This window comes from Suncus etruscus, chromosome 13 (genome assembly GCF_024139225.1).
Source record: "Suncus etruscus isolate mSunEtr1 chromosome 13, mSunEtr1.pri.cur, whole genome shotgun sequence".
Lineage (NCBI taxonomy): Eukaryota > Metazoa > Chordata > Mammalia > Eulipotyphla > Soricidae > Suncus > Suncus etruscus.
Window position 1 is genome coordinate 95,197,498 of NC_064860.1, and position 130,817 is coordinate 95,328,314.

Here is a 130,817-nt window from a genome sequence, read left to right on the forward strand (position 1 = left end):
AAAGTAAGATCATGGGCTACAGGCTCACAGAGATACAGGAACACACAAACACAGGGATATGGGACATAGACACACAGGGATACATAGACATACAGATGTTCAGCAATACAGACTCACAGGGTTATAGGCACACACAAACATTCACAGAGACACAGACACACAGACCCACAAAGATAGACACATGGACACACAGACACATGAACACATGTATACAGACACACATAGCTTTGCACATCTTCACACAGACACACACGAGGAGACAGGAAAATACATTCCAAAAGAAGCTCATGGAGTCAGTACCACCACTTACCCCAGAAATTAGGGCCTCTGTCCAGGCTCCTTGGGAGCCTACCTGCTCCTCACTGACTCCCCCAAATCCCTCCAGAAGGAATGACACTGCCCCGGGACCTTATGCTTCTCTCTACCCCTTCCTGGGTTCTTGCTTTATTACCAGAGTTTTTCTGTCCTTTCAACTTGGACTTCAGATAAGGTCAAAGCCCCTGAACAAGGTTAGAAGCCAGGCTAGAGGCTCAATCACACCTTCTGTCTACTGGAAGGCTCTGGGGATAGGGATATACCCAGTATCTGGTTCTGGCACATTGGATGGGTTGTGGGCAGTAAGACTCCCTGGGTATGGCAGGGTGGGGAAGGGAGGCAGCGATCTGTCAAATCCTAGACCATGGGAACTGCTGGGGGTAGAGGCTAGGGAAGTGTCCAGAAACATGGGTACCAGACAGGACACATGACACACCATATATGTTCACATGGAGGAAACTGTAGAGAAGACTCTGGATTCTTGTTCAGTGGAAATCTCTGCCTTCAGGTCAAGCTGAAAAATCCATCCACTGAGCTGTGTGTCCCTGGGCCCAGCTTCCTCTATACAAAGGAAGGTTCTAGAAGCAGATGCTGCTCAATGAACTCTGACTGAAAAGCTCCACCCAAAATGACCTACACCCCCAAAGACCTAGAGTTTTCTACTGATTGGATCTTACTGGTCTCTAAAATTTATACACAATGGATACGAATGCTTTGTAGGTTATATCAGTTGCAAATATTTGCTTTCAGTCAAGCCTTTGTCTTTTTAATCTCTTCAGTGATAATGTTTAATAGAAAGTTTTACATTTTAATATTAAAACGTTGTTAACCTTCCTTCTAAGGTTTTAATTTTTTATGTCATTTTAATAAAATGTCATATTTAGAAATCCTTTGCCCCTGAAGGTAAGAATATTTTCCTACAGTATTAAAAAACCTTTGTATTTCTGCATTTTAAATTTTAATACAGCACCATGTGGAATTGATTTTTATGTGTTTGACTATGTAGCAAGTCTGTGTATTTTTCAATACATAAATTTCAAATATTCTAAATCCATCTATTAGTCATTTATTTTCACCCTGATTTTTAGCATCATTTCTAGTGGTATCAGTTATAAAAAAAAATGCTATCTTTTTTATGGACTGCCCTTTATTTCCTGTATAGATTCATCTGATTTTGGGCCAAGTTCACCTTATGATTCTTAATTACTACAACTTTCTAATGAGAGCTAGTTTATAGAATGATCCAAAACATAAATAATATGCTAACACAGCAAAACTATCTTTCTGATTTTATTGACTATACATTTTATTTTTAAACAACCTTTAAAATTAATCATGTTGCAGAGTTAAAAAGTTGCTGATGTTGAGTTTCATCCAGACACTGTTCCAACGTCTACCCCTCAACAGTTCATTTCCCACCACCAATGTTTCCAGTTTCAATTTTAGAGATTTTAGAATCAACTATCCAGTTTTTATAAACCAGTAGGAGATTTTAAGAGAAATGCAATGAAATTCTAAATAATTTTGAAAATGCTAAGAAGCTTACTAATACTTAATTAAATCTATATATTTATCTATTCATTTAAATTTTTATATCTTACAATTGAGTTTAATCATCTAATTATCTTGCTACATCACTCTTAGATTTTTTTTTAGGTACCATATATTTTTTTACTGTAAACATAATTTAAATTTTGAGCTGGAGCAATAATATGGCAGTGTCACTTGCCTTACACATGGACAAGCCAGATTCTATCTTTGACACCCAATATGATTTCCTGAACCCCTCCAGGAGTGATCCCTGAAAATAGAGCCAGGAGTAAACTAAGTGTAATCTTCAAAAACCAAGATTTTTAATATATAGGAATACTATTAAATTTTTATTCCAACACATTTCGGAATTTCTATGAATTAAAATTTATCTAAACATTAATTTTATTTTTCTATATATGAGCATATTTTCTGTAAACAATAAAATATTTCTCTTTTTAATATTTATTACTTTATTTATTTATTTATTTATTGTTTTTGAGCCACACCTGACAACTCTCAGAAATTGCTCCCAATTCTGTGCTTAGAAATCAATCCTTGCTCGGGGGACCATATGGATGCCGGGGATCGAACCTGTGTCCATCCTGGGTCAGCCACGTTCAAGGCAAACTCCCTATTGCTCTGCTACCATTCTGGCCCCAATACTTATCACTTTATTTTTTTTCTCATCTAATTTTTTGGTGAAAATTACATTTAGTGGAAATGGTAATAGTAAGCAGTAGGGATGGCAGAAATAGTAATAAAAGGTACTAGCTATTACGTACATAATTGGCAGTGGATCTGAGAGGCCTTTGTTTGCTTGCTTTTGGGGGACCACACTGAATGATGTCCAGAGCTTATTTCTGTCTCTTCACTCAAGAATCACTCCTGGCAGTGCTTGGCTAACCATATGAAATGCCAGGGATGGAACCCAGGTCAGCCACATGCAAGGCAAGTGCCTTTCCCACTTTACTTTTTTTGGCCCCAAGCTTCTGAGTGTTAGCTGAGCTGCATCTTACACTCAGTAGACTGTGAGCATCACCCTGAAAATGTGCCTTTCTGGAGGACAGGCCAGTCTTGTCCCAGAAGGTAGGGCAGCCCAGTGACCTGGGACCACCACCCAATCTGTTGTTCTCTGCCTCTGAATCCTTTGGTGTCATGAATAGGAATAAGGTGGGCAACTCCACACAGCCCTCCCTCCAATGTAAGTTGGCCAATGGGTGCCTCTATGGAACCCACCTTGGGTCCAGATGTTGTCTTACTGAACATTTATTGATGCCGACTAAGGAGTGTTGCTGACAGCTTAATACTACATTTGTTGTGCTAGGTCCTGCTGACCAAATGTGCATACTTTCTCTCTTTCTTTCACTTCTCTCTTCTCTCTCATGCTTTCTCTTTCTTTCACTTCTCTCTTCTCTCTCTGTCTCTCTCTCCTCTCTACATTGTTCTTCACTCCCTCTCCCTCTACTGGACTGGTACTAGCGTCCTGTGTCCTCCTGTAAGTCTATGTCCAGAACTGAAGATGTGATCATTCCACACAATAAAGCCACTTTCACAATATAGCCTTAGAAAAATTCGACCCACGCTGGAGCGTCTTGTCACCCTCTCATAATTCTGGTCAATATGAGGCAAACTAGTTGAAGACAAAGAATGTGGGTCCTTGGATGTAGCTTGCTGGGATGTTTATAGCATCATTTGTACATGTTTACTTGTAGCATGTTTGCAGGCAATAACTCCTGGGTTTGATTCCCTGTACAACAGGATACAGGGGAGAATCAATAAGAATAAAGGTCTAAAAATTAAAGGATACTGGGGGAAGACTCAGTTCGCCCTCTAACTTTGGGTGAGCTATACACATGGTTGATTTGGTGTCAGGGTGTGTGCTTTTAGTCTGCAATGGGACGGAGCTGGGCTAGTACAGTAAGGCGCTTAGCACCTGAGTATCTGCCTCTGGGTTGTTCCAAGCTGCCCATGGGACAGAGTGATACTTGCATCTCAAACCCCAGAAGTCCCATTCATGTGTACTCTGCTCATTCCAGCTCTCAGGAACTTCATAATAAGGGTTCTAACATCATCCCAGTAGCCTAATTAAATTTACCTGCACTTGGAAGTCCTGAGCTTCTCATGGACTCTATTACCCCCACAGAATTCATCACCCTCATGAACTCCATCATCCTCATGGGCATCATTAACCTCATGGACTCCATCACCCTCATGGACTCCATCACCCTCATGGACTCCATCACCCGCAAGGGCTCTATCTCCCTTGTGGACTCCATCATCCTCAAGAGCTCCACAGTCCTCATGAGCTCAATCACCCTCAAGGGTCCATCATTCTCATGGGCCCATCACCTTCATGGAATCCATTGCCCTGATGGACTTTATCACCCTATGGACTTCATTGCCCTTATGCAATCTTCCATGGACTCCATCATCCTCATGGGCTCCATAGCCCGCACGGAATCCTTCACCCTCATAGGATTCTTCACTCTCATGGAATCCATCACCCTCATGGAATCTATCACCTTTGTGGACCCCATCACCCTCACGGATTACCATTACCTTCATGGAATCCATCATCCTCTTGGCCTACAGCACCCAAAGGAGGCCTAAATGTGCTGCTGAATCCCATCCTATAGAACCTCAGGCAGAGCCTGTATCTTCTCCCAGACAGTGGTGAGTTCTATTGAGTCCTCCTTGGCCGTGCTCATTCAGCCATTCCTGGCTGGCAAAATTTCACAACTACTTCATAAAGTCCCTATTAGAGGGAAATTCTGCCAACGATTTTGGTATGGTTAGTGTCAGGGAACTTGCTAGTGGTGTTTGGAGCAGAAAAAGCTATCCCCCAACAAAGACATCTTCCATTGAACATATGTCTCCCATAAGTCTAGAATTCAATGTATTCTGAAACAAACCAGTATCTTATAATAATATGGCTGGCCTCCACAAAATATTCTAAAAAAATTTAGATGAATGAAAACATTTTACTCCACATAATTAATTTAAAATAAATACTGTAAGTTGGGGCCAGGGGGACAGTGCAGAGATTGGGGGAACAAATCCTGCTTGTACCTCAGTCAGGTTTGATCCCTGGCACCGCATGGCCTCCCACAGTTCCCTGAATGTAGACGAGGCTGTCCCCGGGCAGAGCTGGTTGTAACCCTGGAGACCCTGAGCGCAGTCAAAGTGATGCTGGTTGTCTGGGAGGCGCAAGGCCCTAGAAGCATTACAACCTGGGGCCCTCCCACAGAGCTCCAGTGAGCTGGCAGCATGTTGTTGAAATAGACTCTGTGTCCATTAAACATCTTGGGAGTGTCCCCGAAATGATAAGTTAGAGAGAATCCGATATACATAAATGTCTCTGTAGTAATTTATGTACAGAAATACTCAAGGCTGTAGCTCTAAACCACATGAAGATACTATTGACAAATTCACATTAGCTCTACTGTTTGTGGTCCAGGCTGGTCAGTATTTTGACCATCAGACTAACTCCGAGTGATTTATGCTGTCTGTAGTGGTAGGCATCAGCTATAGAGGGGTTTAGGGGCACAGCCCTGCTAGTTGCGGTAATGTGTATTTTGATTGGTAAGATGTGGAAGCACCCACCCGATTCTGGATTAGGAAATTAAGCGTGTGTGTGTGTGTGTGTGTGTGTGTGTGTGTGTGTGTGTGTCGGCCACCTTATAACTATGTCAGGAATCAAGCAATGTGTGTGTATATGTATGTATGTATGTATGTATGAATCTGAATGCCACCTTACAACGATGTCCCATTCTGCTGACCTAGAGCCTCAATTTGAAACCTATTAAAGGTTAATCAAGAGTTCCCAAGGGACCTGAGAAATAATAGCACAGTGAGTAGGGCATTTTCTTTGGACCCAACCGGCCCAGGTTTCATCCCATATGGTTCCCTGAGCATCACCAGGAGTGATTCCTGAGTATAGTATAGCTAGAAATAACCCCTGAGCACCACCAGACCTTGACCCCCACAATAAAGAATAACAGAAGAGTTCCCAAGAATCTCCAAGTATTAGATTTCTGATTCCAAGCTGCCACATCTCCCTATCTCCCATATAGCAAGATGAAAATGTAAAGCCCAGATTCCCAGGATTTTCACCTCCTACTGAATCTCAGAAGTTTGACATGGAGTGAAGAGAGAGCAAGGAAAGAACCTGGTACATTAAAAAGTTCCCTGACCACATGGCCAAGGTCAATGAGGCCTAAGGGGTCTCCCTAGTCCCCATTTCACACCTCCCTTGCAGCTCCCAAGGCAGCAAGTTTCTGTGGTATCTGGCTGGAAGGAGTGACCCAGCCCCAGAGTCCTCCAGGATCCTCTGGAGTCCTTGAGGCAGGCTCTACAGCACTTCGGGAGAGGGAATCAGAGATGCGATACTCCCCTAGGCTCCTGTTAAGTCACTTTACCAACAACCTCTGTGGGGTGTGTCTGAGCATCCCCAGAGGGAGCACCTTGAAATCTTCAGCAAGAGTGGGGAATCATTCCCCAAGGATCAGCCACTCAAAGCCTCAAGGTCAGTTGGCACAAGAGAGGAAACTTCTCTGGGCAGCAGCAGAAGGCTAATGGGTTGGGGGTGCACCGTCCATGCAGAAGGGGGGCTTTCCAGAAGACAGGAGAATCAAAGGGAGATTAGCACAGACTAGAATGGGACAGCGCTGTGCAGTTCTGTTCCAAGAGGAGCCATGCACTCCTGGTATTGTAAGAGCCGATTAAAGAATTGCTTCTTTGGGAGAAAAAATGATCTTGTTATGATTGTGTTATCCCAAATTAAACACTCCCAGAAGCTCAGGCTTGTGGGAGAATTTGCTAATCCTCTAGAGGGGGAGCAGATGAGATGGGGAGGGGGCACCTAACTGAAAACACGTGTGAATGCTGACTATGGGCATTAGGTCTTGTTTTCATTATCTGCTCAAGATACCATCTCGCAAGAGCTGCCTTGAAAGATGATGGGATCGGTCTGCAGGGAGAGGCCGTGTGGGCGGCTCTTAATCTAAGTGCAAAGGAGTGTGTGGAGTTGTGGAAACTGGATCCCACCCACTTCACAGTTTGACAACTCCTGGAATTGATGCAGAAGAATCTGGTCGTAGAAGGCACAAAAACTGACATGGTCGGGTGGCGGGAAAGTTCTAGACAAATTCAGACCCTGAGAGTTCCGGCTCACTTCCACTGCCGCCTGTCCTGAGTGCTGCATCTTGTGCTACTTGGCTTGACTTACCCAGGGTAGTGACCCTTGGAACACATACAGGAGTCAAGAATAAGAGAAGTGACTGTAGAGCATAGAAATGATCAGTGTCAGGGGCTGGAGAGAGAGTAGAGTGGGTGGCAAGTTTGCTATGCATGGGGCTGGCTGGGTTTGGGTCCTTGATATCTCCTATGGTCTTTGGAACAGTGGCTGCAGTAATTCCTCAGCATAGGGCCAGGAGTTATGGAAGGAAGGAAGGAAGGAAGGAAGGAAGGAAGGAAGGAAGGAAGGAAGGAAGGAAGGAAGGAAGGAAGGAAGGAAGGAAGGAGGGAGGGAGGGAGGGAGGGAGGGAGGGAGGGAGGGAGGGAGGGAGGGAGGGAGGGAGGGAGGGAGGTGGGAAGGAGGGAGGGAGGTGGGAAGGGAAGGAAGGGAGGAAGGAAGGAAGGAGGGAGGGAGGGAAGGAAGGAAGGAGGGAGGGAGGGAAGGAAAACAGAAGAAAGGAAGAAAGGAGGTAGGGAAGGAGGGAGGGAGGTGGGAGAGAGGGAAGGAGGAAGGGAGGTGGGAGGGAGGGAAGGAAGGGGGGAATGAAGAAAGGAAGGGAGGAAGGAAGGAAGGGAGAAAGGAAGGAAGGAAGGGAGGAAGGAAGGAAGGAAGGAAGGAAGGAAGGAAGGAAGGAAGGAAGGAAGGAAGGAAGGAAGGAAGGAAGGAAGGAAGGAAGGAAGGAAGGAAGGAAGGAAGGAAGACACTTTCATCAGATCCTCAGGTATATCTGGACACGTTGCTACATTGGCAGGAGTCACTGCCCTGAGCCTCACAGAGAACCTAGCTGGCATATCCTGGAATACAGAGGCTTCGATAGGCAGCGCAGAGTGGCCACTTGGTTTCCAACAAGCAGGGATGGATGGAGGTGGGGACATATCACAGACTTGACTGATCACTTAAGGTACTGGACAAAGTTCACTTAGGACATAGATACCTGCCCAGGGTTCCCCAGGGAAGACTTTCACACCACAAATGACGGTGCAAATGCAGATACCAGGGTCCATCTTGTTCGCCATGCTAGGCCAAGCTTATTTTATTACATACATTCTGCATCCTAAGTACTAATAACTTCATATTGTAAACATTAAGCATACAGAGTTAAAATTCAAGGCCACATTCTATCACGGATTGTCTCTGTTGTATCTTTGGCTGGCCGAGATCAACTCGTAGTGTATAAATGCATAAGTTATATAATTATTATATAAAAGGGGAGGGAGATCAAAACCACTGACTTGTAGATTTCATTCTGACAAACGCACAGCGTTCGCGACTCAAAAGGAAAACTGGAGCCCCCCCCCCATGCTTGGCCCAGAAGTCAAGGTGACCTTGATGATGATGGTCAATAAGGCCCATTGGAGTGGCCCCGGTGGAGCACACAGTCCCGACTAAAACTGTGAGGTCCTGAAAACATCTTTTTCCTTATCAGACCATTTTCCAGTTACATGATTGCTTTGGAAAAAAAAACAAAAAAACAAAAAAGCCCCCCCAAACACGACAACAATGAAAAATAGAGACTCACGTTTTGGTTTCTGAATGCAATGCCCGCCCCTTCCTCTCTCAAAGACACTGTGTCTATCTCCTTCCAAACACATGGTTTGGTGCCACCCTGATCCCCCAAAATTCACATTGTCCTCCCCACACACCCCTAACTCCTTCTCCACTTCCCCAATACACTTCCATGTCCACACTCAAAGGCTTGAGAAGCCCCTTGTATAGGCTGATCAGCACATCCTCCCACACCTCTTCCTGTCCCACCTCTATTGACCCTCTATCCACAACCACACACCCTCTCTGTTCACATCCCCAGTCCCACTCTTCTACATTCTGGTTCCCGGAATATGACTGTCAAGGAGTTGGAACTCTTGGGTTCATCTTCACAGTTTCACAGAGCTCGCATTTCTCCATCCAACAGAATGAAGCCCAACTCATCCCCCAGTAGGATGTGTTGATGAGCCCCACATCCATGTCCATTGAGAGGGGTGATGGGGAGGCCACACTCTTCTTGTGTGTCTTTGATATGTTTGGATTTTTAAATACAGGTAGTTTTCCTGGCAATGAGATCATCAAAGAGATAATGAGTTGAGACTGCATGGGTCTCTATTGCTTCTGTGGAACCCCAGACTCTTGAGCATATACAGGTCTGAAGATACCTTTCTTTGGCACAATTCTTCTTGGACTTCCAATGTCTTTTCCAAGGTTGGTGCAACGAGAGTTTGTCCTCTATAGACGTTCCCATTTGAACAGCCTCTCGGCGGCTGACATGGTACTTAATAGTCATGGCTCCTGTGAAGTCAGTCTTTGGTTCTTTTTCCCCAGCCCCTGGCCCAGTACGGTCATTCCTGCAGAGGCACTTTGGGCGCGTGTATTCTCTGATGGAGTTGGTGGCAGGCAAGGGTTGATAGGGGAAGGGGGGAGGAGGGAAGGAGGGAATCCCTCTTCGGGTGTTTAGTAGTAAGAGCCCAGATGGGAAGGCATGTGGCTGGCGGGAAGCCTCGTGTTGGGGTAGATCCCTCCAGTGGGTGAATTCCAGTAGGGGTTGGGGGCAGCAAAGAAACTGGACGATGTCACAGGGAGCGCTGGGGGGTGGGGGGCCACAAAGTTCATCTTCTGTGGGTGGGCATGGTATGAGCCCATATAAGGGAGGTCCGAGGGGTACTTGTAGAGGGAGGACTCTGGGGGATGTGGCTGCAGGGCCTGGGCGATACCATGGAAGTCAAACTTGTAGGCATAGCGCTTGCCGTGCACCTTGGTCATGATGTTCTTGTCATAGTAGTAGCGCAGTGCACGGCTGAGTTTGTCGTAGTTCATGTTGGGTTTGCTCTTGCGCTCCCCCCAGCGTCGCGCCACCTCATCTGGATCTGTCATCTTGAACTCGCCATTGGTACCTTCCCAGGTGATGCAGCTGGAGTTGGAGCTGTCAGAAAGGAGCTCTAGCAAGAACTGCCAGAGCTGGATCTGTCCACTCCCTGCAAATGCAGACAAAGTGAGAGGAGACCCATCAACAAGGCTCTTTTTTATGTTATTATTATTATTTATTAGAAGGGGGACACACTTGGAAGTTCTCAGGAATGGCTCCAGGCTCTGTGTTCAAGAATCACTCATGGCAGGAATCAGGGGAATCTTATAAGGCAGATGTGATCCGAACAGGACTTGGCCATATGCAAGGCAAGAGCCTTCACCCCTGGACTATCTTTATAACCCTAGCACAGGTCCTGAAAAGCATCATCAAGGAGACAGAAAGGTGGTCCCCCTTCCTATTCCCCTTTCCAAGAGTTGAGCACCTACCCTCCCAGTCTGCAGTTAACACCAGTCCCAGAGTAGGACTGACCCAAATGCAAAGGAAAACTGGGTCTTCTACTGTTCTGGCCCTAAATCTGGGAGGCTTTAGGGCCAGACCATAGGCTCCCTGAACTCTCCTTAATCCTCCCCTGCCCATCAATGACTCGCTCCTGCGAATATCTTAGGAGGAATCATCTATCTGTATTCATAAGTATTTTTCTCCCATACTCTGTGGTCTTGGAAACTGAGCTGACAGGATTATTCTTGGGGGCTCTCAGAAGCATAGCCCAGCTTTTGATGAGGTTCAGAGGATGCCAATGGCAAAGGGCAAAGGGCAGGTGCTTCCGGCCATTCCTGGCTTCCTACAAACAATAACCAGGTCCCTCCTGAGCCAGGAGGGTGGACCAATTTAGTCTTTTACTTTTTTGGGACAGAGAACGCCACGATGTGGAGATAGCAATAATGACCTCATGTCCTCCAGCACAATCATAAAAGTCATATCAAGGAAATTAACTTCTAAAGGTCGATGCAAAAATAAAAATAATAGTCACTGAGAATGGAAGCAAACACTGTTCATTCTAACATAACATTCCGTTGGCACTCAGAAAGCTCGAGCAAAACTTTTCCTAGAACAGAAGCAACCGTCTCAAAATGAGGAAGTTGAGAACAAGCTTGGCTCCTTTTCAAACCAGATCACCCCCAACTTCCAGTATGTGGGTAACTGCCTTCTTAAGGAAGCCAAGAGCCTCCCCCAGCCCTGGGAAACCAATAGTGTTAGGTTTTCAAGAGAAATATTGCCTCAGTGAATACTGCCTGGGCACCCTTTGTGGGGGCTCTAGGGAGATGCCAACATAGTCAAGAAAAATTTATTTAACTAGGGTTGCACAGTCAAAATATTCCTGACCTATGGAGGCAGATCTTTAATAGTTTCTTAAATTTCCAGAACCAGACATCTGAGCTCACCTGCCAGACAAAACTTAGAACTTAAAGATGCTCTTAGTCCCTTTCAAGAAGAGAAACTTGTCGTATTTCTTTGAAAGTTATCAGCATAAGTGACATGGAAAACCAGAAGAAAGCAAAGACTTGAGAAACTTGAAGAGGCAATGAGAGTGAGCAGACTAGTGTCTACAAATTCCAGTCTCTGTCCTAACTTTGCACTTATCACCACATTGTACTCATCACTGTGCAGCTTATGTCTGATCATCTTATCAGTAAATATTAATTCCTAAGCTAGATTGAAGTCACTTTCGCTGACAACTATCCAGAAAACTGAGGTCATGTAAAAATTCAATAATAAATTAGGGTTTTCTCCAAATCCTTCCCATTATAGAATAACGACTCTGTCATAAATTGTCCAGCTCCATAAATCCTTGTTTTCCACAAGGAGGCTGCTTGCAGAACGAGGAAGTGAGTGAATTCATCCATAAGATTGTCTGATCGTGAGAAAGGTCAGCCTTTCCTGAACGTGCTCTGGAACATTATAGTTTACAGTTCAGCAAAACATTTGAAATGCATTAACAGCTTGTAGTGCATCACCATGGAAGTCATTGCTCTGGCAGAACCATATATCCAAACTGTTCTCAATCATGTTGCACTACCCCCAACATTTCATGAATATGCATTGAAAACAAATATGGAGATTCATATGAGAACACCATATGGAGTTGTGTATACATTTATATAGTAACCAAAGGATTATAATTTGATAACTTGAACAAAATTAATCTCTGACCTGAGAATCAGGGTAAACCTAGCTTTCAGAGAATGACTCAAATAAAGTTTTCATGTAAGTACAGAGAGTTTTGGAAAATAAATATTCCACATGAACTTTCTGACATAAAGAATTCCACTAACTTTCCTACAAATCCAGACTTTCCTCAATGTCTGGGAATAGTGCTTAGTATACAGTCCAATCACAGAATTGTTTCAGAATGAAGAACTAAAAGTCATGGCTGAAAATTCAAAATTCAAAGGATAGAAGAGCAACTTTGCTAGTCTGTAAAGAAGATCTTACTCTTCAGTCTCTAGGATGCTGGACTCAAGTTTGCAAGCATTTATGGAGTCAATGGGACTTAATGATCATAACTCAAATTCAAATAAGGACACCATACCAACTGAGTGGAAACAGTTGCAGAAACCAATCAACACAATCCACCAGCTTTCAAATGTCGCTGCAAAATCAATGTTGAAATCAATATTAAGAAGCAACATCTGGGGCCAGATTGATAGCGCAGTGGGTAGGTTCAATTCTCAGTATGCCAATATGGTCTTCCAAGCACTGCTGGGAATGGCCCCTGGGTGAAGAACCAGTAGTAAACCCTGGCACCGCCAAGTGTGGTCCATAAACCAACAAATAAAAGTCAACAGCCAATCCAGGCTGAGTAATTTCAGCAAGGCTCATACTTTAGGCATCTGCCCTACTGGTCCCATTTACTAAACGGTTAAGCGTATGTCAGAAAACACATGTGGAATTCTTAAATTAAAGAAGTGTAGAGTTAGGAAGACCATGAGCCTGCTGGGTCTTGGGTTGCTCACTGGCCAGCCCAACAAGGAAACAGAAGAGCTCCTCTAGAACTTTTATTTATTTATTTATTTATTTACTATTTATTTATTTATTTATTTATTACACCTAGAACTTTCTGATCTGGAAGCATCCTCCTGCATTATTTCTCCATGGTAAAGCCATGGATTGGGTAAAACTATGGTTTGAGTAACATGCTCTCACTCTTTCCACAACATCCTTGCAATGTCAGTAAGAATGTCTACTTTGGTCCTAGAGGAGGCAGAGCATGGATCTTTCCAACCTCCCAGAGAGATCTGTAGGTGATGGGAGAGGACCCAAAGGCATGAATAAGGAGAGCAATAGTCTACTTCTGGTATGAAAAAAGAAAAGAAGGGGAGACTGAGCATCAAAGGGACTTAAATTGAGCATTACAGCTAAATGGTTCACGAACCACAGAGTGAAGCAGAATAATTTGGCAGTCAGGTCCCAGTGGCACAGGAGTGGGCAACAAAGCCTGATGTGCCTACAAGGGATGCCAGAGACACTGCAAAAATTCACATGCACAGATTCAGGCTTGACCCACCAGGTTTGGTTAAGACAACAGTAAAGAACTTTGCCTGGACTCAGTGTGGCATGGACAGGATTTGTGAAGGGCAAGGTTAACATGGCGGCCAGCCAGGTTCACATCATTAGAGCTGGCACTGCTACTTAGGAACTCCCCAGTTTAGGGACTTTGGCATCCCCATCTAGAAAGTAGGCTTTGGCAACTCTCTTTAAGGATGGCTTGGATTAGGAATGTGCCTGTCAGGATGGCACCAGACCATGAACCACTGCAGAATGGAAGGTATGCCTACCCACAACTCCAGCAACAACCACTGCTCTGCAGCACCTTGTTTCTCTTGCACAAGCCAGGAAGTAGTGCTACCAAGACTGATGGAGTACTGACAGCTTACTGTGTGCTCAGTACTGTTATATTTACTTCAGCCCCCCACTCCAAGAATCGTGAGCTAGTCTTTGTAGAGTCTAGACACCAAGAGGTAGTAGGACTTATTTTGCTCAGGTTACTACTGAGTCCAGGCTTGGATGTTGTGCAAAGCATCACATGCAAATATCTCTGTACACAGAGCTCAGGGTTCTGCACACAGCTCTTAGGTTCTGCACATGACCCCACAATACCCACGTATGGCTCCCAGTGATAAAATGCCACATACTTCTGCCTTCTAAACAGTGGCAAAACACCCCAAAATCTACTCTCAAGTTTTTCAGGAAATGTCAAGCATTTCATCTGGCTCACCACATCATAATAAGCAGGGACTTGAGCTCAAAGGCATACCCATTTGGGCTGATAGGATGGAGGTGCCAGTATATCCATGGCATGGGTCCACCCATTCCGCAGGCTGTCAATGATCAATGTCAATGTCAATGATCAAAAGCATGAATGGGAGAATGAGCATAGGTGGCCATTTTTGTGTCTTTATGGAGAGACACAGCCAGCAGTGCTCAGAGGTGACTCCCAGAACATGGAGCACAAGGTCATGTGGAGAGTGTCAGAGATCTGCACCGTGCCAGGGATCAAACCTGGGAGTCACACACACAAAGTCAGCGTTCAGTCCATTGAATGTTCTCTCTCTCTCTCTCTCTCTCTCTCTCTCTCTCTCTCTCTCTCTCTCTCTCTCTCTCTCTCTCTCTCTCTCTCTCTCTCTCTCTCTCCTTCCCTCCATCCCTCCATCTTTCTCTCCCTCCTATCTGGTCCACAAGGTGGACTTGTTAAATGATGGGAAATTTATTAGTCAGAAAGTGGGAAAACGGGCCAGAGAGATAGCACAGTGGGTAGGGCATTTTCCTTGCATGCAGCTGACCCAGGTTATATCCCTGGCATCCGATATAGTCCCCCAAGCCTGCATGCAGAGCCAGGACTAACTTCTGAGTACCAACAAGTGTCGCCCAAAAAGCAACAAAAAGTGGAACATTTCATTCAGGACAAGAATAGGACACTGAAAGGAGGTAAAGTGACATGCATGATATCCCTTAGGTAACAGTATTGCAAACCACAGGGAGATAAAGGAAGAGAGAGAGAAGAAGAAAAATGCCTACCAAAAAGGCAGGTGAGGGGACAGGAGGAAAAACTGGGGACACTGGCAGTGGGAAATGTGCCCTGGTGAAGAGCATTAGACAATGTATGACTAAAATTCAACCATCAACAACTCTATAGCTGTATATTTCACAGTGACTCAAAACTTTTAAAGTAAATTAAAAAAATGGGAAAACAGAATCAAACAGGAAAAAAACAATCTCATTACAGGAAAGAGAAAACACTTTCTGGTTTTGGGGAGGAGGCCTCAGAAGCTCAACCCAGTCCCCACTGCAGGACTAAGGAAAAGGAAAAGTCTAATCCAGACCAAGTAGTTGCATTCTTCCTCTAACTAAAGAAGAGGCTGTGAAGAGAGTCACTGAGGCTTGTCCCAGGCCCTGTGGAATCATCCCAGCCACAGCTCTCAGCTGTGCCACATGCTCCTGGACACAGATTCGCAGACTGATAATCTCCTACAAAGAAAGGGCTTTTTGGTGCGATGGGAAAGCTCCTCCATTCACCAATGACCACAGCTCCATCTCGGATGCACATGGGGAAGGATATCATTCCTGTGGTCTGATTCCTCTATGCTGGGACCAAGATAACAGCTGAGAGGCTACAGGTGGAGAGGGACTTGGCTGTGGACTCCCGTGGGATCTGCCTGCCTAGAATTTCACACTATACTGACATTCCCAGAAGGCTTCAGCTCCTGGCCTTTTCCTCCTTCAAATCCACCCCGAGTCCACCTGCCAGATCCCTCCACCTTCCTGAAGCACACCTAAAAGGCACCATTTCTAAACACATCCTAACTCTATTAATGTGGGATTAGAAGCAGAGGCATCTGGCCATGTGGATACCAGCTACAGGCTCCCAGGAAAGTCCAGAGCCTATAACTGGTGCATTGGACAGGTCAGACTCCAGCTGAGTCTACTGGTCCCCCTACGTACGTGATCTCCTGGCTGGCATGGCTGGCCTATCCCGTGTTTACATTCATTCATTCAGCAAGTCATGGAGGAGCATTAGACCTAAGGATCTAGGAGTCATAAACAAAACAGGTACTTCTCTATTTTGGGGGTCACATCAGGCAATTCTCAGGGGTTACTCCTAGCTTTGCATGCAGAAATAAATCCTTATAGGCTCATGGGACTATATGCGATGCCAGGGATCTGACCCAGGTCCACTGCATGAAAGGTAAAATCTCTCCCCAGGTCCCCCCTCTCTCCAGGTCCCCCTAACCAGCCCCTTCTCATAGCTTAGCTGCAGCCAAAAGAATCAGCTAAGTGAGCTTCCACAGACTAAATTTGCAGCTCCAAGACACAGCTGTTCAAGAATGATGATCCTTAAGAGTTCTCAGAGCCTTTTGGGGGGATTTAGATGGTTGGATCTAAGTGGGGGTGTGTGTTTCCATTCCCAATCCTATTCTGGCCTCAGTGTTGAAGAAAAGGACATTCCAGCTTGCCTTTGCACTCTGCCTGAGACAACTTGGCACTGGACGGGTGCTGAGAGAAAAAAAAAAAAAACCAGCAGATGCTAAGAGTTTCTGCAGCTGATGTCAGCACAGCTGGTTCTGGTCTAATAAATGCAAACAAATACCACCCTGTCGTGGGCACTGAGATGTGATGACAGGTGATGGTCCTTGGCAAGGTTGCAGCTTTAAATGGCTAATAAAACATCTGCACTTTTTTCTAGAAACTGGGCCCAGAAACAGACCTTTTGTGGAAAGTGATCCTGCATGTGGAGGGTAAGTGCTAAAAATAAGAGCCTGGTGATTGTGTCACGGGCTGTATTGCATGTATCTCCCCACACAAATACAATGTACCTCCCTCAACTCCAAGCCCCAACCCTCATGATGGAAAGAAAATGCCCACAAAGCATACCAAAGTCAAGTCAAGTGATTTTGTTATGATCCAATTCAATATGACACTGTCATTAAAAACAGAAGATTGGGAAGCAGGACACAGAGGAAAGAGAAGGTTGGAATAGACTTGCCCTCCTGACCCTTAGAAACGATTGATTTAACCTGCCAACACTGAAATCTTGATTTTAGACTTTTGTCCTGGGATCTATCAGACTGTGTCTGTGGTCTGAACACCAGAATGTGGAACTGGGGTGGCGAGTTAAGTGAAGATTGTTATCTTGAAATTCCTGAGAAATGGAAGTGACTTCAGTTAGGTGAAAAAGGCTCTTTGCTCAAGCTAAAATCTTCCTTTATTGTTAGACACGTTCTTTTCCCACATTCTCATCTAAGTATCTAATGAGACCTAACATGAAGATGAAATTGATCCACTGGTGGAACATCTCAACAGCATCATTGTTTCCCTTTTCAAAATCACCATCATCACCTCTCACCTGGCACACATAGAAAAAAAGAAAACCCAGGCATGTCCTCACCTGGATTTGCAAGGCGACTGCTGGTGGGTCCAAGAATCTGGTATGGATCTATAGCAAGAAAACAAGGCAAACACTCAATATCACAGTCATGGAATAGGGGTGGGGCAGGCAGAAGGCATTACCCACTGTGCTTTCAGCTTCCTAGAACTTGCTTCTGTATAGGACAAGATCCATGTGGAAGCTGAGAAGATTCCTACAAAAGACTTTCAAGCTGGTGGACATCTTTGGGTTGGGCCAAACTTCCCAACATTCAGCCTAGTGGTCTTTCCCTCCAGGCCAGAAATAGGGCAAACACCTGGAAAGTCCCAGAACCATGTAGATCCTCTTTCTCAGCACACTGGTACTATTAACCTGGTCCTGCATCTTCACACTGAACTTGCATAGACCCTAAGATTGCTATACATGTACAGTTACATGTGGCACATAGATATAACTGTCATAGACTTTGCATGGGTGTCAGAAATGTTCTAGCCCATCTCCAGTCATCAATTCAGATTAGCAGACCACTCACTAGCATTTGTTCCCACTGTATATAAAGAATAGTCCCAAAGAAGACCAAATAGGGCAAGTTTCCACTTAAAAAGTACCACATTTCAGAAATACGCCAAATGTTTCTCTTCTGTCCAACTCAATGGCCCCTGGAACATACCTAGCTGAGGGCGTTGGTCTTCAGTTTTAGGCACCGTGGAAGGGGATGGTTGAGCAGCTGAAAGTACAAAAAGAAAAGGATGATTAGCTGTAGGTTTTATTTAGTCATGATCATTGGATTCTATTATCTAATAATTTAGTTGTTTCTGCTATGGACATAATAGTCTTACTCTTAGACTAAGACTGTCTCATGGTCAGGAAATGGTCCTTTCCAATGAGATGAGAAGCAAACATTGTAATAACAACAACAAAAGAGGAACTTGCAGTATTTTATAATTTTATTTGTATTTCTGTTTTTAACCAGAAACAACCTCAAACAGAATTTGTGAGGGCTTATCTAAATAATTCACATTAAAAAGTAAAACTGGGGGCTGGAGAAATAGCACAGCAGGAGGCTTTGCCTTGCACATGACAGGCCCAGCTTTGATCCCCCAGCATTCTATCTAGTCCATCCCATATAGTTTTTTTTTTTTTTTTTTTTTTTTTTTTTTTTTTTTTTTGGTTTTTGGGCCACACCCGGCGGTGCTCAGGGGTTACTCCTGGCTAACTGCTCAGAAATAGCTCCTGGCAGGCACGGGGGACCATATGGGACACCGGGATTCGAACCAACCACCTTTGGTCCTGGATCGGCTGCTTGCAAGGCAAACACCGCTGTGCTATCTCTCCGGGCCCCATCCCATATAGTTTTCCAAGTCTGCCACGAGTAATTTCTGAGTGCAGAGCCAGAAGTAACCCCTGAATGCCGCCAGATATGACTCCCAAAATTAAAAAAAAATTAAATAAAGGGAAGATACCAGGAAAAAAATAGGGTCTCGGGAACATTTAAAGATGGCTAAGAGCTAGGACAGGGCACACTTGATTTGCAACTGCCAAGGCCGGGGTTTGTTCTCTAGCATCTCATGCTCCCTCAGCATGAACCACCTTGAACCACTTCGCCTTAAGCCACCTACAAAAATGCACAGGGAGCTACCACAACCATCTCCAACCACCAGAGCACCACAGAGAAGCCCTTCCTTCCCACTCAAAAATTAAAAAAAAAATTAACTTATCTAACATTGGGAATCACCCACTTTACTCTGCACTCACATATTCTGGGGATGTGCTTTCGTCCATTTGAAAGACAGGGTGTTAATTCCTTTTATTCCCCTAAGGATGGTATAACCACCACAGACAAGGAATTCCATCTCGTTCAAGAGCAATGGGTTTGTGGTATAAAAGCACCACCTAGACACAGAAATTAGTATTGACTCCATTAGCAACCACCCATACAGATTTGAGACAGTGGGAACCAATGCTGTACTTTGTTTGGAAGGTTGTAAATTGAATTAATAAATTTAATTGAATCTCCATAAGATACAGTCACAAAGTTGTTCGTAATTGAGTTTCAGCCACCTGCTGTTCCAATACCCGTCCCTTGAGCTGTACCTTTTGACTGGGGGGTGGGGTGGCCATGACCTGTCCAGGCTGATCTCCTGGGTGGTTCATAAGGTAAATCTGTAAAAAACAAATAAATTGGCAAAAAAAAAATATCATGAACATAAATCTTGTAATGGATATCTATATGTGGTCTTTAGGCTTTATTAGAATAAATGTTATGCAAGAAAATTCAGTTATCCAAAAACAAAAGCCAAGTTGAAGGTCATTAGTTTTTAGTATTGTTTATAAATTATTATTTGAAATTTTTTCTTGATATTTCACCCATCAATCTAAAACTAGCATTGAGTGGTTCTTGCTGAGCCTTCTGGCCCCATCTCCTTTGTCCTAGTTCAAGACCATGTTAAAATGCAATATTTTCTGCTCCCAACTAGGTCTATGTAAATCAATTCCTTATGTACTTATGGCCCATCCAAAATAGTCCACAGCTTTGATGAATCAATCAATCTATCACGAATCAGACTTTTATGACTCGCCAGCACAACTTTCTGGCTGGGATTCTGCCACTGACTCCATTCGTGCTTCCCTTCACCTCACCCCTTCTCCTTCACCCCTTCAAACCAGCATTGCCTTCTTATCCCCCCATTTGCCAGCTGCCTCTTTCCATTTCTCACACATTACTAATCAATCCATCTTAATTCTAGTCATTGTCTATGCAAAATCTATGCTTTCACCTTCTTTAAGCAAATGTAGAATAGAATGGCATTTAAATGATGCCATAAACTCATTAACTACAAAAACAGAACAGCACAACACAAACACAACAAGAGGTTGGTCTATGTCTTTAATGACATCCTCACAGCCCCTCTGACCCGATCACATGTTGCAGATGCAAACTGAACAATCATACTCCCATGAAGCTCAGTGTATGTTCTTTTGTTCTATTTATACTCAAGAAGACTCAGCTAAGTCCCCGTAAGTTTCTTTCCAAAATATATTTTAGAAAAATGATGATGAGTGGTCCTACAGATGTGCACATAAACAGCTATTTCTACACGCAACCTTATTACAGTGTCATTTTGAAACTCTGTCTTCTTGGACTGGGGTCTCCATTCAAAGCTATGTGCTTTCCTGGGCCAACTAAATGCCACACACAGCCAGACACTTTAAGAGGTAAAGAGTTGCCAGGCACCTGGAATGTCTATCAAATTGCCCTGGATTATGCGTCTGTCACTTAGCTTTAAGCCTCTCTTTAAATGAATCATTCAACCATGTTCAAAATGAGCAATTTGGTGGGTCAATCTTAAAAAAAACTACTTGAGTAGGCTGCATAAGCTGTATTCCCTCCTATCTATTTTCACATCCCAGGGAGGATGGCAGTGAAGCAAGAGGTGAAATTCAACACAGGGTTGCCTTAATTCATTGGATCTGTTTGGCTCTGAGCACTGTGCCCAATGTGGTCTGTGAAACTCTACTCTCTAGAGCTTTGGGTGGCCTCAAAATCTTTTCACTTTGGAAATGTTGATTGTGCTTGCTCTGCTTCTTGGCTGGCACATGGTAAAACTTTTTCTGGGACCATGGGACTCAGCCAGTGGGACTCTGGGGCTATGAACTGCTCCTACCCAGACCCTCAGGCTCTTGCTTTTATGGTGTTGGGGTTTCATGGGGGATGCCATAGGCCAGAGCTGCCCATTGACTGCAGAATTTCCACCATGAGCAATTTGTACAAGTATCCTCATTGGTTGGTCATTGTCTAGAAAATGTTGAGCCCACATTTCAATTGGAGAATCCTCAAAATGGAAAAAAGACCCAGACTTTAAGGGTAACTAACTGAAGCAACATCTACCTGAAGAACAGACAGGCACTTTTGTTTATTACATTAGAAGAGTTTGGGAATGGAGAGATAGTAAGTACATGAGGGCCTTGCTTAATACCTGCTTCTATTCATTTCCCAACATTACTTAGGCTCCTCTGGCCACCACCAGGAATAATCCCTGAGCACAAGAACCAGGAGGAAACCCTTAGCACAGCTGGACATGTCTCCCAAAATAACCACAATAACAACCAAAGTCAGGAGAGAGCACAATACAATAATTAGGGGACATGCCTGGCAAGGAACAAGTTCAAGTTTGCTCCCTGGTACCACATGACTGTCAAGCACCACCAGGGATAGCCATGCAGATCCTTAGAGCCACTGTGATGGCCAGGAGATCCCTGGAACTATAGGGCCAGAAGGGCCAGAGCAGCACCACACCCTCAGGCATTGAATGATTGGCTCAGCTGATCAAAAATCGTTGGAGGGGCCTTTATAAATGTGACTTTATAAAGTCACATCATATAGAGATAGAGCAATATTACAACAGGGAAGGTATGGCTTTGCAAATGTCTGTCCTGATTTCAATCCCCAGCATCCCAAATGGTCCCCCAAGCATGGCCAAAAGTAATTCCTAAGCACAAAGCCAGGAGTAAGCCCTGAATATTGCAAGGTGTGCCCTCACCACACAAAAAAATAAATAAGCAAAAAGGTAACATCAGACAGATGCCCTGAATTCTTATTTCTCAGAGTGTGGTTCTACGGTCTGTCCTTCAGAACTTTTCTGATTCGAACCCTGACAGTCAAGGAATACTCTGATACAAACTTTGTTTGTTAAGGGAGCCTTTTCAGATAGAACATTCCAAGTCCACTCAACCGCAGTTCCTTATTCCTGGATGGCACCAACTCTGGTTTTATTTTGGTTATTTTATTTTTGGTTTTATTTTTGAGTTAACTCTCTGTGGAAGAACTACTTCACTGGGGGTAAGTGATTGAACTTAGGGGGCCTTGGTTCTTACACTGGCAGCCTATGTGAACTGCAGGTTCTCTTGCAGCTGATATGGGATCAGATTTTCTTCCACCCAGATCCCAGGTGAGCTGAGGGGAGGAGAAAAACGTGTGCTATAGCTCATGAACACAGTTTCTTCTAGGAATCCATGTTCTTCCAGATGGTGAGTTCAGAAGAGCCATCAGAAGGGATCCCGGGCAAATGAGGAGAGTTCTAGATCAAATACTTTCCTCTGGGGTGTGAGAATAACGAGAATAACGCATGAGAATAAACTCATGCGTGCGTGAGCACACACAAACACATTCACATACATCTACTTCAAACATAAAAGCCTTTAGCTCATGAAGTAGGTCTGAAACAAAAAAGAAGCATTCACTGCCCATAAAAATAGTTTTTAAAACTCTTTTTCCATAAAATCCTCCTGAGTGGGTGGAACGGTAGGGCCAACCTTCCCCTCTTAAAAAGAAGTCAGGACCGACACGGCCCCAAATCTGAATTTTAGCCAAGAATTTGAGATGTTTATAGGAGCAAGGACAAACACTTTTATCAACATGTTGCCCTGGAAGATAAGCAAGCTTTTGTTTCCGTCCATGAAATTCTCATCCAAAGCTTCCTTATCAGTCACCAATCATATGGTGTAGGGGCCTCCTACACCCCTCCTGTGTGGTGTGACCCTGGCAAAGGGGGTGGACAGTCAGCTGTGATCTCTTTTTCAGCTGTCTCTATTTTCTACAGAACAATTTAGGATAGTTCTACCACTTTTTGTTTTTTCTTCTTGGCTGAGTGAAATCACTCTATACACAGTGCTCTTTGTGACTTAAGAATCATGGATGACGGATCCTGGAATAAGCTCAGATGGTAGATCCCATGCTTGCTAGTCATACAAGGTGCCCTCCATGCCTTTCTCTACTTGTTCTTCAAGGTAAATAATCTATGGACTGAGTAGAAGTTTCTCTGTTGGGGGTGGGGCATAGGATTTTGGACTTGGATCTGCTAGTTCCCCCCCCCTGTAAAATGTTCACATTTAAACTCTGGACTCTGTAAGAGCCAAATCACAGGCAGTTTAGGGATATCTTGGGAGGTATGTCTTAGCCATGAGCGAAAGCCCCAGCCCTAATACTCTAGTAATGAGCTAGAGTTTACACTTCACTACACTTTCTGAGCCTCTTTGTAGAGACTCAACTGTACAAAGAGTGAGTAGGAATGTGTTTGTAACACCATGCCTGTGCCTTTGTTCATTCCCTGAGATCCGGGATCCTTTTCTGAAGCACAATTAGACTTCTGTCTCCTCCTACCTGATTCCCTAGACATCACTAACTCCAGCCCACTTCCCAGAAGTGATTCCTGTAAGTTCTCACTCACAAGGTTCTATAGTCACTTTCCACCAAGCCCACTAAAGAACAACATCTCTCTGTTTTCCACCCACCCAATCACTCTTTTCCAGGACCAAGCCCTGGTTGGTGAAAGAGCCCTACCTCTCTCTCCGTGGCTCTAATGGGTGTGGAAGGACCAGACTGGACCATTTCTCAAACACTTGGATACCAACAGCAAAGGCATCAAGAGCCCAGAACCACTACAGAAATGCCAGTTTGGTGGAAGGACTTACTAATTAATTAATTAATTCACCCTCCCTACAGAATCCTTAATCCTACACACACGTTGGAGATTGGGGGTACTTTGTGCTCCCTTCTCCCCTAAGTGAGCATGTTTCTGGGTTCACCATTGAGTCTGGGGGAAGCAGAAGATACATTTCTCACTGTCTTCTCTGCAACAGGCGTTCCTCAGAATCTCATAGTGGAGGAGAAATGGCTGCCCCCATTGCTTTAGGATTTATGATATTAAATGACACAAATCTAGAATCACTGAAGATCCAAAAAGTCCCTGGAGGACCCCTGCTGAAAGGCAGACATGAAGCTTATACTTGCGCATTTGACCCTCACCCCATCTCTTTGGAGAGCAAACATCCCAGAGGAGAGCAGGATGCCTGGGTTGCCATGGCAATGGAGGAGGTGGCAGGAATAATCCCCCACCCCCAAGGCTGGCAGAACCTTCAAACCAGAACTAGCACATAGCCTGTTCCTAAGACAGGCTGGCAGGGGGCGCTCACTGGCTTTGCTCAGTGTGCTGGCAATAGGCAATACCACGTCAGAGTTCCCAGGCTCTTGGCATCAAAGGCAAGTGCTTGGGGAAGGAGGAGGGTGCCCATGGGAGAGAGACAGGAAAGGGGGGCTCTGGTGGTAACAGAAAGAGCTTGAACAACTCCTGAAACAACATCAACCAGATGTCAAGAGAATCTAAGCACCCAGCAAGGAGTGAGTGATGAGAGGGAGGAGTGGTGGCTTAGAGGCTCAGCCAACAAAGGGAAGCTGGAGGAGGGAGGACTATGGAGGAAGGGGCTAGGGAAATGGTCGAGCAAGCAGGAGGTGCTCCTGATAAGTGCCCACACAGCCCGTAAGGAAGGGGAGCTCTTGGGACCACTTCAACCTGGAGCTCACCTTTAGTCAAGGTCAAGAACCCTAGTCAAAACTATAAGACCCTTGAGGCTAGATTCTTATCAAAGCATGAAGATTCTGTGCGAAACCCTGCACCTTCTTTCCTGAGTCGAGCTCACTGATCTATAGCTCCTGCGACTATCCCAGGTCCCTTGAGAGAGCAGACGCCCAAACCCAGCTGAGTCTAGTTGGAAACAACCCCGTCGCTACCTGGAAAACTGGTCTTCCTCCAAGGCACAGAAGAGCTAGCGCAATAGCACAGTGAGGAGGACGCTTGCCTTGCACGTGGCAGACCTAGGTTTGATCCCCAGCATCCCATCAGGTCCCCTGAGCCTGCCAGGAGTGATTTCTGAACGCAGAGCTAGGAGTAATGCCTGAGCACAGTTGGGTGTGAGCCCAAAACCAGAAAAGAAAAAAAAAAATCCATCTGACTCCCTTCTTAGCAGGGAGACCCATCATCCTCCTTCTCTGTGACTTCTGCTACTTTAGTGGGGAGCCCTGACAAGCAGACACCCCTCCCACAGTTCCCTTCCCTCACCTGAACAGGAACTCTTTTTGATATTCTTTTTTGGTTTTTGGGCCACACCCAGTGACACTCGGGGATTACTCTTGGCTATGTGCTCAGAAATCGTTCCTGGCTTGGGGGGCCATAAGGGACGCTGGGGATCAAACCACAGTCCGTCCTAAGTCAGCCACATGCAAGGTAAACGCCCTACTGCTGCACCACCGCTCTAGCCCCCTGAACAGGAACTCTGCACACAGGGATCAACTGCTGGTTCCAAGATGCTGGGACAGAAACACCTAAACATTTCCCAGCACCTGAGAGCCTGGAAGCTGTGGTCCTTTTAAGCATGACTGAGCAGTTTCCTGGATACAGGGAACATGAGGACACCCAGGATTCGGGGTCATCTTTAAGTGCCAGGATCTGGTGCCATGTTGATACACACAGATACACACTCAACCTCGCTCTGCGACAAGACCACTGATTCCTTCTTGGCATCTGTTGTCCTGTGTTGCTCAGGAGGTTCTAGTAGGTTCTATATCAGCTCAGAAGTCTGGGCTTGCTCTCTGGCAAGACAAGACTCCTTCCCCCATCTTCCCTCTTCATGCCCGGTGCCATCAGGACCATGCTGAACCTTCTGAGAAACTCCACTACTGGTGCCAGGCATTGGGATGCCCTGTACCAGCTGTTCCTCAAAGCAGTGATTCTGCGAGTCCTGGGTTTTTCTATCTGTGATCAGGGACCTTTGCTACGTGATTTGTGCATGTGCTTTGTCTCCACAACCACAAGATGAGTAAGATCACTTGTGATCTAGGACAAGCTGCTCCCTTTTGTCCCCCATGACTTAAGCCACAGGGTCTCAGCAAGACAATATCCCCCAGCCCCCAAATGCCTGGCAAGGGACAGATTACATAGTGAGGGCGTCATACCTGGCCTAGATGAAATTCTTTGCGTAGCTTCAGGATAGACTGAAGTATTGGGGAAAATGAAAGCTGCGCCCCCTGCAGGCAAAAGAAAAGAAATGGGTGAGAGTCTTTGGGTGGTGGCTGGAGGGCTATCATCTCTGCAGCAGTGCCCAGGGACAGCTGCATGGCCACCACCAGGGGTCTGCCCAGCCAGTCTTCCTAAAGGGAGAGAGAGAGAGACAGACTTTGGGCCGGAGAGAGAGCACAGCGGTAGGGCATTTGCCTTGCACACGGCTGAAACGGGATGGACCTGGGCTTGATTCCCAGCAGCCCATATGGCCCCCAAAGCCTGCCAGGAGCTATTTCTGAGCACAGAGCCAGGAGTAACCCCTGAGCGCCGGTGGGTATGGCCCAAAAACAAAAACAAAAAAAAGACAGACTTTCAGGACTGAAGGTGTGTGTGTGTGTGTGTGTGTGTGTGTGTGTGTGTGTGTGTGTGTGTGTGTGTGTGATTTGAATTTTATAGCTTCTGCCCAATTCCATTGCAGTCATCCATCATCCCTGGCAATCTCATGACTAGCCAAAAAATAAACTTCTATGGTACGTATCAAGTCCAAAGGCATAAGAATCTGTCAAAATACCATCCAGGGCTTCTGAAAGCACCAAAGCATTATGAGTCTTTAACCAAGGAATCATGGAAATCCATTGAGCTAAGTAGAAGTTACTTTGCATCTCAACTCAAATGCACCTTTTCTTTTATCTTTCTTTGTCTCTGTCTGTGTGCTTGTATTCAGCAGAGAGGACTCTTCCAGGCTCTACCCAATCCATTTGGAATTTGCTCTCCTGGGCTCCAACTGTTTGAAGCTTGACAATAATAAATATAACACACACACATACCTCAGAATATTCATGCAAGCACTTGTTCATTCAAGTGACAGTAAAAAAATTTTAAGTGTGTGGCTCAGAGATGCTTTCTAAGAAGAGGGAAATTATTTAACCTGAGCCACTCATTATTGTGGTCCAGAATGTAATGGATAAGAAGGTAGAAAAACTGAAAAAAAAAAAAAAATCTATCGTCCATTCAAAATATCTTCTTTCCTCCACCATTTAAGATGAAAAACACAAATGTTCTGGGTATTGGCGATGAAAATAAACTGGCTCCCACCTGGATGTGTTCCCATTTCTCATTTTTAAATGATCAGGAAAATCCTGGGGAACTTGTGTTTCTACCTGAGTAGTCTGGGTGTGAACTGCTGACTGCTAATGTCTCTGCAACACCCGGTGCTTATCTCCCTAACCTAGGTGTCAGAGTGTCTTTGCAGGCTGGTACATAGAAGTGAGCAGCCCTTGGCCATGCATCTGAGGGTACCCCACATGGGCGATCTTGGGTCACAACTCAGAGCCTATTCACCCACTGAAAGCACAGCCTTGAGCAGGGGGCGGAAAGCCAGCCAAGATCAAGCGTTATGTCAAACTCAGGCACAGGCAACAACCAAAGGCATCAGTTACCAGTTAGAGAGAGAATATTAGGGATGGGGTTAGTGATTCACTTCATAGCTTCCAACAGTTCTACCCTCAGAACCCAAAACTTGGCAAGAAATCACTGAATTCTCCCCTGACTGCCTTTTGCAAAAAAAAAAAAAAAAAGCCACCTTTACAGGAAGGTTGAAGTCTAAACACATCCAGAATTTTACCCGAAAGGAAAAACTAAAAGTCCTGCATGTCCCCTCGTAAACATTCCTTTAAGAAGGAAAAAAAAAAAAGGAGAAACAAAGACAAATGCTAAGGGCTCCTGCAGTCAAACATGCGTTTAGTGACTACAGACAGCAGACAGCTATTTGGGAATTAAGAGCAGCAGGACGGAATCCAGCAACTATTGAGTGTGGCCAGTTGGGGAAATTCTGCCCCTGCTTTGGATTCAGAGGATCCAAAGAATCCAGTGGATTCAAAGGATCCAGAGGATTCAGAGAATCCCTTTGAGGGGCTTAAGGGGACAGGGCAGAAACCCAAGCACACCCCACACTGCTAGGATTGGTACCTTCAAGCACTGAACCTTCTGCCCAGGGAGAAGCCGTCACCCCACCTCTGTGACGAGCCTCCTTGCCGTGCACCCCTGCCCTGCATTGTCGCCCAGACAGAGGACAACAACGGGAGAGACCAACACCTTGACTTGCCCTGTGGGGAAGGGGCAGGGCCAGTATTACCTGTGTTTCTAGCATGCATTAACCGCGGAGAGTTTTGCAATGCTTTATCAACATCATCTGAAGTCAAATGTGGAAGTGGCGCTACAAAACAAAACATAAAGCGACATCAAAATGCAAAAAGAGGAAATGAAGGAGAATCAGAGAGAGAGAGAGAGAGAGAGCGAGAACATTACCTTTCTCAAGTTGGAAGAGCCACGACCACCCCACTCCTGCCCAAATCTTATAGACTACTTGCAAGTTGCTTTTTCCCTGCTGTGTCCCTGGTTAGCATGTTAAAAACCTATGTGGGTGTTGGGGGTTGCATGAACTTCATTCTGGGGGGTCAGTGTATGGGTGGCAGGCAAAGCGTCTACACCCAGAGCTCCCTGAGACTCTGTCTCCCCTCACCATGCTGGATGGTTGGTTGCAAATCAAAGCATGCAGAACACAAATGGGTGGGGGTAGGTCATGCCTCTACTTGCCAAAATGCCATTCCCAAGGCTTGGTTGCAGCCATCTTGCAAGACACTATGTGGAACATCTCATGTCTATTGTTCAGGTTGGACACTCGGGGGATTCGGTTAGCTTTGGGGAAACCCCATATCACACTGCCGCCTCCAAGTTAGCCTCTGCTTCTGCTTGGGGTGCCATGGGATACTGAGACCCAATACCAGAGACAGCTCTATGGCCCTGTGACTTGGGATCTTGGCTGAGACCTGGAAGAAGGAGGTATCTCCTTCTTCCAGAAGTTTCTGGCTTCTGCATAAAGCTCTGACTACCTAGCTACCACTAGTTGATGGTACCTGGATTTCTCAGCCGACAGGTGAGAGCCCCAAGCCCAGCCTCCATGGCGTGAGCCCTGAGAGCCCACAAAACGTGTGTGTCCGTGTGTGCATGTGTGTTGGGAAGATCTCTGTGTGAGTGACACCCCCCCGCCCCCCCGCTTACTCTCTCTGAGGTAGTGGAGATGCGAGAGGAGGATGTCGGCATTGTAGCTCGGGGTGAGCCGCTGGAAGTCCTCCTTGGTCATCTTGCACAGCTCCTTGCCATCGATGTTCTGGAAGAGGAGCAGGTCCACGTCGGACAGGCTGTACTCCTTCACAGCCCACTCCAGCCACTGCCGCACGTGGTCCGTGCTCCAGAGCGTGGGGTCTGTGGGGACACGGACACACTTCATCAGCAAGCCCCTAGGAACCATTTCCAGGGCAGAGGACAGAGACACCCTGATGTTGTACCCAAATCATCTGGCATGGATAAAGAGATGATGAGAGAGCCAGGAGGACCCCAACTGGGTCTACCGGTGTCACCTGCAGAGCTTGTGGTCTTTCAAGGGATTGTTGGGGGGGGGGGTTCTACTTTGAAGAAACCAGTGTTCTTTCATTTCTCTGGGTGAATTTCTTAAGGTAAAATATTTTTCATTTAAAAATATTTTAAAAACTATTGTTCAAGGAGCCACAGTGATAGCACTGTGGAAAGGGATTTTGCTTTGCAAGTGGCTAACCTGGGTTTGATCCCCGGCATCCTACAAGATCCCCCAAGCCTGCCTGGAGTAATCTCTGAGCACTGCTGGATATCCCCCCCCCCCCCCAAGAAAAACTATTGTTCAAAGCTCACCTTTCTGTTTTTCTCCAGGAAACTTTGTTTAGATTTTATTTATTATTTTTATTTTTGTATTTGTTTTTGATGGCACACCTGATAGTGCTCAGGTGTGCACAGTGGATAAGGCTGGTTCAATCTTCAACATCCCATTCAGTCTCCCTAGCCTGTCAAGAATGATTTATGAAGGCAGAGCCAGGAGTAACCCCTGAGTACCATCAGGTATGGTCCCCAAATAAATAAATAAATAAATAAATAAATAAATAAATAAATAAATAAAAATCCAACAGATACGCAGAAACAGATCCTTTGCCTGCAAAACTTTCTTGATATGAGAGTAAGGGTTCAGCACTCAGGTAGATGCTACATACAAACCACACACACCACAAATAACTTGATGTAAAAATGACTAACCACATGATAGAAAATAAAATATAATGGAGTGCTAAGCCCCATTCCCCCTCTGGGCTCACTGGTCGAGAGAGAGTGCTCTGTTAAAGCTATTTCAGCAGAGAACTTGGGGATGCAACTCAGTAGAACCTGTGGGAGTCGGGGCACTTCCCCACAACACAGCTGTAGAGACAAACACCTCACAGGATGCAGGTGGTGCCTTCATGCTCTGCTGTCACCCAAGGGGGCTCTTACACAGGAGCTGGGGAACTCCTTGGGGAGGATGGTAGTAGCCAACGGAAACACCAGCCAGTCCTTTGCATGAAGTCCAAATTCCCTTCCTTCTCTGTCCAACATTCTGTCATCTTCCTTCATTTCTTCCTTCTCCCTTCCAGTCTTCCATCTTTCTTATCATGCTCTCCTTCCTTTTCTTCTTTACCTGTAACCTTTCTCCCTTCCTTCTCTTCTTTCTTCTATGTTTTCTTCTTTATATCTTTTCTATCCTCTCTTCCCTTTCCATTTTTCCATGCTCCCATCCTTTCTTCCATCCATCCATTCATCCATCCATCCATCCATCCATCCATCTAACCATCCATCCATCCATCCATCCATCCATCCATCCATCCATTCATCCATCCATCCATCCATCCATCCATCCATCCATTCATCCATCCATCCATCCATCCATCCATCCATCCATCCATCCATCCATCCATCCATCCATCCATCCAACCAACCAATCATCCATTCAACATATTTTCTTCTATATACTCTTCCATACTTTTCTCTTCCTCTCTGCCCTTCCTTTGTGCCTCATATTTTTTTGATTTTTGTATTAGGGCCACTTCTTCCTGGCTCTTTACTCAGGGATCACTCATGGTGGGTTTTAGGAGATGTGCTAAAGATGGAACTTAGGTTGGCTGTGTGAAGGCCAATATCTTACTCTCTGGCTCCTTCTTCATATCTTTTTTAATAGAAGAAAATTATTTCAAGCCAAATAGACTTTGTCCCCCATCCTATATGTGGCCCCTGCCCTCTCAAAAGTAACAACCATTCTGAAATATGTGTGTATATATACATATATATATATATATCTCAACCCTCTACATATTTGAATACTTTTACTTCTCTCTAGCAGTCATATCACTGCCTTTGTGTTTTGAAGGATAACATAAATGCTAACTGATTTGCTGTGGGCACTTGGCATTTTAAAAATGAATCCAAGTCCATTGATTTCAGCATGATGGGGTAGCCCCGAGTTCACGGAAGAAATATCAGTGTGTATCTTATCTTGTGCACACATGAAAAATCACCTGGGTCTTAGGACATGAAATTCCTTGGGAAGACAGAAATATCCCTTATCTCAACCACATGGATGCTTATTTCGTTCAGCAGATCCTGGCATCCAAACCCAGTGAGATGAAGAAAGGAAAAGAAAGGAAGAAAGAAAAAAAGAAAGAAGAGAAAGAAAAAAGAAAAAGAAGGAAGAGGAGGGAATGAGCACGAAAGAAAGAAAGAAAGAAAGAAAGAAAGAAAGAAAGAAAGAAAGAAAGAAAGAAAGAAAGAAAGAAAGAAAGAAAGAAAGAAAGAAAGAAAGAAAGAAAGAAAGAAAGAAAGAAAGAAAGAAAGGTAAAAAAGAGAAGAAAGGAGGGTGAGAGAGGAAGGAGGAAAAGAAAGAAAAAAGGAAAGGAAAAGGAAAGGAAAAGAAAAAGAGGAAGGGAGAGGAGAGGAGGGGAAAGGAAGGAAAAGAAGAGGATAGGAGGGGGAGAGGAGAAGGGGAGGGGAGGGAAAGGAGGGGAAGGGAGGGTAGAAGAAAGGAGAGGAGTGGAGAGAAGGGGGAGGAAGGCAAGGCAAGAAGGGAAGGGAAGGGAAGGGAAGGGAAGGGAAGGGAAGGGAAGGGAAGGGAAGGGAAGGGAAAGGAGAGAAGGGAAGGAGAAGAAAGGAAAGGAAAGGAGAGAAGAAAGGAGAAGAAAAGAAAGAAAAGCAGACAGGCTATCCTCCTTCCTACCCCCTTTCTTGTGAATGGAATTTGAACTTCCCACAGAGCTCTTGAAAACCCGTATATCAGGGTGGTGCTGGCCAGCTGGAAGAATTCCAAAGTGGCATTGCTGGGACACTGGCCTGACACTGAGACACTGAGACGGACACTGAGAGTGGGGTGGTCTGTCAAGGTCCAGGCTGGGTAGTCACTGGAGCTAAGAATTTAAGCCAGACCCTCCTTTTCTTTGTATATAATTTTTAGCAAATAAATCCTTTGATTGAATCACCATGATGCACAGTTACAAAGATGTTCATGATTGAGTTTCAGTCATACAATGTCCCACACCCTTCACCAGCGCACATTTCCTGCCATCAATGTCCCCAGTTTCCCTCCTGTCCTCTCCTCTGCCTTCCTCTGCCTCATTTTCTTCTCTCCCTCTCTCTCTCTCTGCACCCCCATTTTTTCCTTTTAGACACTGTACTTTGCAGAATTGTTACCGAAGAGGCATCATATAACTTTATCTCCCAACTATCACTGTCACAGTGATTCCTCCTCTGCCTTCACTGCATCCCACAAGACTCCAGGTCCCAATTCCAGGACCGACACAGAATCATTCTTATTTCCCTCTGCCTCTTCCTTAGGCTGGGGGTGGGCACCTCTCTCATGCCAATGGTAGGAACAAGTGTTGCTTGATTATATGGTGATGGCTTTCCACATTCTTAAACGAATACTGTGCATCGTCTCTGAACTAAAAATTCCACTTCTAGAGATTTATCCCAAGGAAATAAAAGAGGATGTGCGTAATGATTTATTTTCAAGGATGTTCTTTGTAGTGTTGTTTATAAAAGCCAAGCATTGGAAACACCCTAAATGTCCAACAGAAAGATGATGAGCCACGGTAGTACATTGAGGAATGTTCCAGAGACATCTGGAAACGAAAGATCACCCTGCTTAGTAGATTTGTTGATATGAAGAAAATATTTAAAGTAAGTCCAATCAACAAGCCTGAAAACATTAGTACAGAATCCTATTTCGAGTCACAAAGAGGAACTGGGCCTCTTGCTGTCTGCCTGTCTGTCTGCCTCAGTTTCATGGGACTCCAGAATCATTGCAAAAAAAAAAAAAAAAAGTCCATGCAGAAGAGGTAGTTTGGAAGGTCACGCACACTTCCGTTTTAGTTTATTTTAAAAGAAATAAATAAAAACATTCCCATAAAAATGCTGATATCTTGACAGTTAATAAGAGCTCATGACACACATCATGAGGTAATGTGAGTGCTAATTTCAGAAAAGGCAATAAAGACCTTTAGGTTTCTTTTTTCAACTGGACTATAACTTAAAATTTTGTGGGGTTTTTTTTTTTTTTTGGTTGGGTTTGGGGGCCACACCCATCTTTGCTCAGGACTTATTCCTGGCTCTGTGCTCACGGATCCACTCCTTACAGGCTTCAAGGGTATGGTGCTAGAAACAGAACCTGGATTATCTGCAGACGAGGCAGAGTATTCATCCCCAGGCACTATATAAGTTATTTTGACAATAAACCCCTAATAATTGAATTAAAAATTATTTTAAAAAAGGTATTCTCTCTTACCTTTCAAAATCAAAATAAGTTCTTATAGAAGAGTCTAAGGAAATTACATATATTCATAAATATTTGTGTATTTATATACCACATTAAAATTCAAAAACTACATAAGATATGTCTGAAAAGTAAATATTTAAGGCATGTTATTTTTAAATATTGTTTGTTTACTTAAAATGTATCAATACAACATATATATTTTTTTCTGTATATTTTGAGCACTTGACTGGGCTCAGGGCCTTTCCCTGGCTCCTCACTCAGGAATGGCACCTGATGGTGTTAAGGCTTTGAGATGTGGTGCTAGGGATAGTGCCGGGTGTGGAACCGGGACAGCCATATGTAAGCTAAGTGCCTTCCTCCTGTCCAATCTCTCTGGTCACTATCTTTTTCATATATCTTTTAAAACTTTTAAAATTCCTTTTAGGGATATAAAATTTTATCTTATTTTTTAATTTTTGAGCCATACCCAGCAATGCTCAGTAATTACTCCTGAGCAGTGTTCATGAGACCGTATGGGATGCAGAGATTAAAGCCAGGTCTGTCTCATGCAAGACAAATGCCCTTCCTACTGTATCACTTTGGCTCCAGGATATAAACTCTTAATTTTATTTTTATTTTACACAGCTGGATAATGAAAATGACTTCTTTAAAACAACTAAAGCTTCAACAGTTCCCTGAATCTTTTGGGGAGTTGATCTCCAACCTTCCACCCTATGAGCTCATCACAAAGGAAATCAAGAACTCAAGAGAATAAGAAATCTGTCCTTCCCAACCTGTGAGATGCACCAGGAACCCCTGCAGCAAAAGGGGAGAGGGGAAAAGGAAACCAAGTTTGCCCATCAGGGTGCATGGCCTGAGCGGAGGTGTGAGAGGCTGCAGGGTCCATCTAGGCAGAGGTATGGCTGAGCCTGGGTTTCCTCTTCTCAAAACAAGGTTCAGAGTGACTGGGTTTGAGCAGACACTTCCCTAGAGAGGAACCCTGCCACGTGAGGGTTCTCTGCTTTGACAATTTCTCCAGGGAAGCCCTGAAAACACAATACACTAAGCAGAAGGAAATCATACTGCTGGAACCACCGGATTTAGGGACAGCCTGAACCAACAAAGGTTGTCATGAGCAGCAAGTGTGAAGGGCAGTTGGACAGGAGAAGGAATAGAAGTGGAGAAGGCCATTAGTGTAGGGAATGGCCTGACCCCAGAGTTACAGGGGCAAGAAAAATGTGATGTGTGGAGAGAAGAAAGGAATTCAATGGAACACCATAGAGAGGTTTGAAGGAACTTGGTACCACATACCAGAGAGATGAAGGTTGGGTCTTTCATCTCCCTGGAAGCAGCAGATCTTGAAATGTTTTTTGTTTGATTTCTGGGCTATACCTTGCAGTGCTTGGGGGTTACTCCTGGCTCTGCACTCAGATATCATTCTTGGCAGGCTTGGAAGACCACATGGGATGCCAGAGATCTAACTAAAGTCAGTTGCATGCAAGGTAAATGCCTTCCCCACTGTGCTATGGCTCTAGCTCCAGCTTGGAATATTTTGTTGGGTGGTTTTTGGTTCTACCCAGAAATGCTCAGGGGTCACTCCTGACTCTGCTCTCAGAAATCAACTCCTGGCAGTGCTCAGGGGACCATATTGGATGTCAGGGATCAAACCTAGGCTAACTGCATGCAAGGCAAGCAACTTTCCTGCATTGCTATCGCTCTGGCCCTTGAGAGCTTGGAATATCTTACAGAATTGGAATTATTCACACTTGGAATTACTTTACAGGTCAAACTTTATGATCTGGGAATGTCAGAGGCCTTAATAATGCCTAAAGAATCCCAGAAATGTCTTCAATGACATCAAAGCCAGCACCCAAAATAAAAGCTTTTTTTTTTTTTTTTAGCGCCTGAATGTTTACTACTGAAATCATTTTTCTAAGATGTAAATGCTAACCTCTCTGGAATGTGTTTACTTTTTCGGTGGGTAATTAAGTGACACATTAGGAGAATGGAGAAGTAAATGAGATAATGTATGGGAAAGCACTTTGTGGACAACAACACAATGCACAAAAGGAGCAGAAGCTTTACACTGGGGTTTGCTTTGCCAACGCTGCTAAAAAGAAACCAACAATCTATTCTCATAGGCAGCTTCTTCCTTCAAACTCCAAAGTCTGATTTATTACTTGATTTTAAGAAGCAGATGGAGCTGCCCCTGTCAGGGGAATCAGAAATTACTGGAGATAAGTTGTTTGCAATCTCCAGTCCAATGGTTGGGAAAGCATTTGTATCATCATTTCATATTTCACAGGCCTCAAAATGGACCAGATGCCCCCAACACACACACACACACACACACACACACACACATACACACACACACCAGTACACAGGGAAAGGAAAAAGAAAGAACTCATCAGGTCTCTGAAAAATCTTACGTATTTCTTTGACTACCTGGTTCATAGTCAAATTTTTTTTATAACATTCCATCAATTTCAATAAACTGGAATTAAAGTGAGTAAAACAAGTAGTCTGGAGTTGCATTATTTAACATAATATATATATATATATATATATATAGAGAGAGAGAGAGAGAGAGAGAGAGAGAGAGAGAGAGAGAGAGTGTTAGGAGGGGTAGATGGTGGCTGGTCAAAAGGGTCAACATTTTTGTTTTTGTTTTTGGCCAAACCCAGTGGCACTTAGCTATTACTCCTAGTTTTTCCCTCAGAAATTACTCCTGGCAGGCTTGGGGGACCCAAAGGGATTCTGGAGATCAAACCCAGGTAGGCCACATGCAAGGCTATCACTCTGTCCCCAGGGTTAACATATTTTTTAATCCCTCCCTAGACCTGAATTCAAACCTACTAGATTTCCACGGGCACTAAGAAAGAATTCAGTATATTTTAAAATCAGAAAAGAAATATTGCATTGTTGAAGACACACATCTTCATGAAACAAAAGACTTCATGCGTGAAAAAAAAGTTTCCTCATACAAAATATCTCAGGTTATATGGTTTCAAAAGTCTCTATAAGGGTGAAGAAAAATAAACAAGGCCACACTCAAGATCACAGAAGCCTCAAATGTCATTTCCCCTGAACAACGTCAGGTACAAGATTAATTTCTAGACATAAAAACCATCTCTGGTTATTTAAGAAGCCTTGACCAACCCCCATCAAGCCTGCCTGCAAGCACCACCATCATCCTAAAAGACTTCATATATCCAGGCCTGAGAGAGCTTTTACACTTGCAGCCCAAGGCCCTTAGAAGTCTGCAAATGTAATATTCAACATTCCACCTCTTCCTGGAGTATGACTTTCCATTTATGAAGCTGGCATGAGAGAGAGCATGTTGAATTTGAATTTTAGTTTCACTTCCTCACAAAACAATGCTAAATTTCAAGCACCGGGTCTTCATTCGACCCTTTCATTTTGAATGAATACATGGGATTTGGGTCTAATCTGTGAAGAACTGATGGCTAATTTTATGGAATCTGGGCACAAACCGAGTTCCTTGTTCAGTGACCAAAATAAAAATTAAGTATTATTTTTTTTTACTAGTTATTGTTTTCTTTTTTTTTCTTTTTATTACCTCTGGCAAATACAGGACCAACTGATGTCATGTCCTGGGTCCTTAGAAGGAATGCACCTTCCCTAATGGTTGGATGTTAATTTATACAAATAACCGTTAAACAAAAAATGGTCAAAAATATGATTATTTTTGTTCTTGAGCTACACCCAGTGATGCTCAGGGGTTATCCTGGCTATACGCTCAGAAATCGCTCCTGGCTTCAGGGACCATATGGGATGCTGGGGACCAAACCAAGGTCTGTCCTGGGTCAGCCATGTGCAAGGCAAATGCCCTACTGCTGTGCCATCGCTCTGGCCGCCCCCCCAATGTGATATTTTTAATTTCACTTGTCTGTTAGATGGCAAGAAAGGAAAATAAAATTCTCAGGGAAGAGATTTATCTATTTCTCCTTATAAGCCATTATTTCAAATCTATGCTATAGGGTGCATTCTTTAAAAAATGTTTTGATTTAAATAAAGAATCTTGATTTAAAAAGTTATTGATAGTGGGTTTTAGGTAGACAATATTTTAATGCAAATCCCACCACCAGTGTCACCCTCCCTCCACTAGTGTTTTAAGCTCCCTCTTCTGTGTGTCCACTCACTGCATACACATGTGTGCACATGCACATACATACATTACTGCCTTGACATGCGCATTTCAAAGTTGACTGTTGTACTTTAGATCTCAAGTTTTCAGTGTTGTTGAGTCTCTGATTTGGATTTATTGCTAGAGACGGGCATTTATTAAATTCTCTGCTAAATCTATTGCCATTAAATCCCTGAAAATGGTACAGAGCATGTAACATTCATTGTGTTCACAACAGAAACTTTTAAAATTTTCTCCATGATCTTCAATGCCTTTTGCTAGCTTGCTTGTTTGCTGGGTTTTGGGTCACACCTGGCTGTGCTCAAAGGTTCCTTCATGATGGTGTTTGGGTGACCATAGGTGGTAGTTGAGATTGAATGGAGATCTGCCATATGCAAGGCACTTGTTTTGCCTGCTGTATTCTCTCTCCTTCTCTAAGTCATCTCTTAATATTTTTTCAGTTTTGTTTCTTCTGTTTTTTTCCCTATCATTATGCCTGCCATTGGCTTCAATTTCTCTATAAGCAATATACAACTAGATCAGGAGTATCTTTCCAATCTAATTCATGAGAACTCAGGAAAACCCTGGACATTGGAAAAGTGTTGAGTTTAATAGGCTACTGCATGGAAAACTCTATTGAACTATGACATAGGTCTGTGGCTAAGAAAGAACAGAGTCTTAGAGTCCAACAAAGGACATTCTGGCCTCCCCTCTGATCTACATCTGGTTAGTCTCTCTCCTACTGTGCCACAAAACCTACTCTTTAATAGCTTCACTATTTTCCAATTGTCCATTTCTGTTCCTTACTTAGCTGGTTGTCTTTGGTGTTCTTCAATCTTTCCCTCTATTATCAATCAGGGGAGATTATTTGCTCTGCTCTGGCCACTCATTGCTTCCTGCCCTTGGAAAGCAAAGGAAAAACATGTTCATCAGTTTCTTGGAGGAAGGAAATCTAATAAATGGCTCTTTAAAGACTTCACCTTTTTCACCCTCTTTATTTTCTCTCATCTTGAACTTTCAGTAGACTCTACATTGGATCTTATCCAGATTCTTTGCAAACTGTTGACTTTTTTTGTCATCTCTTAGTCAAGAGGTTGTCCTCGGAGAAACAAAATCAAGTCTGTTTTTTATATTCTTGTTGAAAACTCAAGTGAACATTTTAATCTTTCTACTGGGCTTTTAAAATATGGTTTTCATCTGAGTATGTGAGATTCCAGACCATCTATGTCTTTCTTCTTCAAAAGTATTTTTGCTTCTCCACAATCTCTTATTTATTTGTTCATATTTGTTTCATATGTGTGCATTTGTTTTAAATCACTTTATAACTCCAAACTCATACTCTAGTACAGCTTCAAGGTACAATCATGTCAACCAAATCTTGTTCTAAAAAATAGTTTCTTCCTGTTTTTGTTGTTTCGTTCATTTTGCTGTTGTCATCAGGGGCTGAAGAGTCTTCTCTGGTGGATGTTTGCCTACAGGAATCCTGAAAAGCTTACATGGAAGAGGTAAAATATATGGCATGAGTTGGTCTCTTTTTGACATAATGACAAGCTGAAGTATTTCTCTGAATGGAGGCATTCCTGACTCTTCTGGTTCACCTAGTTCAGATTTTTAATTATATTTTTCTTCACTAGTCCTTGTCACTCTCCCTACATGATCCCACAACACTAGATGCTCATTGTGTTCTAGAAATGGGATGACAAGCCCCATTAAAAAGCCCTTTATCCTTGCCTGGATTTTCCTTCTTGACCTCCTTTTAAATGTTGGTACCCCTGACCCTCCTCTTAGCTCCCTCATTTAAGTTTCTGTATATTCTATCTCCCAAGTTTCATGCTTGAGGTATCTATCTGCTTTTGTGGAAGTCCAGTATCATAAAGAGAGCAACACAAAGCATCATAAATGCAATGATTCACTGTTCCAGAGGCTGGAATTCTGAAATCAAAAGTTGGCAATGCCAGGCCCCTCGCCTCTGAGGCTCTGGGTACACTCCTTCCTTCCTCTTTTAGTTTCCCATGGAGATCTTATCCCAAGCGCCCCATAGCTCGTAGAGGTTTCACTCTAATCTGTACCTCATCTTCCCATGGCTTCTCCTATCAACTTCTTTCTGTGTATCTGTATCTAATTGTCCCATGTCTGGGGACATGAGCTGTTCTACTAGACCCACCTTCCATGACTTCATCTTGACTTGATTCAATCTGGATACTCTATGACCAAAAAAGGTCACACTTTAGAGAATGTGTGTATGTGATTCATCTGAGAGGCTGTGTGTGAGCATACAGACATGAAGCCTATCCTAAAATTAAGACTCACACCTGCAGAGTTAGTGTCAACTACTCATCTTATAAAACTATTAAGTATTTGTTCCTCCCTCCTCTCTCTTACTCTAGATACAACATTTACATTGTGAAATTACATAGACATACACATGTGAAAGAGGTTTGTTACTTAAAGAATAACATGGACTTGTACTAAGGTTATCAAGAAGACTCTGGAAACTGCAGCTCCGTGGCTCTGTGTTTCCCACCAATTCCACTTTAGTCATCAGTAATTCAATAAATGCAACTTTATTTACCTCTCGCATAGGCCAAGTGCTTACTATATTATCAGGGGGTTGGAAACTGAAAAAGACATGTCAACTCCCTATGCTTCCAATTGGATAGAAGAGACACACTTAGGACTAATTCCAATCAGAGTTAAATAGAGTACCTCAGCCCTTCAGGCCTGGATGGAGCATGTGCTCTTTGATCACCAGTAATGTGTCTCATTTCAAAGCCTAGTTTAGCAATCTTAGGTCTACGTAGGAACTCTGAAAGCTAAGTGGTCTCAGAGAACTCAACATCCTGCCTTTTCGGTAGAGTAGACCATTTTACAATAGAGTAAACCATCCTAGGAGCAGTCTCTGCCCTGATGGAACTGGTTTCTAAGATAATCTTTCAGTTCACAGTCCATGTCCCTAGACTCAGGCTGAAGAAATGGGCTACTCGAATAGGGACTGTTAGGTGGCCACATTTTCTGCCTCAATGGACCTAACCTGGTATCCCAGTTCACCTGCTTCAGGAACTCACTGCCCTCCCTATAAACAACTTTCTTAAAATACAGATTTGTTTTCCCCAAGTGAATCTTCATTTTGGCTTCCAGAAATCTGAACACCATTCTGGTTGCTGAACAGGGAGGAGCATCTCAAGCCAAATCTGTGGTCAAATAGTTGAGTTCTTCCTTCATAAGAGCAGTGTCTTCCAGCATTGTCCACCCCATTGGAACTGATTTCCAAATATCTATTTGATCTAAGGTTGGACTCCATGTTTCTCAGAAGTTTGGTTTACAGATATAGCAACTGCTTCATGGAATTAAAATTTCTCCATGTTTAAGGAAATGAACATATCATAGAATATATAATGTGAAATAGAACCAAGAGTGATATGAGAAGGATTGGTTGGTAAGAGACGATTAAGGAAAGAAGGGAGAGTAATAAATAAAGAAGAAAGAAATGTTAAGAATAGAGCGAAAAGAAAAAGAAAGAATGAGAAAAGAGGAGAAAGAAGGAAGGAAGGACAGAAGGAAGAGAGGAAGAAAGGAAGGAAAAAAGGAAAGTAAGGAAGGAAAAAAAGAAAGGGAAGGAAGGAAGGAAGCACCCAGTACAAGACCAACATGGAAACTCTGAGAGTTCTAATATCTAATATCTGAGAGTATCTAATACGTAATATCTAATATCTAATACAGGTGCTGGTACTCAAGGTAGATTCTGGAAACAGAAACACTGATATTCGGAACCAGAGAGATAGTATAGCAAGTAGGGCACTTGCCTTGCATTCAGCCAACCTGGGTTTAATCCCCAGCATCCCACAGGGTCCCCTGAGTCTGCCAGGAGTGATTCCTAGCACAGAGGCAGGAATAATCCCTGAGTTGTTCCTAGGTGTGACCCCAAAACAAAAACAAACACACACTGACATTTTTGAGAGATGCCACACTTTGGTACCCATTTCAGGGAAGAAAGACAGAAAAAACAGTCTTTCAAAATATTTCACTGCTGAAGTCTGAGAGGCTCTTGCATTTAGGTCAGAATTTTGCAACATGTAAGCAGAATAGATGAAGACTGTGTCTTCCTCTTTGTCTGTTCCCTTGGTTAGTACATCACTCAAACATTTTCCAGCACCCAAAATCACCAGTCCTGCCCAGAGACAGCCCCTGCCTGAGTGGCAGGCAGACCCTGACTACTCAGAGTCTCTGGACTTTGTGAAACTAAAGTTCTTTAGACCTAAGTGATCCAGCTCATCGTGGGAATTCACTATACTGGATCATGGCTCTTTGTATTCGGTGTAATGAGGCAGGATTGGAAACATCTGGAAGTCAGGTTTTCACACTGTATTTTGCACCTGTAATGGTTGGGATTTTTCTTTGAATATTTGTCATGTGGTCTTTATATACTTCACTGTACCAATCAGTGACAGATTCTCAACATACAACTTAATGTTCCTTCCCAATGATAAGGTGATAGATACATCACTATAATGCATTTGAGTAGCAGTGTAATACTATTGGCTATTTCTAGCCTTCCTGATTTTGCTCACTCACCCACTCTAAAAGCAATATACCACATGTTTCTTAAAAACAAGTGAAATTCATTTGGTGTTTTTTATCTAGCTAGGTAGATAAAAATCTATCTATCTAAAGTCTCTTCAAGTTCTAATTTTGCATGGTGCTAATGTGGTTTAGTGCCACTTCAACCACAGAAAATTTATAAATGTGCAATTTTCAGTCATGGCTTTGCCAGATGAGCCTCCTGCCTCATTCAGGGCTTTGAGAGTCTTTGATATACATTATTCAGACAGCCTCAAAACTAAGCTGAGAGATATTTAACTATGTGGCACTTCCTGTCGCCCTTTTATTGAGACTGATTTCACTGAATGACACTTTGACCAGTTACAGTGTGAGAAATCACCCACATATTGTAGATGTAGACATGGGCATATAGATATGCACATTGAAAGGGTATAGAGAGATGAAAGATAGGGATATATGGATAGAGAGAGTTGCATTTATGAAGATGGGCTTACAGTTTGGTGGATGAATAAACCAAGTTGTATTGTCAGATGAACAGAGAGCTGAATTAATGATAAATATGTGCATGGATGAAAGGATAGGGAGATAAACAAAAATAGACAGATAGATGGATATATAGAAGATAGATGGATAGATACAGATTAGCAGAGATCGGGATTAATGATAGATAATATATGAATGAAAGGATAGATAGATAGATGAATGAGCAAAGCTATATGGATGAAGATAGATAGATAGATAGATAGATATAAAAATAGATACAGATTATCAGATTTCTGGATTGATGATAGATATATACATGAATAAATAGATGAAGAGAGTTGTGTAGATGGATTGATAGATAACAAGAGTTGAATTAATAATAAATAACATATATGCAGATACAGGGATGGATGGATGGATGGATGGATGGATAGACAGATGGACAAATAGATATATAGAGTTTGGGTGATGGATAATCAAAGCTGGATTGATGACTTCTATCCATTCCAGTGAATAAAGGCAGGAAAAACATTCTTTCGAAATATTTCACAGATGGATGGAGGGATGGCAGATGGATGGATAAAAAGTACAAGTGTAACATAGGAGCAATCACCATCTTGGCAGAACGAAAGAGCTACCCAGTTGTGCTGTGATCCAACAGTTGAGTGTTTTTCTCTTTTTTCTCCTCTTTTCCCCCTCCCATCCTTCTAAAGACAAACCAATGAACACATTCGTATATAAACTCACAATCACAGCAGGGCCATCTTTTCCTTATTGGTTTTCATTCATCCTTGGATGTTAAATCATAGAATCAAGACATGCCCCATCACCATCTTTGCACGGTCTGCTAACAACCTTGGAACCAAGTAATAACAATTTTTTTATGCAGGATTTCTAGATTTGTCGTTTTTAAAGTATGTGTGTGAGTGTGTGTGCATGTGAACGTGTGTATGTGGACTTCGCTCCTGCTTTCACAAACTCTGATAGTTTATACTCCAATTCATAGTCCAATACACATAGGTTCAAACCTAATTATATTGAGTTTATCTTACTCTTTATATATAGTTGCAAGCTTTACAAATCCATTCTAAAATATAGAGGCAGTGCAAATAAGTGATATCTAATGCATTGGAGACCACTGTTAAATTTCTTGATTGCTTAAGTTAGAGAGGGACTTGGAGACATTTGGACACACTTCACAACTGAAATGGTACAGAGCTAGGAGTCAGCCCTGAGCACCCCAGTTGTAGCCTCCCAAATCAACCCAAAACAAAACAAAAACACCAAAATCTAAACTCTGGGCCCATGCATATGCATGAGTGGGGAAAATCAGGTAGTGGCTAAAATAAGTCACCTATTTGCAGTAACTTAGAATAGAAATGTTGAATCTGAGAACTAGTTTGGAGCCACACAGACCCAGTATGTCCAGCCTGAATGACAGGAGTCTGTTGTGGGGAAATTAAAACATAAAAAGAAACCTGGTTTGCAGGATGTAAGTTTACAGTGACAGTTGCAAATGGCCTATTATACAGAAGATAGAGTCAATTTTTGTCTGGAATAAGTTTAAATCATCTTAAACTGTTTTTTTTTTTTCCAAGAGCATTTCTGTCACATCAGTCTTTAGAACAGACACCAATAACATGCTAACTGCAAAGTTAACATAGATGGTAGCTTCTCCCCAAGGACAAGCAGCAGCTGTAGAGATACCTAACAACCCCCTCTTTGCTGGTCTACTGCTTCACTACCCCCCAAAATATCAGACAGGGCTGGAGCCATAGTAGAGTAGGCAAGGTGCTAAGAAAAAAAAAAAACACACAACAAATTGAGATGCTAGTATAGGAATCTGATCTGAGAATGGACATATCTCCCAGGGCCCTATTTCCCACCTCTCAAGCTACACCCCTAATTTCCTGCCCATCCTGCCTCAGGGTATGTCTAGGTCTGGGCCCCACCATCAGTGACATTCAGTTGACTGCTGGGACAATGCTTCAGAATTGTTCATGTGCCTTTTCCATGTGGCTCTCTTCATGGTTTGAATATTTAAATGACAATCAATGCATCTAACTATGAGGAATGCATGTACACAACAAATTCTACCAATGAATGTAGCACACTTTCATTCCAAAAGGCCCAGACAAATGGATCATCTGGATCTGAGTTTTAGAGATAAAGGGGATAGACCTGGCAACCAGTAGGGTCGGCCCTACAATCTCACAGTCACACAGGAAAAATATCTACACTGTGCAATAAAGCTGCTGTGTCTATATGTGAGAGAGAGGGAAAGTGCACATTCCATGCATTTGTGTATGAGCACACATACACAAATGTTAACCAATAACTGAAAGACACACTACTTACAAAATCAGCCACAACTACTTCTCTTACAAACACGGTTAACCGAATAACTGCCTGATTTGATCTGAAGCAACAGAATGGCGGAACAGCTGAAGGTTTCTTCAGGGTATGAAATCTTTACATGAAACCCAAATATGGGCCAACCCATGCAGCTAGCCAACATTTAATGAGCACCTATTTGAGATCAGAAATGAAGTCACCTACTCTAACTTGATTAAAGTGGACCTTTGCTTCTTCCCTGTGTCACTATTTCTCCTGCTTTCCAAGCATGTTGGCTTGAAGGACAGTGGGGGCCGCTTATAAATGTCCCTCATCTGTGTAACTCTGGTGTGTGAGTGAATAAGGAAACAAGGCAGACATCACCTTGGAAGTTTGCTCTGTGATACTCTCATTTCAAGGAACTCAAACCTGCCTAAATTGAAGTAATTATATTTTTATGGGGGAAGGCAAGAGTGGGTCAGGTTTGGGTGACTGTCCTTTGGATTTCCAGCCCAGCTCTGCCCTTCAATGAGTACTTGGACCACTGCTCAGCATCTTCACTCCCAACCATCTGCATCCGAGTCCTCCTGAATGGTATTTCAGATACTGGAGTTTTCCAGTTGTCCCCACCCAGCAGAGATACCCCCTGATCTTCAGCAGAAAACTGAGCAAAAGGCCTCCACACTGAGCTCAATTGCTTTGAGCAAAACCAATAGACGTTTTCCATATAAATACCAGCTGCTTTCCAATAAAAAATAAATGCAAGGGTTTCCTCATAAAATAGGCATGAACCTTTGTCTCTACCTTTACCTTCTATATTTTTTAAGTAGGACACATCCAGTGATGTTCAGAAATTACTCCTAGCAATGATTGGGGGGACCCTATGCAATTAAAGGGGTCAAAGTGCCTTAACATCTGCACTGTCTTCCTGCCCTCCACTGCTGCCTTGAACGAACTTACACAGCCTTAAGACCCAGAAGACCTCCCTGGAACAGCCCTCCCTTTCCTACTTCAAGTCCATCCATTCTACTTGCTGCGTTTGCTCAAAGGCAAAGATTATCCTGGGAAGAAAGAGAATCCATGCTCAGGCATGGCTCAGAGAGATGTTTGATGCTGATTCTCTTATTTAGGAAGTGGTACAAGTTGGACAGGAAGTAATCATATATAGAAAAGGTAACAGGGGAGGGGACGAGATGATAGCACAGAAGGAAAAGCATTTACCTTGCATAAGGCAGACCTGTGTTCAATCCCTGGCATCCCAGATAGTTCCCAGAACCTTCCAAGAGTAAATTCCTGAGTGTAGAGCCAGGAATTCCCCCTGAGCAAGGTCGAGTGTGGCCACAAAATAAGTAAACAAACAAAAAGAATAGATATCAGGGCTGGTCTTAGACCATGGATGGAATCTGAGCCATCCTAATTCACACATTTCACTGATGCCCCTCAAAGATAATAGAAGAGTGAGGGCAGGGTCAGCTGCATTTGGTCCTTTTACAGGCCACCCAGGAGGCAACTGGTCCCCAGGAATGATAGACTTTAGACAGTCTCTATCATCATGGTGTTCTCTCAACTCAGCAGGCACTGCCCAGAGTCTTTGGGGGATTCACATTCTATGGAGGCCAACAATGAGCTGATCATCATATGTCTATATATGATTCTTCCCTATGGTAACAAATGCAAATGATAATAAGGCAGAGCAGGGTGAGGTATCCAGGCCAACGTAGGATGTGAATCTCGGTGTGTGACTGGACAGATTTCTAAGGAGCCTGACAAGGTGTGATTCTGAGTCCATAAGACACATCGGTTGTGAGAGAGCAGGTGGGGGCACTGAGTAATGACAGATGCGGAGAGCTTTTGGGGGCAGTGGCTAAAACTGGAGCACAGTTCTGGGAATGGAGAAGGCAGGTGGCCAGAGTGACTTCTGCTGTGCAGAACTCTTCCCTGTCAGGACTCAGAATAGAAGTTGGACACCCCCAAGCTTCACTGTCTCCAGGATTTGGGGATTAGAAGTGAAACTTCTCCCTCATTTTTTGGGGGGGAGATTCTGGCTTACCCCTTGCATACCTCACTTGGATGGAGGAGGCTCTTGGAGTCATCTAGGACAGTGATGAGAGGTATTTTTAATTGTTTGGGGGACACCTATCTTCATGGAACGCAAAGTCATTTTCTTATTGTCTTGATTTGGCTGAACTAATATGTTGAGTTTTTCTCCCCTGCTGGCTCTTGCTTGGGGTTGTGTTTAGAATGATTTCTTTGGCAAAAAAATGACAATGGCCCCTTGGGTCTGCTTTATAGGCCAGAAGGAGCTGAAACTGGCCATTTTAAAGATTAAGCAATAAAGGGCTTTCACCCTTTTGGAAGACCCAAAAGTTGACTTTTGGGTTTTTAATATATAAATATATAAATGTATATGTGTGTTTATAAATAATATTTATAAACAAATATGTATTTATTCAAATATATATTTTATGTAAAATAAATATTTATAAACATTTAAATATTTAAATAAACATTTTAAAATATAAATAGTTCTTTACAAAAGAAAGCATAATTAGCAGCAAATAATCTCTTGGACAGAGCAAATTTCTCCCTAGAGAGATCTTTTTCTGTGCCAGGGAACTAGTAGAGGGGAGAAGGCATTTGCTCTTCAAGTGACCATTATTAGCTTGAATCCCTGACACCACATTCAGTCCCCAAAGTACTGCCAAGAATGATTTCTGAGACAGAGCCACAGAGCAAGGAGTTAAATGCTAGGATGTAAGGGATATGGGACTAATTCCGCAACCCCCAGAAAAAATAATAAAACCAAAAATATAATTAAATAAAAATGTTCTGTCTGTCCTGTCTCTCTCTGTCACTATCTCTGTTTATTTGTTTTTCTTTCCCTCTGCCTTTCTTTCTCTCCTTCCATTCCTCCCTCCCTTTCTTTCTCCCTCTTTCTTTCCCTCTATCTCTGTGTATCCACTCTCTTTCTGTTTCCTTCTCTCCTTAGCACATACACACATACACATACACACACACACACACACACACACACACACACACACAGTGAAATCTCATCCAGACAGACCTACTTCCTCTGAAAAGCATGTGTCTAAACCATCTCAGGGAGAGACAGCCAGTGCGGAGTGGGGAGCTTGGAAAAAAGCATGTCTAGGGCATAAGATGAGGAGGAGCTGTGAATCTGACCTGCGGGGACGATCACCCTGCGTTCATTCGTGGTCATGTTGGGGGGTGCCATGTGCTTGTCCTCCATGTAGCTGCCGTAGTTCATGCCCACCGGGTCCGGGCTACCCACCATCTTCCCGCCTTTGGCCACGTTGCATTCATCAGGGGAGTTCCTGGGGGGAAGCAGACACAGCTATTGTTAGCAAGACCCTGGGAAGCCACCACCTCATTCTCTTGTCCCGCTCAGAGAGAACCAGGAAACCCAGCTGGAGGGAAAGGAGGAGAGAGGGAATAGGTAGCAAATATGATGGTATTATGGCCAAAAAATGTGTCTCCTCCAGTCAATCCCTGACCCACAATGTGACACTGTTGGGGATGAAGCCCCTGGGAGAGGATTCAGGTTAGATGAGCCATGATGGGGTCCTCCAGGATCGAACCCCTATCTCCTGCCCCACTGTGAAGGAAGGAGAAGGTGGCCATCAGCAGTCGATGGAGATACCTTCTCCATCCATTATCCTTCTGGCACCTGAATCTTGGCTCCTAATCTCCCAATCTTCGAGAAATAAATCATTTTATTTTAATTGATTACTTTATTTAATCACTGTTACAAGGTTGCAATGTTATTCATAATAGAGTTGGGTAATTTTTTTCCACATTTATAAAATTGTTCTTGATTGAGTTTCAATAACAATATTACAAACCATGGTTCTAAAAGGAACAAAAAGGAAGAGAGAGACAGAGAAAAGAAGAAGAAGAAGAAGAAGAAGAAGAAGAAGAAGAAGAAGAAGAAGAAGAAGAAGAAGAAGAAGAAGAAGAAGAAGAAGAAGAAGGAGAAGGAGAAGGAGAAGGAGAAGGAGAAGGAGAAGGAGAAGAAGAAGAAGAAGGAAGAGGAGGAGGAAGAGGAAGAGGAGGAGGAAGAGGAAGAGGAGGAAGAGGAAGTAGAGGAAGAAGAAAAATGCCTACCCACAGAGGAAAGCAGAGGAGAGGGCAGGGTCGGATAGAAATTGAGGACATTGGTGACAAGAAATGTGCACTGATGAAGGCTGTTGGACATTGAATGAGAAATAAATCTTTACTGTCTCATCTCCCAAACCTACCGTCTGAAGCTGCAGTGGCCTGAGTGGACTATAGTAAATCCTGACTCACTCCAAGCACCAGGCAGGCACAGGCAGAGCCAAGCCAAGCCACCCCTTGACTTCCAATCCCCCAAACGTTTCTGAAATGACTGAGTTAGAACTTGCATCTGTGATGCTGGCTGCAAACATGAACAGGAAGAGTGAGTGTGGTGCAGGAAGAGCAAGCATTGCTGTCTCCTCTTCCCGAGAGACAGCCAGTGGGCCCTGTGCACTGAGGCTGGGAAGAGGCCTGGGAAAAATCAGAGAGGCTAATCCTAGAGGTCCTGCCTCTTTCAAAGCATGGAAGGAAATGCTTGCATCAAATGTTTAAATAGGAAGCTTAGATACCTGGAAAGCTCCTATGCAGGGCAGAGAAGGATAGGAATGAGAGGGGCAAATACACAGGGAGAGGTGGGGAACGTGTACCCAGTGGTCTCCAAGAACTAGGAAATGGGTGTGATGGTGACCTGTGAACCCAGGAGAAGAATCAGCTACGGTCACTAAGTAACACGTTCCAAGTGTTGGTAAGATGACTACCACCCAACTGGATAAAGAAAACCCAGCTCTATGGAAAAAGGTTTTTTGTTTAAAAAAAAAAAAAAAAACATTTCAACAGTGAGATCTGAAATTTATTGGAGCTAGTACAGGCAGATGAAACAAGTACAATTTTCAAAATCCAGATGAAGCAGAAACAAAGAGTCCACATCAATCAATGACTTCCTTATGGTTAGACCTAGACCCCTTTGCTCTGCCTGGAACACAGAAAGGCCTAGCAACTTCAGTTTCATCATCTTACACATGGGCACTGGGCCCATGCATGATCTTTCATATTCCTGGAAGCTGCCACATGTCCCTTAAAGTACAGTCTGCTGGCCCAATGACTCAGCCCTAGAAAATTACAGGTCCTGCTCCAAATGCATGGTCCTTCCCTGGACCTTCCCACACACCTTATTTGTTGGACTTGTGAAATCCTGCAAGAAGAAACCTCATCTAGAGTTGACCTCCAAGGTCAGACAAAACCATGAGAAGGAAGAGGGCACTCTGGGTGGACAGTAGCTAAGATTGGTTGGGTAAAGTCATTCACACAAATACTACACACAGGGAGAGCTAGACCAGAAGGACTGACCACCCAGGAACCCATGCATGCCCTTCACAGAGTTGGCTTGGGATCTAGGAACTCTCTTTCTCAGCTTCCCTCACACAGATATCTAGCATTGATGGAAGAAAGACTCGTTCCATTTGGATTATGGATTATGGTAGGAGTTATCAAGCTCTAACTATGGACTTAAAACTATACAATCCTACTTGATGGCATCCTCACAGCTGTACTAACATGAAGGCCACTTACAAATCATAACAGTCCGAGTTCCCCTCAATTTCCCTGGCATCCCCTCAATTTCCAATGCCGCCTGCCCATGCATTATTTCCTCTTGATGCAATTTTTCCTGGCTTCAAGCATTTATCTCTAAAAGACCCATCCGAATATCAAAACACTGAAATGTCTTCACTTAAGACTTAGTTTCCGATCCCTTTGGAAAATTCCATCTATCTGTCTGCTTTGGTCTATTTGTCTCAAGAAGTTACTAGGGAAGAGAGTGTTAAAGGTAATTATTTAGGGAAAAAAAGTTTTTAAATGCTGCTCAGGTAATAGACCTAACCCAAGTAACAACAATCACGTCTAGGATGAAGCCAGCTCTCATTCATTCATTCTCTATTCATATAGTCTATTTTCATCAAGTACTTTCTTTGTACTGTGCATCATATAGTCTTCTCCAGCTGGGCAGTTAGCCATATAAAAAGCTAAAAGCCAAAGGGATATCTAGAGTTATAAGAAGAGGGTATATGTGGGAATAAATCCTTTACATCAACTATTTCATTTTCTTTTGTATTCTCCATGGTTTTATTTTCCATATCTAAGAATAAGGACTACACACAATTTCTCCTTGGAATCCAAATAAACCCTCAACAAATCTAGAATCTTGATGAGCTTGTACACTGCATCTTACCAAAACTCTTCCAAAATATGCACTTTTGAGTGCCAGAATGATAGCACGGCAGGTAGGGTACTTTCTTACCTGGCACGTGGCTGACCTGGTTTCTATTCCCAGCATCCCATATGGTCCCCTGAGCACCACCAGGATTCCTGAGCTCAGCGCCAGGAGTAACCCTTGAGCACCTCCAGGTGTGGCCCCAAAACAAAAACATGCCATTTTTGTTTCCAAGAAGGGGAATTTTTCAATAAGGCAACTCTGTCTTAATCTGACAACCTCCAAATAAAATTGTCTTAAATTTCCCATCTCATCTTTTATAGTTAAAATAAAATAAAACAACAGAAGACCACCAAAACCTATTTTCCAAACTTGTACCTTCATGACAATGAAACAATATATTTTTCTCTATTTTGCTTTAGCTTCAGTGGGAGATAGAACAGAACCATAGTTGTAATCATTTAAAGATATTTTTAATCAATATAAGGGAAACCCAAAGAGCAAGGCAGAATATCTTCCATAGGGCTGCCAACATACTGGATGCAAAGACCTTCTACCCTTGGTTCTACCAAGAATTGCACACTCACTTCCTCTGGCTTCTTCTCTTGGAAATTCCAACAGCCCAAAGGGAGCAGACACCTGTGGGCACCTGGCCTGTTCTGAGAGTTTGCTGGGTGGCAATCAGTTTTCACAACAATCCTGGTAGGAAGGAGCTGGGAGTTTTCCATTTTTCAGTGATAAAACTCAGTTCATGAAAGAGAAGGGACTCACTCCAGGTCTCAGATCCAGGAGCAATTCAACTTGGGAATTGGGGTTTGCCTGTGCGCATGGAGTCCATCCCAAAAGACTGCTGCCAAGTGAAAGTGAAACATCGACCCTTATTTCTGAAGGACTTAAGAAACTTCTGATCCATACATTACTTGGCTTTCTAAATTGTTTTATTTAAACCATTGTGACTTACAGTTATTCATAGTTGGGTTTTAGACATAAACATTTTCAGGACCAATCCCACTACCAGTGTCAACCTCCCTCCACCAATGGTCCTAGAGTGCATCCCATGCTACCACCCCGCCCCAACCTGCCAGCATAACAGGAGCCTTTTTTAATTTGGTTGTTCACTGTTGTTAACTCTGGCTTGGATATTTAGCTCTGTCCTTTCTTTTTTTGCCTTTTGGGCCACACTCAGTGATGCTCAGGGGTTACTCCTGGCTTGGGGGATCATATGGGACTCTAGGGATTAAACCTCGATCTGTCCTAGGTTAGCACTTGCAAGGCAAATGCCCTACAGCTTGAGCCACTGTTCTGGCCTTAGCTCTTCTTTCTTAACACCAACAGCATCTTAGCTCCTGCCCTGTCATGAAAGACACATTCAAATTTGTCTTTATCCTCCCCCACTCAATTTCTTCCTTTTTCCTCACTATATTCTGTGACCTAGAGTGTCATCAACAACCCCATTAAAGCCACTGCATTTCTTCATGCAGTTATTCTAAATATCACATAAAATATAAAATGCCACTTGGGTTTTAAGGAAGGAATCACCACCCACACATGATTCCCAACCTGGGATTTTAATCCTAGACTCAGAGCCTGTTCGTTCCCCTGAAGTGGCAGGCATGAACCACCCACCACCAGCTATAAAAACCTCAGTCAGAAAGAGACTCAATACCTGGAGAAGAAAAGTAGTTTTCCAGGGGAGTCCCTGTAGACATGGATTAAAAACAAACTTATTGTGCTTTGGAGGTCATTGAGAAGAATGGGTATGAATGCAGTTTGGCTCTTTGCCCAGGTGTGAGAAAGGGCCACAGGTAGGAATTCACCTCATCTCTGACTTGCACACACACCTTCTTGAAGAATTTTTCCAGGCTTGTGATCAGCAGGAAGAAAGTTATCTTTCAGACAGTGCAGCTCTGGACTGCATGGAATGTGCCCACAATGGGAGCGCAGGTGTTCTCTCTTCCTACATGATAAGGTTTGGGGTATTGGGTGCTTCCAAAGGCACAGAGCAAAGAGCCTCTTTTGAAAGGCACATTCTTAGCTGTCTGGTGCATGTTTTTATGCAGGAGCAATTGCCAATTCTAATGCTGTTTATTATAGGCTTGGAAAAATGGTTAATCATATGGTGAATATAAAGCGTTTTTCTCCTCTCAATTTGGGGTGCAGATTTCTTTATGGTCAATGAGCCCAGGAGAGCTCTCCAAACCTCTTTAAAGGGCATCCTAAAATTACTGAGCAAATCAAAACTGCAATGAGCTACTACATCATCTCTTTTAGGGTGGCTGTTACTTAAGAAGTGATAACAGGAATTGGCAAGGATGGAGAGAAGCCAGAACCCATCACAGCACTGTTGATATTGGGAAAGCAAAAAAGTATTCAGCTGCTGAGGAAAACTTGGTGCAGGTTCTCTGGGATTCAAAAGGAGATAGCTGTCCTTGGATCCAGGAATCTCACCCAGAAGTGTTTATGGAAAAAGAACTGAAATCAAGATCTGAGAGACATTTGCTCTCCAAAGTCCATCATGCCACAGAATCAAGATGTGGAGATATCATGAGGTTAGTACACAGAGCACACTAAATTTCTAGAGATTTGCACATTGCCAGTACTGTTGATAAAGTCATGGAAAGGAAGAGCAAATCTATTAGATCTTTGGCTTAAAGGTAAGTTGAGGAATCAAACATGGTGGCACCTGTGTGGGTTCTCCTAGGGCTTTGAAATACAAGGATTGAGCTGTTCCCAGAACCCTCACTATGAATTTCCCACCTTCTAGATTGTTCTATTTGACTGTTTAAGTGTTTAGTTAATGTCATCCATATCGTAGAGAGAAGGAAATGGATGTTTCCTTTTCCTCTGCAACTACAGTTTGACTAATGTATCTGTGTGGTAGTTAAAGATGTGTTTTCTTTCTCTCCCCTTCCCTAAACTCTGTGAAGAAGGAAATGAAATGATAAAATACCACTTAAGACAAAATAGTCATCAAGTTGTCTCTGATGGAAAGGAAAGGACAATATGGGCAGGAAAACAATTGCTCCAGGGTGAAGATCAATCAGCATCTTGGGTAAGCCTACTATTTCGAACACTAATTTAGGTCTGAGATTCCCATTGGTCCAAGCAAAGAAGCAAAGAAGAAGTTCTTTGATTACAATTGAAGTTGGCAAAGGATAAGAGTGATCTGGGCATTGTGCAGAAGCAACGCTTTCCTCTTTTTTAGTATTAATGCTGCAATGCTTTCCTCAAGCTGAGAGTGGGAAAGAAGCCATCTCCCTATTTGCTTTGAAAAGCACTGGATCAAGAAGAAAAGTCAATATCCTCCTCACACACACCTTAGGAGACTGAAAACATTCCACATAATGTTAGGTGGGATGTGAGACAAGGCAGGAAACTCTGGAACACAACTCTTAGCAAGTTAAGGTATGGAAACGAAGAGGTTGACTGCTCTCAGCTCATCCTCACACGTGCTGTTACATGAGACTATTTTTGGATGGAATTAACCAACCAAAGATTGGGGAGTACTATAAGAAGGGAGGACTAAACCTCCCCCCAAAAGGTCTTAAGATATGAATTGTTTCCATACTTTAGCTATTGTGTTAGTGCAGCAAGGAGCTTGGAGGGAGATAGGGACACTGGTTATGGGAGCAGTGCTGGAATTATGGCCATGAAGAACATCATGAATAGCATTGTAAAACAAGAATATAACTTTTAATTCATTAAAATTAATGAATCTTTAAAAAATTTAAAGTTTTGAATAGATATATGTGACTCCGGTTTCCATAATCCTCCTGAAGTATTTTTTCTCTCTCATCCCCTAATTTCTATATATTATTTTGATATTTTTATTTTCAATTTGGCATTGAGGTACTATTTAAATTTATACTACATTTTCAGCATTTGAAGGATAATTATTCCACCTCTGAATATATCTCCTGCATATTTAGAGTTTGTTTTGTTCTGGATGCACACCAAATGATTCTCAGGACTTACTTCTGACTCTTCACTCAGGGATCACTCTTGGAAGAGTTTTGGGGACTCGATGGGGTGTAGAGGATCAAACCCAAGTCAGTCACTTACAAGTACCCTGTGTATCATGCTCTTGCTCTGGATCCTAGAGTTTATTTGGCTCACCAAATAAATAGACAGGATTGGACTGTTTCCTTAAACCCCATAAATGGTTCCATACTCTTTAGAGACTCACATTATGGTCTGTATATACATTAACCTCCAAGGAATCTGTTCACATATGGTCCGTGCTGATATGAGCTATTGATATCAATACTTGCAGCCACACACCAGCTCAGTTGATGGTCAGGTCAACACCATCAGCAGCAGCCAGGTCATACATAGGGTGAACATGGAGCGGCAGGTAGAGGTCATGTCAAGGTCAGTCACTAGTAAAAGGGATATGAGAATCTGAAGATGAATAGTTAGAGCCATAAGGCCAAGTACGAGATAGCCTTTTCCTACCACCTTTACTACCACACAGAGGCCTCATGCATTCAGACACAAACATAACTAAACCAATCTGAGTAAGGCTCAATTCCATCACAATGGACAAGTTCAGAGAAGGATCATCATAGAAGATGTGGAGATGGTCATGTACCAGGAGCAGTTACATGTAGACAAAATATCATTTCTAGGAACCATTATGACGGTGCTGTATATTTGGACATACATTGATGTTTGAAGCTTTTGAATTCTTTCTAAAAATGGTTACCCAATTTACAGACCAACTTGTTTTTCTTTGTTTGTTTGTTTGTTTGGAAGCCACATCCAGGATCACTCAGAAAATACTCCTTGCTCTGCATCAGGAATTACTCCTGGAAGTGTTTGGGCAGCTATATGAGATGCCAGGAATCAAACCTGGGTTGGCCACTTGCAAGGCAAGTGCCCTGCCTATTGTATTATCAGTCCAGTTCTTATGTGCCCAAACATACCTCTCTGAACACAGAGGGAGTAAGTTGAGGGCCATAAAGAGATCTAAGGAGAAGCCCTCATGCAATCAGAAAAGGAATGAGATCAGAGCAGATCAGGACCCAAAGAAGACAGAAAACTTGAGCACCATGACAGAAGCTGGGTCTATGGGAACCTCATTTTGTTAAATTAAGTGGGACAGACCCCAAACAAGGAGCCTTTTTTCTGTTTCCATTCATACTGGAAGGCTTAATAGGCATGTAAAGAAAACATCCCAAATGCTGACTGGCCCAGCCTTTTTGAAAAACAATATGGATATTGATAAAAAAAAAAAAACCTATAAATTAAGTTTCCATCTAACCCATCAAATATCATTCCTAAGAATATACCGTCTTAGCCCAAAAAACAAAATGCAGTAAAGCCCTTTACACTCCTGGGTTGGAGTAGCACTAATCACAATAGCCAAAATGTGGAAATAATCCAAATGCCCGAGAACAGAGAAGTGTATAAAGAAACTGTGGTACATCTACACAATGGGAAACTATACAGCTGTTAGAAAAATAAAGTCATAAAATTTGCTTATTCATGGATGGAAATGGTGAGTATTCTGCTGAGTAAAATGAATCAAAGGGAGAGGGATATACATAAAATAATCTCACTCATTTTTGGGCTATATAATAAAAGATAGTATGGTAATTATATCCAGAGACAATAGAGACAGGGCTAGGTCCATGGTTGGAAATTTGCCACAAATAGTGGAGCAGTGCAGTTAGGTCAGAGAAAGGACCACTATGACAATGAGAGTTGGAAATGATCACTCTGGACAGGAACTGAGTGCTGGAAGGAGGAAAAATGATAGGCACGATAGTCCTCAGTAACAATATTGCAAACCACAGTGTCTAAAAGGAAAAAAAAATAGAAAGAGAAAGAGAGAGAAGTAAAATCTCTGCCCCAGAGGCAAGCATGGAGACAGGAGAGGGAAAACGGGGACATTGGTGGCAAGAAATGTGCACTGACCGGTAAAGGGTGGTGTATGTTGTATGACGGAAACTCAATCATGCACAATTTTGTAACCACAGTGTTTAAATAAAAAAATAAAATAAAATTAGGTGTAAAAATAAATGAAAAGAAAATGTTTCAAGAAATGAAGAGGAGAACCTTGGTTTCTGCACAACATTAAGTTGGCATCAGTCATTGATTTTCTCACATTCGTCTGCTCAGAGGAGCGAACATCATGGAAAGAGCCGATGGGGAAATGGCTTCAGGGCCGCCTCCGCCTGACCCACTGGACATTCAACTCATCTGTCCCCCTTTGCTAGTGAATGGGTGTCATTGATCCTCTGAGTCGCTGAGGGTGGCCTTGGGCGATAGCCCTGAGCTCACCCACATGAAATCGGTGATTCAGTCTCTTTGGGGAATAGCTAGTGGAGATACTGAGGCCTCAGAGTGGGTCCAAGGCGGGCCTGTGTGGGGGAAATGAGATCCCTTCTCTTAAAAAAAAAAAAGTAATTACTTTATTTAAACACCATAGTTACAAGGTTGTTGTTCATAATACAGTTTGTTTTTTTTTTTCAGATACAGAGCTGTTCATGATTGAGTTTCAGTCAAAAAATGTCTAACACCCTTCACCAGGGCATATTTCCTGCCACCAATGTCCCCAGTTTCCCTCCTGCCCTTCCCCTTGCCTGCCTATGAAGCAGACAGCATTCTTCTTCTTCGTCTTCTCTCTCTCTTCTCTCTCTCTCTCTCTCTCTCTCTCTCTCTCTCTCTCATTCACTCACTCCCCTGCCCTTTTAGGCACTGTGGTTTGCAATATTGTTACTGAAGGAGTATCATGCCTCTCGCATTATCTCATTTTAGCACCCAGTTCTTGTCCAGAGTGATTACTTCCCACTATCATTTGTCATCGTGGACCTTCCTCCACCTTGACTGCACTCTTCTGCTATTTGTGGGAAGCTTTATGCCATGAACTGGTCTTCCTGGCCCTTATCTCTATTGCCTTTTTTTATTATTATTACCATACTATCCTTTCCCCCTATATCCCACAATGGAATCATTCTATGTCTATTCTTTGTGTGATCATTCTATGTCTATTCTTCTTCCTCCTACTCATTTCACTCAACATAACACTCTCCACAGCTAAGCAAATTTTATCACTTCATTTTTCCTAACAGCTGAGTAGTATTTCATTGTGTGGATATACCACAGTTTTTACCCACTCACCTGTTCTCGGCACTTGAATTGTTTCCAGATTCTGGCTATTGTGAATAATGCTGCAATGAACATAGGGATGCAAAGGACATTTCTACGTTGTTTGTGGGTTCTGGGGTATATTCCTAGGAGTGAAACTGCAGAGACCCCGTTCTTGCTCTAGGCAGATCACCCCTGCTGATGCTATTGGGAAAGCTCCCCACTCTTCAGCACTCTGATGTTATCTGTACTCTCAGTTCTTGCTGCACTGGGAGTCAATGTTCCAGGGGTTCCTGGGCTTCCCTCCCTCTGATCAGCTGCTCGTTTCACCTCATAAATCCAATCCATGCTGGCTGTGGCAACCCACGTCCTTCTCTGGCTCAGATAATCTTAAAGTCAATTCAGCTACCTCTGATCCCTGGGGACACAGACCCCAGCACTCACTGCTGTTATACAGAATTAAGATTTGAGGGTCTCTGTCAGTTCTTTCCCTAGGGCTGGGCCTTGCATTGCTGCCTTTGCCTCATGGTGCCCAAATAGGCTCAGGCCCTTTCTCCCCACCATATTCTCAGCTCTGGAGACCACAATCTCCCTGATCCTAATTTTCAAGCTTGTGTGTGTCCATCATAAAGCAGATTTCATTCTTGTCCCATCAATTAGAGTAGCATCATCCTCCCAGCTATAATTTGTGGAGGAGGAGGCCTGGGGCCTCCACCAGTGGGTTTTGCTTGTCCAACCAAGCCAATGTTTCAGTGTGATCATTCTAAGAATATGAGACCTCTTGGATCCTGAGGTGCCAGGAACTCTCTGAACCATGCTAAGGGTGTTTTGGGCGGAGGCCTCCAGCAATTTTTAAGGACTCCACACACTGACAATGCCTGGGGGACCATAGCGATCACACAGAGTCCATTGCATGCAAAGCATACACCTCTACCCCTGAGTTCTTTCTCTAGGCCCCTGGATATGGTTTTGAGTTTAGCAGGCATGCACTGTTGTGTGGAGAACTTTGCAATGGAACCACACACACACACACACACACACACACACACACACACACACACACACACACAAGCGCGCGCGCGCGCGCGCACGCGCCTATACTTAACCTGCAGAGCCTGAATACAAATGCATCCCTTCCTGATGGTTTCCTTCCGGAAACTCCTAAAGGTGTCCATGCACTGCCCAGATCACACTGCCTGGTACCAACCTTCCATGCATTGCCACAAAGGTATTTTTAAGACCCCTGACAAGGAGGGAATTATATGGAGGGCTCTGGGGTAGGTGTGGGTCTGTTTCATTCCTGAACAGGGCAGTGGAAAAGCTGCTTCAGACCCCTTGCCAGAGCCAGGCACTGATTCATGCCCAAGTCCAGGCTCAAACTGAAACTGTGGGTGTTTGTCTTCACAGCTGTGTGTTATTTTTATCCTCACTCAATATTCCTCTCTTACACCTGGAATTTGGGGGCCCCCTCCCCAGCTTGTCCCACCCACGCCCCTCCTTCTCCCAAGCAGTTGAAGACGAAATTAATTAAAAAGCCGCCACCAGCAGGCCAACAGTTGGCTCTTTGTCCCAAAAGAGAGTTAAATGTTCAAATCTTGCTGAGAAAGTTTTTTCTCTTGAAGTTGTTTTTTTTTTTTTTTTTTTTTCTTTTTTTTTGTATCTGGGAAGAGGTATTGGCAAGACCTCAGCAGAGTTAGATCTTGAAAACTGGGGGAGTCAGGAGGCAGGGAGTGGCAAATGCATCCTCTAGGGAGTCATCACTTGGAAATAAATGATCCTATAAAATGAACTTGCCCTTAGAGCAAGCTGGTGAGTTCTTGCTGCTCTTGCTGTTAGAAACACATTCCTTGTTCAGAGTCAGAAAGCCCCAAGCTCTGTAGGAGGCTTCGGGGCTCATTTCTTATTCCTAAAATGCTTTATCAAATTGTTTATGTTAGAAAGTGCCCAAGCAGGGGCTGGAGCAGTGGCACAGTGGTAAAGCATCTGCCTTGCACGCACTAACCTAGGATGGAAGCCTGAAAGAGAGTGAGAGATTGAGAGACGGAAAGGAAGGAAGGAAGGAAGGAAGGAAGGAAGGAAGGAAGGAAGGAAGGAAGGAAGGAAGGAAGGAAGGAAGGAAGGAAGGAAGGAAGGAAGGAAGGAAGGAAGGAAGGAAGGAAGGAAGGAAGGGGAGGGAGGGAGGGAGGGAGGGAGGGAGGGAGGGAGGGAGGGAAAGAGAGAGAAAGAGAGAGATAGAGCAAGGATTGAGCACATGCCTTGGACAAAGTGACTGCTTTAATCCCTAGCACATGTTCTCACCATGGTGAGTACAGCCCTAGAGGCTTCCAGAATATCACTGGCTATTTCCTGGACCCCCATCATACCCTCACATGGAAGTGCTAGCTGGGAAAAGGATGCTCAGGCCTCTTGAGCAACATTTGGGAGACCCCCCCATCCCTAACAGAAAGGAAAGGTTTGAGGAGCCCCCAGTTCTACAGTCACCTCTGTTGTCATGATGAGCATATCATTCTACAAGGCAGAGCCCACATTAATGCCAAAACACAGCAAAAGATCCCCTAAGACAGAGACTGTTCTAGAAAGACAGGCAAGACCTTCCTTCTTTCCTTTCCCCTGACTGCTGCTCCCAGGAAAAGTTTCAGCTCTACCCTGGGGAACCAACATCTATCAATCTGTGGGCTGTTCCTAGTTGTCCTCACCTATACCCCCCATACAGTTCTAAAACTACCCCCCAACCCAGGAGGCCACCTTATTGATTGGAAAAGAACCAAGAGTTCCAGGAGACAGCACTGCTGCCACAGAAATTCTAAATCTAGGTAGAATGGAGCAATCACAGTAGGGAACCTTCTCCTTCAAGAATCCACCAAGGTTTGGATAAAAGACCAGGTAGGAAAATAAATGCTAAATAAACACTGAGTCCAAACTCAGAGAGGCCAAGAAGAAGGGCAGTGGTCATGGAAAGCAGCCTGGTAAATATGAGGTTGCATGGGAGATGTGAGTGTTGGCACCCAGGCCAACCAGGGTGAGCAGCAGACCCGCAGGCTTCTGTTCAGCAGACAGTGGAGATGCCAAAGGCCCTTCTCATACCGTGGCATAAAGGCTGCTGAACTGCCAACTCAACTTGTTGGCCAAGTCGAGATGATAAAACATGGGTTTTTGTTATTGTTGTTGAATTGGGTTGGGAAGGAAGTAGATTGGAACCATATCTAGCAGTGCTCAGGGCTTCCTCCTGGCTCTGTGCTCAGGGATCGCTCCTGGCGAGGCTCAGGGGGGATCCTACGTGGTGATGTGGATCAAACCAGGGCAGTGACATGAAAGGTGCAAGAGCTCTTTTACTCTAAGATGGAGTTTTTATGTTGGATTTCATCCCAGCACATGACAGACGTGTCTGATTCTGCATTTACCATCATATACACATGCATATTTCCTTTTCTAGTTCCATTTCTGTTTCACAGCCCCACCCTGAAGTGAACTACTCCCTAGTCTGTGCTCAGTCTTTGCACTTGCAATGCTTGAAGAAACACAGACTAGAGGGGGTTGGGTCCAGATCTCCTGCATGTAAAGTCTATGCTTAACCCAATTGGGGTCTAACTCTGTCTGTCTGTCTTCTCTCTTTCTATTTATTTGGGGTTCTCACAAAATAGTTATTTTTACCCATCCCCCTCAAAATAGTTTTATTAAAAGAAATTTAAAAAGATGTGAAAGAGGGAGAGAAGATAGGATTCTCCAAAACAGAAAATTCTCTCTCTTTCTCTCTCTCCCTCCCTTTATTTATTTGTGTATATTACAAAAATTTAGAGTTACATGAAAGAATAGAGAATATAGGAATCTCCAGAGTAGAAATCTCTCTCTCTCTCTCTCTCTCTCTCTCTCTCTCTCTCTCTCTCTCTCTCTCTCTTCTCTTCTCTCCTCTCTCTCTCTCTCCTCTCTCTCTCTCATCTCTCTCTCTCTCTCTCTCTCTCTCTCTCTCTCTCTCTCTCTCTCTCTCTCTCTCTCTCTCTCTCTCTCTCTCTCTCTCTCTCTCTCTCTCTCTCTCTCTCTCTCTCCCACACACACACACTAGGTGGTGTTTGAACTACAAACTACTCCTGGCTCTGGGCTCAGGAATCACTCCTGGCAATTCTGAGGGAGATCCCTGTAGGTAACTGGTATTAGCCCTATGCAAACAAGGCAAGTGGGCAAGTGGCTAGGCAATGTACTATCTCTCTGGCCCCTTCTGGCCCCAAACCTTCCCCTCACCAAAATGAAATGAAAGGTGATTTCCTTTGGAGCTCCTCACGCAACTGGAATGAGAAGGACTGCAGACAGCTCATCCAAATGAACCCAAATGAATGAAGAAAGATGCCTGTGGTGATTTCATGATTTCAGGCACATGAGAAGGAAGCCCACAGATGAGTGGGGACAAGAGTCTTTTGAGGGACCAAAGAGGCAGAGGCTTCTGCCTGCCCACCACATGAAGACTCACAGCTTCCTCCACAGTAACATAGAACCAGCATCCAAGGTAGCACTAGACCCCAAGCTCAGGCAGACAGACCCCCCACACCAGGATCCAGCCAGCGCCCCAGAGTTTCCTCCCCGTCCTTCAGTTTCAGCCCACTCAGCCTGCTTCAAGGGACTCTCTAGCTCCCTCCCTAGATCCTGTCCCAGAGGCAATAAATACAGAAGGGGTGTAGCAGGGTCCCCCTCCCCCGGGGGGACTGACCTTTCTCTTTTAAGGTGGTCCCAACCCTGCTGGAAATGAGGCCTGAAGCAGGGACTCTAAGCCATCAGTCACACAAGAAGCTGTGACCAGGACTAGGACCCAGCAAGGAGCAGTGACTGACTGAGGGGCAGCGATTTCCACCTGGCAGGAAATCCATTGTCTGTGCCTTCTGTCCAGCCATCTGCAGGACTTCTCATCCCTTCTAGAAAACACCAAGAAGCTGCCTTGAGCTCCCAAACCCAACCACTCACTTTGGTTCTGCAAGAGGCTATTTTGTTTCTGAGCATGTGCAGGAGGGATATTTGCACCATCACAGGAACTTCAGCCTTAAATAGGTCCAGGGATCCTGGCTCTTGGCAGAGGCTCCCCCAGAGGCCAGGCTGATGCTTCAGATACCTCCCTACCCTGACACCCCACCTTCAGGAGCTGTGAAGTCACAGCAGGAAGTCACCAAACTACACAGACACCTGGGCATGCCTGCAGTGGGGAGCTGAGGGAAGAAAGGGAGAACCCGGATCCTATGTCTACACATCTAGCTCTGAGGCTAACACCCCAGAGAACTGTATCCTCAGGTCCAGGCCAGGCCAGGCCTGATCCGCCAGACTTCCCCTTGGCTCTGAGGGTGGTTCCTCTTCCTACTGCTCTTTTCTTTTCTTTTAGAATTGTTTTAATTAAACCACTGTGAGATATAGTCACAAGGTTGTTCATGACTGAGTTCCAGCCATACAATATCCATTCATTAATGCACATTTCCCACTATCAATGTCCCCAGTTTCCTTCCCAACACTCCGTTTCCCCCTTGCCTGCCTGACAATTTTCTTTTCATTCTTCCTTCCTCCTATCCTTCCTTCCTTCCTTGCTTCCTTCCTTCCTTTCTTTCCTCTCTCCACACCCTCTCTCTCCACCCCTTTTTCTCTCCCTTTCTCTCACTCTCCCTGTCTTCTCTTTTCATTTTAGACACTGTGAAAGAGTTTGCACATTTTTAAGAATTTTTGAGCCACACCCAGTCAGGGGTTCTGACTATATGCTCAGAAATTGCTCCTGGCTTGCGGGACTATATGGGACGCCAGGAGATTCAACCACGGTCCATCCTAGGTTAGTGCTTGCAAGACAAATGCCTTACTGCTAGTGCCACCACTTCAGCCCCAATTTTTTTTATTATAATTTTTATTGAGACCAATGTGAATTACAAGTCTTTCACAGTTATATTTAAGGTAGATAGTGAAGTGAATTAGGGCAATTCCCACCACTAGTGTTGACCTCCTTCTACCACTTTTCCAAACAGGTTTGCAATATTATTACTGAAGGGGTATCTTGCCTATCACTTTCCCTCCTTTCAGCACCCAGTTCCTGTCCAGAGTGATCACTTTCAACTCTTTTGTCCTAGTGCTCCCTTCTCTGCCCTCACTGCACTCCCCTGCTCTTCGAGGACACAGACTTTCATGGCCTCTAGACAACCATAAAAGGGGTCTGTCCCTTTAAGGGTTAAGAAAACTGTTATGAGGATCCCTTTCTAGCTGACTTGACATATTATCTGTGCCTTCTAAATTCTACTATCTATGACAAGCTCCCTATAATGGACTGGTTCTCCTTGTCCTTGCCTCTAGTGTTTCTGGATATTAACACCATATTATCTTATTTTTTTTACATAGCCCACAAATGAATGAGATCATTCTATATCTGTTCTTCTTTCTCTGACTCATTTCACTCAACATAATGCTCTCCATATCCATCCATGTATAATCCAATTTCATGACTTCCTTTTTCCTAATAGCTGCGTAGTATCCCATTGTGTAGATGTACCACAGTTTCTTAGCCACTCCCCTGTTCCCAAACACTTGGGCTGTTTCCAGATTCTGGCTATTGTGTGAACAGTGCTGCAAGGAACAAAGGAATGCAGACACCTTTTCTGCATTGTGTTTTTGGAGCCCTGGGGCTATATTCCCAGCAGCAGTCATGCAGGGTTCCATGGAAGCTCAATTTCTAGTTTTGCGGGGAATGTCCATATTGTTTCCCAAAAGGCTGGACCAGTCGACATTCCGACTAGCAAGGAATGAGAATCTTCTTTCAAGAATCCTTTAAAAAGTACAGAGGCCATAGGTCTCGCTTCCTACTTGTCTCTCATTTCAGAAGCCCAGATTCAAAGTTGAGGTTTCAGTAGATTTCCACTATTTGGTTGCGAACTAAGAACCCAATCACCACCCCATGCCAAAGTACTCAGTTCCTGGGCCATGGGCAGGAACTCCCAAGAGACGCCTCCCAACAAGCCACACAGCACCACAAGGAAATTAGCCATCCACACTTCAGTAAGCTCCACTTTTAGACTGGGGCAAGTATCTATGAACTCAACTTCAAGGTAAGTGAGAGAGTAAGCACAGTGGGTAAGGTGTTTGCCTCGCAAACAACTGCCCTCAATTCAATCCCCTATAAACCCTACGGTCCTCTGGGCACTCCCCACCAGTGATCCCTACACATATTAATTTTAAAAAAGCGTACAGAGAAGTTGTTTGTATAAACAATGGAATTTATGAAGCTATAGGAAAAAATGAGGGAGTCACATCCACATCCCACAGCTGACGCCATTTAAGCAAAGGTCCAGCTTCACAGCATCATGACTAATTTTAGAAAGATGCAAGTCACTGTGTGGTAGCTCAAGAGTCTTCAGGCTAAAAACTCTGGGGTGCCTTTGGGAGGGGAGAAGGCCAAGAATTGTCCCAGTTCTACAAATCCTGGAGCTCCTGGAGAGACACCTCCAAGTTCCATGGTGGGAGGGAAAATAGCTTAGAAGCCAACTCAGCTCAGTTTTAAGTACACTAGTTCTGTTGGCTTCTCTGCTCAACAAAAGCCACATAGGAGGCTCAGCTTGCAACAGCTCCATAAACCCTCAGACAATGACTTCAATGACCCCATGGGGAGGTGGAACCATGCTCACAAATGTTCTTTTACTGAACTATTTTCTGAGAATGGCATTTGCCATTTTGTTGTAACAGGCCCTATAAAAGAAATTATCTTGTGTTAAGGGGATACAGGGTGGGGTGAGGAATGGGAAACTAGGGACAGTGGTGAAGGGAAGGTCAAACTGCTGGTGGAATTGGTGTTGGTTGGAACATTGAATGTCCAAAACAACTGTCTTATGAACAACTTTTAAAACCAATATCTTAAATGAAGTTTAAAAAATTATTTATAAAAGTAGTCTTCATTGTGAATAGCACTGGAAAGGACTAAACCAAATTGAATAAAAACAAGTCCTAAGCAATAGGAAAAATGCCAAATGATCTCAGTCATCGGCGGATTTCAGACAAACGAGGGAACAGACAGCATCAACTGATGTCAAATCCTTGACCTTAGACTATAGACCTCAGGTTACAAACAATGGGGGAAGGAGGAAGAGGGAGGAAGAAGAGGTGGGCTGGAGATGATGGAAGGACAGTGATGGTGGGTCTCTCGGCACTGTGAGATGCTCTAACTACACACCAAAGTCATAAATGTTAACACTTCTGCAACCAGGTAACCTGAACTTCAATTTCAAACTTTGTTCAGTGCCACCATATTATCCCTCTAGAAGGTTATTGGTGGTGGAGGGAGGGGCTGAAATTTGGTGATAACCAATCCCCAGAATGGAGAGGTTCTCATACCCAAGTCCATTCCCCACTTCTCCATCACAGCTGCTTTTTCTCATTCCCCAAGGAAACACAGGATTTCAAAATTTCAGGGTCTCAAGATCTCAGGATCTCAGGATCAGGGTCTCAGGGTCTCAGCTCTGGGCATCTTAGAATTTGGGAATCTTGGATCTCAACCCACACAGAGGACTTCTTTCCTTTGGCATCTGCCACCCCCCCCCCTTCACCTCTCCCACAATCTTATTCAATCTCCACCTCCAAGATCTGCTCAAAAACTGCCCTTAAGAGTGTTTTGCTGAGAGACCCAGGGATAGCTCAGGGTAAAGTTCCAACATTGTAGGCGTGAAGATGTGAGTTTGATCCCCCAGCACCATCCAACATGCTGCTAATGATCTCTGAGCTCCAACAAATGCCAGCATATTGCAACCGTATGTGAAAGCAATGCACCCCATGTGTGTGTTGAGCCCCCATTATAGCCCAACTGAAGACTACAAAGGGAAGCAAAGAGGAAGTTTTAGAAAAATAATATATAGACAATAAAATAGGGAGTTACTTTTTATGAAAATTCTGATGGGGGGCCGGAGCGGTGGTGCAAGTGGTAGGGTGCTTGCCTTGCATGTGCTAACCTAGGAAGGACCGTGGTTCAATCCCCCCGACATCCCATATGGTCCCCCAAGGCACGAGCGATTTCTGAGTGCGTAGTCAGAAGTAACCCCTGAGTGTCACCAAGTGTGGCCCAAAGAGAAGGAAGGAAGGAAGGAAGGGAGGGAGGGAGGGAGGAAGGAAGGGAGGGAGGGAGGGAGGGAGGGAGGGAGGGAGGGAGGGAGGGAGGGAGGGAGAAGAAAGAAAGAAAGAAAGAAAGAAAGAAAGAAAGAAAGGAAGGAAGGAAGGAAGGAAGGAAGGAAGGAAGGAAAAAAGGAAGGAAGGAAAGAAGGAAGGAAGGAAAGAAAGAAAGAAAGAAAGAAAGAAAGAAAGAAAGAAAGAAAGAAAGAAAGAAAGAAAGAAAGAAAGAAAGAAAGAAAGAAAGAAAGAAAGAAAGAAAGAAAGAAAGAAAGAAAGAAAGAAAGAAAGAAAGAAAGAAGAGAGAAAGAATTAATCAGCATTCTGGGAGGCCTATGGGAGATTGATATTCAACTTTTGACTGTTTCCTTGCTCAAAACCCAAAAATCATCGTCTCATTCTACCTAAGAAAACTGATGTCATTTGTGCAATTTCCCTCTCTTGACCAGAGCGAGATACACCTGGTGGTGAGGTTGCTGAGCACCTCTATGTTCTTGGGGAACTTGTGGAGTCCCCATGGTGGGTCTTCTCAGACACGAAGGCTGCCCCCAATCTGGCCCTGAAGCGGGTTCAGACCAAGGGACCACAGTGTCCTCTTCTCCAGTCACAGAAATGGGCTGGTAGCTGGTCCAAAGGTTCATGCACCTGGTTGCCAACTCCATCCCTGGCATCGCAGGGGTGACCCAGCCACTGCCAGGTGCAGCCCTGGTGACCCCCCACTCCAATGGGTCTGGGCATTGAACTATCAGGTCAATCTAAAACCAAAGACCAGAAGGACAGGCTGTGGGGGGCTCTGAGAACTGCTTGGAGGCCCCTAAAATAAAATAAGTCAATCCAATTCATTAAACCCAATCATTAAATAAATTAATACAATCAATAAAAATAAATAGGCATTTTCCCCCTCAGGGAAATCACTGATCTCTCTTTCTTTTTTCTCTCTCCCTCTTTCTCCTTCTCCGTCTTTCTTTTTCTTTCTTATCCCTTACATTCTCAAAATTTATTTCAATAAAAACTATTTTGTCTCACAAAAAGAAAATGAACTACATAGAGTCTTTTGGGACCAGCACTATGAAACAAACCACACCATCCTTGCCCAGCCACAGTCAGAGGCTCAGTCCCAAAGGGCCTTTCAGGGCCCTCTTGAGGACAGGCAGACTCTGGGAGCAGGAAGCAAGGGCCAGGCAAGGCTGGGGCTCCTGTTCCTGGAAGGCAGCTCCTCGCTTCCTCCATCTCTTTTCCTCCCTCTCATTTCCTCTCTCTCTTCCTCCCCCTCTCTCTTCTCTCTCTCTCTTCTCTCTCTATGTCCCTCTCTCCACAAACAATCCCTCCTCCCGTCTCCCCTCTCCTCACCTATTTCTCTTGGCCTCCTCTTCTCTCCTTTCTTTTCTCTCTCCTCATTTCTCCTTCCCCCTTCTCTCTCATTTCTCTCCCTCTCTCCTCTAGTCTCTTCCCTCATTCATCTCTCACTCATTCTCATTTCTGTCCATCTCTTTGCCTCTTCTTCTTCCCCTTCCCTCTGTCCTTATCTTTGCACCATGCCTGTCACACACACATGAACACTTGTGTTTACAAACACACACCCTAACCTCTCCCTGCAAATAGAACCTAACCTTGGAAGCAGAAAGATTTGAGGAACATCTTTCTCTGAGTGTCCCCACAGACACCCTAGTGTAGACGGGACCCCAAGCCAGGATCGGGTGCTCATCAACCAGGTGAGAGACACCGGGTGCTCATCAACCAGGTGAGAGACACACGGATGTGGGTCCATTTCTCTGCCCCTGCACTCCTCCTCACAGAGCCCATCCATACCTGCCCTCTCGCCACCAGGTCCACGCAGGCCTGTTGGAGCTGAAATTCCACCTTCTTTGTAGCCAGTCCCATATCAGAGCCACCCTTCTCCTGCTCAAGGAATGTTCTAGAATCTCCCATGACTCTATGGGCAGAGTTCACCCCAGGAGGAATGACCCTGCTCAGGTTCTGAGACCTGGCATTTTCCTTAACATCACACTAGAAGGCTCCAGCAATGGTTTTGGCGCAGTGATTAAGAAACAAAGCAGGTTCAGCATCCAGATCTGCAGGGAGCCAAAGAGGGTGATGGGGTAAGAAACTGGAATGTGGGGCCCAAGCCACAGTGAATCTCCATTCGGGCTCCCTATAATGTCCTTCTGGACGAGCCAGAGCATGCCTGAGCATCAAGCAGCCCATTATCATGGGGTGCTGGAACACAAGGGTCTAACCTCGGGGAGGGCTTTGCTGTTTGGCCAAGGGCTGCTCCTTCCACTCTGTCAGGGATATGATTGTCAGAAGGATCCTGAGTTTCTCTTTCTTTTCCCTGCCTCCCCCCTGGGGTGCTCAGCAATTGCTAAAGTCAACTTGACCTTTCCAAACCATGTCCCCATGAGGTTTTTGGAACCGGGCAGTGAGGCAGGGAGGGCTACTTGCCCTTGCAGACTCCTCCTGAGGGACAGCTCCAGGGACCCTAGACTGCCAGTCATTCCCAGCCTCATCATGATGTGTGAGAGGAAGGGGAAGAAGAAGGAGATGCCTTGTGTGCTGGGAGCAAGGGAAGAAGACAGGGTGGTCAGGAGTCATCCACAGCCTCCCACCGGAAGCATGCTCCCTGCCTGGACACAAGCTGAAACTCTCCCCAAAATCATGCCGGGGGGTGGGAGGGTTCAATTATGATTACAAGGAATGGATCTGTCATTGACGGGCAAGGCCCTTTTCTCTGGAGCTTATGCTACAGAATGGAACCAGTCTCGATCTTCAGAGACTTCTCTGATCTGGGCTCTTACAACCCGCAGTGTCCCCTTACCCAGAGGAGTTTGTGTCCCCAGTACTAGGAGGCCCTCCCTTAGCACCCTTTCTGAAATACTCTCTGCAACCCCGCAATCTCTCTAGGCTGGTGCTCCCAGGTTGCTTTTCAGACCCTCCGAGGGTGGCAGGCACATGGCAGCTTTCTCCTTACCTGGAGCCATTCACCTGGTTGGGGTTACATTCCATCTTGATGGTGACCCTGGTGGGTGTTTGGGACAGCCAGTCTTGCTGCGGCACCCGGGGACTCATCTTGGACGTCTGGCCATAGTCCCCGGAGGAGGAGGCCGTCATGTCGGACTTGGGCAGGTGTGATGTCCCGTAAGCGCACTCGAACAGCGACTGGTCCTCGCTGACCACCGACAGCGCTTCCTGTATGCACAGACACACAGGCAGTCAGGACAGGCAGCCAGTCAGCTGTGCTCCTCTGAAAATACCTACCGGGCACTCTAGGCTAACCAGGACCCGATTACAGGGCCTGTTCCCAGCCTCCATGCCTAACTCTCCGGAGAAAAGTTTTCCAAAGTCCCTGTTCTTTTTTGATCCCTCAAGACCACAAGCAATGGAAAACCCTTCGGGGCCCCGAAAAGTTTTCTTTTGGACTTCAAACCTCCCAGGCATTGCCTGCAGGCTTGCAGTGTGTGTACTGGGGGGGGTGGCCCCACTTTAATCTCCACTCGAGGAAGTTGAATTTCAAAGGTCTTCGAAGACATCCAATTACATATGTCATGGCATGACAAATGCAATCTCTAATTCAAGCAGACAGCAGTGCACACAACGGCAGTGAGCATTTCAAACCGGACCGCCAAGCTCACACCTTAAGCATCTGGTAAAAGAGCCCAAGCTGCCAGGGGCCAGCATGGAGGAGGCTGGGCGAGGAAGGAGAGGTGAGGAAGGGGTGCAGACTCGACACCCGTGCAAAATACCACGATTGTTTTTTCCCTCTTGGATGTGAGACACGAGATCATTTCAAGAGAGGTTTCTAGGTGGGCAACCATCTAAATAATCACTGAACCTCTGACTCTCCCCTCTGCTCCCCCAAATACTGATTGATCCAGATAACTTTAAAGACCAGGTGGTTTGGAATTTCTGCACCTCTGTCTTGGTCTCTTCCCTTCCTTGCTCAGATTATGAATTCCACTTTGCTCTTTTGCCCAATTTGCTCATAAAAAAAAAAAGCCAATTTAATTTCCCAGGGCTGAGCTCTTCAGCTTTTAAATTCAAGCAAGTGTCCAGCCTCCATTGAGACTTTGACTCCACAGATAAAGCAAGTTAGATTTGGAATGGTAACTGCCCTGTGAGAGACTAAGAGTCATTCCCCCAGAGAGCCCAGAAGTCATTTTCTTGGTGCCTTCAATGGAGAATGACCAAAGCATATTCTGAGCTACCCAAAGGCTCCATCATTTCCACATCATTTATGGAAGTCCCCAGAATATCAGTTAGCACTAGTTGGGTCACTAATTTCTTATAAAGGAGAAGTTGGAACTGGGAGGGACCAGGCAGACTTGCTACCCGCATGCCTCAACTTCCAGGGAGAAAAATCTGAGTTGTAGCATGTCCAGCTCTATCCTGAGCAGAATCCAGCACAGACTGGAAAAAAAATAGACATGTTTCTGTCTACTCAGTTCCTGTCACTCTCCTAGCACATGCTTCTTCTGATCTGGGACATGAGCACACAGCTGGCCACTCTTTATTCCTCAGTAGCTTTTTGCAGAATGAAAGACACTCCCCATGGGTGGTAGAAGCATAGGTTCTAATAGTGACACCCTCCTAATCAGGTGTATCGAAATCTTTGTGGAACACACCCCATTTTCCAACCCAAGGCACTTCCCAACCCAATCCGAATTCTGCCACTCATTCCCCCTCCCCACCCCAATCCAGAAACCAGTTATGGTTTTTTAGCCACATCCCCATGGTGAACTCTTGCTGGCCTGACTCAGGGGCATCAACAGTAATCAGCAAGAACTAAGCTTAAGGTTTCAGAGCTCAGAGCAGGGTGTGTGTGTGTGTGTGTGTGTGTGTGTGTGTGTGTGTGTGTGTGTGTGTGTGTCTGTCTGTGCGTCTGTGTGTCTGTGTGTGTGTGACAGAGAGAGAGAGAACAGCAACTTCAGTGATAACACTTAAATGAGCAGAGGTTGAAGTACCAAGTTTATTTCATGTGCACAATGTAATCCTCTGTATTACATGAAGGGACATGAAATAGCATCAGTCCAGTACAATCATTCTGGTTTGTCATCCTCTGATATCACATCACAGATATGTGTGTGTTCTGTACTCTTGCATGCATATAGTGCTGGGAATGGCTTGAGAACATACACATGCTGATGGACTCGACCCAAGCCACATACCTGGCACCTACAGCTATTTTGCAGTGAGCATTTTCCATATTGATTCTTCTGGCCACTCTCAAAATAGGCATTTGCATGGATGAGAGTTGCCAGATTGTAAAGGCCTTCTTTGAAGTGCCTAGAAACACCTAAGGTGCTCCTTGTAGGGAGAGGAAAGCAGCAGTTTTTGCAACAGCAAAAAACAAAAGTTTGGAATGTGCCAGACAGAAAGCCAGAGTCAGGCAGAAGAGAAACAAGCAGGTACCAGAGAGATGCTCTATGAGTTAGGGTAATTGCTTTGCACTCAACATGGTTCAATCCCCAGAACCCCATATGGTGCCCTCTGAGCCCTTTTAAGAGTGATTCTTGAGCACAGAGCCAGGAATAAGCCCTGAGCGTTGCCAGGTGTGGCCTAAAAAACAAAGAAAAAGAAAGGAAGTATGGAAAGATGAAAGAAAGAAAGAAAGAAAGAAAGAAAGAAAGAAAGAAAGAAAGAAAGAAAGAAAGAAAGAAAGAAAGAAAGAAAGAAAGAAAGAAAGAAAGAAAGAAAGAAAGAAAGAAAGAAAGAAAGAAAGAAAGAACGGAAGGAAGGAAGGAAGGAAGGAAGGAAGGAAGGAAGGAAGGAAGGAAGGAAGGAAGGAAGGAAGGAAGGGAAGGAAGGAAGGAAGGAAGGAAGGAAGGAAGGAAGGAAGGAAGGAAGGAAGGAAGGAAGGAAGGAGGAAGGAAGGAAGGAAGGAAGGAAGGAAGGAAGAAAGAGAAAGAAAGAAGAGGGAGGGAGGAAGGAAGGAAGGAAGGAAGGAAGGAAGGAAGGAAGAACCAGAAAGCAAGAAGGAAACAGAAAGAAAGCAAGAAAGCAAGAAAGAAAGAGAGAGAAAGAAAGAAAGAAAGAAAGAAAGAAAGAAAGAAAGAAAGAAAGAAAGAAAGAAAGAAAGAGAGAGAGAAAGAAAGAAAGAGAGAGAGAAAGAAAGAAAGAAAGAGAGAAAGAAAGAAAGAAAGAGAGAGAAGAAAGAAAGAGAGAGAAGAAAGAAAGAAAGAAAGAAAGAAAGAAAGAAAGAAAGAAAGAAAGAAAGAAAGAAAGAAAGAAAGAAAGAAAGAAAGAAAGAAAGAAAGAAAGAAAAAGAAAGAAAGAAAGAAAGAAAGAAAGAAAGAAGAGAGTGAAAGGAGAGAAAGATAAAAAGAAAGAAAAGAAAGAAAAGAGGATGGAAGATAAAAGAAGGAAGGAAGGGAAGGTGGAAGGAAGGAAGGAAAAGAAAAGGATAACTTTTTCATTGTAAGACACAGTCCTCCCACGATCACCTTTGCTGTGTGGTTTTACACACAGGTTGGAAAACAAGGCTGCCTCTTCCTGCAGACTCAGCCTGGCTCCTCAGGGAATAAAACACTCTAGGAAATGATCACTTTGACCATCACAGGAAAAAAAAATAATAAATAAAAACATGCATCCAGGATCCAAAGATGGGACAGGCCAAATTCTACATGAGACATGCAACAAAAAAAGCTCAACCAAAGCTTTTCGGTGTCTCCCCAAGACAAAGTCAGTTATTCTCACAGGTGCATCTCAGGATCCCCATGAACAGAGTGCGAGCTTGTTTGTTTTGTTTTGGGTTTTGTTGTGTTTTGTTTTGTTTTTTTTTTTAAGATGGGCTGAAATATCAGCAGGAAAATAAGCTTCTGTGCATGTTGGGAAGAGGACAGGGATTCAGCCACACATCTGGCAAAGCATTATTCAGCACATGGTTCTCTAAAGAAAGAAATCAAAGTAATTGAGATTGATTTAGGGAAGGAAAAAAGGGAAACTTCCAAAAGTGAGAGATAAGGAGGAATGGGGGATGGGGAGCTACACATCTTTTACTCTCCTCTTAAAATTGTCTTCAATGCCAGTCAGGCAGGAAGAACATGGTAGGCTGACTCAGAGCCACCTATGGGGGTGCCTGTTCACTGGGGGAGAAAGCGCCTGGAGAAAATGAGGAAGATCGGGACAAACGTATCCTAAGAAGTGAGAGAGACACTTTGCTTAGAGAGTCGTATAGCAACAGCAACAATAATAACTACAACAACAATAATAAAAGCAGAACCCTCCTCAAAGATGTGGTTCCAAGGAACTCTAAACTTTTAGTCGCCCTCAGTGAGGTGCAGGGAAGTCAAAGGTAACCCACAAGTCAATGAATCAGGCTGAAAGCTGTTACTGTTCAGGAGGGGTGGAGAGAGCTGGCAAGCCACCAGGCTGGGTGAGCTGTTCTCTCCACAGCAAGACCATGGGGTGCTTTAGAGATCAAACCCAGGAGTCTGGATACAGGTGAAGAGCTAGGAGCATGACGCCCTCTTCTCCACATCTCCAGGGGAAGGTCAGCCCTGCATCCCTGCCCCCTGGCTTCTCTCCCAGATGCCTTCCTACATATATAAAGTATGTCTGCAGCTGCCTGAATTAATATGAATTGAAGGATATGAGGGGGTCCTTACTCAGGACCTCCAGCCTGCCAAGGGGCTTGGGAATGGCTTGTGTGTTGCTTTGTAATCAAGAAGTCAGTCAAAGGCCAGTCCTGACCTCACCCCAACCCCCAAAATTGGGTGGAATAATTTAATGTGCCTGACTCTCTGTTGCTATAAAAAAGATCTGAACTTATAGACTCGTGTGTGTTAAATGAGGGAAAGAGATGTTTTTGTTTGTTTGTTTGTTTGTTTGTTTGTTTGTTTGTTTCTGTGGCTCTGGGGAGTTGAGATATTCCAAAGTGGCAAATGGCAAAACAGCAATGAATGGGATCTTGGAAATTCATTGAATGAATCTAATAGAAACATGTAAGTTCTAAACAACGTGACCCACACAAAATGCACCACTGTTCAGCTCACAGCGTTGATGAACCCACTTAGTACGACAATTGCACACAATACAGAGGAATATTCCAGTCGAATTGGATCACAGATAACAATTGATTCATAATCTTTATTTTAATACTGAAAAACATCTCTAGCCACAATCAATTATATCCTGTACAGCAATGGATCCAATAGGATTGACTTAAAAACTAACAGGAAATTTGAAAAAAAAATGAATATATTTGGGAATGATACTGACATTTCTAGCAAAGGCTCTAGGGACCCTGAAAATGATGGGTTCCCATTCCTACAGATGAATACTTTGAAAGGCTTCCATTAGTCAACAAAAAGACTTACACAGAAGGGTCTGGCATAAATTTCTTCTAATTGGTGACCCCTATGGTACATCCAAGTATTAAAAAGGAGAACCCTACAGAGATAAAGTCCTTAAAAGTCTGGGTCTGATAAAAAGACTGCTGCAATCTCACAAAATAAAGAGCTCTCTCTTAACTTTGGGGCAAGGGAAGCAGAGAGTTGATCCTGAAGCCACAGGAGATGTCTAGATTCCCAAACCCATCTTCAGTTTCCTCCAGTCCCAGAGAGTAAGTATAACTTCACAGGAAAAATAGATGGAATAAACATGGGCCACAATTTCCTAACATAGTGCCTGCTACAAGAAGCCAATGGTTCCTTAGACCAGTCATCCAAAAGGAAATCAAAGGGTCCTTAAACTACTCATCCAACAGGAAGTTAGATTATTCAACCAATAGGAAGTCAATCTTAAGACCACTCATTCAATAGAAAGTCAATACTGCTCAGATCATTCATCCAATAGGAAGACAAGCTGCTCAGATCACTCACCCAATAGAAAGTCAATACTGGTTAGATCACTAATCCAATAGAAGGTCAATGCTGCTTTGACCACTCATCCACTAGGAAGTCAATGGGGCCTTAGATTACTGATCCAATCAATGCTACTTTGACCATTTGTCCATCTCTCTGTTCTCATTCCATAATACCCTACAACAAAAATCTCTCCTTACATTTCCCTCACCTAAAACCACGCAGAAATCACGGTATCCCATAATCCCTGACACTGCAATAAATCAGGTTATGTTTTTACCATAATCTGATGCCTCGTAGACAATAGCTAATCTATTATAGAATCAACCACATCCCTGCAAGTACTGAGTGCAGTGTATGTATTCGAGACTACACCATCCCCCCAGCTCTTAAGCCTGGACACATCCTATAATCTTATAATCAATTCATCTGATGATAATAAACACATCTTATAATCAATTCATCTGATGAAAATAATCATTTCATAATCATCACTGTGATTCTGAGGACAAGGCCAAAGCAAATATGTATTTCACTATGGCCCTCTCCCCACTAAGGAAAGTCACAAAGAGCCTGTTGACACTGGAATATGGAAAGAGCAGAGTACATAGATAGGCCAGAGCAGAGAGAGAGAGAGAGAGAGACAGAGACAGAGAGAGACAGAGACAGAGAGAGAGACAGAGAGAGAGAGAGAGAGACAGAGAGAGAGAGACAGAGACAGAGACAGAGACAAAGACAGAGACAGAGTACATAGATAGGCCAGAGCAGAGAGAGAGAGAGAGAGAGAAACAGAGAGAGAGAGAGAGAGACAGAGACAGAGACAGAGACAAAGACAGAGAGACAGAGACAGAGAGACAGACAGAGACAGAGAGACAGACAGAGACAGAGACAGAGAGACAGAAACTGGAAGGGAAGGGGACAGAGATTCCAGGCATCAGTGCCCAGAATCTCAGACTAAAAAAATGAAATGATCATGAGAGAAGCTGGAAACTAGATGGAACCCAATAAGCTTCCAGGTCCAGCATGGTTATTCTAGAGGCCTAAAAGCCAGATACATTCAATTTTTCTTACTAAACATGTTTAATCAGCAAACCATACACTAGATTATTCAGAGACAAAGAGGTCCATGTGTTTGGGTACATGCATTTCCTTTTGGGTGGCTGTCAAACCTCTGCCTAGGAAACCCACATGGAAGAAAGCGGGCAGTAGACACTCCATTGAGAAATACTCAAGCAAGGGTCACTTGGGGTCCTCAAGTGTCTCTACACTGTGACACTGGAATAAAGATCATGGAAAGTGATTCATCACGCCCAGCGGTTTATAGCTTCTCCTGTTCGAGCACATGCAGGTGATGCATCTGGAAAGACTAATCCATGTAAGGTTCCCCCAGAGCACCACCATTCACCAGATATTACACCAATCACACGATACATTCAAAACCTGAGTGTCTATATTCAGTGGCTACATATACATAGTCATTATCTCATGTGACAAGAAAGAAGGGTTAATCTGACTAGTTAATCGACCAGTGGACCACCAGGCGTGGTCCATAACAAAACAAAATAAAGTGTCTAAGAATTATTACTCTGGCATAATAAAGCAGAACTGACAAAAATTCTGCATTCACCATTTTAGAACATTGTGTCTGTTGTCTTTGGGATGCTGGCTCAATGGGACACACATGGATATTCTCCATGAGACTATCCAGAAAGTCTCTAAGAGTTCAAGATGCCAGGCCTAGCTGGCTGTGAATTAGTGCTTTTCCTTCTTATGATTCTTTTCTTTCCCTCTTAATCCTCCAGTAGAGGAAGCATTAAAATCATATATTAAACACAGCATCGAGCTCCTCTGCATTCATGTTTTTCTAATTTAACACGTTGCTATTTTAGTCCTTCCAAAAAAAATTTTTTTTTTGCAAATCTTGGCTTGGCCTCAAAGGAAATGCATGTAGGCAAATGAAGTCCATCTAAAGAGAGTATTTCTCCAATGTGGTGTCACTTCAATATCAAACAAGTATATGACAGGCAATACCAATACTCAGGCAATGAAATCTAGGGTCACTGGGGGGATACATAGAAGTATGCTTACACACACACACACACACACACACACACACACACACACACACACTTAATTCACTCCTACCTCTATACAACCATAGACCAATAGCTATTTATTATTAAGAAACAGAGAGATTCAGAAAAAACTCATCAGTGCTGATGGCATGTAGTGGGACAGAGATCTTAAATTCTTACCATCTTACCTTTACATGTTTGCTCCCTTTCTTACCATTAGAGATGCTGCATGCCCTGCTCAATGCATAGCTCTTCTAGAAAGACTGAGTTCAAGTCAAATTGCTTCCTGATCTCAGTTGGGCCTCACTCATTTCTCTTTGGCTGTGGGACGATCTAGCTAGTCTCCAGAATTGAATTTGTCCATATACCTTTTTTTTTTCTTTTTGGTTTGTGGGCCACAGCTGGTGACATTCAGGGGTTACTCCTGGCTATTTCAGGGTTATTCCTGGTTATTTCTGGCTATGCACTCAGAAATCGCTCCTGGCTTGGGGGACCATATGGGTCGCTGGGGGATTGAACAGCAGTCCTTCCTAGGCTAGCGTGGGCAAGGCAGATGCCTTACCCCTAGTGCCACTGCTTTGGTGCCCAGATACTTTTCTTAATTCTTGCCTTCATCAATGTGAGGGTCTTCAAGACAGAGTCTTGTGCGTGTGTCTCTGTGTCTGTCTGTGTGAACAAGTGCTCCTATCCTGGAAATAATTCCTTAACATCACAGTTAATCTAATGTTCATAGTGTAATGTCCAGACAACTAAAACTAAGTCATGACATTGTATGAAATCTGCTCTATGTGAGACCTAACATTGTGTATCACACTATAGGGAAGGCATACAGACCTGGGGCTGGGGGTTGGAGTGCTTAGAATCAGTGACCAGGAATGCAGAAACCAGTATATAGGATTTTGCCTGTAATCTGTATGTATTTAAACCAGGAATGCCGCAGAACAAGGGGGATTATGAGAAAATAAGACTTCTCCAAAGGAGAGAGAGAAGCATTGTATTGGGCAGTGAGAATCCCAGAAATAATGTGTGAGATGAGGACTTCATAGAAAACTATCAACAGATTGGGCTGGAGCGATAGCACAGCAAGAAAGCCACTTGCCTTACACGTGACTGACCAAGTCTCTGAGCATTGCCAGGAGTGATGCCTGAGTGCAGAGCCAGGAGTTAACCCTGAGCACCACCGGATATGGTCCAAAAACAAAACAAAATAAAATGTCAATAATTATTACTCTGGCATAATGAAATCAGAACTGACAAGAATGCTGCAGTCACCATTTTCGAACATTATGTCTTTTGACTTTGGGGCGGTGGTTCAGTAGGACACACCTTGAGAGAATGAGAACGAATGATGGAAGGACTCTGCATGCCTGGGAAGCAGAATTCAAGTCTTCCTTGGAGAGCATCATTTATGACTCTATAGAACTCTCTAACACTGATTAAGGGTGCAGACTCCTGGGAAGTGTCCTTATTACCCCAAAACCATCAAATAAATTAGGATGAATGAAGAAACGTTTTAGAGTTGTTGGCACTGCCTGAGGCATTGACTAGGGAGACAATTCCCTGGGTGGATATTACAGTCAACCTCCATAATCCATTAGAGAAGGTTAATTTTGTCCACACCAATCAAACCTCCACAAAAGACCATTTTATAAAAAGAAACAATAAGGTGTGAGTGATGTTAATTGCTTCTTTGTTCTGCTGCAAAGAAACATCTTTTGCTCCCATTAGGCATCTCTACAGACCACGTAAAAAGTGTAAAAACATGTGCAGAAACATCCTGTTTGTGTTTCCAGTCTTCTGTGTTCTGCTAGGGTCTTCTGGCATTGAGGCTATTGGAACAGGGGCTGATATTTGCTCCTGACAGTCAACACTTCGTTTTCTAATCACTTAACACTCAGAGAACATTTGCCAAAAAGCCTTCCTCATGTTTTCAATATGGCTTTAAAAAATACAATGGCGTACAAAAGGTTTTTATCTTTTTAATCCCCAGATTCAGGATAAACATGGCAATGTGCCAAGATGCACCATCGATCATAGCCAAGTTTGAAGACAGATTCTGCCCATGTTCTCTGATTATCATCCTGCTAGCTCCAAGTTCACTTGTTTATTGTTGTTTGGGGCCACATCCAGTGGTGTTCAAGACTTATCCCTGGCTCTGTGCTCTAGGGTCACTACTAGTGGGCTCAGGTAACCATATGAGGTGCTGGGGATCAAATTCACGTCAGCTGCATGTAAGACCAATGAATGCCTCTACCTGCTGTGCTATTTCTTGAGCGAAAGCAGCCTCAAATTCTAGCGAAAAGGATTAGTGGGAGATGCAGAGCTTGGATCTCAGTCCTGCTGAATCAAAATCCACTTCCTTGCAAGCACCCTCTCTCCCCAAGAAGAACCAATGTTCTTGATAACTAATAACAGTCACCCAGCTCCACCCTGGCTTTCACTGCACCCAATACAAGTGTGTGTGCATAAGCCTGACAATTTGTGTTTCAGTTAGTGAGTCAATGGGACTGACCCAAATCCTCCATGTGGTCCAAGACTGTGCTGTCAACAGCCCATTCATTCTGAGTCCTGATCTTTAACAAGCCAGATGCCAGGAAACGCACGGTCTCCTGTCTCCAATGAGTCACTCCCTCCGTGAAATGGCTAAATTTAAGAGCAGCTTTTTCTACCATGGGGATGATAGTGACCAGATACATTTTCTTTGACTTTTTAAGAGCACGTTAATTACTCCAGTCTCTATTGCCTACCTAGCCCAGATCTTTGCTGGGTTCTGCATGTCCTTCAACATTACTTTGTGTGATGTCAAAGACCAACTTGGGGACGAAAGAATCTGCACACATGTGTTCATATGCATTCAGAGATATAGTTTCAAGTAGACAACACAGGTGGTATCTTTGGTAGTAAGATCTGAAGGTCTCTACAGGGTGACAGATAAGTAAATATGTGGAGAAAAATGGATGGACAGGTACTGGAGAGAAAGTTCTAGTAGGTGGACAGGTTCTGCCTTACACATGTGGCCAACCTGGGTCCAATCTCTGGCATCATGTAGAGTCCTCTGGACCTTGCCAGGAGTAATTCCAGAGCACAGATTTAGGAATCCGAATATCTCCAGGTGTGTCCAGAAATAATTAAAAACAACAGATAAGTAAATGCATGCTGTTCTTACACGGTCACCCCACATTTCTTTTCTACAGTAGCATGTGGTAGAGTTGCTGTTCCTCAGACTTCTAGGAATCAGTTTTCTCTTGAAGAAAGTGGAATCCATGAGCTTTTCTAGTTCCCTAAAGAGTCATGGATTCTTCCAATATATTTGGACAAGGAGGCATTTCTATATAGGCAGAATCCCTAAATAGTGAGGGGGTTCTTCTTCTATTCTGCTGATAGTGTTTGAAGCTTTACTCAGCCCAAGTGGAAGTGTGATGGAGGCATGCAGGTAATTCCAGGGTTGAAAGAAAAGAAGTCAGTCAGGTCAATGATGAAATGAGAAAGTCACAATCCTATTTGATTCAATAGCTCTCTAAACAACCAGGCAAGGAGGGTGGATCATTCCTTTCATCCTTGCCACCATAAAAAGAGAGAAAGCTCAAGGCTGACCAGCAGAAGGAAACTGTGTTGACAGTGTCGGCCAATGTGAGATTTGCAGAGAACAGAGTTCACCCAATGAATGTTCTGTGGACAGAGAAAAGAATCCACCCAATGTGTGTTTTAGAGACAGAGAACAGTTTACTAATGGGTGCTGTGTGGACAGAGAAAAGGTCACCCAATGCATGCTGTGTGCACAGAGCACCAAGGAATGAATAAAATGTAAATTTGAAAAGGTCACAGGTTATGTGCTGGATGACCATGAGGTGGCTCTAGGGGAAGAGGGTGTGGACAGAAAGGAAGGGTGTGCCTTTGTCCACCTGTTCCTTTCAGACCAGATCTTGAGGTTAAGATGAGGCCAGTCCTGCAGGCCTCCCCAGATCTGCCTTGGTCACCCGAACACAGTGCCCTGCACATCTGGATCAAGTCTCGTCCAGAGTCTCTGCATGTGGACTCATTGTATTCGATACAATTCCAAGAATTTTATTCATGAGAAAATTCTGGCACAATAGGAATACTTGGCCAGTGGGAGGTCGAGGTGCAGATGTGCTGGCTGCCATCCACCATCCATCCGTTGCAGCTCAGTGACACACACTCTCTCTCTCTCCTCTCCCTCTCCCCTCTTCTCTCTCCATTTATTTTTCGTAGACACTGTAGTTTGCGATATTGTTGTTAAAGAGATAAGCACATCTTATAACTACTGGTACTTTGTGGAAGGAAAGGGTAGCATCTTTGAGACCCCCCATGACCCACATCCCTCTCTTTCTACCCCAGCCCTAAATGCTCACTGCCACAAGGGCACCTCCGTGTGAAGCAAACGTCTGACCTCTCCTTCTCAGAGGTTGGCCACCCCTGTGGTAGGAGCCAAGGGCTCTCCACTCTGTGGGTGCCGTCCCCTCCACCCCACCTTCTGGCCATGACTCTGGAAATGCTGCTGCTTTTCCTCCCCTGCCCCAGAGGTTCAACCCATGCTCAACAGAAGCAGTTCCAGCACATAAATCTGTCAGGTCACTCCTTGAAGGAAGCCCAGCAACCACGAGGGTGAAACTTTGTCCCTGCTCTGTGCTGAGCTCATTGTCCCCCTTTGAAGGGGTCTGAATTCAAGGAGCTCCAGCTGTCAGAACTCATGCCTGCACCAATGGACTCTCTGCCACTAAGACTTTATTGTTTAATGACTCAGGAGAGCTGGCCACTATCCCCAACATGCCTCGGTCATCCATTGTAAACATGCCCAACCTTTTCCAATGATACACACATAAGCCATATCCAGTGAGGCTCTCTGTAGGTGAGCTGGACCCCCCTCTAAATTGCTCTCCCTGGAGAATCAAGTCACTTTGTGGAAGTGTCTGGATGTTAAAAACACTCTGATCTGCAGAACAATGTGGGGGCAGGAGGTCTGCACCTCAGCCTCTGGGTGGTCTTCCCCAGGGAGGAATCTCTAATACTGGGAATGAGAATGGAGAGGCGGCCACTGCCACACGACCCTCTGCCCATCTCTGCCCAGACAACAAGGACACTCCCAGGGCTTTGAGCCATGAGCATCATTAACCAGTTTCTGGAGCTGCCACACAGACAGGGGAGAGCAGACACCTAATGGGATGACAGGGAGAGAAGAGAACTATTCATGCTCTGGAGTGATGCATGTCACCCACAGTCTATGTGCTACGAGCCTTTGGCATGTCCTTGAACCCATCAGACAGGCCGACTCCTGGCTACTGAATCTGAATCCAGATGAATCGGCTCATGGCTGAACAGTGTATGACATGGAATTCCAAAAATGGGGTGAGAAGGTTGCATATGTTCTGAAAAGAAAGCAGGGGTGCAGGGGAGAGGAGCTGTTTGTATTCTAAGGCCGTAGGAAAGGCTTTGTGGAGGAAGCAAGGACTGGAAGGAGTGGAAGAACACAGTGGTTGGTCTCAGGAGTTGGGTTCTCAGGCCTCAGTAGGACAAGATGGATTAGGTGGGTGCCTGGCTACAAGGTGACATACTGGGACAGGAGACACTGGAGAGGTGGTATGTTGAGCAGAAAGGAGGGGGAGAGAGTTGTAGTACAGACAAGTGAGGGGGGAAAAGTCACAGGACACTAGAGAGGGAAAAGGTACAGAAAGAGTGAGGGGCATAAAGTTTCTAGTATAGGACAGAGTCAGTGTGAAGGAGGCTGGGGATGAATCTGGCAGGACTTGAGACCCACCAGCTGTTAGAGGGGAGCCCCTCTGGATGAGTTGGCTAACCACCCCAAAAGCTGTCTTCTTTCCTGATGTTTGACTAATATTTTCCACCTCCTCGTAAAGGCTTTGCAGAGGGAGAATCCTATCTTTCAAGTTTTATTATTTTCAAAATGAAATGGGATCAGGAAGTGGATGATGAGGGCCATGTGGACAACCAAGCCCGCACCTCATAAAACCCTCCATGCTACCTTGCAGTCCATTGGTGCAGAGAAACTTGGGGTCCTGGGAACAGGTGCTTCCCATTCAGGCCACCTTCACTGGGTCTTGTTCAGAGAAGAAAATGTCTCCCTGAAGGACCTCTGCCTGTGCGCAAGGCAGGTGACTCCAGGAACCAACCTCCTACTGCCAAGAGAAGCTTCTGGGTCAATGGTGGAGCTGCAGAGACACACATGGCCCAGGCCACACGTGGGTGCTGTCCTTTCCCTAAATGCCACCAACTATAGCCCAGCCCAGCCTGCACCTTCAATCCCTATCAGCCCTCTATGAGCTTCTAGGGCCTGATGGGCACTGGGGAGGAAATGGGGGCCCACTTCCTGTCTTCCCTCCCTGTTCAGCTCACACCAGTGTGGACTTTCAGGGGCACTGAGCCTGGAAGCAAATCACTAGCCACGTCTACTCCAAACCACAGAATCCTGCAGGCAGGAGCATCAGAGACACCCCCATGTGACTGGACTTGTCTGGGGGAAAGCCCCAGTGACAGCTCTATCTACCACAGTGTGCCATCACACCTACCCTGGACTCAGAAAAGGAGACTACTGGCTCCTGGTCTCCACCCCACATCCTGCTGTTTAGAATCTCCCCTCTAAACAAACTGCCGCAATTTCCTAGAACAAAAGGGCAGAGAACAACAGAAAAGCTGTAAACAGCCAAGACTGACTCTCAGCAGAGGAGGTAGAAGGACAGAGCCACAGGTACAATGACCCAAGCAGATCTCTGCATCCTTGGTTCCTTTCCAGAACACCCGTGGCTAGCACCTGAAACATTTCTGCGATGTAAACTTTAGTTCTGCGTTTCCAGGAAGGCTGACATGCCAGCATCAGGTACCAGGAGGCCCCTCCCAAATTCTCATCCCTGGCGAACCCCATGCCTGGAGGAAGAGTTGGATGCTGAAGGGCAAAACTCAAAGTCAGACCATGAAGAGAGGGTTTGGAGAGAGAGCACAGAGGGGAGGGTGCTTGCCTTGGATGCAGCTGACCCGGGTTCAACCCCCAGGATCCCATATGGTCTCCTGTATAACGTCAGGAGTGATTCCTGAGTGCAGAATCAGGAGTGACTTTTGGGTATCACTAAGTGTGACCCCAAAATTTCAACAAGAAACTTAAAGAGATACGTAGTGGAGTAGGCACTTGCATTGCACAAACCAAGTTCCAAGTTCCAAGTTCCAAACCAAGTTCCATCCCCAGCAACAGATATGGTTTCCCCAAGTGCCACCATTTATGTTCCCTGAGCACAGAGTCAGGAGTAAGCATGAATACCACAAAACAAAAACAAAAGCCAATAGTGGCTCCCAAGAGATCCTATGTGTGTAAGGGGCACCCAGTATGTGTGTGTTAGGGGGAATCCCCTGGCCTGTGTCGACTGGTGAAACATCTCTAAAAGAAGGATTTGTCTGAGGAACTAGACATGGATGCTGAAACAGAACCTCGTTTTTGACTCCAAATGCACTTGTTTTTCCTAGCATTGCCTAATCACCGTGAACTCATTAATTCACTTAGTAAATATTTATTATTGGCTCTTTCCCAAAGGGTGTGTGCTGTGATACGATCTTAGAACCTCTGGCAAGAAGACCCAAGGGTTCTATCCACCGACCATTTGTATGCTATTATTTTAAGAAGAATTCCCAGCTCTCTGGATGGGAATTTCAGGGGAAAATCAGCTGCAAATGCTCATAAACATCATCTCAATGAGTTCTGGAAGACCCTGTTTTCTTAGAAAAAATGAATGAGTACATGTGCACACAATTAACTCCGTGTTGTTCTTTCTTAGAATCATTTTATTTATTGCTGTGGGCTACTCTTTTCCCTTTTCTTTCAGGAAAAAGCCTAACTATTTCCTTTTAGGTAATACCATATTTGTCAGGGAGCTATTTTATGGCACATATTTTCAGATCAAGTGAGGGAAAAGAGAGTAACTCATGAACAGCTTGTTCATATGTCTCAGGATTACTTGGAAAAGAAATAGATGTCCAGGTTGATTGTTCTGTGTTCATGAGTCAAATGCTACATTAGGAGTTATTCTTTATTCCTTTATTCTTTTTTTTGGGGGGGGGGGGATCACACCTGGCAGCGCTCAGAGGTTCCTCCTGGCTCTACGCTCAGAAATTGCTCCTGGCAGGCTCGGGGGACCATATGGGATACCACCAACCTTCTGCCTTAGCTTCATGCTATCTCTCCAGCCCCTATTCATTTATTCTTCTACTTTTCTTTAACCCCTATTTATTCATTTATTTAGTTATTTATTTATTTATTGGTTTTTGGGTCACAGCCAGTGGCACTCAGGGATTACTCCTGGCTTTGCACTCAGAAATCATCCCTGGCATGCTAGGGAACCATATGGGATGCTGGGAATCAAATCGGGCTCCTCCCAGGTCAGTCATATGCAAGGCAAAAGCCCTATCACTGTGCTATCTCTCCGGCCATCTTTTCTTTTAATTTTATTCTCCCAAGTTACACTGCTCACAGTCCATTTTACACATTGCCTCAGCCAAATCTGAGATAATACACTATAGATTGGATACTTAGCATATATGTTTCAATTGGTCTTTAAGTTCTCATTTTATCATGCAAATTGTATATTACTTTACAATTTGTGTACAGCTTTGTTGAATCCCTGTGGCTTCGCTGTCTATCTCCTGACACTGTACTCTCAGTTCCTATAACTCCAAGATGTCTCTGATTTGTGTATGTGAAGGTTTGTGTGTGTGTGTGTTTGTGTGTGTGTGTGTGTGTGTGTGTGTGTGTAAGACCATCCCTCATTCCACTCAATGGATATAGCCAGAGCTGTTCCCTTCTCCTTACCTCCTCTCTGAAATGGGAGTGATAGTTGCACTGTTGATCATATGGTTTCTGATCTCTCTTTCTCATAAATTTAACATAATGGCTGGCATAGAATAAGCTTTATTCATTATTATTGCTATGGTTATTTATTATATACTTGCATTAAAGTTCATCTGGTGAGTTTATTTTTAGAAGGAAGGAGAGAGGGAAGGAAGGAAGGAAGGAAGGAAGGAAGGAAGGAAGGAAGGAAGGAAGGAAGGAAGGAAGGAAGGAAGGAAGGATGGAAGGAAGGAAGGAAGGAAGGAAGGAAGGAAGGAAGGAAGGGAGAGAGGGAGGGAGGGAGGGAGGGAGGGAGGGAGGGAGGGAGGGAAGGAAGGAGGGAGGGAAGGAGGGAGGGAGGGAGGGAGGGAGGGAGGGAGGGAGGGAGGGAGGGAGGGAAGGAGGGAGGGAGGAAAGGAAGAAGGAAAAGCTAGCTTTAAGGCCAGAGAGGGTCCTTTCTGATTCTGAACCCCAGGTCTGACAGCTCCCCTATTCTCTCCCTCCTGTGCCCCACACTACAAGGAGGTGCTAATGACTTTTGTAATGTACATAGGTGACTCAGATTCCCTAATTGCCAGAACATTCCATCCCAGACAAATGATCATGATCATGCGCTATTTCCAACATGAAATTTCATCAATCCTGCCAATCCCCTGCCCTGACTCTTGGCTCGGGCATGAGGTGGGCAGCAGATATCTTTGCTGTGGGACCATGGGCTCTTTCTTCTGAAACTTTCTGTGTCGCTGTGCTTAGGGACTGGAAACCCAGTTGGAGAGTCATGTCAGCACCCACCTCATTGAGTCAAAGCTTGTTCTCCCTTCATTGAGAGAAGACAAGAACTTGTGAGCAGTCAGCACACTTATGAGAGGGCACAGAGGATGGAAAGTAGAAATGACTCAAACTTAATCCTGGACGAATGTTTGGGAGAGGCATAAATTAAGGAGCATTTACCAGATGCCTATAGATAAATGGTCCTCGTAAGGCTTCGAGGGGGGAGGCTGGAAGGCCTGGTGGCAGGGAGTACAGTGGGATGACATTGTCTCCGAGCCTTGTGGGGTGAAATGAAACTGTACTTAAATATACATTATAGGCACGATTTGGAAGTTCACTTTAGTCCTTCCTGTGAGTTTGGATTCAAATTGGTTTTTACTATACAGTTCCAAATGCATAAAATGGATTTAAAGAAATAAGCATGTTTCTATCTTAAGATATTTATATAGTCTGAGATAGTTATCTTCATATCTTTTTTTTTTTAGGAGAGAGCGCGCACGTAGTCCCTCACTACCACAAATTACACAGTCAAGTTTCCCACATTTGGGGAAATCGCAGGGGTCAGCACACCCGGAGTGCAATGGGTGAGCCTCGCCCTGGGGAAACCACCTTCATGATCATGGTATTGCCCCTGCCAGGTAAGTATTATTTTCATATCTTGATAAATTTATCTTAATACACTGATCACCTATTTATAAATTCATTGATAGTAGCTTCTTAATATATTTATAATGGTAGTTCTGATAGTAGGCTTCTAATATAACAAGACGTATGTGGTATGATTATATTTGTGATAGTTATGAATATATACATGTGTGCATCCATAGTTATACATTTCTATTTATTTTAAGCAGGTAGTGGTTATATTTTCACAGATCCAGTAGAGCTAGGCAAATGAGCCTATTGGTAATCTCCCCCAGATGCAGTTGAGTGAGTGAAGCTCAGATGGTTGAATGTCTGGTGAGAGAAGAGGGGTGCAGAGAGATAGAACAGCAGGCAGGATGCTTGCTTGGCATGCAGCTGCCTGGAGTTCAACTCTGGGTGCAATATGGCCTCCTGAGCCCAGGAGGAGTGATCCCTGAGACAGGCAGAGCCAGGAATAGTCTAGAGGCGGTTCAGAAACCACAAGCAACAAATGTGTGTGATTCCAGAGGCACCAGCCTTGCCTTTGTGAGCTCTAAGACTCCACCCTGGTCCAGTGCATCCTTTCTACAGCCTCCAAGCAACGGCTTCCTGGGGAACACATATCCCTTGAAGGCATTTTAGGGGGTTGCTTGCCAGAGGCAGCTGGAAATTTGGATCAGTGAAAATCACCCTCAGAGAGCAAAGGCCTCCCTCTGCTGCGTGAATGTGCATAAATGTTGGCTGTTATTGCCCCCTATACTGTGTCCTTTACAAAATACTTTCACCCCACCATTCCCTCATCTCCCACCTAGACACAACTTGCTCAAAGGCTGGTGACTTATGGGCTATTGACTTGCATCCAGGTCCTGTGGAAACAAGAGGCCCAAATCTAGGGGTTGCAAGAACAACTCTTAAATATCACCAGTCCCAACCCCCCTTTGAGTGACGTCATGATTCAAGTTTCTTTTAGGAGAAGGGCACACTCCGTGGCATTCAGGGTTTATTCCTAGGTCTATTCATACTCCTGATAGGCTCGGGGGACCCTATGGGATGCCAGGAATTGAAATTGGGTCAGCCACATGCCACGTGAGGATCCAGCCCCATATGATTGAAGTTTCTGACTTGAAACAAGTACATGGTGTGTTAAGCCAGTGATTTTTCAGGAGAATCCACTGTCACCCCAGACAAGCAAGGTCTTCCACAGAGCTTTCTGCCAACCACCCAAAGCTTTCCAGACATCCCCTGCTCTGGGTACCCATATGAGATGAGGTACTGGAAGGTAGGGGTTGAAGTTGGTGGAAACTGGGGCTACCTTTCAGATATCAACACTTAAGAGCTGAGTGGCCAAGAGTCTTGGCCCCACTGTCTTGTTTTACTTTTCTTTCCGGGGGGGAGGGGTCATCAGTAGTAGAGGATCTCTGGAGGAATCCATAGGTTGGGGGTCCTCAAACTTACATCTTTCTATAAGGACTCTCCAGAGGACAAATAGAGCCAGCCACTTGGACCTGCATCAGGCACTGGGGGAGAACTCAGGGTTAGGGATATGTCTGTATGTGCCAGGCCCTGTGATCTCTAGTACCATGTAATCCCCCTTCAAGAGTAACCCTGAAAACCCCAGCAGCATGGGGCTTAGTAATTGGCTCCCATAACTGAGGATCACCCCCAAATTGTCCTAGGTCCACTACATGATGTTTGAAGGGATCTCACCCTACAAAGAAGATTCCCATCCAGTCCCTCTTCTAACATCTCATGCTTCTAGTCAGTTTCTACTAACTGGTTAGGGAGACAAAGTTGCAGAGTGGAGAGAAAACCTGGGGGTCTTTGTTTGGTTGGTTTTGGGGGACATAATGTGTAGAAGTCTCTGGCCAACCCCCCTCAGAAATAGTCTTTAGACTCCCTGTGAAGCTGTCCCCATGACAAGACATGACATGACATAATATGACATGACATGACAGTTCTCAGGGGGAACAAAAGAGGGGAACAGCAAACAAACACATAAAGAGTATAAGCAACTATCACAGCCTGAAAGATTGACAGTGCCACCGGTTCAGGGGACGCCCCCCATCTCCACATGGAAGAGGCAGAAATTGCTGAGCCAAAGCAACAGAGTCCTGAGTAGATGAGCACTTGGATTCCAACCCAGAGCTCATGTTAAAGCACTGAACACCCCACACCAAATGGCCTTGGCATTCTGCACTGGCTATGGGAGGAAAGTAAAGAATGGGGGCCTCTGTGTGATCCTGACGTGGAGCAAAACTCTAGAGAAAGCAACCCCACATTTCCATTCTCCCCCATCTTCAGCCAGCCAATAGGCCTCCACTGAATGTGGAGCCCATCATTAAGATATTTAATGAGCATGTCCCCGGCCACCTCCTGGGGAGAAGGCAGTGTCCAAATATCCCCCTGGAGAAAGCCAGCTTTCTTCACAGAACCCCGTGTGCACATAGCATCTTCTGCTACTCCCCCCACCTTTCCTGGCCTGTCTCGGGCCTTTGAACCCCAGCAGCATTCCACACTAGCTCTCTGTCTGGTGGCCTTTCTCAAGTCTCTTATCCAAAAAGGCTCGCTGGCCCTTCCCCGTGCTCCATCTTCTGCTGTTTGCTCCTCACAGGTCTTATCCCAAGTACACTCCAGGGCCACCATGTCATTGGCTTCTATCTGCTGGGTCCCCCAGCTCAGTGAGATCCACCTGGAGACCCTGCATCATGCATGGTTGGGGAGTAGTTGGGTCCTTGGGGATAAGAACCCGACTCTAAGTGAGTTCATCCCACCCCATCTAGCCTCCTCCAAGGTCTCTTGGAGACCCACAGGACATAAAGCACCTTAAGACTAGAGTGATATGCCAATGAGTAAGGCATTTGTCTTAGTATAGCTAACCTGAGTCCCATCCCTGGTACCCCAGAGGATCCTCAAAGTGACCCCTGAGGACAAAGCCAGACTGGGAGGACGAGGAAGAGGAGAGAGAGAGAGAGAGAGAGAGAGAGAGAGAGAGAGAGAGAGAGAGAGAGAGAGAGACAGACAGAAAGAAAGAAAGAAAGAAAGAAAGAAAGAAAGAAAGAGAAGAAACAAAGATAGAAAGAAAGAAAGAAAGAAAAAAGAAACAAATAAAGTAAGAAGAAAGAAAGAAAGAAGAAAGAGAAAGAAAATAGAAGAAAGAGAAAGAAAATAGAAGAAAGGGAAAGAAAGAGGAAAAGAAATAGAGAAAGAAAAAGAAATAAAGAAAAAGGAAAAATAGAGAGGAAAAAAGAAGAGAAGGAAGAAATAGAAATAAAAAATAGAAAAAGAGAAAAGAGAAATAAAGAAAAAAGGAGAAAGAGGAAAAAGAAGAAAGGGAAGAAAGAAAAGAAAAAAAGAGGAGGAAAAGAAATAGAAAATAAGAGAAGAAAGAAAAATAAAAAAGAAAAGGAGAAATAGAGAGAAGAGAAGAAAAGAAAGAAAAAAGAAAAATGAGAAATAGAAAGAAAAAAGAAAAAGTAAAAAGGAGAAATAAAGAGGAAAAAGAAGAAAGTGGAAAGAATAGAAAAATAGAAAGAGAAAATAAATAAAAAGGAGAAATAGAGAGGTAAAAGAGAAGAATGGAAAAGAAACAGAAAAGGAGAAATAGAAAAAAGAGAAATAAAAAGAAAGATAAAGAAAAGGAGAAATTGAGGGAAAAAGAGAAGAGAAAGAAAAAAGGAAAGAGAAAGGAAAGAAAGAAAGAGAGAGAAAGAAAGAAAGAAAGAAAAGAAAGAAAAGAAAGAAAGAAAGAAAGAAAGAAAGAAAGAAAGAAAGAAAGAAAGAAAGAAAGAAAGAAAGAAAGAAAGAAAGAAAGAAAAAGAAAGAAAGAAAGAAAGAAAGAAAGAAAGAAAGAAAGAAAGAAAGAAAGAAAGAAAGAAGAAAGAAAGAAAGAAAGAAAGAAAGAAAGAAAGAAAGAAAGAAAGAAAGAAAGAAAGAAAGAAAGATAAAGGAAGGAAGGAAGAAAAAGGGAATGAAAGAAAGAAAGAAGAAAGAAAAAGACGGAAAAAAAGAGAAAGAAATGAAACTCATTGAAATCCAAGGAGGAAAGTGCCTGCAGCCTGAGACCAATACCGGATGGCCAGTCTCTCTGAGATCCCCCAAATGCAACTGAAGCCTGGACAGCCTCCTGTCAGCACCCCTACATCACCACAGAAGCCAGTGGGGGGCAGCTAATGCAACTTCTTCCCACTTGGAGGTGGGGGTGACTGAAGACGGAAGCTCTGGCCAGAACTCCATTATTTCCCTCATCTTCAGAAAGGAACAAAAGACCTTCAGATCCTTCCCTGGGCTGAGAACTGGCCCTGCCCACAGGCTACATTTGCCTTTGCAGAAGCTTCAGCTCAGATGGGTCCAATTGTTCCCTGTTTATAAGCCTCAGCCTTCATAACTCCCCTAAAGATGTTCCCTGAGATAGGACATTGTTTCGCCGCATACCAGCATGAATATCCCAGCCTGATCCACCCTGCTTTAACGGCTGGTGACAGCTCCAATGGCTGGGCAGAAATCAGTTGAAGGAAAGGGAAGTCTTGTCGGAAATGAGATTAATCTTGTAACGAGTGTTGGGGCCTGATAACCCATCTGGGCACACAACTGCTCCAACGGGAGGGTAATTAACCTTCACCCCACAAGCTCTGTCCAACCGTTATAAACATTAAAGAGACAGAATCCTTCCCCCGCTCCGCCTAGACTAAACAACCAGATTTGAATTCCACGTAACCGGCTTTTTTCTGCAGATGTGCAGGGTTGTTGCCGGCCAGGGGAGGAGGTGAGCTTTTGGCGACACTCAGGTAACTCTGGCCTGGATCTGAGCAAAGGGAGGAGAGTGGAAAATCCCAGAGGGAACTTTGAAAACTAGGAGCCCTCACTGGAGACAAGTTAAACACAACCACTTTCCCATACGACAAGACTGTAACTAGGAACAGAAGCAGAGTTGGGATTTTTCTTTTTTACCCCTGTATCCTGCCCCCTCCTTGGGTCCAGCAGTAGGAATATTTATACTGAGCTAGACCCTTCCTGGCCCTCAATTCCTCTTCTTCACACCTCAATAGGCATTTGCATGGCTGGTGCATTTTATGATTGGTGATGGGAGATTGTTTTTGTTGTGTTTTTTTTTTGTTTTTATCTTGAAGCAGTGTTTAGTTCTCTCGAAAGCAAACTTGAGATCTGGCTTTTATCAGTCTCTGCTGTCACCCACTGAGCTAACCAGGCAGGCCTTGGTGAAAGGCTGGTGGTTGGGGAAGCCTTGAGGGAAGGAGGCCCCTGCTGTTAAAAATAACCTCACAGCTCAACAGTGAAATCTCAGAGGTCATTTGGGTGATCTCCCAAGAACCAGGGGATTGTGGGCTTATGCATGGTATTATCAAATGGCGAAGTAAGGGCATGGGTACCTGCATGAGGGGTACTGGTTAAACCAACAGGGGCACATCACAATCCCACCTACAGTCCTGAAAGAGAAATAGTCATATACACAAAGTCTCAGAAGAGATGAATAACAGGTAACTCATCTTCTCATGAGCGTGATGGGAACTGAGATTTGAAGAATGAGAAGGACAGACTCCTGAAGAGAAAGAAAACATTCATGGAGCATTTCTGGACTAGAGCATTGCTCCCAGGTTTCCATCCAGACTTCATGCCAAGAACATCCAACATGATCTGTCCTGGCTTCTCCCTATTGCCAGCAACCAAGCCAGGCCATGTGAGTCCTTTGAACGTGTTCATGTACAAGAAGTTAATAGATGGTAATTCTTGTTTATGCCGATCAATAGTGTGGTCCCATCAAAAGCATGGAGGGCCTGTGTCAGCATAAAGGTGTGGATAATAGGGCAAAAGTGTCTGGGTCATAGGGTGTGAAGGTCTGGGTCATACATAGGTCATGAGGGTCTGAGTCATAGGGCATGAGGGTTTGGGTAATAGGGCATGAAGTTCTGGGTTATGGGGCATGAGGGACCAGCCTGGAACAAATCACCTGGCTCGAGTTTCTGGCCCCCATGGCCCAATTACATGCAGACACTTGTGATGGTTTTATTTTCCTGCACTCAGGATTAAGAAAGTTCTCCATCTCTGGAGCAAAAGGCATCAAGGGAGCAGGAGAGAGAGATGATGGGTGCTCTGGCCTCACAAAGATTGAGGGCATCTGTAAATTTTCAGCCACATTAGATGCATGTGGACCCCAGGCTTCGGAAGCAGCAGAGTCCCCAAGTCTAAGGCAAGACAGAGAGGAGGCACTTGGGTTGCCTTTCACCTTTCACCCCAAAGTGAGTACCAGGTGTCCTGGAACCAGTGGAGCCAGGGCTCTTAGACAACGAAGTTCTTTGTTGGAATTCTTGCTTCTTTCCAAAGTGAACGCACAGTACCTTCAGGATCAGTGATCAACTGAAATTCAGTGTTGCATTTAGAACCAAAATCATGATAGCCTAAGCACATTTCAGGAACTTCATGTTCTGGATCTAAATCCGCCATATATCTAAATGCTCCACAGAGATCCAAGATGGCAGATACCCATGAGTTCATAGGACCTGACAATAACAGTATGGAACACAGAAGATGAGTTTAGGTCTAAGGTCAGTTAGATCCTAAGTGGTCCACTTGAGGAGCCAAAAGTGACAGTATAGCAGGTAGAGAGTTTGCCATAAATGCAGCTGATCCAGGTTCAATCCCCAGCATCTCTTATGGTCCCTTGAGCCAGGACTGATTTTAGAGTGCAGAGCCAGAACTAGGCCCTGAGCACAATTGGGTATAGCCCCCAAAGCTAATAAAATACACTGGAAGAACTGATTAAGATGAAAGCCACATGAACCCACTTTCTAACGAGACACACGTAGCACATTGTCCTATTCAGCCAGACTGGGGAGAGAAAAAGGAGTTGGTTAGCTACCAAAGCAAGGAGTTGGTTAGCTACCAAAGCAGCCAAGTCCCCACGTGGCTCAGAGGAGTGGCGGCAGGCTGCCCCCACCTTGTTGTACTTCTTGAGATTTACCCACAAAAATAACAAGATAAGGGAAACCACAACATCAGACACAGTATCTCGTGAAACTGAGAGTTGTGGAGGACACCCTTGGCCTTGCAATGATTTTTTTCTTTTGGCTGTTCCTTGACAAGATTCAGTGAGGTAGCAATGTATATGTGTGTAGGCGAGTGGTGAGTTTGGGATTTTGTTCCTTCCACGAAACTAGAGGCATTCACAGGGGCCAGAACAGCATGTACATGTGTGGCTGAGACAGTGTGCACACAACATCCCAACATGGACAACTAGAGAGCCATGCATTAGCAAAGAACTGGTACATAGTTGCAATAGATAGATGCCAGGCACAAGAAAAAAATTCCACTTTTAGTACTACTGTCCCCTTTTTGCAACGTGTAATGAGGGGACTCCCCAACTATCTCCACGTGTGCCCACAACCTCAGGCTCTGCCTTATGTGGACATAAGATCTGGGCAGATAAAATCAAAATAGATTGAACTGAGAACTTTGGAGAGCCGGCAAAGCCCTAATTCCCTTCTAAGAAACCCATGAGATTTTCTGCTAAGCAACTCAGAGAAAGATCAAAGACAGCATAGAGTGAAGCCAGGAACTAAGCTTCGGAGGCCCCTGGAACATAGGAGACCACTGAAGTTTGGGAAGAGGCATGAAAGGAACCCCCCATCCCCAGAAAGAATCAACGCAGCCTCCACCTTTGTTCTAAATTCTGACTTCCCCAATAGCTAAAGAGCACTTTTCTGAAGCTTCAGGATACCCAGAGTCCTGAAGGCGATTCTGTGATGTCAGCTGCAGGAAACTAATCCACAACCCATGGAGGCTATTCTTGACAACATTTTTTCCAGTTTAGGACAGGATCCGGCCCACTATTGGCCTGATAAAGCTTGTCTAGCTTCCAAAAAGTGCTCCCGATTACACCAGAAACGGGGTAGCTTCCTGGTTACAAAGTCCAGATAACCTGACTTATTCAAAATAATAGCAATTCTGCAAAGCATTTCGTATAAATTCCTTTGTCTGGCCATGGCCTGATTTTTTTTTTATTTGCTGTTTTGGAAAATATGGTTCTTGCACAATTGGGGGGCCAGAGCCAGTGGACATGGGCCCTAGTCCATAGTCCAGACTTAGAAATTTGGGGAGGTGTTTGGACAAGCAAACTTAAAACTTCTCAACATCCTTTTTGTTTAAAAATAATGTTAGTGATTGAAAAAAAAAAAGGAAATTAGAGTTGAATTTATTTTTTTTAGTCCTTTGGTTTTCTAGTGTTTATTTTGCTTAGTCTTTGCTTTTATTTTTTCTTTTATTTAAACACTGTGATTACAAAGTTGTTCACGATTGAGTTTCAGTCTAACAATATACATCACTCTTCACCCATGAACATTTCTGGTCACCAATGTCCCTGGTCTCCCTCCCATCCATTCAACTCCCAGGAAGGATTTTACTCCTCTCTTGTTCTCTTGCTCTATCTTTCTCTTATTTTTTCCTTTGTGATACTAGTTTTCACTATTGTTATTGTTAATAAAGGGGTACTATGGCATCACTTTATCCCCTTTAGCACCCAGTTCTTGTCCAGAGTGATCATTCCCAACTCTCATTGTCCTAGTGCTTCTTCTCTGCCCTAACTGCACTGCTCCACTCTTTGTGACAAGCTTCCTACCAATGAACAGTCCTCCTTGCCTCACCTCTATTGTCTCTGGAAATTATCTTTGACCCACTTCTACGGCCAAATTAATCAAACTCTGATTATTCCATGTGTCCTTGGTTCACAAACAGCCCTAGTTCTCTGGGGGCATTCATTGTAATTATTTGAAAACCCATAAAGAGGTTTCCAATCCAGAGTTGAACAAGGGAAACAAGGGAACCCCTAGCTGATCAACTTTGCTAAGACAGAAGCCAAGTCTCATTTCTTCTAATGTACACACAGTCATGGACATAGAACCGTGGGAAGGTTCTGATGCACAGTCACGTATTCATGTGTGTGGTTGTGCATCCAGCAAAAGGTTCTGGAATGAGACTCTATCCCACACACAGTACCAGGCACTTGTGGGAAGTAGTCGAGCTAAATCCTTCCATCATGAGACTGGGGAAATAAAACAATGCTCATGAAGAATTTGACCCAGAAAACAGAAACTATATAAGATTTCTGAAAGATGAAAATGTCTTTGGCTTATTATTATACTTTTATCAATAAATCCTAATTAGGTTTAATAATGGGTTTTTTGAACATGCAATTCCACAGGGTATCTAATTTTATTATCTGATTTAGATAAACTGTGACTGTTGTCTTGTTTGGGCATGAAATCCAGCAATGCTCAAGGATCACTCCTGCTCTGGAGTATCCTATCCATGTGACAAGTTTTCTAGCTCATAGATAAATTAATTGTGAATTTCTATTGAAATTCATCTTTGTTTGGAGCAGAAAGATGATACAGGAGTGGCCTACATGCTTTGCATGTCATTGTCCCAGGTTTGATTCTGGCACTACATGCCCCACCCAGCATCACTGACTGGGTCCGCTTTGGAGCCTCCTAAGCACCATTACGTGTGACTCTAAAAAGCTCCAACACCAATGGGGTGGTCCAGGTAACCCTGAGTACCTCAGACCTTGAGCAGAACCTCATTCTCAGATTCTTATGTGGAACCTGTGCCCAGTTGATGGAGAATCACCAGAAGGGCCCCTGAGCACCATTTCAGAGCCCTCTGAAGTTAATCTTCCTAAAAATCATTTATTAAGATGATATTTGTGTTTGTTTTCTTTGGAGAATCAGCACCAACTGATGCTCAAGCTTATACCTGGCTCTGTGGTCAGACATCACTCCTGGTGGGGCTCAGTGGACCTATGGGGTGCCAGGGATTGAAGTGAGGTTATCCACATGCAAGAAACAGACCTGAATCCTTGTACTATCTCTCCATTGCCCATGAAGTTCCTTTTTATAAAGCTCATTAGTAAGGAATTAAGTACAAAGGATATAAAAATCATCTTTCATATCCTGATATAGCAACTATAGCACTTAAAAGATTTGTAAACAAGGTCTTGGAGACAGGCAATATGTTTTGTAAATTAAATTTTATCTTCGCCAAAATTTCAAAAGCCTGACTCTAGGAAGAAGAGGGACAAAAACACAAGGCCCATCAGTATTCCAAAATTACAACTTGTCACTTTCTCAGTGACTTTATTGGATTTGATATTTTTGGTTAAGTGCTGCTATCTGTTCAACTCCTTGGTTCTGCCCAGTTCAGAGAACTGCCATGGAACCAAACACAGTCTGAGTTTGCCAGGAAGGGTCCCCTTGCTTTAGATTCCCAGAAAGAAAGCAGCCTCGGCAAGGACCACACGGGTATCCTAATGCAAAATTGAGCCTAAACAAGCCCCACAGATCTCAGGCAGACACCTGTGCTCCCACTTTTCCCAACACATGTCAATTTCTTAGGATCCACCTGCATATCCGTGGCATCAGCCATCACATGTGGCATGAGTCATGCAGAATACGGTGCTCAGATTCACCAATAACCCTGACTTCTGATCCAGAAACATAATTTATTTTGTTATCTCTAGAAGCCACAAACTATGCATTTTTGTGAAAATTTTCAAGCCAGTAACTGTTGATGGAATGGAACAAACTCACTGTCTCTGACAGGTGACTTGTACCATTCCTTCATAAACACTCATATGCATGTCTACCCCTACTAGATAAATAGTCATTCGGTGACTGGATGAGTAAATGGGACAGATACTTATTGGAGTATTGCTTCTTACCATACGTGAACTATAATAACCCTCAGCCTCATCATCTAAGAATCCAATGGCTTAGCTGTAACCACAGATTATTGGAAAAGTCTCTGGTCTTCATGGTGTGCCAAAGACTCTTAATTATGGGCACAGACTGGTCATACTATATAATACTGCAGTATTTAAAACATTTAAAGCCATTGGTCCAAAGGGGGCATTGGACTCTAATTCCAGGAACCATCCAGAAACCAGTTGAGGACCTCCCCATCAAAATTCACCCATGCACTCATTAACAAAGGTCTTTGAGAAAAAACTCAGGAGGAACCAATGTCCTTGGCCCCCATATTGATTTTTCTTGTGTTTCCCCCAAATAATTGGGATTTTCATGCTACTAAAAATGCAGCTGAATTCAACAGCTGTAAATCTAGTTAACATATTTTGTCATAAACTGGACTCACAGAGGGGACCCTGCAGGACTCTCCCTACTTCAAAAGAATGGTATAGGAAAAAGCAAAAATTGCATATGAGGAAATGCATACATCGTTTTAGAAGAATAGCCAAGTTCTAGGAAAAGATAAACCTTGAAGAAGGAAAAAATTCCCTGACTGAGTTTTTTGGTTCAGGGGTAATAAACATCCTTGCATAAGTGAGGCCCTGCCTGGGTTTGATGTCCAGTACTATTTGGCTCTCTGAGCACCACTGAGTGTGGTCCCATAATAACCATCGCAACAAAGATGATGATACAAGTCAGAAGGAAAAAAGCAAGTAAGTTATGAGAATAAATGCAACAACTGTAATTAGACTAGGACAGTGGCCCACATGGGTTTCTAACAGCCAACATGGTTTTGAACAAACTACATCAATGCATTAAGCAGCTTCATCTTTATATCATCACCTGGAAATTGGCATTGTTATCATGATCTTGTTTTTTTTTGTTTTTTTTTTTTTTTTTTTGGTTTTGGTTTTTGGGTCACACCCGGCAGCACTCAGGGGTTACTCCTGGCTCTATGCCCAGAAATTGCTCCTGGCAGGCTCAGGGGACCATTTGGGATGCTGGAATTCGAATCACCAACCTTCTGCATGCAAGGCAAACGCTTTACCTCCATGCTATCTCTCCAGCCCCTCATTATCTTGTTTTACATCTGTAGATTTTGTTCTACAGATAAGGAAAATGAGTCACAGAATGTGAACTGGCCAAGCTGAGGCATGGAGGCAGAATCTGTGACCCACATCACAGCCGAACCATCTCCCTTTTCAGAGTAGAAATGGGGGTCAGAAAGATGGCTCATTGGCTTTGCACCAGGCAAAAAAGACTGTCTAAGACACAGTAAGAATAACCCCCAAGCTAGAACCAGGCATAAGTCCTGAGCAATATTGGGATTGACCCCCAAAATGTTAAAAAATAATCCAAAAAACCTCCAGACTATTCTACATTAATATATATTAATTCTAAAGACTAATTCTAAAACCCTATTTCATAGCACCAGTGACTCGCAACCACGTAAATGCCCATTTAGGTATTGATGGAAAGGTGATTGGCTGAAGAGGCTATGGTCCATTTCTGTTTTGGAATACTACTCTGTGGTTATAAAGAGGCAACTGTGTCCTATGGAACAAAATGAATGAATCTCGGGGTTATAGTGTTATGTAAAACAAGCCAGGAAGGAAAAGACAATTACCAAATATTTGACTCATGTGGAATCTGAATTACTTACTATAGCAAACCATCCAGCACGACCCAGCAAAAAGCATTCCTAGATGTTAAAAGTGTGGGAAGTGAGCAGTGGGGAATGAGTAGAGGAGATATGGGAAGCGGACATCAAGTCACATCAACTTTGGTGAAGGAAGGGGTGTTGGTTACGCGTGGACAGGGGTGAAGCTAAATTCTGAATCCCATCCTATTGTGGGCTCATGAGATGTCAAGAAGAAAGAAAGGAAGAATGCTGAATTTTTTTGCAATGTCTTCCCCCCAAAGATGAGCATGAAAACATCTATAAACAGGTGAGTTTCAGGGCTGCCTGTTTATCACAATAAGTATTTCACAATCACAAGTTCTAAACCATCCACATTACCTTGACAAAGTGATCAACGCTGATGAGACAGACTGGTGAGGAGAAAGAAAGAAAATCATCTCTATGGGCAAATTTGGGTCTACTCCTCCCAAGTCCATGTCAGTAAGAACACAGCCATGAAACTGTCATCAACTTTTACATCCTAAGCCCCTCCTGATGTGCCTGGAACTGACCATATCTATGAGCTTCTTTGGGTCCAGCTGAGATTCTGGTCCTCACTATTTAAGTTATTTAAGAAGCCAGCTTTTTTCTTTTTTTGGGGGGGGGGGGAACCACTGTGTTCTTGTCCACTCAAGACCAAGCTCATAGGCACTGTCTGTACATCAAAGGATCCTCATTCCACTCTAGCCACGACATGGGCTTTGGATGTTTGCAGGGTACTTGGGCAAGCTGGGCGGAGCTGTATGTTTCCATGTTTAGAGAACAGAAGCATCATGTTGGGAGTTTTGCCAGGACTTGAGTTAAGATTTCAGGTGCTATTTATTTTGCTGGCTTTCTTGTCCCCTGTTACTGTTTGTTGACTCGAGATATTTTTCCCTCTACAAAGGGGCCACTCGGGAAGGACATATCCTGTAGATGGGTAATTGATGATTCCCTATTGTTTGGGGTTTGTATGTTGGGATTTGATGTGCTTTGGTTCAAAGGGGCTAAACAATGCATCCATTGTGGCCATTTCAGAACCAGTGCAAAGGCAACACGGAGAACATGCCGTGTGCTGAGATTGTGTGTGTGTGTGTGTGTGTGTGTGTGTGTGTAATGTGCTACTCTTCCGGTTGATACATGGAAATGGAGCCTGCAGTGCCCTTTACCCTACAAAACACGGCGAATGCCTTCAGATTCCTGATGCTCATATATCACCAAATATAAAGGCTGATTCCTGCCTCTGTCCCCCTGATTCTAAGGAGATCTGAGGGTGGGGGCACAGGGTACAAATCTGTCCTCAGGGCCTAGTTAGATCCCCTGCATAAAGAAGGATCAAGGTCCTCACAAATAGTGGAGCAGTGCAGTAAAGACAGAGAAGGGAGCACTAGGACAATGAGAGTTGGGAATGATCACTCTGGACAAGAACTGGGTGCTGGAAGATGGGAAAGAGATATGCATGGTACCCCTTCATTAACAAGAAAAGGAACAAGTCTGCCCCAGAGGCAGGTTTCAGGGGAGGAGGTTGGAAAACTGGGGTCCTTGGTGATGGGAAAAGTGCAATGAAAAAGCATGGTGGATGTTGAATGACTGAAACTCAATCATGAACAACTTGGTAATTATGGTGTTTAAGTAAAATGGGGGAAGAATGAGAAATAAAGAACGACCCAGGTATGAAAGCCAGGCCTGAGAAATCATCCTCCTGTCTCCTGCCTCAAGACAGAGAATCCTGTGGCTCTGCTGAGGTAGGTTTTCCCCAAGGAGAGGAGCAGGCGAGAAGGAACCAGGCACGCACAGAGGAAATCACCCTGCGAGTCCTTCCTGTGTGGGTGCATCGCTGGCCTGCTGGCTGGCTCTCTGCACAGGAAGTGAGTGCAGGAAACATCCATCCACAAACCCTGATCCTTGGGGATTTGCTGTAACAGCATTTCACTGTTTACCGACGAAGCCAATACAGGAGCTAAAAAAAGATGTTTCCAGCTCCAAAGCACAAGGCTTTACAAAAAAATTTTTAACAAACAAATAAATAAAAATCTATGTGTGCATGTATGATCCAAGCTGCTTGCAATTGATTGTACCACCAATAGTGCGTGCTCAGGAGAACAACTTTGGAGGGTGCTGGGGAAGCAGAAAGGGTGCTTGGGGGTGTCTTCTACCCTGAGTTGCACTCACTCTGGCAAAATCCAGTTCATTTATCTCCTTCTAAGCTTAAAAAGCGCATAATGAGTGAAGAGTCTGGAGTAGAGGTGGGAACCAGGGCCAGTGATCTGAGCATGTGCATGAACTCCCACTGGTGCAGGGGAGGACTTGGTAGTTACTGGTGTGTGACCTGGAACCAAATCATTGTTTCCCATGAGAATTCACATCCACTTCCAGTGCTAAAGGGTGAGATAAAAACAGTGAACCTCAAAGGAGATGCTACCTTGAATGAACCCTTCCCACCAGGTGAAGCCAGGTCTCCTGGCCTCATAGTTATTCCAGATCAAAGGGCAAGCAACCTGTGTTTGCCAGATTTTCCTGGGATGTGAGGGCAAGGGATGCGGTGAGGGAATGAACTCAGCCTCCCGAACTCCCATGATCCAACAAGATCTTTTTGTGTTTGTTTTGGGAGTCAAATCCAGCAGTGCTCAAGGATGACTCCTGGCTCAGTGCTCAAGGGTCGGTTACTGCTGGCTATGCTTGGGGGACCATATGTGATTCTGGAGTTCAAAGTTGGGTAGACTCAAAGAGCAGAGAAGGGACCACGGTGACAATAGTAGTTGGAATGATCACTCTGGACAAGAACAGGGTGCTGAAAGGAGATAATATGATAAATTGATAGATAAAATCATAGGCATGGTACCTCCTCAAGAACAAGATTGTAAACTATAGTGTCTAAAAAAATATTAAGAGAGAAAGAATGAGTGTGTGTGTGTGTGTGTGTGTGTGTGTGTGTGTGTGTGTGTGTGTGTGAGAGAGAGAGAGAGGGGGGGGGGAATGTCTGCTCAGAGGAGAGGGCAGGAGGTAATTGGGGACACTGGTGGCAGAAAATATACACTGGTGAAGGGATGGGTGATGGACATTATATAACTAAAACTCAATCATTTTGTGTTTGAACAACTTTGCGATCATTTTGAATGACTTTGTAACTATGAGAAAGCAAAATTGACTGTATTATAAACAGCCTTGTAATCATGGTGTTTAAATAAAGTAATTTAAAAAAAAGAAGAGGGGCCGGAGAGATAGCATGGGGGTAATGTGTTTGCCTTGCATGCAGAAGGATGGTGATTCAGATCCCGGCATCCCATATGGTCCCCCTAGCCTGCCAGGAGCAATTTCTGTGCTGCTGAGTGTGACCCAAAAACAAGAAAGAAAAGAAAGAAAAGAAAGAAAAGAAAGAAAAGAAAGAAAAGAAAGAAAAGAAAGAAAGAAAGAAAGAAAGAAGAAAAAAGAAAGAAAGAAAGAAAAGAAGAAAGAAAGAAAGAAAGAAAGAAAGAAAGAAAGAAAGAAAGAAAGAAAAGAAAAGAAAGAAAGAACGAAAGAAAGAAAGAAAGAAAGAAAGAAAGAAAGAAAGAAAGAAAGAAAGAAAGAAAGAAAGAAAGAAAGAAAGAAAGTAAGTTGGGTGGACCAGTGCAAAGCAAGCACCTTACCCACTGTTTGTTTTATGGCTCCAGTCTGAGCCCCTGAGATATCTGAGAAGGAAAAGCTGCAGATCTTTATGGAAAAGCAACTCCTGGGGGGGGGGGGGGCGGGGAGGATGCAACTATGCAGAGAAGAAGAAAGAGGGAGGGTTAAAAGCAGATGGAGCAGGGGACAGTACAGGGAGGAAGTCACTCAGGTTCAGTCCTGTTGAGCAGTACCAGGGGGGCTCCCTGAGCACAGAGCCAGGAGTACTCCTGAGCAGTGCTGGAGGGCATGGCCCCAAATACAAACATTTTAAACATAAAACAAAGCAGATAGTTTATGTTCTGAGGCTCCCACAGTGTTGGTGTCCCATGTCTAGACACTGCCTCAGACCATCTCCAGCACAGGCCAAATTTTGGGAAAATCAAGAACTCACTGCTCACTCAAGCGCTCCCTCTTAGCACACCATAAAGAGAAGAATGCACATCAGCCACAGGAAAAGTGACTGCTAGGTGTGGGTCCATGAGAGAACACAGCAGGTAGGCACTTGCCTTGTACCTGACTGATACAGGTTCAAATCCTGCCACCACCCATGGTCTCCTGACCTCACCAGGAGTGATCTGCTGGGTGTGGTCCCCCTAAAAACATCAACACCCACAAATAGTGGGTAGGAAAAAATTCAATTCACAAACTGGTGAAAATGGAAAATGCAAGGGAATAAAAAACATTAATGGATTTCCTGATGTTCACCTCAAAAGGGAAATTTCTTTCACTGGTAAATTAGTAAAATAGTCAAACATAGAATAACCAAATGGTTGAGCATTGGCTCAGTCTGTATATTAATACCAACTCGGGCTACAATGGCCTCCCCAGGCCCCTCGGAATACTGTCAGCCTCGACACAGAGAGAGAACTCAAAGCTGTCGAGATTTTTGGGGAAGAAAGAAAGCCCGCTGGACCTTCACCTGCTGGGACCTCAGAACAGAGCAGGAAGGGAAAGCTGAGAATAACCCTTTTCTTACAGAGGACAAGTTAAAGGGTCTCTAAAGGCTCAGAGAGGAGCCTATGTGTCTGAGCCACCCCCTTACACACGCACAACACACATTCACTCAAAAACACACACACACACACAAACTCACACATATACACTCACACACATACACATTTACACATATTCTCACACATACACATAACATAATCTAACCCCAAGCCAAGCTCCCTCCATCTACTGTTCCTGTTTTGGGAGGTCACTGGCACTTGGGTAACATGTCCAGACAATACAGGCAGAGCAAAAACTGCATTATCAAGTCACACACTTAATACAACCAGGACATTGGAACAACACCTTGGAAAATGGGGTTCTTATGGAGCCCCACCTCCACAAGCTGCTTCTTCCCTGCAGTGAGCTTGCCTAAGGTCATGTGTAACCTGGAGAGGTCAAATTCAGTTAGGCCTGGGTGGCCCCCTTCTTCTCCAAGGGGCCTGCCTGCTGGATTCTAGGGGAAGGGCCAGGCTGGAGAGATGTGACCTTTGGTACTCTCTCTGACAGTGCTCCCCAAAGGGAAAATGAAACCAATGGCACAATTTCATAATGGGAGGCAGCATTAGCTAATTCCGGTGAAATGGCTGAAAGGGGTCTGCTCTGAGCAGAATAGGTCTTTGCATGACATCCCATAAGTATCCTGGTTTTGTTCTCCAGAGTTTGAGTCTTTTAGAGGTGTCAGAGGGCAAGGCAGGGATACAGAAACACCCAACAGTGCTCAGGTTTTATTCCTGGTTCTATGCTCAGGGATCAGTCTTGGCATGTTGGGGCCAGAGAGAGAGCACAGCAGTAAGGCATTTTTGCCTCACATGCTGTGGACCCGGGACAGACCTGGTTTGATTCCTGGCAGCAATTTCTGAGCACAGAGCCAGGAGTAACCCCTGAGCATCACTGGGTGTGTCCCATAAACCTATCAATTAATAAATAAACAAACTGCTTTAAAAATCTTGACATGTTCAAGGAGCCTTACATAGTGCCAGAAATTGAACCTGAGTCAGCCCTAGGCAGGGCCATTGTCTTAACCCCTAGATATTCTCTCTCTCTCTCTCTCTCTCTCTCTCTCTCTCTCTCTCTCTCTCTCTCTCTCTCTCTCTTTCTCTCTCTCTCCCTCCCTCCCTTCCCTTCCTCTCTCTCTCCCTCTCTCCCTCTCCCTTTCTCTCTCTCCCTCTCTCTCTTTCTCTGTCTCTCTCTCCCTCCCTCCTCTCTCTCACTCTGTTTTACTGTTTGTCACGCACTGTCGTAGATAAAAGCATTCATGTTCTAATTGGACAATAACTTGACGCTATAAAAAGGATTTTGCTTGGCCTCTGCAGCTCTTTTCCACATGGCTCAGTCCTTATCAGGTGCCACAGCAAACACCCCTTCTCAGGGTTCCAGGGCAAACACACCCTGATCATAGGCTCCGTCAGACCCAATGGAAAAGCCCGAGCTCCGTTTTCATCACTGTAGCCCGAGAGCGAGGAAGTCAATACTTGGGATGAGGAAATTTAAATCAGCAAGTGATCTGGGATCGGAGTCTCTACCCTTGGAGATTGCCAAATATGGAAAGAATTCTTGCCACTGGGCGAACAAGGAATTAGAGACCAGTGTCAAGCTCTTGACGTTTTTAAACATTTGTCACCTAGAGTGTAGTCACTGTAGCTGTGGGACTTTTCTTACAAGATTGTAACTTGGCTTCATCCCCTTGGATAATCTTTATGACCTAATGGCTTCACGAGTCACTCCATCCTTTGATATAGGCCTTTGTTCTCTGAGCAGGCCGGTGTGTTGGGGTAAGAAAGTGATCCTCATCTTTGCTGACAGAGAGAACCAAAGAGATGTGAGTGGACTCAGTGCATTTTCTCATCTCTTGAACCATGTACCTTATAGGCACAGATGTCATCAGGGCATTGAAGATGGTGTCCATGTGGATTATGAACATGGCAGCTGCTTTTACAGAATAACCGTTCATCTGTGATCCTTAAAATATCCAGTGAGTTCTCTTGGATTAATCATTTATGGGAAGAAACAGTTCCAAAGAAACAAGGCAACTATTTGAAAAATCTGCATGAGGATGATCATGACTCTGATAGCTTTCTCTGACTTCAGAGAATTTTAACTAAGATACATTTTGCCAATCACTATCCAGAAAGGGGGGAGGCTATGACAAAAGCAGTGTCTGTGGAATATTCCAGAATATTCACACACCACATAGTATAGGAGGCAAGGTGTTTGCCTTGCATGTAGCCAACCTGAGTTAGATCTCCATCATCCCGTAGGGTTCACTAAGCACTGCCAGGAGTGATCCCCAAGCACAAAACAAGGAGAAACCCATGAGCATCTCCAGGTGTGACCCCAATACACAATCCAAGAGAATAGTCACACATCAATCATAAGCAGATCTGGAATGGCTGGCTGATGAGAGAGAAGACTGAAGTTGAGAGAAGAAGGAAAGGACCTTCTACTTCATAAAGCCAAGTCCATCAAGGGAGCTGTGTGGGAAACAAGCTTGAAGAAATAGAAAAATGGAAGTAAGAACAGAAAAGGATCCAGAGATCACTGCAGCCACTAGTGAAAAGAAAACCACAATATGAAAATGGAAGGGATTTAGAACAAAATATTTGGGTTTTAGGGCATAATTGATTGTAGTGTGGATAGGGCACTTTGCATGCTTCCAACCTGGGTTCTATACGCAGCATCAGATATGATCCTCCAAGCCTCACCAGGAGTGATTCCTGAGCTGGGAGTAAGCCCTGTATACTGTTGGGTGAGTCCGAAACACACTCATACACTCACTCACTCACTCACTCACTCACTCACTCACAAACTCACACATACTTACAGGTGCAATACAACAGATTTCATCTATAATGTCATGGGGACTGGTACAAGCATAAAATCTGGAAATTTTAAAAATCATCAAGTACAGACTTTTGAAAAACTATGTGAACTGTTGACCCAGTAACTAATTTTCTATGCACCAATACAAATAAGGACATTAAGATTAGGCGGTGCATTGCAGTGCAATTAGTAAAAATTTGAAAGCCCTATTTCCTACAACAGGACATGACAGAAATGTTACTTATTTTAGACAAAACACAATTAAGCACAAAAAACTCACACCTGAGCCAAAAATGTAGTGACCATGAGGGAAACCACTACAAACAATGTTGACCGAGAAAAAGCTGGGAACACAGGTAAAAAGGACAGACACACACAGCAGGAAGACACATACCAAATGCTAGTGATTTCTCTGGCTGGTTGGAATTAGGAGCTATTGGTATTTGCTTTGTATCATTTTTCCCTTTTTTTCTTTTTTTTTTGTTTTTTTTTTTTTGTTTTTTGTTTTTTGTTTTTTTTTTGCACAATGGTTGTAATTTCAACTTCATAAGAGGTGAAGGCAATTAGCAACACCCAGGAGCAAATACAACGGACAATACAGATATCCCTGTTCTTATTCCACTCGAGAAAAATGAGCCACAGGGCTCCACCCTGACAAAAATCACCCTCCAAACAAATCTGTGCATCCTGCATCCTCAGAGCAGGACTAATATCAGCCTATCTCCCACCTGCTTCACACACAGCTCCTTGGACCCTCTCCCTCCCCAGGTAGTGGACACCCAGCCTACTATCCTTTTATCCAATATCCTCTAACACCTTTCCACTTCACTCTCTTCCGAATCCAGACTTAGCCCACCCTGCTCATGAAACCTGTAGCACAGTCCTTGCTGTTCTTTGGTCCATGGGAAGCATCAAAACTGTATCTGCATGGGAAGTGGGGAGGAAGAAGGAAAAGGTGCTCAGAGACAAGACAGGGGACAGTAGTCTTGACCAAGAGGATGAAACTGACTTGGGAGACTGGCTGTAGTCCACCACGTCCTGCATACACGGACATTTGCACAACCTCATCTTTCACTGGACAGATTAGTCTAAATTGTACCATGTTACAGAATAGCAAAATGCCTGTCATAAAAATGAAAGGAGGGCCAGAGTGATAGCACAGTGTTTGACTTGTACATGGATTTGATCCCCCGACATCCCACAGGGTCCTCTGAGCCTGCCAGAAGTGATTTATGAGCTCAGAACCAAGAGTCGTGTCTGAGTGCTGCTGGTATGGCCAAAAAACCAAAAACAAAAGAAAAGAAAAGAGAGGAGAGAAAAAGAGAGGAGGGGAGAAGAAGAGAGGTGAGAGAGGAGAGGAGAGGGGAGAAGAAGAGAGGGGAGGGAAGGAAGAGAGAAGAGGAGAGGGGAGAAGAGAGGGAAGGGAAAGAAAGGAGAGGAGAGAAGAAGGGAGAAGAGAAGAGGGGAGAGGAGAGGAGAGGAGAGGAGAGAAGAGAGGGGGGAGGGGAGAGGAGAGGAGAGGAGAGAAGAGAGGGGGGAGGGGAGAGGAGAGGAGAGGGGAGAAGAGAGGGAAGGGGAAGAAAGGAGAGGAGAGAAGAAGGGAGAAGAGAAGAGAGGAGAGGAGGGGAGGGGAGGAGAGGGGAGGGGAGGGGAGAGGGGAGGGGAGAGGGGAGGGGAGGGGAGGAGAGAGAGGGGAGGGGAGGGGAGGGGAGGGGAGGGGAGGGGAGGAGAGGGAGGGGAGGAGAGGGGAGGGAGGAGGGGAGGGGAGGGGAGGGAGGAGGAGGGGGGAGGGGAGAGAGGAGGAGGGGAGAGAGGGGAGGGGAGAGGGGAGAGGGGAGGGGAGAGGAGAGAGGGAGGGGAGGGGAGAGAGGAGAGGGGAGAGGGGAGAGAGGAGAGGGGAGAGGAGAGGAGAGGGGAGGGGAGGGGAGGGAGGGAGGGGAGGGGAGGGGAGGGGAGGGGAGGAGAGGAGAGGAGAGGAGAGGAGAGGTGGAGAGGAGAGAAGGAGATGATAGGAGAGGAGAGGAGAGGAGGAGAGAAGAGGAGGAGAGGAGAGGAGAGGAGAGAAGAGAAGAGAAGAGAAGAGAAGAGAAGAGAAGAGAAGAGAAGAGAAGAGAAGAGAAGAGAAGAGAAGAGAAGAGAAGAGAAGAGAAGAGAGGAGAGGCAGGGAGGGGAGGGAGAGGCCCTGAGCCATGAGGCCCAACTTCACCCTAACTCAAATCCCTGCAGAGCTAAGCTTCTAAACGCTTCCACAGATGGCAGGCAGGGACTGGTAATGAACAATAGGAAACTTCATTCCTGCTTCCCAAGGCCTTGTGGACAGTCTCACCAATGCATGGACTGCTGAAGCAGTTTAGCTGCCAGGTCCTGGGGATACCCAGGAGGCCCAGGCCATGTGCGGCTTCCACTGAAATCCCAGAGGCAGGATCCACCAATGCAGATGAATCATTTTCCTGAAATTCATCATGATGGTGCTTCTATTGATCTTATTTTTATGAATCTTTTCTCCAAAGGATTTTAAAAGTAAGTACATATCTGTTAGGGGTAATATACTGGGTAAAAAAGAATATGTTGCCCCCCCCAAAAAAAAGAAAATAGAGATGGGCCAGAGCGATAGCACGGCAGGTAGGACATTTGCCTTGCACACTGATGACCGATTTCAATTCCCAGCATCCCATAGAGTCCCCACAGCTTGCCAGAAGTAATTTCTGAGCACAGATCCAGGAGTAACTTCTGAATGCTGTCAGGTGTGGCCCCCAAACCAAAATAAAAATAAAGAGAGAGATGGTTAAAAAAGGGTGTTGGAGGCCAGAGCGATAGTACAGTGGTAGGGCATTTGCCTTGCATGCGGCTGCTCAGGACAGACCTGGGTTTGATCCCCAAGGTCCCATATGGTAACCCAAGCCAGGAGAGATTTCCAGCCAGGAATAATAACCTCTGAGCATCACCAGGTGTGGCCCAAAAACCAAACCAAAAAAGGGGGGGAGGGTCTGAACTTTAGGCCATTTCCCAAGTGTACAGCACTTCTATATACATATTTAGTGGGGAGGGACACCTTGGGATCTTTCCTCTGGTCACTAAAGGATGGAGCCAATGGGCTAGAGGTCAGGGACACACAGCCCAAAGAGCTGATGAGCAGACATGTCCCCTTTAACTCTGTCCATTCCACTGCCCAGGCTCTGTCCTGAGCTTATAATAAGCCCAAGTAGCAAGTTAACTAATGTTGGTCCTTGCATGCTTAGGTGAGGACCCAGCCCACTTTGAGGATATAGGGCTGCAGAAAAAGACAGTTACCACTTTGCCTTCCACACCCCACCTTCCTGCTGCCCCACCAAATAACCATGAGACCAGCCTCACATGGTTCGCTAAAGATGGGAGGGGAGCTGCTTCAAAGGCATCTCCCAAAACTCAAGAAAATCTCCCCACCCCAAGACTGCTGAATTCCCTTGCTTCCCATCATCTTCCATTTTCCAAATCATTTTTTTCTACCCAGACCAGTCAGTAACCAGCAGGTCCTGCTGAGTTTCGCAGGAGACAGGAAACAGAACAGAAAATAAACAACCAGCTTCGAGCAAATTCTCTGCCTTGCCATCATCAGGGTGAATTTCAAGAAAGCCACTTCTCCCAACAGCACCCTGAAAACTGAACCCGGAGCCCTTCTGCTCTGCTCAGCTCAGGAACTCTCCACATCCTGTCTGTCTTCAAAGACACTTTTCCACCCTTGCTGTTCTATGCCTCGTCTCTGTCTGAAGGGCTCTCCCCAGGGTCCCATTTTAAAAGACTGAAACTCCAGCACCTGGGGCTGCAAGGTGGACATTGGGGACCACCCAAGGACTGGCAGCGGGAACCGCTTTTTAATGGACTTAGTTTTCTTGGAACTCCCTGTACTGCATTTAATGCATTTCCAGGCATGACTCCGAGAAGGATGATTAGCTTCAGCAGACTTCCCAGGAGCTGTGGCATTAAGAGGGATCAGGGAGGAATTAGTCGCATTAAGCACTGAGTTAAGAAGAGACAAGTTCCGTAGCTGACAATGGTCTCTGCACCTACAGCAGACACTGCGATTTGTTTCTCTGTACAGGGTGCCAAGCTCCCCTTCACAAACCCACTTCTTGCGAGTCTAAATGTCTAAATTCACCTGCACCATATCACAGGGACATCAAACAGGTGCTTATGCGGGTCTATTATTGGGACTCTGGAATATTAGCATCCACGTAAATACCCATGTTAATATATCAAAGCCCCCAAAATTTCACTTCTCCCCATGCAGACTGTTGGGTTCTGATTTCAAAATTCTCAAGGACAAAGATGGTGAGAAACCAGGCCAATAGCTTTTTCTTGATACCTCAGAGAGCCTTGTAAAAACTGATTATAAAGCAAACACTCAGAGAGAAATACATTCAACTCATCCAATACTTCATGGGCAAATTTAGTCCATTTACCAAAGCAACAAAAAGCAAGGGATCTGAGCCTGAAAAGGGCCTGCAGGAGGGACTGTTCCCGATTCCAGCCGACAGCCGTAATTTTGCCGATGCTAATTTGGGCTTTTCGCTAACATAATTAAAACTAGTCAACAGACTCAGGACCTCCTTTTTCCACTCTATAAACAAGTCTATAAAATCATCTCATTACTTTACCCAGGAAGCCGAACAGAAACAAGTCTTAAAGGAAGTTACCTATAAAGAGGGGCTATTTGATTTTAACGGAGGATTGGGGGGAGAAGAAAAACACTTGGAGCCATTTTAAAAGTTCGCTTGTAATATATGCAACATAATCTATGGCAGTGGAAGAGAATATTAAAGGAAGCCTGCTATCCCCTCACACAGGAAAATACTCCCCCTAATTCTCAAAAGTTCTAATTTCAAAAACTATCTTCATAAATGTCCAAGGGAAACAGTAGATCATGTTTGTAGTAGTTACAGATTCTAAAAGATGGTTTATTATTTCAGTAGCCTCCAATATGCTGATTTATGAAACCAAGTACTCACATTCAGATATGACTGAACTTAAACTCTTCAAGATTTACAAAGAATGTTTAATTGCCATGAAATAAGGACGTCATTAAGGATGAGCCCAAGAAGGAAAAGGTCAGCATTTGGAAGGGGGTGGATAAAAAAATCTAAGACATTCTGTCCTCTGACTGACATAAAAGCACTTCAAACTTAATCCGTAGCTTGCTGAAATTATTCTCTATGTAATCACATTTTAGCATACTCCATCCTTGAAGGCAGGGAATGAAAAAAAAAAAAAAGATTTCCATGAGGAAAGCTTTAGTACATGATGTTTTAAATGTAGAATATTGGATATATGCAGAGAATTGAAATCTCCATGAAGAATACAAAACCCAGCAGCATTTCTAAAGCAAAGTGTGCGTTGGTCAAATGCTCAAATCCAGACATGGCAAATTACAACAATACAAAAAAACTAAGGGAAACTTCTAGAACACTCAGGTTAGTTTGGGACCCACTTCTCACTTTGGGAGATTCCAAATCTCAACCCCAATGAACCAGAACCCTATTTTTACCTGCCATTTCCCCGCAACAAGAAACCAGGCCACCCTTCAAACAGCCCTTTTCTTCCTTTCAACTCCTTTCAACTTTGGCTACTGTCGTAGATTTTCTCATTTCTATCAATATCACTAAGGACATATTTTCAAAAGCAACCCCCCTCCTCACCACCACCCTACACAATACCACTACTCTGCTCCTCTGCTCCGAGCTGAGGCCTGGAAGTGATCATTAAAAAACTGGGGATGGTTAAAAGCCTTCCTCCCCAGGAATGAAGTCACAGAGGTCCCCTGACTCTGTTTTGACTCTCAGGGTTACCTCTCACACCCCCTCCTTAGAAACCTTCCCAAGCAGACCCTCACCGCACCACACTACACACCGCAGAGAGAAGGGAGAGAGGCCACTACACCCCCCCAAAACCCCGCTCCCCACATCAAACATCACCAAACAGAAGTTTACTCACAGCGTAGAGAGGAACTAGGCATTTTATTAAAGAAAAAGACAACCGCCCCAACCAAATCACCACCGAGAATGCTCAGTGCTGGCCAGGAAAGTTCCAGAAGAGCAAGTCAACCTCAGCACAGCCCCAAACCAACAGCAACTCCGGCTCTTCATTTTCAGTGGGTTGGTGGTAGGGAAACCAGCGGGCATCCCAGAAAGCTCAAGAATTATCCAAGAGCCCCCCACAACGTGCCACATTTCCAAGCCCCTCTTGTTGTCAGCCCCGGCTGGCCAACCTCTCCCAGCCATGGCCTTCCAGCATTGAAGCATCCAGGCCCCACCAAGGGACAGTGAGAGAAAATGAAAATTCAGAAGCCTTGGAAAAAACTTGGGCCAGCGTCCTCCGCGGCCATCCACCGTGAATTTAGAAACCCCAATTTTTTTCTGAGTTTGAAGTTTTTAAGCCTTGCGGATGGTTGGAGTAGGAAAAAGGAAATTTACTAGGCAGTGCAAAGGAAATCTTGTTGTCCTCTATTGTGGTTGTGGGGGTGTTGCCCAACACAGACTTATCTGCTTGATAAAGGAAACCAAAGAAAAGATGAAGGAACCCAAGATTTGGCCAAACGAAAAGGAACCCCCTCTTGCCTTACCTTGATCGTGCTGGCCATAACGCAACACGTTTATTGATCGTCAATAAATGTTAATAATAATTATTGCTTCTCTCTGACCAGAAAGGAGTTTTGATGAGGTTGTTTAGAGCGGATGAGATTGTGCTAAGTCTGGGAAATGAAGTCAGCCAATGGCAGGAAGAGGTTTCTATTGGTCCTGGCCGCCCAGCCCGCAGAAACAGGATATTTGGGAGTGGAGAGATAAGAGACCCTGAAAACAATGTTGTTTTTCTTGATGATATGCAGCCAGGAGATTTTTTTTTAATTATATAAAAAAAAAGGTACCAGTTGCCTGGGGACTGGGACTGCCATAGCAGGTGGGATCTGATGTGTGCAATGTGATTGGTAGCGAGTATAAGCAAAACGCAGATGGGGCACTCCTAGCTGGCAAGGCTGCCCACTGATGGAGATCTGGGGTTAGGGAGACACCCAGTTTCTCTGGATTTTTTGCCCAACTGGGACTCAGCTATGCAGCGAAGGGCAGTTCACACCTGCATTGTCCGTCGACAACTGTAGGCTGGCCGATGTCTTCAATGTTGATTTTGCTGAGTGATTCTCCATTGAACCCCTCAGTCTGGTCTTCCTAATGTTTTACAGTCTCTTTCCAAACTTTCCCATGAGCCCCCTCCCCATACCCATTGAAATTGCCAGGACAACATTCACTGGACCATGATATAAAAAAAAAGAAAAAAGAAAAAAGGCAGAATAAAATTCAGTGAGCTTGTAATAGTTCTAAGATTTTCCAGAACATCCAAGAATGGAGACCACCCATGGCCAAGCCTTGCTGGGACCCAAGTCACAGGAGCTGATGAGGGGACTCCTTGCCACAGGGAAGTCACAGGGGAGGACCTTGTGGAATAATGTCTAAAATACCCAGGGAGGCGGGTTCAGGGCCACTGGCCTTTTCTCTCCCCCCAAGGAAATGCTTCGAATGTAGACCTGAGCAAGCCTGCAGGAGTTCAGGCTTTCATTACTCATTGTCAGGAAGCGGCTTGTTTTCTGGAAGAAGAAACAAGCTCCTTTGAATTCAGCCCCACGAAAGCTGGGCCCGTTAGGAGGGTTGGTCTGGAGAGGGAATCGAAGAAGACAATAGACCGAACCCTGAGTCATGGGGCAAGTCTTGACTTTATGGGGGTGCGTGCAGGCAGCGGGGACCAGTACACAGAAGCCCTCTGCCTGGCCCTGCTCTGTAAGAGCAGTAGACACCAGCTGAGTCTTTGGGGGAAAAACAACTCCCCTCTTGAACTGCTGTCTTGAGTTACAGGGGAAGATGAGGAAGAAAAGTTGAGGTGGAGAAAGAAGAGTTGGGAAAGAAAAAAGGAGGAGAAAGGAAGGAAGTGAAGGGACTAGGAGAAGGGAGGGAGGAAGAAAAAGAGACAGAAATGAGGAGAAATATAAGAAAGTCTTCTGCATAAAAACACACAAATTCTCAGCACCTACACTAGTTAGCATGTTTTCTGTTCTTTCATCTTCAAACAGTGAAATGAGGCTGATTCAGTTGTGTTTGCCCTCAATTTTCAAAGTCTAGGCTTGTTTTATCTGGGCTCCTTCCTCCAGGGCTCCAGAGCTGAAACACATGCTACTCAGTACCTGGAAATGCCTCAATCTTTGCTCCCCTAAAAAAGATCTGTGCAGGACCGGAGTGATAGTACAGCGGGAGGATGCTTGCCTTGCACACAGCCAACACAGGTTCGATCCCCAGTATCCCATAGTATTCCTCTGGGCACTAACCAGGAGTGATCCCTGAGAGCAGAGCAGCAGAAAGCCCTGAGCACTGCTAGGTGTGACCCCCCCAAATCCAAAATAAATAAATAAGTTTTAATGAAACATCTCTACCTCCAAGCCCTGAGCACCACCAGGTGTAGATTCTGAAATCCAAAATAAATAAATGACTTTTTAAATGAAGCATCTATATCCCCCTCTTCCCTGCCAACAATGCCCTGTTGTGAACTATGCCAAGGGCAGCCTTCACGGGGAGGGGGGGGGGAGGGGGGCAGGCCAGCACTATGCCCACCAGATAGCAAATGCAGAGAAGATTCCAGAGACGTGCTCTTCCCGGCTCCCTGTAGCCCTACCCGGTTCTCTGAGACACCTGAGCATCTCACAGTCCATCCGTCCTCAGGGAACATCTGCCTTCCTGCCTTGCGTCCCAGCATTCTCCCATCAAACAGCTGGGAGCAATGTCGCTCTGGATTTTCAAATCATTTCAAAGACAGCAAACACAGTGAAGACTCAGTAGCCTACATCTATCCATCCTTGCTAACGATGTGCCACTTTGTGCCCTCTCTGCTCCCTCTTTATTTCCATTCATGTTTGTTTATTTATGCAAAATATGTATATTTTATACACGTAAATCCTTTAGAGAAAATATTTTGGTTTGTTTTATTTCTTTGTTTTCGGGCCACACCTGGTGATGCTCAGGGCTTACTCCGGGTTCTGTCCTCAGGAATCACTCCTGGCACCATTGAATCCGGGTCAGCTGTGTGCAGAGCAAGTGCCCTCCCTGCTGTCCTATTAAATTTTGTTTGGGGGCTACACCCACTGGACTCAGTGCTCAGAGATTATTTCTGGCTCTGCATTCAGAGACCATTCACACCTGACGTGTTCACAAACCATAGAGGGTACCAGACACTAGACCCAGGCCAGCCGCATGGAAGGCAAGCACACCTTAGCCACTCGATTATCTTTCTGGCCCTACACCCTTTATTCTTGAATGAATAAGAATATTATTTTACTAGGAATTTTCATATATTTGTTTGGATACGTATAAACAGAAAGCCCAATGAATGCTATTATGTGATTGATTTCCAGAAGTGCTTACCCACACCTAATCTTAAAAACACATATTTATTTTAATATTTAATATATTTAAATATTAAAAATTTAATAATCATAATGATTGGGTACAATATATAATGATTAAATAATAAATACATTTAAATTTAAGTTTTAAGAATTATATCATGATTAATTATGTGTTATATGATAGTAAAATAACAAATAAAATTAAATATTAAGTATTAAATGTAATAAATAATTAAATAAAATTAATAAATATTTTAATATTTGATATATTTTAAAGCACACCTATTCGTTTTGGGGGGCGTTTGGTTAGCATTAGGGTCATGTTCAGTGGAGTCACTCCTGGCAGTGCTCGGGAGTCCACTAGCAGTGGGAATAGAACCCAAGATAGCCACATGCCTTGTTATCTCTCTAGTCTAAATATCTCTGTCTGCTATCTTTCCAGTCCTTGAAAAAAATGCATGTAAATAAAGAAAGTGGCCTAATAAAGAGCCAGCTTTAAGATGAGTTGTGAATGCTGTTAGCCCCACTTTTAAAGGTGACTCCTGGTCATTTCTGATGACAAATGTTTCATTGATTCCTCTTGTCTTTCCAGTATACAGAATGGCCCTCAAGCCTGAATTCCATGAGGAACTAACACAAAGGTTGGGGGGAGCAGGGTTTTTTTGTTCTGTTTCAGGGGTGATTTAGGCAGAAGACAGAGCCATTCATTCAAACACAGTAGTTCAGGAATAATTTTCTTGAGGAAGAAATTAACCTAAAATACAGATATCAGGGGACTGGTGCAATAGCACAGAAGTAGTGTGTTTGCCTTGCACACGGCCAACCCTAGACAAACCAGATTCAATCCCCAGCATCTCATATGGTCCCCTGAGCCTACCAGGAGCGATTTCTGAGCTCAGAGCCAGGAGTAATTCCTGAGTGCTGCCAGGTGTGGCCCAAAAACCAAAAATAAAATAAGATGCAGATATCAATTTACCCCACACACACATATATTCATAAGCACACGTACCAGTCCCCACTACTCCTGATCTCAGCCTGATAGCATGCTACAGTTCCTTTGGGGATAGAAAGCAACCCTAACTTGGGTTGTCTGGGCAACAGCTACATCTGGTGAGCTCCTGTCCTAGATGCAAACTACCACCCATATTCTGCCACCACCTCTCTTTGGAATAGGCCTCTAAGCGTCTGGGGTTGGTGGCAGGACCCATACAACATGGCGCCTGCCATGCATATTTGTCCATCAGGGAACAAGGAGCCAAAGCTCTTTGTGAGACCCTCCATATCTTACACCCCAAAGAAGTGGGTTGGGGGAGCCTAAGAAGGAGATTCAGCGATTTTTATGGATGCTCTGAGGAGCACTGTTGTTTGATTCCAAATCACTGGGGCCATGACATTCCTATCCATCTCTCACTGACCTCTCTCTGTGTCCTCTCCAGGTGACAGGCAAGGTGGGTGAGAGTGTTTCTGTCCTAAAGAAAGGCTGGGATCTGGGAAAGCACTGGCCTCACATATGGGAGGCCCTGGGCTCCATCCCTCACACTAAAATGAATATACAAATCAGGAGTTTAGCAAGACATCTGGGGATGGGATTTGGGGCACAAATGCAATAACAGATTCCATCGTGATTTTTAAGTCCTGTGTTAAATGTTCAGCCTTAGAAAGGCTCAGCAGGGCAAAAAATGGCTAGAAGAGGAATAAGTGATAGGGAAAACTGAGCATATGATGTCCATTAAGGACTGAGTCAGGTTAAAAGGAAAATTCTAGCACAGATCCATTTAGAGAAAAGCCAAAAAGCAAAGTGGAAACTGTAGGCTCGGTACTATAATAATGATAGAAGACACTTTTTTACCCAATCCCCTTCTTTTTGGTTCATTTTCATTTTTTTAAATTTTTATTTAAACCATTGTGATCTACAAAGTTATTTATAGTTGAGTTTGAGACATCAATCCCACCACCTCCCTACACACACACACACACACACACACACACACACACACACACACACACACACACACACCTGCCGCAGCAGAACAGACACCTTTTTAAGTTTGGTTGTTAAAGTTTGGGCCTCATGATTTCATTGGTGTTGATGCCATGATTTGGATATCTAGTTCTGCCCTCCCTTAATACCTTAATCAATGCACCTCAGACCCCTTTACCCCATTCTCCATTATTTCCTATCTCTCTTTCTGCCCCTCCACTCTATTTCTTTCCTTCTCCTCACTATCCCGTGGGGCCAAGAATATTAGAGACAACCCCCATTTAAACCACTGCATCTTTTTTCATGCAATTAGTCTAAAGACTAAAAGCAGTGAGATGATCTTAAGGTTATCTGTCTGGCTTTTCATGTAGCATTCCAGCTCTATCCATGTTGCAAGGACTTGCATCATTCCTCAGAGCTGTGTAGTATTCCATTGCATGCATGTACCACATCTTCATGACCAAAACCTTCTGGCATCCTGAATGGCACCTCTGCCCAAGCAGACCAAAATGCATGTTCCCTCTGAAAGGGCTGTAGTAAGGAGATGTTGACCAGTAATACAACATTATGGGAGACACTTGTTTTGTGGCATTCTGCTCTACAACATTAATCTGGCCGGTCACTCTGAATCCTGGAAGACAGAGATTTAATTCAAGTTGGCCAGACTCTCTCTCCTAACCTCAGTAGGAAGCCCCATTCTTTCCTATGCCAGGCCATGGGAAACGAGAATGACGGAGCCCTATTACCAGACATCTGAGGATCCAGGAAGTATGGGCCAACAGGGCTCAAATTCCACATCCATGAAACAGCAGAGCCAGATCCAGGCCACCAAGCACAGACTTTTGCAGACAATAGAGACAAAATGCTGTATATTGTCTCTAATATGACACATGGATCTTAAACCATATAATGTCTGGATTATTCATGTGAGGCCTTGCAAGGAGGATGTCCCTCGGATTTTTGCCAGGGACATGCCTGGGATAAAAGATAAGGAGCCAGAGCTCAACGCCCCACAGTGGAAAACTCCGTCCCAAGGTGGGACTTTTCCAGCGTTGCCCCGGGGGGATTCACAGTGAGTCCAGACAGGCCCTCAACACTTAAGCCAACACCTCCCGGAAAGGCCTGATTTTTTCTCTGGACGGTGTCCTTCATGATTGTTCACATGTGCGCTTGTGTGTGTGTGTGTGTGTGTGTGTGTGTGTGTGTGTCAGTGTGATACTCTTCAGTAATACATTAAGAAATCATCCAATTTATGGAGAGGATTATGCTGAGCAAAATGAAGGAGAGGGAAAGACAGAATGACCACACTCACTTGCGGAATATAAGAAAAATAAAAGATAGTTTGGTGATAACATTCAGAGACAATAGAGATGAGGGCCAGGAGGACCAGTCCATGGGAGGAAGCTTGTCAAAAAGAGTGGATTGAGTACAGAGAGGACAGAGAAGGGAGTTGGGAATGATCACTGGAGGGAACTGGGTACTGGGTACTGAGAGGAGGGAAAGTGATAGGCATGATACCCTTTCAAGAACAATAATGTAAACCACAGTGTCAAAAAGGAAAAAAAGGAAGAGAGTGAGTGAGAGAGAGAGAGAGAGAGAGAGAGAGAGAGAGATATGTTTGACCAGAGGCAGGCAGGGGGAGGGCAGGAGAGAAACTGGAGACTTTGGTGGCAGGAAATGTGCCCTAGTAAAGGGTGTAGGACATTGTATGACTGAAATTCAGTCATGAACAATTTTGTGTCTGAAAAAAAATAATGTATTATGAACAACCTTGTAACCAACCTGTTTAAATAAGGTAATTAATTAAAAAGTTGCACTGGTGAAGGTGGGTGTTCTTTATATGACTGAAATCTAACTACAATCATATTTGTAATTAAGGTGTTTAAATAAAAATATTTTTTTATCTCCCTCCTACCCACCCCCCTACACCTGTACTCGAGACAGGCTTTCTACTTCCCTCATTCATTCACATTGTTATGATAGTTTTCAGTGTAGTCATCTCTCCAACTGCACTCATCACTCTATGTGATGAGCTTCATGTCCTGAGCTGCACCTACCAGCCCTCATCTCTCTTGTCTCTGAAAAATTTTAGTAAAAGAAACCATCTGAGTACAATTGGAATACTATAGTTTCGATACTCTCACAGAGGGTAGAACATTCTTCAGCAACTCGCAGAGCTGAACAGGTCCAAGGAACTGTTGTCACAGACTAAGCTCCTCAACTTCTCAACACCTAGTTGCAATTTCCTTCGTTTTGAAGCCCCTGGCAGCTCTGATCTGCGGGTGCACATGGAGCAATGGCTTGGGGGGACCCTGTTGCCTAAGCAGCTCAAACCCTATGACCAATTGCCAAGTCCCTTTTGTGACCCAGCACCGCACATCCCTCAAACTGTGAGAGAATGGAAAGCCCTCTTGAGGGGGCCTAAATATTACCACTGCTAAGCAGAAACTGCAAAAGCAAAAGGCAAAAAACAGACAAACAAATAAAAAACCATCCTCAGGGCAAGTATTTTGACACAATGATGTAGCTTATGCCAACTCTCCAATTTCCTCTTTTGGTGATGGTGTTTCCAAATAGGACTGGTGAGCCGTTAAGGTGTGTCTGGGTCTTTCTCCATGTCAGTGGCCATTGACTTGCTCAGCTCAACCCTGTTTGCTTGGTTACCTGGTGGGCTCAACCCACACAACAGAACCAGGGAGGTCCCAGTTAGAGCTGTCATCTCTGTCCCCTCCCTAGATGGAAAATTATCTCCAAACTACTTTCAGGCACCTCGGAGAATGCTTCTTAATTTGGGGAGGGGTAGCAGCACTTGGCAGTGCTCAGGGGTGACTCTGTACTCAGGGATCTCTCCTGGTTGTGCTTGAGGGACCCTATGGGATGCCGGGGATCAAATCTAGGTTGGCTGTATGCAAGGCAAAAGTCCTCCCCACTGTGCTATCATTCTGACCTTCCTTCCTTCCTTTTTCTTTCTTTTTCCTTCTTTTCTTTCTTTTTCTTTCTCTCTTCTTTCTTCCCTTCCTTCTTTCTTTCCTTCTTTCCTTCCTTCCTTCTTTCTTAACTCCTTCTTTCCTTCTTCCTTTCTTACCTTCCTTCTTTCTCTTTCTTTCCTTCTTTCTTTTACTTTCTTCCATCCTTCCTATCTTCCTTTTTTCTTTCTTTCCTTCTTTCTCTGTTTCTTCCTTCTTTTATTTTTTCTTTTACTCTCTCTATTTCTTTCTTCTTTCTTTATTCTTTCTTTCTTTCTTTTTCTCTCTCTTTTTCTCTCTTTCTTTCTTTCTTTCTTTCTTTTTTTCTTTCTTTCTTTCTTTCTTTCGCAAGGCAAGCATCCTGTCCCCTGTACTTTCTCTCCAGCACTTCTATGAGAAATGACTCTTGTGCCTCCCAAAGAATGGAGCCATACAGAGAAGACTCAAATAAACAGTAGCTTCACTGCCTGAGAAAAACATCTGCTCACAGCCATAGATCCAGGAGCCGAAGAGGTAACAGAGCAGCCAACATCAGCTCGATCCTGGTGTCATATCAGGTCCTCTGAGCACTGTAGTATAAACCTTGAGTATGACCAGATGTGGTCCCAGGGTTCAGAAGAGATGACCTTAGACTGAGATGGTCTTTCTTCCTATGGAACTCAGCAGGTTTCTGTGTGTGTCAGTAGACTCAGATCCCTGCACTGTATCACATGCAGTAAGGCTCTGATAGGCCAAAGAAGAGACACGCAAATGCATCTCTGCATCCATCCTGCCCTCCCTGCACCCTCCCTGCGCCCCCTGTAGGGCACTGGAGGAACCATCTCTTGGGCTCTGAATTGCCTCCTAAATCAGGCCTGGCCTCCAGTCTGTCGTTTTAAAAATGTATTTCATTCTCCTTAAGCGCTGCCAACTGAATTCTAATGATCTGTCCGGACATTAAGACGGAGCTTGGATTCCTGGTCCCCACACAAATCTCTGCGCCTCTTTTGTGGAAAGCTGCAGGGGTGGGGAGCAGAGGTGAGAGGCAGCTGAGGCAAGAAATTTCATCCCCAGGGATTGTTGTTGGGGACAGACCAGAAGGCAAGCTACACTCAGTTGGCCTGCCTGGGAGGTTTCCTAGGAGCTGTGATTTTTCTTCCCTGCGTAGAGCTACAAAAATCATCCTGCCTGCTGTCTATTAGGGAGAAACCATTGCTTAGGCCGGAACTTGGCAGTTTATTTGCTAATTAGCGTCCAGACTTGAAGCCTGGAAGGGAACTTGGCTTTGAATGACTTGAATTTCTATCACCAGAGGGCGCTAAATGTCCCTCTGAAAAGGCCCTCACAAGGGATCCAGCTAAGTCCTCACTTTTGGCTGTTTGGACAACTCTGGAATTGGTAGTACAGCCCTACAAAGCTTCTCCTTCAGACTCATCAAACTTGCCATCTAGTGCTCACTATTATGTAGCCATGATTCCATTTTCCACTATTATAGAAGGAAGGAATTTGATGTCTCCAATGAGTGAAGAGACAAAGAGACAAAGCAGCCACTTTGGGTGGTAGTACAGCAGGGAGGGCATGCGACTGTCCTAGGATCAATACTTGGCATCCCATCTGGTTTCTCTGAACCCCAGCGGCTGTGATCCCTGAGCTCAGAGCCTGGAGTAAGCCCTGAGCATCTCTGGGTGTGGCCCCCAAAACAAACAAAACAGCAATAGTGGTGGTGCTTTGGCTGGAACCTGCCGTGATTGAAGAATTCTGCACCCTTGAGTTGATTCCTCACCTGGGAACAACCAAGTGGCAACACTTCCTGAAAACATAATCGTCCGAGACACCATCAAGCCAGCAGTGAGGGTCCTTCTTTCTTTCTCAGGGCCGTGACTCGGGTGGGCTCCCTTCCCTCCTCGCTCTGTGCTCAGAGATCACACCTCACTCTGTGATGAGAGGACTCTATGTAGTTGTGGGAATTGAACAAGGGTTGTTTGCATACAAGGCAGGCACCTTACCTCGACACTCTCTCTGCACCCAGGGTCTTGCTTTCTGTAGGAACAATACAGGTTCCAGTTCCATGAGTTCATCTCAAGTAGAATTTAATAGATACACTCAAGAGTAATAAGACTTCTGGGAGGATGTTTGTTTTCTTTTCCTCTTATAAGATCTTTATTTAAGCACCATAATTACAAGCATGATTGTAGTTGGGTTTCAGTCATAAACAGAATACCCTCCTTCACCAGTACAACATTCCCACCACCAATGCCTCCCTCCCTCCCCATCCCTGCCTGTATTTGAGACAGGCATTCTACTTCTCTCATCCTTTAACATTGCCATGCTCGTTATTAGTGTAGTTATTTCCCTAAAAGCATTCACAACTCTTTGTGGTGAGCTTCAAATTGTGAGCCAGACCTTCTGGCCATTCCAGCTCTTAACTCTACTGTCTCTGGGCCTTATTACAATAATGTCTTTAATTTTTCGTAAAACCCATAGATGAGTGAGACTATTCTGTGTCTATCTCTCTTCTAGAGATGAAGTCATGAAATTTTCCTATACGTGGATGTACATGGAATCTATTATGTCAAGTGGGAGGACATTTGTGGCATTCTTGTACATTTGGAAATGACTTTGCTGTCTATGAGTGGTAAATATAGTAGTCATGGATCTACTTTAAGCGACTCACTTATAAAAAGAGCATTCATATTAAGACAGAAATAGAAAATAAACTCATCTTTGAAACTAAATATGAACATTTTCCTAAAAAGACTGCTTTGATACAATTACACAGACTCTTAGGCCATCCAGATTAAGGCAAGAAAGATAGTCGAGTGGAAGGAGTTTTGCCTTGCATGCACTAGACCTGGTTTGGATCCCCACCATTTCTTGGGGTTCCCCAAACACAGCCAAGGGTGAGTACAGAGCCAGAAGTAAGTCCTGAGCAAAGTGGCTGTGTATCCATCCATCTCAAAAAAAATAAAAAATCAACAAAATGCTAAATGCTTCGAACCAAGTACAGTGCTTGGAAGCATTTGTAAAAAAGTTTCAGCAACATTGAAACCACATTGATACTACAGGGCATTGGGGCACTTGTCTGACCATAGGGCACTCCTGACCATGGTTGCATCCCTGGCACTGTATAGGTGCCCTGAGCATGGAGCCAGGAGGGATCTGTCAGCACAGAGCAGGAGTCAGCCCTGAGCACTGCAATCCCCTCTCTAAACCTGTAATATCTCCTTGTGTCTTTCCACTTCAGTCCCTTTAATAACAAGCAACAACAAGGGCATCTGGTGACGCTGATTGTGCGGAGCCCAGACAAAGTGGGTGCACATCTGTGACCAAGACCCCAACATCTGAGGTGGCTTGGGGACCTGACGCATTAGAGGTCAGAGACTGTCCTGGGCCACTGTAGAGCCTAGGCCAGTCCCTTGAGCAGGAAAAACGCCCCTGGTGCCAGTGGAGGTCACAGAAGAGGACAAGGCAGTGTGATCCCTCCCCTGTGGCCCCTTCGCTGTCTGTCACCTTGACCCAGACAAGAGGAGACAGAGGAGCCACCGCTGGCTCAGCAGGGGGTACCTCCTGCAAGGCTGACAGCATGCAGCCTGGGCTCAGCCTTGGATAGATTTACCCCAGGATGGGGCATCCAGAGCAGAGGCCCCTTGTGCTCCCTATCCCCTCCCCAGCCTTAGCATTCTCATTTCTGATCAAGGACTCACCAGTCACTTGGCGCATTTTCTAATTGCAATTAAATTGGTGATTTTTTTCAGGGTCCCTCAAAGGATGAGGGACACTCGTGGGCTCCCCTGGTCTCTGCCACCCAACTTGAGCCCCCCACACCCTAGAATCACATCCAGAAAACCTGAAGCCCTGGTGCTCCACTAGAGAACTGGCCCTGGGCTAGAATTTGCTGGCTGAGTGAATGAATGAGTGAACGAATGAATGAATGAATGAATAATACATGTGTCTAGAATAGTCCCCGGGAGGTGGGAGACATGGGGATAGTCACCCCACTCTGCCAGTGGCCAGCCAGAAGATCTCAAACCCCTTCCTTTCCCTTCACTTCCCCCTTCTCTCTCTTACATTTCCTTCCTTCCTTCCTCCCTCCCTTCTTCCCTCCTTTTCTTTCTTTCTTTCTTCTTTGCTTGCTTCCTTCCTTTTTTCTTCCTTCCTTCCTTCCTTCTTTCCTTTCTTTCTTTCTTTCTTTCTTTTTTGCTTGTTTCCTTCCTTCCTTCCTTCCTTCCTTCCTTCCTTCCTTCCTTCCTTCCTTCCTTCCTTCCTTCCTTCCTTCCTTCCTTCCTTCCTTCCTTCCTTCCTTCCTTCCTTCCTTCCTTCCTTCCTTCCTTCCTTCCTTCCTTCCTTCCTTCCTTCCTTCCAAACCCAGAATCTCTTCTATAGGGTGATGGCAGCCCACACCCTGTGGGGTGATCATTTTTCTAAGAACCAGTATCCCTCCAAGACTCCAAGATCATCAGGGGTCCTTTTCTTAGTCACCCTAACTGCAGTGAGCACTGGAGCAGGAATCAGCTATGGTAAGCCTGGCCAAATAAGGGACATAGGCTGTCCTGAAAACCAGTATCAGTGACACACAGTGAGGCTCTATCTCCATGATTCTCAACCCTAGGGAAGCCCTCCCCCCCAATCAGTATGAGATAGCTTACAACCCCAAGGGAATACTTCTCCAAACTTCCACCCAGACTTCTAGAATATGTTTATACTCACTGGAACTGCAAACTCTGTTCATTGGACCCCGTGCAGGCATGAGCCATCACTGATCTCCACCTGAGTGATATGCAAAGGCAAAGAAGATGCCTTGTTTTCAAATTCCTGTTCTGGAAGCCTGAAGTCTGCCCCACCCCCCTCGCCACCTCCCTGCTGGGAGCAGAGCTATTCATCAGGAATGGGAACCATTAATGTGACTCCCACCCGCCCTCTGTTTTATGGAATTCTTGCGCTTTTTATTTTCCTCTTTTCTTTAACAGTCAGAAATCTGGGACGTTCACAAAGAGATTTTTCAACTGCCTTGGGTGACCCTTCACCTAACAGGTTTTCCCTAATCTGTAAATTGGAGTTAAAAGTATTTCAGTACCTTTGGAGCTGGGAGTTCTTTGTCTTTGAAGGAGCAGGAGCCCTAACAAAGCAGCCATACAGGCCTTGGGCTTTCTGGCTAGTTACTGCAAATCAAAAACAGGTGGGTAAAGGCAGCAGCTACCCTAAAAGGATTCAGCATTTCGGGGTCTCATCCACATCATTCTTCCTTACTGGAAGCTGCCCATCCTTAAACTAGCTTCTTCTTTTTTTGATCCTGAATGCAAAAAGATAGGAGTTGATAGTACACATTAAAAATCAGGTTGTTGTTTTTTTTCTCTAAACACAGATTTATTTCCCCCAAGCACCAAGAATAAAAGCTTGCTCACTCAGTGCTCTTGTTCCTCTCTGTTTTCGTTCAGTGCTGTTCAGAAACAAAGCAAGCACTAGAAATTATAATAAGTTTAAAATGTTCCTATTCATACCTTTCCCTCAAGATCCCTAAGTGCTAAAATCCTGAGGTTACTAGCTTCCAAAAATAAGAAAACATAAAACGAAACAAAACAAAAATAAGAAAAAATAAGAAGTTTAACATCCAGAATGTAGCCATCAACATGTTTGCTTCCAAAGGAAAAAAATTTTTTTTGGTTTTTCAGGCCACACCCGTTTGATGCTCAGGGGTTACTCCTGGCTAAGTGCTCAGAAATTGCCCCTGGCTTGGGGGGACCATATGGGACGCCGGGGGATCGAACTGCAGTCCTTCCTTGGCTAGTGCTTGCAAGGCAGACACCTTACCTCTAGCGCCACCTCACCAGCCCCCCCAAAATATTTTAATTTTAAATAATTTTTCTGAATCTAAAAGTAATGAATAACAATGAAGGTAAAAAATTGACTGATATAAGACTCATTCATAACCTTCAGAATGAATAAATGAATCATTTGACACCAGGTGGGAACATTCTGCCAATATTCCTCCTACTCCCTCAATCCTGGGGGATTTCTAATACTGAAATGTGGGCACAAAGGGACGGACCATACATGCCAGACTGGATGATGAATAAATTCAAAGGCTCGAGCTTTGAATGCCTGTGAATATGACAATCACACTGTCATTCTACTAAAGGACTTCCTGCTCCAATTAGATTTCTGTGTCTGTAAGAGAGAAGGGACAGTGTCTCCTCATATTTTGTGAGTGTATGATTTTAGAGGGGGATACAGGACCTATTGAAGGGCTCAAGGAGAAAAGAACGCTTCTAGTCATCAAACTGAACCCTAATACTTGCTGATCAAGACATTAGAAAAACACACGAGGAGTTAAACAAAAACAAAAAAACATAAGTAGACAGGACAGTTAAAGAACCAATATGGCGGCCTTCAAAGAACATCTGGAAGGTGCCAAAGACCTTAGGAACAGACACTGGCTGTTCAACTTGAACAACTTGAAGCTTCAGAAGTTGGACAATTCCCTATCATGGGGGCAAAACTCTCTAAAACAAGGTGTCTGCTCACCTATCCCATCTCCACTCATCTCCCTGTATTACAGCAGTAGCACCTCCCAACCTCCCTGGCTATGACAACCTGCTCTTGACACTGTCCTAGAAGCAAAGCCTCCCCAGTTTCAAAATGCTGAACCAGAACGATTTCATTGAATCCACTTTTCAAGATCATTTGCTCCATGGGAAGATGATGGACAGAGGCTGCCAGCAGGAGCACTACTGGAGGAGTCCACACTGCTTACAGTCCCCAGGGTCTTAGTGTTTGTTCCCTGGACAGGATACAGCAAATGTGCTCAGCCTCACTGAGCATCAGAGGGATACAGAGCCACACTCGGGGGTTGGGAGGGGGAGAGATGGCTGTGGAGATGCACCACAATAAAGCCAACCAGATTGACTAATCTGGGCAGCGTCAGTCCAGTGGAGGGTCAGTTACAGAGGATCAGACAAACATACACACAAGGACTTTGCAAGCTTTAGGGTCCTCTGGGCAGCCTGTGAGTGAGCTCACAGGCTGCCCATTTACTCAACACAATATAGCTCCCCCATTCTGATTCCCAAGATGTGCGCCATTTTGGAAGTTGACAGAGACCTTAAGGCCAGTCCATGCAGAGCAGGGGCTGGGCTATTTCACAGAGAGAATCAGCAGAGTACAGTTATGGCAATCTCCTAGTCTACATATTTTTTGTTTTGGGGGACCATAACTGGAAGCACTCAGGGGTTCTTCCCAGATATGCTCCCGGGAGTCACTCCTAGCAATACTCAGGGGGTCATATGGGATGCTGGGGTTTGAACCTGGGTCAGCCACATGCAAGGCAAATACCCTCCCCACTGTGCTATTGCTCCGTTCCTCTTAGTCTTCTTTTGCCTACATTGCCCTCTACTTTCAAATCAGAAATAACAAGCACCCAAGCACCACCGTGGGACTATGAAGCAAAGGGAAACTAGTACCCCGCTGGAGGGGATGTGAATGATACAGTAACAAGGGAAAACAGTCCTTGAAAAGTAAAATGAAAACTAGACTACCACATGATCCAGACATTCCCCTCTTGGGTGTTTCTCCAGAGGAAACTAAGTGATAGCTCAAGAAAGAGGTTTACAATAGCCAAGATATGAAAGCAACTCAAGCATCCAGGAATAGGTGGTCAAAGAATTCATACTTGGAGCCTGAGAGATGGTACAGTGGGCAGGGCATTTGACCTGGACTCAATCC

At 44.4% G+C, this 130,817-nt stretch overlaps 1 protein-coding gene and 1 non-coding gene across 2 annotated transcripts; both read right to left on the reverse strand.

The window, feature by feature from the left end:
• Positions 1–8,758: 8,758 nt before the first annotated feature.
• On the reverse strand, positions 8,759–115,466 carry ERG (ETS transcription factor ERG). The gene is made up of 10 exons (XM_049785396.1): positions 115,350–115,466; positions 70,735–70,952; positions 48,494–48,645; positions 29,202–29,405; positions 28,276–28,356; positions 26,096–26,167; positions 19,402–19,470; positions 17,978–18,034; positions 17,329–17,376; positions 8,759–10,050 (listed from the first exon to the last, which is right to left on the reverse strand). Exons 1-10 carry the CDS (start codon positions 115,365–115,367, stop codon positions 9,530–9,532), a joined length of 1,440 nt encoding a protein of 479 aa, XP_049641353.1. The 5' UTR covers positions 115,368–115,466; the 3' UTR covers positions 8,759–9,529.
• LOC126026674 (U1 spliceosomal RNA) lies at positions 88,738–88,901 on the reverse strand. The gene has a single exon (XR_007501898.1). It is a non-coding gene; the product is annotated as a U1 spliceosomal RNA (small nuclear RNA).
• Positions 115,467–130,817: the final 15,351 nt, after the last annotated feature.

What these genes read in the sequence shown, in the direction of transcription:
- ERG (XM_049785396.1), bottom strand. An exon ending in AACCAGGTGAATGGCTCCAG is followed by an intron (nt 48,646 to 70,734) that starts GTAAGGAGAAAG and finishes GCTTCCCCCCAG; the next exon opens with GAACTCCCCTGATGAATGCA. An exon ending in AAGAATTTCATCTAGGCCAG is followed by an intron (nt 19,471 to 26,095) that starts GTATGACGCCCT and finishes TGTTTTTTACAG; the next exon opens with ATTTACCTTATGAACCACCC.